The 138,629-nt window shown below is 33.6% G+C and overlaps 1 protein-coding gene across 1 annotated transcript; it reads left to right on the top strand.

The window, feature by feature from the left end:
* Window positions 1-34,142: 34,142 nt before the first annotated feature.
* LOC149538152 (Thioredoxin superfamily protein) lies at window positions 34,143-95,702 on the top strand. The gene is made up of 7 exons (XM_089799540.1): window positions 34,143-34,651; window positions 70,486-70,532; window positions 70,808-70,922; window positions 71,060-71,104; window positions 71,204-71,263; window positions 95,162-95,257; window positions 95,370-95,702. Exons 1-7 carry the CDS (start codon window positions 34,322-34,324, stop codon window positions 95,487-95,489), a joined length of 813 nt encoding a protein of 270 aa, XP_089655666.1. The 5' UTR covers window positions 34,143-34,321; the 3' UTR covers window positions 95,490-95,702.
* Window positions 95,703-138,629: the final 42,927 nt, after the last annotated feature.

Raw genomic sequence — 138,629 nt, 5'->3', positions numbered from 1 at the left:
TTAACCTAAAAATTCATTTCCAAGTATAAAAGTTTTTCCATCAATTCCAAAGGGGGAGATTGCTAGACCAAAATACATTAGCATGATTGATTGGTAAAAATGGGGAGGAAAGAACTCAAGCACTGAGTAAGTGTTAATGTGTTGTCATTGATTGACAACTGGTTAACAATAGGATTGAAGTGTTGTAAGTGCAACCACTAGTACACTGGCATGTCGGTCTCAGTGAAGGAAAGAGGATGAAAAACCTAGGACATGCTAACAGATGTAGAACTTGATGGTCATGAGCTAGTCATCATTGATGTGATGAAACCAAAGAAGGTCTAAAAGAAATACAACATGCACATAGAGAGAAGTAGCAGATGCTATAGAAGTATGCAAGGACTTAGATTTACAATCATAATTGTAGATGGAGATACATGCTTACATTTATAGGCACCTATGGATATATAGTCATAAATGTCTTGTGACTATTCTCATTAGCTATTCACAAATATTAAATTCACAGTTTGAGTAGGATGATTTTAGATTGTCTACCTATGAACATAATGAGTGATTCAATTTCACTCAAACTTTATTTTTGAAATTTTCATTATTATTTTTGTTGCTATGTTGAGTAGAGATTTGTGGAGATAGGTCAAAATATTTGTGAATAAAGCATAAAAGTAGACTGGTGCACAAGCATAAGAAGGAGAAAGTGAACATAACAAATTTACCAAGATTGGCCTAATCAAATGAAGGAGATCAGAGTATCTTAAATGATTTTTCATAGAGGATCTACCAGGAAAGGTGTACCAAATATTTAGAGCTATTCTTTGGTTTTCTTTCTTACCATTACAACTATTGTAAGCCTTTCACATGCTAGAATTTTAATAAGTCTTTGAAATCCTCTAGCAAGGTATCTCTTAGACGAGATCAAAATCCTCTAGCAAGGTAGCCTTAACAGGTTGTTGTAATCCTAATAGATTATATGTATCCCTAACATGACAAGTTCTCATAAGGAACAAATGTAAGCCTTTACCAGGGCACCCTTTTAGTTGAAAGGAAATGTAAGTGGGTTTATTACTCCCACCATGGTTTTCACCTTGACACTAGGGGTTTCCATGTAAAAATATATGTGTCATTGATGTATGCATTCTTGTGTAATCTTGTATGGTTTTACTACATTGCTTTTATCATCACCTTAACAACATAAGTGTTAGTAACAAGGTGTGTGTTTAAACTAGCTACATAAATGATATAATTTATAGAACTGGGCATACTAAATCAACCCCACTCTCAATACCAGGTTGGCCCAACATAACATCATTATTGAGAGAATCTTCTTTATTTAGATTATTTATAACAAATCTAAGATATGAATAACATTATCATGTTTGTTCATCTTCAATCTATGCAAATTTTCTCCCTCCATTGGCTGAAACATGGATTGGTAAAAGGGGAGCGAAATATGAAGAGGCGTATGAGGGGAAGCAATATTTTGAGAATAACATTGAAGAGCTCTAACACGACACTATGACAATAATCATGATAATTGAAATTATGTTTGGTTTCTCTACAGATTTGGTTTGAGATAGGATTAATCAATATCAAGTCCTTTTCCTCTATGGGGCTAAGAAAATAAGGAACCATACTAGGTTAAGAGATGACTAGAAGAGGAAACATATAATAAATAGGAGGTGAAAATTATGAATATAGAGGAGGTATATGTGGTTTAGGAAGAATTATACATCTAATATTTGTTAGCCCCAACTGATAATGATATTAATATATGTGAAAGATTCATATCAATTGTTATGTTTCCATTGATGTCAAGCCTTAATTAGTTGGACATTATGCTAATTCAATATAGTGCCATATCATTTGATTGATGAAGAGGATTTGAAGAAATTATAATGATGATGTAAGTGTTAATAAGTGTGTGTTATTCAATGGGCACTTGAATGAGTTAAACTTTGACAATATAATATTGGTTTGATTGCTTTACATTATCTAAATAAGTTTGAAGATCGTGTATAAGTAAGGATAGTTTGGTCGGTGAATGAAGAATCGTAGTATTAACTAAGCTACTACAATTATCACCAAGAACCTGATGAAGAAGTGAAAGAAGTGTAGTGTTAACCAAGAAATTAGAGTGTTAACTGAGTCTAGTATTGACCGAGCAATATGTAATGTTAATTAAGCATGAAAAAGTAGACTAAGTTTAGAAAAGATTTAAATTGAGGCTGACATTTGATAAAAACAAAGATTGTTTGAGAAGTTTCAAAGATAAGGATGAAATTAGTTATCAGATCATTAGTTGGAGAAACTCAAAGAAGATCTGATGAAGGAGGTTTAACAATTTGAATTGGAACACAAAGTTCAAGGTGGAGTATATTTCCTAAGTGTCTAGATTCAATGAATTTGAACTTGATAAAGATCTGATGATTGAAATTAAGCAACAAAACTTGGAAGATTCTAGAGGAGCAACACAATTTTTCTATTTAGAGATGAACACAATATTCATTTTTGATGATCAAGTTAAAGAAGGAAGTGATAGTCAGAAGTAGAACCAAGAAGAATTGTATTGTGAAGATCAAGCAAGAGAAGTGCTAAGTGGATGTGCAAGTGAGTGGATCAGTCATAAGGGATCAGAAGGATTGGAAGAAGAAAGAGATTGGGTGACATAGAGACTTGAACAAGAAAATTAGTGCTAAAACCTAATGGATTATTTCATTGTTACTTTCTAACCATTGTAGAAAAAAATCTCTTAAGTAGACCTAATAGTCTTATTAAAATCCTATATGGTGAGATTCTATTGAATATTTTGGAAGTCCTTTATAGCAAGCCATTCATTATAAGTTTTAAGGAGTGTTAAGGTTTAGATGATCTTTGGTGTAAATCCTCTAACAAGGTCACATTAATAATGTGTATATAACCTTTAACAAGTTTGATCCTAACAAAGATTACTTCATAAGAGTAAAATGTTTGGGTTGTTGGTTCTGAGGTGGGTTTTCCCTTAATAGGGTTTCCATGTTAAATACTTGTGTTAAAATTGTGTGGATGCTTATTGTGTTGCATGCTTATTTCACATTTACTATTTATTACTACAACTCAATATAAGCTAGAAGTTTACTCTGATACTTAGTATATTGAGTTGACAGTTTGATGAAAAGTTTATATCAGTTTATGTTATGATGTTAGATCAAGTTACTGAGTTAATGATATGAAAGATTAAAGTGTTTGAATTTGTGGAAAAGTATTTTAAGGCCTATAAGATAACTAGTTATAACTAATTCATCCCCCCTCCCAGTTCTCTAACAAGATTGTCCTTAGGTTGACTAAGTTCATAAATCTTTTGAATCTTGTAGGCTTGGTATGATCGAAAGAGATAACGTAGATGTGGTTTAATGGGTTGAGGCATATAAAACCAATAGAAATCAAGGTCAACCAATCCTTGAGGCATGAAAGGATGATCACAACTATTGTTAACATACATGATCTCTCAATTATAAAGAAACTTAATACATTTTTAAATAGGAGAAGCCCATTTTAAAAATCATGATCTTTCATGGAGGTTAGCCAAGGAAGAGAAAGTTTGACTTGAAATTGATAAGAAGTTGGAATGATAGCAAAGGTAGTATCCAATTTTTCACCAGAAACTTCCACATGAAATGAAATAGAACCATGGGAAGGATAAAGAAACCATTTCAAGTTTGAATCAAGACATCAAGTTTATCATAGAAAATAATTTTACATCTATTTACTAAAAATATTTCTTCATGTATCACATTCACCATGTAAGTGGGATCGATAAGGAAACCACATGTAGGAAGGCCATTAAACTTTGTGACAATATACAGAGGACCACAAAGTTATTTAATTGTCTCAATAAGGTCAAAGGTAATGCAAGGTTGCAATGGAGGTTGTGGTTTGACATGCTCAATGTGGTTAACAACATGATTGGCTTTAGTAACTTTTAGTCATTATGGTAAATGCATTAGGAATAATCCAAGGTTGATTAATATTATTGGTTGAATGAGATAGAAAAGGATTGGTGTATATTTATAATTTTTTGTTAGAAAGTGCAACTAATTTGTTTCCATTATTAGTGTGAGCGTTCACATATATAGCTTTAGAATCAATAAGGTCATGAATAACATTTCTCAATAGAATTTTTTAAAGCATCATGTTTGAGGGTAAAAGCACAAAGTTGATTCACCCTTTAGGATATCCAATAGGGTTATGATTGAATGAATTACGTCTAGAAGTGTTACAATCGAAACACATTCAATTGAATCGATGTGGCAATAAGTGGCATCGATGTGGCCCATAAGTGGCAAAATGGTTCTGACCAAAACACTTTCAACCATAACACTTTCAGTCAAAATTTTTATTTGAAAATTAATGGAAAAATGTTTCTTTTAAATGAGGTTGCCATGTGACTACAAGTGGGATCCTTTCCTCCGTAATGAGTTCAGCCAAAAGGGTTCCGATTGAAACTAACTATGTGGAAACCACACAAGCAAAAATGGAGTTTTTAAAAAACTTCTCACTTCTAAGGCTAATTTTATTATAAAAAATGAAGTTTCTTCAAAAATTAACAATACCCTTCTATAGATCTTAGAGTCAAGATTATGGTCATATAAATTACATATTCTTAAAGAGGACTCTGTCCTCTAGAGGTATATACAAATTTCTAATTTTTGGGACATGATTTTCTAATAATATGTTATAATTTAAAAAATTAGAAGTAGGTATTTTAACATTCAAGAAGATATCACCTCCAAAAACAAAAAACAAAAAGTAAATCATGTCCCAAAAATTAAGAATTTATATATACCTCTAGAGGAGAGAGTCCTCTTCAAGAATATGTAATTCATTTTCAAATATATGTAGATTTGATAGGAAAATTTTGGTGGAAAAAAATGTCAATTTTTTATAAGTTCGACTTTGAACACTTATAATAGAAAAAATATACATCAAAAATCAAATTATACATGTCAACTATAACATATTACAAAATCATAGCAAAAAATGATCATTTGCATATATTTGCTTGGCAGGAATGAAACTGTATATTTTCAACATTTTTAAGAGATTACAAAATGGTCTTTTAAAATTAAAAAATTAAAAAATTATTTCTTAATTTAAAAAAAAGAATTATAGACATAAGCTTCATCCAATTTTACACATTTCATCAACTTACACCATCTTCAAATTGTAAACACAAATGCCACTTTTATGTCGTTAAAGTTGAACAGTTTGAGTTTTGAGATCATTTTTCTCATAAAAGGTGACACATGTTTGTACTTTTACCCTCGGGTTGATAATGGTACTAATAGAAAGTTTGGGGATCAAAGTATTTGGGTTTCGGTTTGGATGGGTCAATGCATTTGATAGGAGGAAGTGTTGACACATTGGCATTAAGTAACTTCAACATCACATTATGCAAAGATTTAGAAATCTGAATATTATTATGAAAGGTTTAAAAATAGATGAAAAAGGAGCCACACCTTTGGATGTTGTTGCCACTTGTTCATCAATGATGTTGGATGATTTTTTGATTTTGATGAAGTTGTTTAGTTTTTAAAAATTGTTGAAATTGGATGTGAGATCACTCTTATCAATGGGAACAATAGTCATTGGAGTGGTTCTTTCAAATTGACTCACTTGAAGTTCATAATGATGAAACACTATACACAATTGGGAAAATGAAGAGAATTTAGAAAGAAGTATCTCATTTCTAATATATTTTTATATATTAGTAATAAAAATGTGTTTTATCAATATCATACATGTGATAAGAAATATGAGCATGCAAATGTCTAAATCTACCAGTGAAATCACTAACTTTTTCTTTAACACCTTGACTTCATTGCATTAAATCATTGAAATAAATTCTAGGACTAATATTATTTTAAAATTGTTGAATGAAAGCATTATCAAGCTTGTGGAAAGAACCAATGGAACAAGAAGGATAGTAATAATACCATTGTAAGGCATTGTCTTGAAAGGTTCTAGTAAACAACTTTTCTATGAACCTATGACCATGAGAGAAATCACTATACAAAGTTGAATTTGGACAAGAGGAACTCTCAATATTCTTCTTCATCATAGGAAGAATGAAAAGAGGTCTTCTCCATAATGGGATTAGTATAAAAAAAGATGCATGCTAGTCTCATCAAAATTCCTAGAAAAGGAGGGTTCATGATCAAAGGAACTCATGAGCCTACAAATTCTTCTAACCAAAATTATATAGGTTGGAGTTTGAAATAGTAATACTCATGCACACAGATTAGATGCAATGCAATTTGAAACAAATACACATTCCAAATGATTTTAGAATTCAAATGTAAACATGGAATTATGAAGATATGAAACTAAATGCAAATAATGTAATGATGTAGTAATTAGATAACTAGGGGTGGGGGTGAATTAGTTATCCTTGGGCCTTTTAAACAATTCACAATAATTTTAACAACTTAAACTTATCAACACATTCACTTGATAAACAAATATAATTTATCCAATTGAATCACAGCAATAAATAATAGTTTTCACATGTAAATAAGAAATAACATGTAAAACATTCATGCACACATTAATACCAATATTTTTAACATGGAAACTCAATTAGGGTAAAAGCCACATGTAACTTGTCACCCAATCATAACTCACTCTTCTAAAGTGAGCTCAGTTAAGAGCCAACCCTGCTAAATATTACATACACATTTGTTAGATGTGACCCTGTTAGGGGATTTTCACCAAAGATCATCTAGACCTTATCACTCTTTAATGCGTGACCTATCTATATGGCTTTAAAACATTCAATTAATTCCACCTTATAAAATGATTTACCTATAGGAATGTTAGCTCCACTCGGTTAAGATATTTTTTGCTACAATGGTAAGAGAGTAATAGTGAAATGATTTGATAAATGTGCAACTACCTTTGCTTGTTTAGATCTCCATTTCACTCAAATATTTCCTTATTGACTGGCCATCACATTGTCTTCTTTAATCAACTTCACTTTGTGCTTTAGATCTTCTCTGTATGCCCTTCTGTAATCAACTCCTTAAACAACTTTACCAACAACTTGACCAACAATTTACCTTCTTGTCTAGTCCTTATATAAATATATATTTTCTACTTGATCACATTTCTTAGGGTTTCCATGAATCCCTCTCGCCCACATGATCAACAACCAACTTAGGTTAAATGTATCTGGTGCTAGGTAACATGTTTTACGAATCATGCCAACTATAACTTCACCTTGAAACTTGAACTTTTCTTGGATCTCAAATATTCACCATATGATTTTATCTTGCTAATTTCATTTGTTGATCTTGCTAACTAACTTTGCCCTTATCTTATAATCTTTTAGAATAGCCCATATGTTCACTTGATGTCATCCTTTTATCAATCTTCCATAAACTATTATCCTTTACCAAACTATGTTTTTTGCTTCACTAAACACCTTCATCACTTAGTTAATGATGTTCTCGCTCGATAACCATATTCTCTTGGTAACATCTCCTACTTGGTACTTAATTTACCTTCTTCTTCTTTTATTGACCACCATTTCTAGCTTGGTGTAACTTACTAATTTCTTTACTTTTCACTTTGCACAGCTTCATTTCTTTCTTACAATCAAATTAACTTACTCGTGCATCATCTTAGTACTTCATCAAATCATGCAAAACAATCAAACCGATATTATCTTTTCATAGACCAATTCATCAGCTTCCCCATTAGGTTCACATACTTATCTTGATTTCTTCATTCCATCTTCTAACTTTACCATCCATTTCTCTATTCAAAATCACATCCTTTAGATGATTTGTAACTTAAATGAATTAGTATTGTCAATCATCTTGACATCGATGATAGCATAAAAACTTATCTAACTCTTCTTCATACAATTCATAACTTGGTTATTTGACCTTGTTCCACATCAATATCACTTATTTTTCTCTCGTACATCAACATCACTTGTGTCTAATAGTAATAGTTATAGATATGGGAACCTATGATTCTAGGTGTACTCAACATATAAAGTGCATCTAGATATGGAAAAGATAAGCTAGTAACTGTCAAATTAGAGAAAACATATGAAGTACATCTAGATATGGAAAAGATAATCTAGTAATTGTCAAATTAGAGAATACAATGCATGAAAGTGTCAAGTTCACCAAAATCTATAATAATAAATGGTGATGAATGTCAAAGGAGATAAATCACCCACAAATGGGGTTGTTTTCTTGTTATGCATTGGAATATACACCCTCCCTTAGATAAAATCTCATTAGCACAACCCAAGAAGGATAAAGGGTGCGCTAATGAAAGATCTAAGCAAAGAGGGATTTGGGTATTCCTTATTACATAAAGTATGATTGTGATATGTAAACGTATAAAATATACTTATGCTATGTTAAATGAAATTATTACTAATATGATATGAGATCATATCTAATGCATAAATATAAATGCTAGAGGAAAGTGGAAAGAACTCATCTTGAATCTTTAAGAGGAGAAAGGAACTTCATATATGGATTTGATTGTCACAAAAATATCATAAACATAAACGGTTACAGATTTGGAACTTTGGAACCTATAGATTTTAGTTGTAAAATTTGAAGATTCTTTTGACAACGCTAACAAAATTTGACATTGTCCAAGAAAGTCAACCATGTCTTAGAGGCACAAAGAAAGATGAAATCTATAGTGAACTTGTCACTAGTTTTGTGTCTCTAAAAAATTGAATCTAAAATTGTGAGATTTGTTCCTATACATAAGAAAAAGGAGAATTTTTTTGTGGGAATGGCCTTGCATTGGTCAAGCCCCTACATAGAAATTAATCTTGAAATGAAATAAAGATTGCATGCAAACAAGATAAATATAAGTACTCACCTTGCTTGACAAACTGTCATGGATGGATTTTAGGATATGATAAACCCATGAAGATGCTTGTATGCTTTCTTGAAATATGTTGTACAATCAAGGATGTCTTAAAAAATACATGAATCTACACTTTCCAAATGCTAGATCTTGAATGAATGCATTCTTGATCACTTCAATGAAGAAGAGGGAAGAAGAAGAATGGATGTGGATCTTATTGTTTTCTTGTGAATTCCTCTACTTGGCTACCATGGGATAGGGAAACTTGCATAAATGCAAGAAGGTTGCAGAAGTCTTGGATATCTTGAAGTCCAAATCCTCAAATAGATTGATTGAACTTTCTCTTAATTGTACAATAATGTCGTATGTAATTGTATTCAAGGATGTCAAAGTGAGACGAGTTAACCCCCATTTATACTCGTTCTAGGATTAGATATTATTGGGCCAACCATAAATAAGCTAAAAAATTAAAAAATTAGTGGGCCCAAAGCCCAGTTAAAATTAATGTAGGAGGACAAGGCCAACCTAGTTCACCCTTGTTCAGAATAAGGCTAACCTAGGTTGACCTAGTCCAAACAAGGTTAATTTCAAAGATGATCTAGGACTTGGGAAGTGTGAAAGCTTTAGGGAGAGAAAATGGAAGATGCAAAAGTCAAGCATAAATACACTTAGACCTTATAATCACTAAAATGAGGTGTAATAGCTTTTAAAGCCTCTAATTAAATGGGTGCTAACATTTTAGCATGGTATAACTATATACTAATTCATGTAAAAAATGTTTAAAATATAACATTCAAAAATAAGGGTAAATTCTACAAATGGATGGTTATGCCTTTCATATTGATCAATGCATGGCCTATATTTATTAGTCTAGAATGAATATTGTGTTAACAACCCTTCACCAACTTCTTTGTCATTACCTACTTGAATAACATTCTCAACTTTATGAAGATTGAGAATGAGCATGCATCATTTCTATTGGACACTTAAACCAACAAAACTTGTGGGAAAAATTTGGCATGTCTATCTTTGACATAATACAATTTATTTTGGCCTACATCATAAATTATATAAGCATGACAACATTCAAGATTTTTTAAATCATTGACTTGTGCAAAATTCTTTTATTTATGAAACAAAGATATTCACGATTTTTTAAATCATTGAATTGTGCAAAATTCTTTGATGTCAACAACTACCACAGGGTTGTCCTTATATTCTTGTATCTCATGTGATTTCCTAGCTAAGTTATGTATGCTAATGCAACATCTTTTAGATCCCCACATAACAACATTTGTTAAGAAACTCAAGTAGCATCTTTGTTTAGCATTTGGTTTGGTAATTATTGATAATGAGCATCCTTTTGAGATTTAGATTGACACATTTGTGTACTTTTCACTTAATATGACACCTAATTACCATTGTTTTAAACACTATTTTTTTTTTTTTTGATATATGAGGTCTATGAGAAAGAATTGTATGTCATTGTTCAACCTATTAAATAGTGATGCCACCACACTCTAGGAAAGAGTATAATCATTTAATTTGATTGTAAGCCATTTTAAATTTTGTTCAAACAAAGAAAGTTGGAGAATATGTGCCCAATGAATTAGATGGTAGAGTTATAAAAAATTCTATTTGGCAGTTAAGCATATAAATAGGAAGATAATAATGTAGCACATTATTAGACCTAACTATTAAGTAAGATGACTATAATAGTTTTGAATCACTTAAAGATAGCTATATCTAGCTAAAAGAACCTCTAATTAATAAATTTTAACTTTTCAAAAAACTTATGATGCACTTATACAAGATAAATATATTTTAATCATATAATTTTTTCAACATACTTATATATTTCAAAAATACCTCACATTATTTATTCATCTTGAAAACATACACTAATATGACTAGACATTTTAGCACTACCAAAACTATAATAGTCTTACAACAATATTTGTATTAGGTTCAAATGCATTAAAACATTGAACACTATATTAATACTCACATTCCTTTTTGCATTTTCAATCCGACAACTAAGAACAAATGCATTAAAACATTGAACACTATATTAATACTCACATTCCTTTTTGCATTTCCAATCCGACAACTAAGAAACATGGAATTCCCATACTTCTTATAATTGTAAGATCTTATTTCTTTTTAAAAAGATATTTATACAAAGTATTAAAAGCATCAAAGAAAAAATTAATCATACAAGCAACTTCCTCCAACATTAACAAAATAATAAGAAGGATGCATGTCAAGTTCTTTCCATTGAAGAATAAATGTAGTGTTTTATATGCAATTGATAATTAAATTAGAAAGTATTTGCAAATATTTTATGAACATAGTTTTTGAAAAAGAATTTTTTAGAATATTAAGCTTTGTTTTGTTTAACTATTTTTTCTTTTCTTCTATCATTGTGTGTTCAATTAACTAAAATACGATTGAATTAGCTTATTTTGTTGTACGAGGACGTTGCTAGATCCCAATCTTTTTTGTTTGGAAGAATCTATCTTCTTAACATTGTTTTATTTTGACTAAACTCGATGTATTTAATATTGTTCAAAATATTAAATAATATCTAATAAAAACTATATTATACAAATAATAAAATTTGTGATGATATTATAAGAATTTTAATATTTATTTTTATCATTATATTATTTTATTGAATCTATTTATATATTTATAGTTTCATACAAAAACATATTAATATTAACAATTAATATTAGCAAGGTTATCATAATAAATGAAATTGAAAGGTTATAGGTGAAGTGTCACCCAAATTTCAAGGTTGTCATAATAAAAGAAATTGAAAGGTTATAGTGACGTGTCACCCAAATTCATGTAAATCAATTCTTTTTATTTTGTCAATCTATTTTTTATTAAATAACATGTAGAAGATATTTATAGTTATTGTTAGATTGGTTGACATTATTTATTATTAGTTCTTGCCATGGCAAGAAACTTATGCATTCGTTAAAAGTGAACGATCTTATTAGTTTGTCCAATTAAGGGCTTTTATTTTTTTGTATCTATTTTTCACTATAGACATATCTTTTTTTTGACATTTTTGCAAATTTAGTGAAACTTATTTTTATGCAATTTGATTGGCCTATGTGTGCTACAGTCATGAGTTTGAAAGTTTTTCATTTTTTTTGAACACAAAATAATTTATTTTTCTCTTGTTCCAAACTTTAGATATCAATACCAAGAATAATAATAATGAAACATATTGTCAAACATTTATAGATTATGGTTACAATTGTATTCCATTTCTAAAAAATCAATATAAACAAACAAAACAAGACAACATGATAAGCAATTATAAAGATGACATTTCTTGTCGTTTATTATTGTTGTGGTTACAGTTGTATTCCATTTCTAAAAAAATCAACACAAACAAACAAAACAAGACAACATGATAAGCAATTAGAGAGATGATATATCTTGTTGTTTATTATTGTTGTGTTGCATAAGTTTGCTTGGAAAGGATGTTAGGGGATTTTTTTTTTTATAGTTGTGGCTTATAAATTATTTTTAAGTCAACATTTGTCCTGTGTGAGCATTGATTATTGAATCCTCTAGGATTGTTTCCTTATTTATAGCATTGGTTGATTGTTTTTAATTCACATTTCTAAAGGCTTTTGTCTCTTCCTACTGGAGTACAAGGTATGTCTGAGATTTTTCTATTCTTTTTATTTGAGATTATATTGTGTTGTAGTTGTATTATTTTTTGTGACCATTATATTTACATGAAATCTATCTATGGAAGCTTGTACAAATCTATTGTTTAGAATCAATTTTGTTGTAAAAGAATTGAGTTTTTTGTTTCAAAATTTGAGATCTATGATCTATTGTGTAGAATCAAGTTTGTTGTAAAAGAATTGAGTTTTTTTTTTTGTGAAGATATGTGCGTATATTTTAGATTACAATAATTTTGTGCACGGATAAAATTTAGAACAATATAATGTGCTTGATATATGACTTCTGATTATTATGGAGAACTATATTGGGAATTTGAGTATGGTTTGTGATTAGGGTTTTTGATGTTTAGTGTTGTTTGTGTAAATGTGTTGTCTTTGTGTTGCTTGGGGGAGAGATTTAGACTCACCGTTTTCTTAACCATTTCAAAGGCCATGTCACCATCCTCCCAAACTTGAATTATCATCTCCATCCCAACTACTCTAGCCACCCAAATTGTTGAAGACTGATGTGTTGCACAAAAGTAGTTCCAAAGTAGGTGATATAGAGGATCTTGTTAGAAAAATCCTTGAAGCTTTTGAAATATATGAGCTTGGTTGTTGTAGAATGAACTCTGTTAACCTTCAGATGCATATTCCCAATTATTTCTATAATTTAATCCACAAAATGGTTTAGGAGTTTACCAAAACAAAATCAAACATGAATCTTTTCAAATTATTGGGGAAACTCCCTTGAAAGAGATTGTAAAGCTAAACTCAATGAACTAACATAACATTGCTAGTAGCTTATTGTGATTCCAATATGTTTGTGATTGTTGCCACTAGAACATTATGGCTTACGATTGTTTTCCATTAGAAAGATCTCCAAGTTTTATGGAGATAAGGTTTGAATGAAAGAGTAGATCATTTTCTAGAGGATACAAAAGTTATACAGTAATAGGCCTGTGGCTAGTAACACAAGATTTTTTATTCTATTTATAAATTTGTTGGGAGAATATTGTGAATGTTTATAATATCATATTGTTGACAATTTATTCTTAATTTATTTTTATTTATATGGTGTAGAGCACCTACCAACCACCCTCATTAACCAATCAATAACCCACCCATCTATAAGATATTGTACTTCGATCTTAGCATATTTTGTTTGCAAGGGCATGAAACCTGGAGACTATCACCATTAGCTAGTAAAAAATGAACCCTATAATAAGATAACATGCAACCTATTAGATTAGTTTGAACAAAAAAATACATTTTTAAGATGTACATTCCAGTCTTAATTGCGTAATTCATCCACCGAGTGACTACTAAAAACATCAATGGCTTTGAATTCAGATGGTTTGATGAAGCTCATTTTGATTGTCTTTCAAAAGTAGCATAATTTATGCAGAATGCTAAGGTGATACATTAAATTCCACCAATTATTTTTTGCAATGAAGCTTTCTATAGTGCCAAATGAATAATTGAGATTTTTTCTAATATTACATACTTATACATGTGTAGCATACGCATATACATTGTTGGATAGGGCATAATATTTTTTTGATTAAATGATTCATAGGAATAAGGATGACTCATCATAATTAGTGTAGTTATATCAATTGAATATGATTGGTCAAGAACCAAGCTATGATAATAGGAAATAATAATATGCTGACTTGTGAATAGTTGGATTCTATATTCCACTACTTACGCATATACATTGTTGGACAAGGCATAATATTTGTTCCATTGAATGATTCATGGGAATAAGGATGACCCATCACAATTAGTCTAGTTAAATCAATTGAATACAATTGGTCAAGAAATAAGCTATGACAATAAGAAATAATAATAATAATATGTTGACTTGTGAATAGTTGGATTCTACATTCCACTACTTAGAACAACAAACAGGATTATAATCAATGGTTGTTAATACATAAAGAATAGAAAGAGTATTGTGCCTTAAGGTTGACCCATAATGAGGTTCACTTCTAAAAGAGAGGTTTATGCAATTGAAAACCATATAGGTTGCTTATTCACTCCTTCCAAACAAGTTCCCGCTTCTTCCTCTGCCTCTCTAGCATTTTCTTGTAAGTTCATAACTCCTTTTGCCTTTAAAATAAACGTCCTTATTGCTTTTTTTTTCTGAGGATGGACTAAGAAAATGTCCAAATCCTACACTTGTTATTGCTTGGCTTTTCAAAAACGTGTTGATTGTTTATATCTCCCTTCTTTCTCATGTCCACAAGTATCATAACACTTATTGATGACCTTTTGCATTTTTTTATGCTATTAGTTTATGTGTCCATTAGCAATTTAATTTCAATAGAAATAGATTATCAAAATCCTTTGAATACCAAGTGTAATCATTGAATTTTCTTTTGAATGAAGATTATGTTATATTTAATGGATAAAATTTGAGAATTTTTTCAAAGTTTAAATGGTAGGGACATTTTTAAGGGATTAACACTATTTTCATCATCAAATTTGCTATTATCAATAGAGAATGTCTTTTATCGTGGACGAAATAATAGAATCTTTGTGAAGATTTAATGGCTGGGGAAATTTAAAAAGATTTTTCCATAATGTGGAAAGCATGCATATCTTTTCATCTTACAAACCAGTCTGATCATCTTCCTCCTCCTCGATTGCATCACATTGCCTCTATCCTAATTACAAAATTCTTGAAACTCGTAGTCCATCTGAGAATTTACAAACATTCTTCTTTGTCTTACAAGTACAAACTGGCTGAGTATAGAGAAAGCTCTATTCCAACTCATAATCTAATGCTTTATGGTAATTTCTTCTGAGGATTCCTCTATTTTCAATATTGCCCACTATTTTGTACTTATGCAGCAAGTGGATTGGTGATGATCCATGGATTGGAGTTGTTTTACCACTTAGAAGTCCATAGATCAAAGAACTATTGTATTTCTTCCTATTTTTCTTGGCATGATTATTATGCCATTTCTTGGGTGCATTCACTATAAATTCTTCTCTTTCCTTGCCATTTCTTCCATTTCTATTTAGGATTGGGGTCATTTGTGAGTCACAAAAACTTCATAATACAATTCATGATTACCTTATTACATCTTATCAAAATATTGCCCTCAAAAGCTAATGGATAGCTTAGTTTGGTGTTGAAGTCTCTATAGCTAGTGAAGATGAGGCACTTGCCAATGCCTTTTTTGCTTCTATGTTGTTTTCTTTCTTCTTCCAAATTATCTTTATCTGATTTCTTATCTCCTTAGTGTTAATTGGTTGCTTCCCCTTTTGATCTCCAGATCGGTTGGCTGATTGATTCCTCATTCTTTGGAAGATGCTTGCACCTTTAAGGATCAGATGACTCATTGCCTTCAAAGGAGCTTCGATCGATGTAACCAAGTTTGGTGGTTTCCTTACTTCTTCTTTGACTCTTGGTTGCTTGTCAAAATTTTCTAAACTTTCATTGTACTTGTTCAACTTTTCATTAGCATCATTTTCAATCTTCAATTCACTCTTCAGGCTTTTCATTCACTTCCTTCAATTTCTTAATCTCTTCAATTTTTTTCATGTAAGTGTTCATGCATGACAACATTTTCTTGTGATGTCCTGAATAACTCTTCTTCCTTATCTCTTAGGGTATCCTCAATCACCTTTTGGGCTTCCTCTACAACCTTTTGAGCTTCATCCACAACTTCTTTTTCCTACTCTGCAATCTTTCTTGCATCATCTACAACCCTTTTGGCTTCCATCTCTTGGCATATCCTTATTACTTGTATCTCCATCTCTTTCCTTTGGTTGTCTTTGTTGTTGGTAAGCTTTTAATTCTCCTGGTAGGTGTGGAAGGAAGTAAAGGAGCCCTATGATCTTAGCTTCATAGTCTATTTGGGAAGTCAATCCTCAGGTCATAATGGGATTTAAGCCATTGGTATGTACCTAGAGTTCTAAGTGTGACCTTGCCTTCCCACCTTCTTTTGTGGGAGCCTTCTGACTCACTCGATACTTGTGAAAGCATAAAGCCAGCATGGGGGTAATCCCTCCCCTTTAGGCCTTTTGTTTATTTGGTTTTTCTCCTAGGCTCTTATGATTATACATTCGAGTAGAGCCTTGAGAAGTCACCCTCCTTATTCTGGCAAGTTAATTCATTAAGTAATTAGACGAGTCTTCTTGGGTGGGGCCATAGAGTTGTAGGGCTCAATATGAATAATTGCCAATAATAGTAAGGGAGAAGCAAAGAAAGGGTAAAGGTTGTTAGCTTTCAGAGAAATAACCACACTCCTATTGTGCCACAACTATCGTTGTAAGCCCTTTACAATAGTAGGGCAGACATATTTGCCCATTTAGAAAAATCGAGCCTCGAGCCCCCGTTCTATATTATTCCCTACGAGCTGGTGGGAAACAATACCAACCCCACTGCCCCCATATGGGGCCTCTTCTGGTGTAGTGGGGGGAGGGTCCACCCACCCACCATAAGTTCTACCACTAACTTCTTCATTTAAATAAAGTATTTCTTAAAGTTTTCGTGTAAAGCCTAAGGAGTTCGTACATGTGGCATAGATCTTCATTTAAAATACTAAATTTTTTTGCCCATGAGCCTAAAACATTCTGATGTAGAGAATCATACAAAACCAACAATAAATAGGAAGCTTTATGATCCTTTCAACACCCATTCAATAATATCTTTGAACAAAGGCAACTTATGAGGAAAACCACAACATTGTTGTCTTCAAGACAGTTTTTAAAGATTGATTTATTTGTCCCATAAAATAACAATATTAAATTTTTTGAAAGAATTAAGTTTTCAGCCAACATCAAGAACTACCATTTCCAAAAATTACAAGGTCTTATGATTTCATTTGGTTCCTCAACCAATGTTTCAGACTGTCATTTTTCTGCCATAAACCAGATATAAAACACCAAACCCTTCCTAGGGCTTCTCATATCTTCCTCAAAATGAATCTAAATGACACCAAATCAATTCAAATTATCTATTAATTAATATAGTTTCCAAATCTGTAAGACATTTATTTTTCCCATTCATAAATATTTTCTCAAGAACAAACCACTGCCTTCATCTTGAATGGATATCTTTAAAAACCAGTTTCCACTAAAATGCTGATACCTTTCACAAATCTACATAAAAATAACTCAAATCAAAAACAAAAGAAAGTTAATTCATATATATTTCCAATAAATATTCTTAGAGGTCTTGATTCATCAAAATGTGTCTGTACCAAATGCTGCAACATGACTGTTTCCTGAAATTCTCAAATCTACAAATGCTAAATTTCACCAAAATGTGCATAACTTCTTCATTTATAGATGAAATAAATTCAAACCAAAGCCAAAAGAAATATTATTCACTAATCTATCCAAATATACAAGATTTACATGGTTTTCAGGCTGTACATGGTTGTACAAGACCTAGAACCAACACTAAAATTGAAAACCAATCAAAATAACAACTCAAGATACCACCAAATTTGTTTCAAAATGTATCTCTTCCTTTCATTAATGATTTGGTTCAACCATACATATATTTTTATAGATTTTTTGGTTGGTTATAACTTCCAAACCACCCTTTAAACCAACCCATTACATTTCTTTAACCCTTTTGCAATTTTGACAATATTTTATGCACTTTATGCATTTTTACATTTCAACTTTCGTACAAACCCAACCTAGACCAACATTATGACTCAAATGACTTTAGATGGATGCCAATAGATCCATTCACCTATTAAATAAACATTTTTACATTATTTATCATATTAAGACCTCCTTTGACAACTTATTACAAATGGCTTTTCTAGCTTTTATATCTTTGTTGTCTTGAAATTAAGGTGCCTCTGCACCATACTCCCAATCTTGAAAAGTTTCCAAGTCCCTTGGAAACATGGAATCAATAACCTGCAAGAAAAAAAAATATTAGATCAAAATCCTCATCTTTAGCTTCATTTTCCTTTGCATCTTCATTCCTTTTCTCTCATCAACTTACCATTCAAGGACACATGACTGTCCTCAAAATCACTTTCTAAAATACTCCTATCAGTGGAGCATCAATGGTTGCAACTCCATGGTGCCTTATCAGTAAGAGATCCATCTTTACCATTGCTGCTTCAAACTCACCACAAATAACTCTCCCCTATGCCTCACCTAGGAGTCCTCCTCTTTGCCTCTCTCCCTAGTCTCTTGGCAATCAACTAAACCAATCCATGGCCCTTGACCATTCATCTTACCCAATAGTAGATCTTGGAAGATGCCTCTCTCTTCACATTGCACCTTCTACCCAGCTTTATCTCCATTGGAGAATGGTTATGATAGACCTTCTCTTTTCTACACATACATCCCAACCTTCATATGCAACAAGATAGATAAGCACCTACAACCAAAAAACTCATAAAACAAATATCAAATCTCCAAGGTCCTGGTGTGGATTGCCTCCCTCGGCGCTCTACCCCACACACTCAAGATATTCAAGCTCTAATACCAATCTAATGTAGAGCATCATACAAAACCAAAAATAAATAGGAAGCTTTATGATCCTTTCAACACCCATTCAATAATATCTTTGAACAAAGGCAACTTATGAGGAAAGCCACAACATTTTTGTCTTCAAGACAGTTTTTAAAGATTGATTTATTTGACCCATAAAATAACAATATTAAATTTTTTGAAAAGAATGAAGTTTTCAGCCAACATCAAGAACTACCATTTCCAAAAATTACAAGGTCTTATGATTTCATTTGGTTCCTCAACCAATGTTTCAGACTATCATTTTTCTGCCATAAACCATATTTAAAACACCAAACCCTTCCTAGGGCTTCTCATATCTTCCTCAAAATGAATCTAAATGACACCAAATCAATTTAAAATTATCTATTAATTAATATAGTTTCAAAATCTGTAAGACGTTTATTTTTTCCATTCATAAATATTTTCTCAAGCACAAATCACTGCCTTTATCTTGAATGGATATCTTTAAAAACCAGTTTCCACTAAAATGTTGATACCTTTCACAAATCTACATAAAAATGACTCAAATAAAAAAGGAAAGAAAGTTAATTCACATATCTTTCCAATGAATATTCTTAGAGGTATTTATTAATCAAAATGTGTCTATACCAAATGCTGCAACATGACTGTTTCCTGAAATTCTCAAATCTGCAAATGCTAACTTTCACCAAAATGTACATAAATTCTTCATTTATAGATGAAATAAATTCAAACCAAAGCCAAAAGAAATATTATTCACTAATATATCCAAATATACAAGATTTACATGATTTTCAGGCTGTACATGGTCATACAAGACCTGGAACTAACACTAAAATTGAAAACCAATCAAAATAACAACTCAGGATATTACGAAATTTGTTTCAAAATGTATCTCTCCCTTTCATTAATGATTTGGTTCAAACATACATCTATTTTTATAGATTTTTTGGTTGGTTATAACTTCCAAACCACCCTTTAAACCAACCCATTACATTTATTTAACCCTTTTGCAATTTTGACAACATTTTATGCACTTTATGCATTTTTACATTTCAACTTTCATTCAAACCCAACCTAGACCAACATTATGACTCAAATGACTTTAGATGGATGCCAATAGATCCATTCACCTATTAAATAAACATTTTTACATTATTTATCATATTAAGACCTCCTTTGACAACTTGTTACAAATGGCTTTTCTAGCTTTTATATCTTTGTTGTCTTGAAATTAAGCTGCCTTTGCACCACATTCCTACCCCATAACCTATACCTTCAAACCTTTTTTTTCACATTGATAAGGTAAATTGGATGCCAATATTCTTTGTTCATGTTTAGTCAACCCTTTCTCTCTAGACATTTGTAGAGTTTCTAGAGCCCTCTCTTCCACAAAAAGGCCAACGAAATGTTTACATTTATAATTGATGCATTTTAAAAAATAAATCATTGAAGAATTGTAGGGTTTTTTTAATTGTAGGCTTATGATGTTAGTATTTTTGATTTATTAGTCTAGTTTTTAAAAATAAAATAGAATCAAATTTTATTTGAATATCTTTTCAAGATATTTGGATATATCTTTTAGTACATTTCTTTGAATTCATTTTTAATGTTCATCACATTTATGTAGTTATATTTTTGGTGAACAACTATCTATTACAATTTTTTTGATGCATAATAAACATGTTCATGTTGTTGGATTCCAATTTCCAATTTTGCAAGACTATTGTTTCATTTTTTTGATTTTTCAATGCCATAAGCATGTGGCATCTTGGTCATTACTTGAGCTCATTGTAACTCATTTACTCTCCACCATTTTCACAATCTACTTCGTAAATGCTTCATCACCTTCACTAGTTTTAATTAAAGTGTAAGAGGTTTTAATGCAATAATAATATAAATTGTGTAGAAGGTAGATAGATAATATGTACTAATTTACATATTTTTTTAAATACACATCATTATTAGCTATTATATTTTAGTGTATAAATGAGAAAGAGAGACTTTGAAAATAACATCTAATGTATAACACTTTAAATTTATTTAAATTATGTGTGTGGATATGTATATGTATTTGCATGTGCATGTATATGTGTGTAGAATATATAAAGATATTTTAATAAAATTACAATAAAGTATTAATAATAATGCTTGTAATGAAATAATCTAATCATTTATTTTAAATATATAACATAGAATTCAGAAAATTATCTCTTTTAGTTTTTATTTTATTATTTTATAAGTTAAAATTTAAATTTAAACCCCTATTAAATAGTTATTTGATTTATTTTTGGATCGACCTAGATTAACTATTAGTATGTGTTGAAATTAATTATTATTTAGTGTTAAGCTCAAGTAAACTTGAACCCAAGATCACTCACATGAGAGGCTCACAAGCCTCATTCTCAACATCTCATCTATATTGCATTGTTTATCTTTACCTTAACCATCACCATTGGTAGCCTATTGGCTTGTTATTTAATCTACATAGACAATTTAATCTAGTAGGTTAACATTGCCTTAAACTTTCTTTCTTCCTTTGTAATTGTGAAACTTATACCTTTTAGAAATGTATTACAATATACAAAAATTAGTTCTACAGTTAGTCTTTTACATGGTGGGTGCGGCATAATATCATCTACACCAGTGTTAGTGTGGGCCTTGGAGAACATAATAATGGTGGTGTCTAAAGGAATTTCAATAATTCAAGTGGGTATAACTATAGAATCCAATATGTGTACAAAAAGATGATATGATGGAAGTATAAGTTGTGTCACTTGAGACACTCACATTATCAAAGGTATTGAATGAGTTGATAGAAGTTGTAGAAGGGAGTAGAAGCATAAGCATATGAGAGGGTGATGAAGATCACATGGGCTTGGTGTTGACATGTTATTCCCACTTAAGAGCTTTCTTATTATATTCTCCATCATTAGAATATCTCATTGGTGAAAGAAAATATTTGATTTATTCATTAACACACCAAATTTCTTTAAAAATAACAATAATGTAAATTTCAATGCCGACTATTTTTTTTTGAAAGAAAACCTACAAGTCCATATTTTCATGTTAATGATAATATATATTGCATCTTGAATGTTAATATATTGCTAGAATAAATAAAACATAGCAAAACAACACAAAACTAAAGGGTATATTATTGTGCATCTTCTTGATTTTTCTTTTCAATTAGGAAAACTTGTGCTATAGACAATACTCGTGACATGTTTTTCAAAATCTTGAGCAATTACTTCCTCTACTACGAGAATTATACTAGTGACTAATATAACTAGCTTTAGAAATTCCAAAGACTGTAGAATCTGATAATTGGAAAGTTGATAATAGACTTTACAACTTGAAAATGGATAAGCAACTATGTATTCCAAGGCTGTATTGGGATTGTCCCATTATAGAACCAATTGAATCAACTACAATGCGACATGTCGTTGTATTTGACTGTTCATGTGTCGAGAAATCTCTAAGGACACTAATAGGCGAGGACTTTCTGAAAAAATGCTTCAAGAAAAAATTTCTATGTTGATATTGTTTCACAATTCTTGTCAAATTCTATGGACTTGATATAAGAAGCAACAATCATTGAGAAACTAGAAAATGCTTATGTACGAGAGTACTTTGTGCCACCAATAGGATACCATGAAGCAATTTGTGCATATCAAGGAACTCAACATGCATCTATTGTTGGTGGCCTCTTTTCCCATAAAGCAATTGAAGAGTGTGAGGTTGCGTCATGTGTTTATAGTGCTATGCATCTGACTATTACTAATGAATGTGATCTTCGTCTAGTTCATGCATTAAATGCACATTCTGCTCACTTGGGTGAACATCTTGTGACAAGAGTGACAATTGCGTACAATGCATTCATGTCTTTGTACATAGATCTACCCAAGGAAACTAGTGTTCCATCTGAATAGAAGCATCCAAGTGAGAAACAACTCCCAACTGAAGCAGATCTGACTGCTCCAACTACAGATTTGACTGCTCCAACTCATTCAACTGCAAGCTCTTCATGAACTATTTGATTGTCTAGTAGTACTATAAATTGACTTCTACTCATAAATTGAAAGTACTAATGTCCAAGTTTAATTATCACATCGTCCTTGTCCTATGGTTACATGTATGTATGAAGTGTGAAAAATAGCACAAAGACTATTGTCCTTTGCCTATTATTACATCTATCTACAAAGTATGGAGAATATTGCGGAGACTAGGTGCTCTATCTAGGCACTTTATGCTATCAATGAACAAGTATGTACAAGTAATATGAGTATTGTATCGATATATGAATAAAAAGATTATGAAAGTAATGTCTCTTCTAGCTTTGCTATGAATCTAATTGGTTGTAAACTTATGATACTATAATTACTATAGAGAACTTTAGAACTTGAATACTATTTATACTATTAAGATGTAATGAATAGTGGAATGCATTATTATTTAAGAAATGTATTGATGCAAACTTAAACATTGTAATTGATAGTCACTTGTTGCACATTTATGGAAAAGTATGTATGGAATCATTTATATTAATGATATTTGTATGATTATTGCCATAAAAACGCATATTGATGAAAGAATCACACCAAGTTGAAGATATGTCTTAGAACTAACCAATCCTCGATAAATTCTAAGAAATGTTCCTCATTGCAAAAAGGTTTTTCATCTCCACATTACACAAGTATGGATTTACTTGATGCATTTGTTTCATTAGATCACAATATAGATCACCTCTCTAAAAGTCCAGAATCTAGTATTTTTGAAAAATTTCTAGAACTTCCAGATGAATGCCAAAGAAAAATATTGGAAAAATATTTTTATGACAAGCATATTGTCATGTTCAAATATGATGGATGGGGGGACATTTAGCCAATACCAAACACCAATCAAATTCATGTTCTATCCTCGTTCATGACTAATGGTGAATTAATTTACCTAAAACATCTCGTGCAGGAATATAGGGAAGCTCATATCATAGTTCATTGTCAAGATATCACAAGACATTTCCCTCTTGGAAATCACACTGTAGAAGAATTGACAACCATTTTCAATCCAGCATGCAAGACATTATTCTATGAACTATCACCATTTAGCACAATTGCTGAAGATGAAACACTTTTATCCATAATAAACCTTGTGGTAACATATACAATCTTTTCACTTGAATGGATTATAAGACATGACAACACAAAGATTCTTGGGCCATGGTATGATAATGATATAGGAGCCTTGGCAACTAAGATCATAAAGCACCATTACTCATGTCATTTTTTTTTGTATTTGAGAATAATTTTGTGCTACTTGGCATTCATCTTGTAACAGATATTGGGAGATGGCACCTTCTTTACTAATGAACTAATGATTACAAAATGACAACCACCACAAGAATATAGTGATAATGTATAAGCTTATGCTTACTATGAATGAAAGTTCACAACTTGCATGTAAAAGCTATAATATTTTCCACTATGACATAGTATAATATGTATCTAGTCATTTCTATGTCATTTGTTTGTTAGTGAAGTATCCCTTTAGGCTTCAAAAAATGTACTACAATATGTATCTAGTAATCTCCATCTCACTTTATAATATATTAGAAGTTATTTTGAAATTTGACTATTGCAAACATGTAGATAGCTTTGTTTAGCTAACCATGTTTTTGCAAAGTTTGCTAAGAACTAGTAATAGTTTGATCTACTGCATTTAATGTGTGCACAATGATTATGCTACACAATAGATTATTTTTTCATATGTAGAATAAGAACTAGTGACCTAATTAATTACATCTAAAGTTGTGAGGATAATGTCCTAGTTTAGTTATCACATCATCCTTTTCCTATGGTTACATGTATGTATGAAGTGTGAAAAATAAAATAGAGACTATTGTCCTTTGCCTATTGTTACATGTATCTACAAAGTATGGAGAATGTTGTGGAGACTAGGTGCTCTACTAGGCACTTTATGCTATCAACGATCAAGTATGTACAAGTAATATGAGTATTGTATCGATATATGAATAAAACAATTATGAAAGTAATGTCTCTTCTAGCTTTGCTACCAATCTAGGATACTATAATTACTATAAATAACTTTAGAACTTGAATACTAATTCTACTATTAACATACAATGAAAAGTGGAATGCATTATCATTTAAGAAATGCATTGATGCAAAATTAAACATTGTAAATGATAGTCATTCATTGCACATTTGTATTAATGATATTTGTATGGTTATTGCCATAAAAAGTATATCGACAAAAGAATCACACTAAGTTGAAGATATATCTTAGAACTAGTATATCTTAGAGCTAACTAATGCTCAACAAATTCTAAGAAATGTTCCTTGTTGCAAACAAGTTTTTCATCTCCACATTACACAAATATGGATTTTCTTGATGCATTTGTTTCATTAGATTACAATACAGATCACCTCTCTAAAAGTCCAGAATCTAGTATTCTAGAAAAACTTCTAGAACTTCTAGATGGATGCCAAAGAAAAATATTGGAAAAATATTTTTATGATAAGCATGTTGTCATGTTCAAATATGATGGATGGGGAGACATTCAGACAATAACAAACACCAATCAAATTTGTGTTCTATCCCCATTCATGACTTATGGTGAATTAATTTACCTAAAACATCTAGTGCGGGAATACAGGGAAGCTCATATCATAGTTCATTGTCAAGATATCATAAGACATTTCCATCCTGGAAATCACACTGTAGAAGAATTGACAACCATTTTCAATCCAGCATGCAAGACATTATTCTATGAACTATCACCATTTAGCACGATTGCTGAAGATGAAACACTTTTATCTATAATAAACCTTGTGGTAACATATCCAATCTTTTCACTTGAATGGATTATAAGACATGACAACATAGAGATTCTTGGGCTATGGTATGATAATGATATAGGAGCCTTGGCAACTAAGATCATAAAGCACCATTACTCATGTCATTTTTTTTTGTATTTGAGAATAATTTTGTGCTACTTGGCATTCATCTTGTAACAGATATTGGGAGATGGCACCTTCTTTATTGATGAACTAATGATTACAAAATGACAACCACCACAAGAATATAGTGGTGATGTATAAGCTTATGCTTACTGTGAATGAAAGTTCACAACTTGCATGTAAAAGCTATAATATTTTCCACTATGACATAGTATAATATGTATTCAGTCATTTTTATGTCATTTGTTTGTTAGTGAAGTATCCCTTTAGGCTTCAAAAAATGTACTGCAATATGTATCTAGTAATCTCCATCTCATTTTATAATATATTAGAAGTTGTTAACTAGTAATAATTTGATCTACTATGTTTAATTTGTGCACAATGATTGTGCTACACAATAGATTATTTTTACATATGTAGAGTAAGAACTAGTGACCTAATTAATGTTGTGAAGGTTTTATTATGCTTTTCTTTATATGATACTTTGATTGCAAAATAGGAAAATCAACAAGGATCAAATACACAAGCTTGGCAATTGAGTGAAGAACAAAATAGTAAGTAAAGTTATACATTTGATTAGAATCTAGAAATTTCAAAGTTACAAGTTTCCAAAATCTGCTTGTTTCCTTCTATACTATTTCCTTAAGATCCATGTTAGCATTTTATAAGATCTCTATTGGCATAAGTGTATGTGTTCAAAGTAATGATTGCTAACAAATGTACTACAATATGTATCATTTCCTTAAGATCCATGTTAGCATTTCATAAGATCTTTACTAGCATAAGTTTATGTGTTCAAAATAATGATTGCTAACAAAAAAAAACCAAAGAGATAGTGTGCTTGAATAGATCTTAGAGATGCAAACTTACTAATTGTATTGTCTTCTTGACACGTTTACAAAATCTACAATTAGAACCTCGTAGAATAGACTAGAACACATATACACATTTGTAGGTCAAGACCACCTGCAATCTAAGAATTTGTTTTCCACTTTTTGAACTATGTATTTGGATTGGTGATCCCATTGCAGTGAATGGAGCATATCCACTGAACATGATGACTAAGTTGGCTGAGAACAAAACTGAGCATGTGCGTACCTATGATGAACTTGTAACAAAAGCATGGATGACACTAATCTTGATAATATCGATAGATTTTACACTATTCTTCATAGTGGAGAATACTACATGGTTTGTAATGTTAATTTTTGTGAGTATGGTAGTCATATTGTATGCATTTGGTATGTAACTGAGCAACGTACAATAATAGTAATGTCACTGGTCATGACAATAATAATGACATTTAGTATTTATCAACTAGTAGTATTGTGATTGATCATAGTATGAAAATAATGTTTATAATGGAGATAAGCTACAAGTAACTATTGACAAAAGTTGATTATGAAGAATATTACAACAATCATTTTTTAGCTACTATTTTTTGGAATTGCATATCATTTTCATTTCTTTATAATTGAAATTGTTCTTTGAGAGGATTGGTCATTTGTAATGTAATGTAAATATGTGTGTATTGAAACATGTGTTAAAAAAAGTTTAATTGTGATATAGAAACACAAAAGAAGAAATAGAGAAGACATATAGGGGTGTTTGCAAGAAAGCATCTGGTCGATTTTCAACAGATATAACATTGCCCAAGCTATGAAGACAAAAGTGGCTAGGAACATTTGACACAACAAAAAAAGCAGCCTTTGCATATGACATGACCAACATGTCAATGAGAGGTAGTAATGCATACACCAACTTTTTCCATGTCAACAGTACACCTCATAATCAACCTTGCAATGTGCAAAACACTTAGATCTCAACTAGAATGAGATCAAATAGGAAGAAAACTAAATTCACGAAGTTGTCTAAATTGTAAGAACATATTGAAAAAGTTGAAGAAAGCAAAGGACATGTCATTTTGTAGTGGATCTAAATTTTTTTTGAAAGAAAATTCATATCGAGGTGTTTGGAAACGTTCAAGTGGTTGTTATGTTGCACAAGTGTGGAATCCCATACAACAAAAGCAAAAATGGCCAGGAACATTTGATACCAAAGAGGAAATTGCTATCGCATATGATATGGCTGTAATATCCTTCAGAGGATACAACACCATTACAAATATTGTGAGTCTAGATACAAAGATATATGAAACAAAAAGTATCTCTCACTTAGAGAAAGATCAACTTGGATTGACCCTTCAAGTTGAATGATGTCTAATAGAAACAGAAAGAAATGGTCCAATGTTAATGGTCTATACAAATGATCATTTTAGTCATAAAATACCTATCATTGAGAACCAACACTTTCTAACTATGATGCACATGAAACCTAACATCCTTGAAAGTTTTCATAGAAATCTAGTACAAGATATTTTGTGGAAAGAACATATCAATTCCATATATGCTGCTAGCATAGATAACATGTATTCTTTAGAAAGTGACACAAAAATTCACTATCCATTATCTAAATCAACTTATCTTAGTGCAATTGGACTACCCAATTTTGAAATGAGTTATCAAAATATACATCCTTCAAATTTGATAAACTCATGACCATTGCAACTATTGCAATAAGATGTTCCCCCATGCACCTATCTCACAAAAAATGGAATTATGCAATTCTCAACATGGATCCAATTATAGAAAAATATGCCAATAATGTTTCCAATGAAAATATTCCTTCATTTCTAAACAATCTTGCTACCAATCCTAACAATATAGACATGAATGCTATTAACCATGACACATTTGACTTCTCTAGTTTCCATATGACATCGAAATATACAAGTCTTGAATTTCATGGTCTAAGTGATAATAATGTCATTGAGCTTCACCATTGAATTTATGATTCAAATGGTACAAACATAGAGCAATCTGAACATTATTTCTATTACTTGATGACATAGTCAACATATCACATTTGATGTGGAGATGTGAAGAGAAGGTGGAAAAAGCATAAAGATAACATGGAGACATGATTAAAGAAAAGAATAGTAGTAATTTTTGTATTTGCTACTTGTGTTTTGTAGTAGCATTTTTCTTTTTTGAATATTACATCGATTTACTATTTAATATTATGGTGGTGACGTGAAGAGGAAAGGTGAAAAAACATAAATATAACATGAAGACATGACCAAAGAACAAGAGGAGTATTGATTTTTGAATTTTCTACTTGTGTTTTCTATTAGCATTTTATTTTTTGAATATTTCATCAATGAATTCTAATGATGCAACATGTTATGTGTTTTTTAGTCTAGTATCATATCTTTTTCTAATATACAATAGTAGAAGAGATAAGAAATATAAGTTTTAGTACTGCTTACATCTCTTCAGGTTAACATTTATCATTATGAAGTAGTGTATGCAATTATTCCTCTATAAAAATATCAATGTGGAAGTACACTTTTCTTGTCATGACAACCATAGTCCAAATCTAAATCATTCTATGAAAGTTGAATTGTGCCATACTAGATACTTGTGAATATATGGGACTAAATATTGCAATGTATAGCATAGTTTCTTATGGCAGATGTAATTTAAAAAAATAGAAAAATCAAAGTAAATAATCCAAGATAATTACAAATAGTATATTGAAAAGATGCATCTTGTCATGCAAGAAAGAAATATCCACATTGAGAAAAGAAACATTGCACAAGAATACAAGTGACCCTTTGGTTTGCATACAATAAGTACATTGACAGTGATCCCAACAAACCAAAGGGCCTAATAACTGCTTACATAGGAAAAGCAACACACAATGTAGGTGGAGTCACATTACATTCAACATTCCACATACCTTTCATCACATCTAACTTCTTGCCACTCAATAGCAACATACTAGATGCAATGTCAAAGAACTATCATCAGTTATGTGTACTTCTCATTGATGAGATATCATTAGTTGGTGCTGCATTTCTACGTTACATTGACAAACGATAGTGTGAGATAATGCAAATGCCCACTGTATACTTTGAAAACGTCAATATAATTTTTTGTGGATACTTGTACCAAGCACAATTAATACTTGACACAGTCGTATTTGAAAATAAAGCAACTATGTTAGAATTGATGCCTTACAATTTTTGGATAGACAATGTTAAAAGTTATTCATTAACACGTACTATAAGGCAAAAGGATGAAAAATTCCTTAATGTTCTCAACATGCAAACAAATAGGGATGCAAACAAATAAAGATCTGCACTATATCAACAAACAATGCACGAGGAAACCACCATTAGACCCAACACTGCCATTCCTTTTCTATAGAAGAATCGATGTCGATGCTCATAATACAAAAATGCTTGCAATAGTTCCTGTTGAAATGACTGTCCTCAATGCCATTGATGAACATGATGAAAATAATAGTGCATTATGCCTACACACATGAACAATTTCACTCCCACATCAAATTCATCTCAAACCAAATATTCTGGTAGAACTATATGCAAGAAACTACAACACAAAAGATGGTCTAGTAAATTAATTAGATGGCATATTCAAAGCATACACAAAATATAATGATTTTGACATAGTATGGATAAGATTTAATGACAATACAATTGGATAGCAACAATGCAAGAAACTCGTACAATGCTATACAGAAAAAATTGAAAATGACTGGGTACCAATACTACGCATTATTCGACCTATCCAAAAGACATCGATTAGAAATAAAATTATTATACGAAAATAATTCCCTATACAAATAACATGTGCAAGAACAATACATAAGTCACAAGGGCTTACAATGGAGGTAATGGCTTTTGACCCCACAAGCGTGAGACACCATGGATTAACATACACAGGCTACTAAAACAATTGAATCATTATTCCTATTAAAACCTCTAACATCAAAAAATTTTAAAATCAAAGAGAGAATACACTTGAAATGTCTTGCCTACAATCAAGTGCAAAATGGCAATTCGAGAACGATGATACATGTTCTCATAACACATCATCCATACTATTATGCACATTAAACACATGTAGTTTAAAGCCTCACATAAATGACATAATTAATGACTATGACATAATGTCATCTGACATCATCTGCATTCAAGAAGTACACATGCAAATCCCTAAAATAAATGACCAATTCCAACGTTTCAACAACTTCAATGCCTACCACATACATGGTATAGTGATACTAGCCAACAAAACCCTAGTCATTTCAAAGATAAAGCAATACAACACAACAAATATAGAATCTATTACAATAACAACTTTGATCAAAAGCAATAAACTAAATATATGTAATCTTTATGCAAGACCTAACACACCCATTAAAGAATACACCACTATTGTTCAACAAGTCACTATATATGTCAAACTAATGACTAATCTATACATTGTAGGTGATTTCAACATTGATATGTCAACAAGAAGTGTTAGCAAATAACATCTTGAAAAGTATATGCAAGACCACAACATGAATTATATCATAGAAAAAACACAAAATGTATACAACCCATCAATTGATCACATTTGGATAAACTCAAGTAATATATGTTGTTTTTACAAAGCATAAGCATATTGGACTGATCACCTTGCTACATTCATAAGGTTCCATACTCCGCTCTAGATTGCTAATACATAAACAACCAAACACAAAATTAAATAAAAGAACACATACAATAATGCAAATATATCTTACACCTAAGAGTTTTATGTATCAAAGATAATAACTCTAATTTAACTGTATATATATTTTAGTGTTCTACATTTATGTGCAACATAATAATGGAAGGAAGCAAAAGAACAGGAAAGGGAACACATGTCAAGCAAGAGCAAACAACAAAAAGATATCAAGCTTTTCTCATCTCCAATAACATGAATTCCCACATGAAAAAATGATCAATCAATACATGAATTTATAGTATTTGAAGAAATGTTAAATATCAAACCACTACAATACTAGACTAACACCATAATACTTTGTGCAAGTCTAAACTAGGAAATCCCAATGCAATATCAATTGAGGACTTGAATGCAAGAAAAGTAGGAAACACTTTTGAAGGAGAAATACTTGTCATATATATAGCAACATTGGATAGAGAAAACAAAATGCGAGAGGTGCTACGTGCAGACTTGACAAACTGTAGAGGAGAAATGACAATAACTTTAAATGTGACAGGGAACTTCATACAAGAGTACAAAAACAAGATAGTTCCAGGAACATCCATTATAGTGTCAGGATTTCAAATAGGACACAAAACAACCTTTGACCATGGAGATTCGGATTGCATCTTGAAGCTCCAAGATTCAAGCACAATTGAAAGTATACCATGACTTTGCCAAGAATACAAATTCATACCAAGCACCACAATCAAATAGCTACTCACGAGCACAAGTACCTATGCCATTGGTACAATAGGTGCACTAGTAGTTGCAAGATGATAGACAGGCTCCCAATATGTCATTGACATAAAAGACAGAAACAATGATGATGACAAAGTACAGGTAAAAAGCACACTAAACACCCCTTCTTTCTATGCAACATGTATAGTAGTCATGTTTCCATTGAGTATAGAGTTCTAAAAGTAGAAAATAATAATCTCTTGTCAATGACTAGCTCCAAATCAACTCTACATTCCAAGAACAATCCATGCAAATAGCACTCCAATTACAAAGAGGTGAGACTCCTACATTGTTGTTTAGAAACATTGTACGATGGAATGACATGGACATAACATTTTGCAAAGGGGTTGCTACATACAATTGTACACTAAAAGACAAGAGAACATTGGATGCCTTGAATGCATTGCTACAGACAACACTACAGGTTAGCAAACTCAGATAATTCAACACTTCAACTACTAATTAATTCATACACAAGCTACAGTAATATCAAAACATATATTGTAGGTTGATGGGGTTTTCAAAGTAGCCAACTCATTCGCAAATCCATTTCATGCATTTTGTTCCCAATGCAACCTAAAATTTGAGGATTGTGGAATGTTAGAAGACAAAACAACTAATTGCAATAGATGCAATCAAGAAGTTGCATATGTATATTCTTTATACCTATAGACTATCATCACAACTGAAAACAAGCAAATCATCCAGTATTCAATAGACAAGTCCATTATTGAACAACTACTACCAAGCCTGAAAGACATAAAAGTTGAGGAATACACACGAGACAAATCAAACTTCATCTTTATCCTCCGAGATTTCGCTGTGAAAGGTCAATTCACATTGAACCATAACAATGCCATCAATCATGTTGTGACAGATGTAGATTGAACAATTGCTCACAACAAAAGGTAAATATGACTAGTCACAATTTAACATTTATTGAAAATATGAAAAGTAAGTTATTATGAGACATAATTACAGTATACTAACGTGCACAAAATGGAATTTGCAGGTATCATGGATAGTTGTAATGACATATCAAACTATAATTAATGGTAGTTACAAAAGATACCAGTCAATATAAAGTAAGGCGTGTAATCAAATAATGTATATGCATAAGTCTCATATCCGAGTACACTCTCGATGTCATATATGTATAATGAAATAATGCATATGCATTGATATGCTATGAGACATACTTTTGCTCTATCAAGTTGTATAACATGATTGAGTAGATGCTTTGCTAATGTAAATTATTGTTGAAATACAATGAAAAATTGCATCACATGCTTTATCCTATTGCATATCTAATTTATAAAACACTATCTAAATTACTACTTGTCATATGCAAAAACTATACTTAGACAAGAACTTTGACGCTTTGCATCCTTGTTTTATTTGATCTTGAAGAGTAAAATGTATAAATTTTGTAAAATCATTTATTGAATTTTGTGAAAAAAAGCTAAAAGTTTGAAACTATTGCTGTAACAAAAATAACCAATCAAATCTCAAATAAATAATTTCTTTTTAATCATTAAAAATGCACCACCATATATTAGAACTTTATAGATGGAAAAGTAGTTGAAAAATAAACTGATACTAATTGAACAGCTAAAAATAAATAGTAATAATAATTCAAGATTCAAAGTCCAAGGTGAAAGATGTTTTCCCCCAACACAAACTGTTTTACCTCACACAAACTGTTTAATCTTGTAGACGCTATTAAAATCTTTCCTTCATTTAGTCAGCCCATCCACATAAACACGAATTGCTTTTCGCTGGCCCATTTGTCTCATCGATCACCACAGTCGGATTCATAGTAAGATTCTAGTAAGTCTACGCAAGAAAGTCTCCTTACCAACCAAAAAACCTTCCATATCTGTGGAGGATGTTGTACAAGCAGCGTTGAAGAGGAGCAGGGGGAGCAACAATGAAAGGAGTATTCTTATCTCGGCCATCGACCACAATTCAGGCCCCTTCCGCCCTGTTGCAAAAGCCTCTTGGCGTTGTGGGTACTTTTCCATCCTGTAGGCCTCTTGGCACCAATTCCAGATTCATTGACCGAACAATTTTTACATCCTATGTAAAATCTAAGTCTTTTGGGCATGTGGGTGTTGCATATCAACACACCAGAAAGAGCACGGTAGTTCCCAAAGCATCTGCGACAGCCTCCAAAGAAGCGGACATTCTTGGCCCCATCACCATCTTCACTGCTAGCGGGCAACCTGTAGACCTCAAAGACCTCTGGGACCAAGAAAATGTAAGTCGCTTCATTAATTATATGTTTTTGCGAATAGGTATTGACTAGTACAATTATGGCGAGTCTAGTTTTCATGAAGCTTTTAACTGTTAAATGTGCCCAACAATTACGTTCAGTGGTATTGTGGGGCAAACATTAGAGGCATTAAAAAGCTCAATATCAGAGTAAAATCAGGTACTACTGCCGATACCGCGATGATACCTAGCAAGTAACTACTCTGAGAAATGAGCCAGAATTGAATTTCAATTTTGTCAAATTCTGCTCTTACATATCAATTGTGAGAAAGTAGGCTTCACTGCTCAGATATGCATGTTTAACATGTCCATGTGGAAATGAATTTTGATAGAATAGATATGCACAATCGACGGTTCCTAACTCTTACCCTTGGATGTGGCTTGTAAGCCGAAATATATTCTTAGATTATTGGCAGAGATAAATCTGATCTTTGTTAAATTTTTTTAAAAAAAATGTTATGGTGGAACATTAATTGAGCCTAGCCCTAGTTTATATGTGATTGCAAACCAGGTCTCAGAACCCGAGTTTTCTCAGTAGCCTTTTGAATTGCATGTTATAATTTTCCATTTAGTCAGATAACAGCGAGTGGCAGGTCCGTCCAACCATTATTTACTTTATATGTTATTGCAGCACTGCTACACACAGGGTCTTTTTTGACATTCTTGACATGTGTTGCATTTTTGACATGTGTTGAAACTTCGAGGTGCAACGTAATGCCTTTATGAATACCAGTGCCAACTACCTTCAAGTTGGTTTCTGTGGAAAATATTATACACATCAGTAACCAACAACATCCGAATAGCATAGAGAAGAAAGTAGTCAGTTAAGCATTTGTTAATAGTGAATTTTATCCAGCTTGACACTGGTTCTGATATAATATGTAGGTAGCCAAAATGAAAAACTGTCAAACGTCATAATGCAAATTGCTTTTTGCATTTGAAATATACTTTGCCCAAGTTAAAGGAAACGAGATTTTGGTATTCGATTTCTTTGTTATACAATCAGTTAAGTTTTGTGCTTGTCATCACAGATAAACAGGCTTTGCTCATATTAAGTCAGGCGGAAGCCTACTCGGTATGGATTTATGATTGAAGGGCAAAAGTGTCTATATTTGCATTGAATGTCACTTGATGATCATTTTAGGGCCTTATCCCATCCAGAAGGTTGTTGGGTTGAAGCTTAGGTGTGTTTTTGGAAGGATTTATGTACACATTTGGCAATCATTTACACCTATGCGATACTGTGTAGCAGCATTACATTTATACTGCATGGAAATGAGTGAAAATAATAACCTTGGTTCAAAATGGGAAAAACTCAGTTAGAACCCTATAAATTAAAAGGTGAAATAATATTTGTAAGAGTAGAAAATCCTGATTAAGTTATTTCATGTCAAATATACTGCATGCAGATTAGATCTAATATAGTATATAAGAAATAAATCCAATTATAAAAAAATAGTGCTTTTAAAGTATATTTTACAGCCCTTCGTTGGAGGTGACTTAGTTTGTGGGCATTCTTGTAAAAGCTATGACCCAAGTTTGAATCTCTTGCGTGCAACCCATGTGATTGTCCTGAAATGTCTACTTTCATTTGAGAGGGTTTTTGCAAAATGAAAAAGACAGTCCTTAAATAGTAAACGCAATCATCATGGAGCACAACCTTTAGGGGCAGCCTCATGTTATTTGCTTAAACCTTCATAAGATTATAAATGTGAATACAAATCCTCATTAGTTTTTAAATTTTAAAACGATAAATTCTAGAACAACTCTATTCAAAGTAAAACCTGAAAAGAAAGTTTTAAATTGCCCCATTTTTTATCTGCAAATTGAAAATTTGGGTCAAGCTGAAGAATATTAGGGTTTTGGTTGCCATTTTTGGTCTGTGCATTACTTTTATTCATTAACTTTAATTTTGTGATGTAAAGAGATACGATTAAGTCAAGAGAGTGTTTGGGATGGAATGCGACATCTTCAAGCCACTGAAACAAAGTTGCAAACCTCAAATTCACACGGAAAGCCAAAATTTGGCGAATTTGCTGGTTCCAACAAGTGGCAAACCCAGATTGCCAAGGGCTCAAGAAATGCCATGGCAAAAACCATGCACTTTAGCAAATGCATTGAAAAACGATGAACTTTTTCCTTAGTAAAATGGTAAACTTGTCTTTTTATGGCTAGTGAGTGGAATATGAAGAATTTCATCCATAGTTTTATAACGTTTCTTGATAGGGGGATGATTTTTAAGGACAGGGACCAAGGGCCTAAATTCAAAGATTGCAAGGGGATGGCAGTGGAGCAATGATGTGGGGGTGGTGCTGATAGACAACTTGAGATAATCAAGGAAAGATCTGCAATATAATATCTTTGCAAGTACCATATGAAAGGAAAACTAGCTTTCACAAAGTTAAAAGTTGCAATCAGCATGTAATGGCATGTGCAATATGGAAAGCAACTTGGTGACGTCCCTAGTATAGTGGCAAAGGTGGTGGTGTTGTGTGTGGGGGGGGTGTGGTCTCAAAAACACCCCTGTACAAGGGATGCATCCCCTTGGAACAATGGTATAAGCATTTCAAATTCTTTTGGTGGTCAATTTTCATTCTTGGGTGTTTCAGAGGTTACTAGGAGTCACAGGCTTCATAATTAGTTAGTGAATGCTTTTTGCAGAGAGAAGAATTGGCAAACCTCATTTAAATTTCCTAATTCATATTACTAGATTGCATTACACAAGAGCAGGTCGTTGGAGTTCCTGAGGCTGTATGCAAGTGTTAGGAGCTGTTGTAGACCTTTTTTGAGTGCTATATATGCCCTTTGTGACAGCGTACATTGTAGGTCTTGTAAGTGACCAAAAAAATATTGAAACAAGGATTTTTGATCATTCTTTGTATAGTTTTCTCCTTGTTTTAGTGTACCTCCAGCAGTAACCCTCTGTTTTAGTAATGTTATGCCTCTTTACATCTTATTTTACTCCATTATGCTCTTTATTTCATGTTGCAAGTCTGGTTGAACTATTGAACATTATGTGATTACCATTGTTAGTGGTATAGTCTTTGTTTTAAAGGTTGTTTTCAGGATTTCTGCAAGAGGTATGCGAAGAATATCCTCCTGGTATCTGAAATTGAATTGTATAAAACAGGTAAGAATATAATGAGTTGGAAGACTTTATTAGTTGTTTGTTTGTTCTTTAGTAAAAACTTTATACCATCTACTAGAGAAAACAGTTTTGCCCTTTAACAAGAATTACAAAACAGGAATACGCCCGACAAGAAGGACAAAATGTACTACCAGTTGAATCAGTTATCATTGATTGATAACTATCCTCTGAATTAAGAGGTACAGCTCCCTCATAAAAGATATTCAATAATGTGATATTTGGTTGTCTTTAACCTGAAGACACAAAAGGATTTCTAACACCCGCCCATCAATATGAGGTGAATGCAATTACCAGATCTATGAATAAAGAAGGAAGACAAATAAATAACCCTATGACTGCTTATTCAGCTTCCCACATTGCATTACAGAAGATTTAAGAGGGGTTACAGATATCATTATACAAAAATGTGAGTGCATCAACCATAAGATTACATACATCACAAATCTGGTCTAATAAATATGACTGTGTCTAAAACAAGAAATAAAAGACCATAAGATCTTTTAAACCAGAAATACGAGTGTACAGACCATAGGACCAAACACACACATATCCTCTTTATTTCAGAAACATAATAGAATAACAATATTATTATTCCATGCCTCCATTACGACCAGACTGCAAAACTAATCTGTGTCCCCATATTACAAAATAGAAATCCCTTCTCCCTGAAGCGGCTGTAGAACTTGCAGATCCGAAAAGAAGAACCCCGTTACAACAAAGCCTCCTCTTTTTAAAGATTTCAACCCAGTCGTTGCTAACTGCCCTAACTTCCTTTTATTTAAAACTATTTCCCAATAGTTTCTTCCAGTACAATTTTTTCACAATTGCCTCAGGTTACAAGAATAATTAATTCTTTAAAAGAATTAATTATTTTAAATTCTTCCTTCACTTTATCGTACCCCCCATTAATTAACCAAATTTACAACTCTTCTTATTATAATAACAATTAATCTTTATAAAATTAATTATGTGAGAGATTTGTTTGGATTAATTTAATATTTAATTATTTTGCATTTGATTATTTTAATATTTAATTTTCTTTCAAAAATTAAATATTATATAATGCAAAATAATTTATTAATAATCTCTAAGTGTTTACCTTTTATATTCTCTCACATAATTGAATGGGAGGGAAAAATTTAGGGTTTTGAAACCTTAGGTAACATTGGCTCTCTTTGGGGGCTGCATTTTGTGTCGGGATGCGGAGAACTCTAGAATCTCTGCCTGGTGCTGTCCAGTGCTGTCCATTGGGTGTAGAGTCATCATTCCACTGTCATTCTGACTAAAATTATGCATTCTCTTGAAAGACAAAGTGACAACCTTTGTTCTATCTGCTTCCAATATCTGCCTATTGGGCCATGGAGTCATCCTCTAATGCATTCTCATTTTATTACTGCAGTTGAAAGAAAAAGCGCCAATTTTCATTCTGTATCTTTGACACATATCTCGAGCAATTAGATAAATTTTGGTGATAAAACATGAAGATGATGGAATTTCCAAGTGCTTGTATCTTGTCCATGTCTTTGACCTCCACAAACAATCTCTCATATTTTCATTCACAGGCATCTCTCAGACACCATTCTCTCTAGTTCCTCATTTAGGGAATGAATCTGCAAACTGTACTGTTGGATAATAATGAATTTGAGATTCTTTCCACTTAGAACATTTGAAGACTAGATGCATACTATTTCACAACAATTTGCATTTCCAGACAAATGTCTAGACAGGGAACATTAGTTTCCAGAGCATATCTTGCTGTCGTTGGATACCATCCACCTTTGTAGTCTCTTGATATCACTTGCAATCTTCAATTTCATGTGATTGAGTAGATCTACCAAATGTCCATCTGCGAATGACCGCAACTATAGAAGATGGTTCTTTATGCATGCTCCCTATCCATATATCATCAATAGCGAATTCTGGTGAGCTTTTATAATTGAGAACTACCTCTCAATATCACAAACATCTCCATTTCACATTCACTGGCCGGTCAAATTGAAGAACACAAAGAGGATATATTTGAAATATGCATCACATCTCAACCCTAATTTGCTATTCCATGTCCACAATCTCAATTTGGCATGAAACATTCTTCTTTGCACAGAAATTTAGAGCTTTCATCATTGGACTGATTTGCTCCACCGCATAAAACTATGGTTGCAGCCAAGCTGGATGTGCACCCGCTAAATACATTAAAATCTCATTTCTCGATCACTTTTCTGTGCAAAGTTCACAGGTTCCAAGCACCTTAGATGTAGGAACAAGAATCACATCTGGCGAAAGTTGAGACATTGTCAATTGAAGAGTTCATGGACAATGACCTCAGTGCACTTATGGACTATATGTTTGGTTCCACTCAATTTCCTCTTATTTTCCAGCCATTACATCTCAACCCTAATTAGGGTCAACACATCTTATTGTGACACTTCATGATTAATTAGTGGTGTTAAGGAAGGCTGACCTTTGAAAACTTAATCATGGTTTACACTTAATTAACTGAATTCTCCATAGCTAACATGACCCGACAAACGAAACTCCAGAAGACATACATGTAGAAGTCATTAAATTGACTTTGGTTGACTATAAGTACTCACACCCACAGTGAGGACATTTGGAAAGAGGAGCAGGATCACTAGTCGAATTAGGATGTGGGGAAGCATTTTTTTGCCCACTTTGAATATGTTGACCAGTCTTACAAAAGAGAGAAAAGTCCCCATAGTTGTTCCTCACCAGATTGTACTCATCAAACCCATCAGAAAGCAATAGCTTTGCACAATCAAATCTGCTGACGTGCACCATTTCATGAAGTATATTTGTATAGATGAACCACAATATCCATAGTTGGAGATCTTCCTCTTGTGAGCAGCTCGAACCATCACTGTTTTGCGGAAATCTGTTAGCATATAGAGGCCGCAATCATTCTCACTATCTGGGTGACCACCCACTTGGCATAAACACTTAACCATGTACTTCAAGAGAAAGACGCTCCATGAAAATGTTACTTGTGCCTATAGAAAAGACATCACAACTTTCCAAATCGCACCATCTTCTATGATCTGGAGCAAGGACGAAGATAACTTTAATACGCAAAGAAAGGAAGAAGGTAACTTCAATACGCGTGTCCCATGTTTGCGTATTCAATCTTTGCACTAGTATGCATAACATGTTACCACCTAAGGTAAATAAATGCATCTATCTTCATTGGAACTACACTCCACATGTTTCTTTGGCTTTAATTTAATCTCCCAAATATGTCGCTGATGCTATATTAATGTTGTACACATTCATATAAACTTGCTTTGTTTTGCTCCATCATTATTATGAGTTACCAAAACTTTTTATTGTGCCAAAAAATAAAATTGGAATGGAATATTTCAATTGTAGAGAAATTTAAAACCAACACTTCCATCTCAGGGAACTCCATTTTGGTCCCACCAATTGATTCTCATCACAAATTTCATGTCCAAGCACTGTGGGCACAACATTATTCACAAAAGCTCAGACCACTAGGTGTGTTTCAAAATGTACTGCTTGCATATTATGGATGACCAGTTACAATGCAGAACAAAATTTGAATCACTCATAATTACAATGCTGCTCACAATATTTCCTTCCTCATCCGCCACTTGTATTTGAATTAAAATCTAAATATCACAATCTGAACTTGAACTTGAATTTGAAGCTCAAACTATGCATCTAAACTTTTCAATCTTCGAACTAAGCTTTGAAACTGCATGCTGAGATTTGAAAATTGAGCTTTGAATTTGAAGTTGGGTAGTATAATTGGGTGGGTATGGAGTGTGCCAATCAAATCATAAGGGCCTTTATTTTTTTGAAAATTTTCAGAGTATGGATTGTCTCAAGGAAGGGAAGGGAAACACCAAAAACACCTACACTACCGACAAGCAAAACTAAAGAGCAAACTACACCTAGCCACAACAAAAACTTTATGTACAAAGAATAGGGCAAGTAGCCCATACTCAGAAGAATGTACCTGGCTGCTCATGGAAAACCATTAACTGGTTGAGAGAAGTATGTGCCGGTGTGAAACAATGGTTGGTGTGGAAGTGAGTCCATTCCTGAAAATTGGAGTACAACCATTGAAAAGGAAAACTTGGCAGCCACAAGGATTTCGAACAACAGACTAAAACCAAGGAGCCAACAAACATTATAGCCCATCAGTCGTGGTACATTAATGCTCCATTGTGGAGGCTGGTTCTTATCAACACTCTTGATGTCTTCCATGAGATAATCAGAAAATGAAATGGGGCTTTTATGGAGAAAGTTTTCCTTGGAATTGCTGGAATGATCACCCACATAGCTCCTAGTAAGTCTGCATCTTCCACTTCCAAAGATTCATATTCCAAGAACCTATCTACAAAATCTGTCTCAAAACAAAATGATTCCAGTGTAGGACCAAAATCCATTAGCCCGTCTTCACAATCAAACCTGAACACTTGTAATTCAAGTTTTGTGAATGGAATTGGTCTGGGGGTTGTTGTTTGACTTTCAGTCACCCATTTTTTTGGCATTTTTGGAGTCATATGGTCATGTCAAGTCAGTCTGGTCAGTCTGGTGTTTAGGTCTAAGTCTTCCCTAGGATAGGGAGTCTTTGTCGAGTTCCCCTTTCCTTGCCTTCATGATTAGCCGGGTGGGTTGCTATTAGAGTTTCATTATTTCGGGTAGGTTGTAGATCCTAACCCGACAGAGACTTGTGTTTCAATGGATGTTTCTTTTTAGGCAATGGTATTCAGATGTTACAAGGAATCAAAAAAGAGTTCTTATTTGGTAATGCAATGATAAAAGCTGATGTAGGTCGCCAATCATCAATAATCAATCAGTGTCTTCATCCATGGTGACTGTTCGAGTTTTCAGATTTGAAAAGTCTTTTTCTTTGTATTTTGTCTCTTTGTATTCAAAGAAGAGGAAAGGTCATTGGCTCCTACGAGCCTGGTATTGTAAAGATCTATAAATTCTGTAAAGAATTCAGTATAGAGGGTCGACAAACTAGATAATATAGTAGAAGTAGTTCCATTTACAGAGGCTGGGTTTTCTTGTTTGTTGTTCCATTTAGTTCATATTTGCGTTTTGGATAGAAAGAACTGTTGTGCATGAAACTGTAATTGCATATTGAATTCCATTTCACGTCTGTGGTTGCAGTAAATTAATTTTATTTACTCATCATGTATAACTCTTCTCCTATTCATTCTGTTAGTTAGATTCATTTGGACAGAAAGTACAATTGTATATGAAACTGTGATTTCTGCTTGGATTCCATTTCATGATTAGAGGTTGTAGCATAAGCAATTCCATTTGCTGTTCATGTATAATTCTGCTCCTGTTCTCATTAGTAGAATATGCATTCTTAGAATAGATAGGTTTAGTTAGAAGATAGTCTTTCTGATGATCTATAATCAGCATTCTATTGAGCGTTGTAGATTATCTTCACTTTATCCTTGCCTGAATTGTTTGTGTCTACAAGCAATTTGGTTAAAACCATAAGAGATAATCTGATGATCAGTAGGAAAAACATATTCATTGAAGATTAAACACAATCAGGGAGCTGTACCTGTCAATTCAGAGGGCAGTGATAGAAGACTTACATTGACCCAATTGTTGGTAACATCCTTTTGTTCTCTCACCTTGGGTGCTAAAAGAGTCAGAGATTGCAAATCTAACGGGAGGACAAACTGTTAACCAATAGTTTTTGGTGACTCTGCTGGGGAGAGCACAGTTATATAACTGGCTTCTTACAATTTATTGCTCCAAGAGCAATTGGCGACTCTGTTCAAAAGAACCAAATCTTTACATTGGCGACTCCGTGTTTGAAAAGAACCCTATCAATTATCAGAGTTTGAAGAATTCAAAAGGTCTTCTATCATTTATCCAGCTGTGCTTATACAACAGACTTTGGTGACTAAAGAAGGAAGAACACATTAATTTTTCAAGCTACATTATTCATTGAATATCTTTCTCAATATCTTTGAATGCCTTGGGCTGAAAAGACTCTTCATTCATTTCAATGTGATCAAACAAAAACAATTCATAATTAGCTTCAATCTTTTCTTGTGTATGTTGATCTTTCATACCTTCCTGAATAACATCATTTGATGAAATATCAATAGCAGTCCCAAATATAAAAGAATCAAATTCTGCTTTTGAAACATCCTCTAATAAAGTTTTCATTTGATCTTTCACCCTCCAGGCTTTGTTCAATAGGAGGTATGTTAAAGCCAATTATTGAGTCAGTTGATTGTAAGGCATATTCATCATCATAATCAACTTGTAGATGGTAGGCTCTAGCTAAACTACAGGGAGTACTTTCAATCACAGGAGGAATTAGAAAATCTTCATCATTAAAGACTGTCAGACTTTGATAAATAGGAGGTTTTGTTTAACTGCTTTGAGAATGAGCCTTTTCTATTTAGACTTTTCCTCAGGATAATTCTGTTGTTCACAAATATAACTCCCTGCCTATGCAATTTCCTTACACTTCATTCCACTTAGAAACATGTCATCATCTAAACTAATAGCCTCCCTTTGTGCATCTTGTAACGTTTTCACTTTTAAATAAAGAAGCAAGAATTTAATTTCTGTTTGCATGGCAGCAATGAAAACACACAACTGTTTATTTTTAGTTGGTTGGCTATTTTGGGGAATTTTACCAACACACCTATTGAACCTATCTACAAAATCCCTCATAGATTCAATCCCTTTCTTTTGAATTTGAAAGAAATTTAACAATAACTTGGAAACATCAACTGCAGGTTTAAATCTTTGAAGAAACTTTACCTTAAGATCACTCCAGCACGTGATACAACCATTATGCAAATTCTGAAACCAATCAGCAACACTCCCAATGAGACTTCCAACAAATAATCTAACAAAGACGTTCTCTTCTTGCACACCAAGAATACCACAAGCGACTGTAGTTGCTTTAATGTGGTCATCAGGGTCCTGATTTGCATCACCAGAAAACTTCGGGAGATATTCTATTGAAATTTTAGGTAAGGCTGAGTATTGGGACAAAGCAAATGGCCCAATTTGAGCCCCCCATGATTGGGCTGCAACCAAAGCCATAACACCAAAATTCTTTCACCAAAATGAATTAGAGTCGCCAACCTCCATCCTCGGGGAGGTAACCTTCAGATTTCCAAGAAAAGAAAAGAATTGGAACTTGCTTTCTTTCCCCAGCAGAGTCGCCAAAAACTGTTAGTAAACAGTTTTGCTCTTCAACAAGAATTACAAAACAAGACTTAATATGCCCGACAAGGACAAAATGTACTACCAGTTGGATTAGTTATCATTGATTGATAACTATCCTCTGAATTAAGAGGTACAACTGCCTCATAAAAGATATTCAATGAATGTGATATTTGGTTGTGTCTTTAACCTGAAGACACAAAAGGATTTCTAACACCCACCCATCAATATGAGGTGAATGTAATTACCAGATCTATGAATAAAGAAGGAAGACAATTAAATAACCCTATGATTGCTTATTCAGCTTCCCACATTACATTACAGAAGAGTTAAGAGGTGTTACAGATATCATTATACAAAAATGTGAGTGCATCAACCATAAGATTACATACATCACAAATCTGGTGTAATAAATATGACTGTGTCTAAAACAGGAAATAAAAGACCATAAGATCTTTTAAACTAGAAATACGAGTGTACTAACCATAGGATCAAACACACGCATATCCTCTTTATTTCAGAAACATAATAGAATAACAATATTATTATTCCATCCCTCCATTACAACCAGACTGCAAAACAAATCTCTCTTCCCTTATTACAAAATAGAAATCCCTTCTCCCTGAAGCGGTTGTAGAACTTGTAGATCCAAAAAGAAGAACCCCATTACAATAAAGCCTCCTCTTTTTAAAGATTCAACCTAGTCGTTGCTAACTGCCCTAACATCCTTTTATTTAAAACTATTCCCCAATAGTTTCTTCCCATACAATTTTTTCACAATTGCCTCAGGTTACAAGAATAATTAATTCTTTAAAAGAATTAATTATTTTAAATTCTTCCTTCACTTCATCTTACCCCCCATTAAGTAACCAAATTTACAACTCTTATTATAATAATAATTAATCTTTATAAAATTAATTATGTGAGAGATTTGTTTGGATTAATTTAATATTTAATTATTTTGCATTTGATTATGTTAATATTTAATTTTCTTTAAAAAATTAAATATTATATAATGCAAAATAATTTATTAGTAATCTCTAAGAGCTTACCTTTTATATTTTCTCACATAATTGAATGGGAGGGAAAAATTTAGGGTTTAAAAACCTTAGGAAACATAGGGCATGTTAAAACAAAAATGTGATTAAAGATAGTTAGCTGTGGGTATTGGGTAGTTAGGTGGTGAGGGGATGTGTTTGTTGGTTTCTCTAACCAATCCAACATTGTTTAAGAACATTGGAACATGAATGATGGACTTGTTTTTAATCCTGGTAATCAATAAAAGAATTCTCTTTTCCCTTGCAAATATTTGGTATACTTATCATTGGTAATAATTTCTTATGGTGATTCATGTTGTAGAATACTGTATTCTAACCATTCTGCAATTTGTTGCCATTGCCCAAGTTCAAACTTGGAGGTCATATAATAAATGGGATGGAGTAATGGGCAGACCATTCCTACCACAAGTACAAGTCATAAACAATAACAGGGAAGAGGAAGAATAAACAAGGGAAGATCAAGTGACACGAGACCTGGTGGTAGCTTGGAAGTTTCTGTCAACCAGTTTGTGCAAAGGGAAGCTTGAGAGAGTGGTTCTAGAGAGCACAGTATGGGACGAAATTTTGGTTCCATTGATAGTGTACAAACTTCTTGGGTAGATACCTTGGTTGCTGGCAAGACACTTGGTACAGGTGGAGGAAGACAAAGCCGAAGCACAAAGAGAACGAAGAAGGCAACAAATACTTCAATAGTTTGTAGAAAGAAGTATGTGACAACTTCAAGAGAGGGAGAATTTGAGAAGGACAACCAAATAGTAAAATAATTAATGCCCCTAATTCCAAATAAGGACATGAGACAAGTACGAGAAGAAGAAATTGAAAGGAAAATTGCCCTATGGCGAATTCTACGTTCTAGGGAACAAGAAGAAAGGCGTTGCCATCTTAGAGGGGCTATTAATCAAACTCAAGTAACAAACCAAACGCAAGAAAATTTGATGAAAACACTAAGGGGAATAGCCAATTTGGCAATTTTGGCAAAATAGGGAAGGAGTGAGGGGTGGACGGACCCTGAAACCCCAACATTTGGAGAGCACCGCCTTATCCAAGAACAAAACTCTAGTCACACAGAGGAAGAACTACAAGTAGAAGAAGTAGTGGGCACTTTAGAAGCAATCTCGACAAGAGGGAACATTGTCCCCTTAGGAGGAAACATTGTCCCAGCAGGAGGGAACATTGGCTTGGTGGGAGAAAGCAACCAAGGGAAGAGTGGGAGAACCAGGACGGTCATGGACAAGCAAAAACTTCCTAGATTCACAGGAGAAGGATCAAAGGATCTAGCACGACATTGTAAAACATGCATAACCATATGACAGGTCCATGGAGAGAACTATGCAGACAAGTGGTTAAAGGCATTTTCGGTCACCCTAAGGGGCATCACTATTGATTGGTACACAGATTTAGAGGTCAGGAAGAAAACAACATGGAAGGATCTTTGTAAATCCTTTGAGGAAGAATTTAGAATTTTACGGGATGATGACGAGATAGAAACATAAATATACAATACAAGACAAGGGAAGAATGAATCCGTAAGAGCCTATAGTAGGAGGATGAAAAAATTGATTGGGAAACTAGACAATAAACCAGTAGACAAGTGGAAGAAAAGATAGTTCATTGAGGGGCTAACTTTGTCCCCATGTAGGAAAATGAAAATGGTACCCCCACCATCCTTCTCGGATGGCTGCACTCGTGCTATGGACATTGAAAGCGAAAGAAAATATCGAAAGGGAGGAGGCATGGAAGTGGAAGTGAGAGTTTGGAAGAGAGCGAGGATGAGTCTAAAACAATACAAGTGTTGAGAAAAGATATGATGAGGATGATGAAAGAAATGACAAGCAAGGAGGAGAAAAAAGAAGGGAAAGAATTATGGTGCACTGACTGTGAAAAAGGACACATGAAAAATAGTTGCCCTAGAAAAGATTTTTGTGACATATGTCAGGTATTGGGGCATTTGATCAAGGATTGCCCTTATAATTTGAAAGGACGGATGCACAGGTATTCTTTACGCAAGGGGAACAATCCATGCCACCCTCCACTCCCCCGTGGAACACCAATATGGACAGATCACCTAGAGGGTACTGGAATAACAAGAGGAGAAGTAATAACAATAGCAATAACAATACACCCAGAAGCCAAATCTAGTTTGATTCAAGGGGATGTCCCATGCTACAATGCAGGTAGTGCAATGAATGAGGACATTTTGCTCGAGATTGCTAGAGTGGAGAACAAAATAGAGGAATGCTTTGTAAATGGTGTGGACCTGGTAATCACAAGGATGCTAACTGCCATAGACAAAAAGCTGTAATCATGTTGGAAATTGCAGAACCAGGGATGGAATGCGAGCCACGAAATTCACATATCCTCATGCAAGCACAAAGAAAGATAAGTTTGAGTAAGCCAGGAGAGATATCGAAAATAACATGGTGAGGGAAGGAAAAGCAAGTACCTCTAAAATCCCTTTCACTAGATTTGTACCTAAAACAGACATGATGCATGCTAGTGAAAATTGCCGATCTATTAGAAACATCACCTTAGTTGAGGGTGACAATAGAAAAAAATCAAAGAGGATGTCTTAAGGAGAGAAAACCCATGGAGGAGGGAAGGAGGAAGCAAAGGCAGGGAAAGAGATTAATGCCTTATTCACCATAGGGGTGGGTAGGACAATTGCTATGGTGAAAATGGAGATAATGGGATGTAAGTTGAAAAATACCATTTTGGATAGAGGCTCGGGTATTAATGTCTTCCTTGAAGGAACTTGGAAGGCCCTTAGGAAACCAACTCTTTGGTCACTCGCATTCTAGTTGGTAGGAGCAAATCAACACATAATCAAGCCTATGGGACTCTGATGGGACAAAAAGTAGTTATTGACACACAAGTTCTTTCTAGATTTCGTAGATATTACCTTAGAGAAGAAGGGATATGATGCATTATTAGGGATAGGATGGCTGGTAACAGCGAAGGCGAATAACAATTGGAAAACGAATACTCTTTCCATTAAAGTGAACAGACAAAAGTATGTAATTGACCTCTGAAACCAAATGGTGAGCCAGAGGTGACCTTAGACTCAAAAGGGGAAGGAGAACGGGATAAGAGTGAAGGAGTAGAGTCGGATGAAGAATGCATATTACGACTGGAAAATTGTCCAGAAGATGAAACAGATTCTCTCAATGGCATGTTCCATTGGCAAATGGAGGAATATGAAGCATTTCAACCAAAATACAATATGCTACAGATTCCATAGACAAGATCCTGAGAAGAATACCTAGGATGCTACAAGGAGTACACGGAGGGTACAACTAAACTTGATGACGCCTTGATTCACAATCTTGAGAAGGATAAAGAAATAAAAGCGGATGAGAAAAAACATGAGTACTTAAGAAAAATATAAGAAGAATTAAAAGGATAAAGAGAAAATAAAAGTAAAAAATAAAGAAAAAGCAATGAGGTGGCAAGAAAGCTATAAAGTTGGCTAGCAGGAAAGAAACATGGTTGAAAATGAGGCGACCATAAGCACAGGGAACCACCAGTGTACGAGCTTAGGAGTGATTGAAGCAACTACTGGAGGATTCGTATGATCCAAAGAAAGAGAGGAAGTATACCATACAATGTACACAGACTAAGGAAGAAGATAGGAGAATTGTACGGTGTATGTGAAGGAAGTAGTCCAAGAGTGTCGTACGTCGTACAAACAACCAATAGGAGGACAACAATTTCGTATGCAGACCATGTACGGGCAACAAGAAGGGTATGTGCAAGAGAAGGGAGAGCTTGCGTACGACTAGTAAATCATCATACGATGTACGGCGAGGAGGCATAAAGGAAGTCAGTACGGAGGGGGCTTCTGTACGGAGGAAACCGATGTAGAGACTGTACATCAGGAGGCCGTATGGTGACTACTGAAGGTTGGAAACTAGGAGGAGAGGGCTGTACACTTGGAGAAAGTCATGTTAGATAACTGAGGGTTGGGGGTGAATCAGTTATAACCAGTTATCCTACAAGCCTTAAAATACTTTAAAGTTTCAAATCATTAGCTCGGTAATCAAATCTACCATCATAATATAAATTGATATAAACTTTGCATAAAATTTTGAACTTAAATACTGAATATTAGAGTAAACTTCCAACTTATACCAAGTTGCAGCAATGAACAATAAACTTGCAACACAATAAGCATGCACACAATTTTGACAAAGTATTTATCATGGAAAGCTTGTTAAGGGAAAAACCACTTGGGAACTGACAACTCAAAAAATTCACTCTTCTGAAGTGAGCTCTGTTAGGAGCCAACCTTGTTAAAGGTTATATGCACATTATTAATGTGATCTTGTTAGAGAGTTTTCACCAAAGATCATCTAGACCTTATCACTCCTTGAAACATCTAAGGAGTGGTCTGCTGGAAAGGGCTTACAAAACATTCAACAAAATGTCACCATATAGGATTCCAATAAGATAGTTAGGTCCACTAGGTTAAGAGATTTTCTGCTACAATGATTAGAGAGTAATAGTGCAATGATCTGTTAGGTTTTAGCACTACCTTGTTTGTTTAGATCATTGTGTCGCTTAATCTCTTTCTTCTTTCTTCCTTATGATCCCTTTTGGCTAATTCACACACTTCACACATCAACTTAGCACTTCTCTTTCTTGATCTTCACAATGCAGTTTTGTTCAGTTAACCTTTTGACTATGACTTCCTTTTCAACTTGATCAGCAACAATGAACATTATGGTCATCCCTTAAATAGAAAACTTTTGCTACTCCTCTAGAATCTTCCAGGTTTTACCGCTTAATCACAATCATCAGATCTTCATCAAGTTTAGATTCATTGAATCTAGACACTCGGGAAATATTCTTCCATCTTGAACTTTGTGCTCCATTTCAAATTGTTAATCTCCTTTATCAGATCTTCTTTGAATTTTCCAGCCGTTGATCTCATAACTAACTTTGTCCTTATCTTCTAACAATCTTTATTTTCTTCAAATGTCAACCTCCAATTAAATCTTTTCTAAACAGTTCTTCCTTTTCATGCTTGGTTAACATCACATCTTGCTTAGTCAACACTAGAATCACTTAACACTGTAATTGCTCGGTTGACACTACACGTCTTCACTTCATTAGGTTTTTGGTGACAACTGTAGTAGCTCGGTTAATATTGTGGTTCTTCATTCATTGACCAAATTGTCTTGCTTATACATGATCTCATTACTTAATTAAATCATGTAAAACAATTAAACCAAAAATTATATTGTTAGAGTCGTAACTCATTCAAGTGCCCATTGAATACCATACACGTATCAACTCTTACATCATCATTATACTTTCTTCATATCCTCTTCATCAATCCAATGATATGACACTATTGAATTAGCATAATGTCTAACCAATTAAGGTTTGACATTAATGACAACATAACAACTGATATGGCTCTTTCACATACATTAACAACATTATCGGTTGGGGATAACAATCTCTCCCTTTGGTGTTGATGGCAACGCATAATAAATTACATTACATAACATTACATTATGAAACAATAAGCATCAAACACTAACACATCTTCAGCATTCTGACTTCATTCAGGTTCTCTACAACTTCATGATCTCTGCATCAAGTTCTTCTACTCGGCAACATCATATGATCCCCCTTAGGATAGACTTCTTTTCTTAGCAGCATCAACTTCATATCATCAACTTGTAGAACTCCCTCTTTGACTATGCTCGTACATCTGGTTCATGTTTTGCTTCTCTCTTACATTCGCCTTTACACATTCTCTTCTAACTTACTCATATCCCTTGTTTTGTTTCAGATTGTTCTTAGTCTTCTCACCCTTGACTATACAACACTTCATTGTTTCATAATCATACTTCCAATCACTTCTTGTAACTTGCTCATCTCCCCCTTTGACAACAATGCCAAAAGGTAACTATAAGCTTCAATGAGAAACTTATAAAACCTTGTAGTTATACCTTGTACCTTGCATGTACTAATTACATCTGCTTCATTATGATCACGTTCACAACTTCAGGAAACAATCCCTAAAAAGTGAATTCTTGCATCATATCCACAAAGATATTTACATAATCCATGAATTGATGCAACATGCATCCTTTCTCAATGAATCTTGGATAGGGGAAGGACCCCTAACTTACCTCTCAGATACTCAAAAGAATCTTTAGGCAATGACGTTGTGAATATATTTGCAATTTTTCTCCTTAGACTTGAGATACTCCAATCTTACTTGTTTGTCTTGAACTTGCTCCCTCAAGTAGTGATACTTGATAGATACGTGCTTGGTTTTTGCATGCATCATAGGATTCGTTGATATTTTAATAACTCTTGTGTTGTCACAATAGATAGAAACAAGTTTGGTGACGTCCTCTTACATACCTTCCAACAATTGCTTGATCCATACAATATTTGAACAATTAATAGCAACAACAATGTACTCAGCTTCAACAGTAGATTGTGATATACAACTTCGTTTCTTGTTCAACCATGTAATCAACCTTTCTCCTAAAAAGAAAGCTCCACCACTAGTGCTCTTTTTTCATCAACATTTCCTTCCTAATTAACATTACTATAATCTCTACACTCAAAACTATAGTCCATAGTCTTATGTACCTTTCAAATATCTGAATATCCTTTTAACTGCAGTCATATTTGTCTCCTTAGGATTAGATGAAAATCCTGCAACTATACCAACTGCATGTGCAATATCAAGTTTGTTGTGCATTACATATTGCAAATTCCCAATCATTGATCTGTAGTGTCTCATTCACTTCAGCAGGATTGTCTTCTTTAGAATTTGTGTTCAGTGACCGTAGGGGTGTCAAATGACCTTCACTCATCCATACCAAATGTCTTCAATATCTCCTTTATGTACTTAGATTGAGTCACATATATACCACCATTTGTTTGATAAACTTGTAAACCAATGAAAAACTTAATCTCACCAAACATAGACATCTCAAATTCTTTGCTCATCTGATCAACAAATGGTTTGCACAATAAATCATTATCACCAAATAATATATCATTAATAGATATTTCAGCAATCGGGACATTATTTGCAGCTTCACTTTTCAAGTACAAGTTACTATTATCACTTGTTCTAACAAATCCTATTGTGATCAAGTATGAATGCAATTTTTCATACCATTGCAACGACTTAGGTGCTCAAGTGCGGTAATAGGTGTATCATCTTGAACATATACAATTTTGTTGTAATCCTTTGGTTCCTTCTTGCTCTTCTCATCATTCTTATCTGCAAACTCATCAATCCTAACATTTGCACTTTCAATCATTGTGTCAGTCACTTTATTCAAACATTTGTAAGCCTTGCTCCTAGTAGAGTAACTTAGGAATATACCTTCATCACCTTTTGAATCAAACTTTTCATTCCTTGCATCTTTATGAATATAACACCTAGTTCCAAATATTTTGAAATAACTTGGATTTGGTGTATGACCATACCAAAGTTCATATGGTGTCTTGTTTGTTCCTTTCTTCAACTGAACTTGGTTGGGGGTGTAAACAACAATGCTTACAACTTCTCTCCAGAACATTTGTGCAACTCCTTTTTCAACTAGCACAATCAACAATAGATTTGTTTCTTCTCTTTGCAATCCCCTTTTGCTGTGGTTTCCTCAATGTAGACAACTATCTCTTAGTTCCATGCTCAATGCAATAGTTAGTAAATTCATTGAACATAAACTCGCCACCTCTATTAGATCTCAAACTTTTTAGTTGTTTACCAGTTTTTTTTCCAACTCTAGCTTTATACCACTTGAACATTTGAAAAACATCATATTTTAACTTCTGAAACATAACCATCATCATTCTAGAATAATCATCAACAAATAGAATGAAATATCTATCTCCATAATAGCTATCAACTTTCATTGAACTACACAAATCAGTCTGTACCAACTCCAGAATTTCCTTAGATAAATGTGTTTTGAAAATCTAGACTTAGTCATCATACTGAGTTGACATTGTTTGTACATGGCATTATCAGTTTTATGCAGATTCGGTAAGCCTCTTACTTTCTTCTTTCTACTCACTTTGACCAAATTCTCAAAATTTACATGACACAATCTCTTATGCCACAACCATACATCTTCAATTCTAGCAAATAGACATGTACTAATAGTAGGATCTAGGTAAAAGAGATTACCTCTTGTTTGATCTCCAGTACCATTTAAGTTTCCATCATCATCATAGATCTTTACCGTCCTGTTCTGAAATTCTAATTTGTGACCTGTATTATTTAGTTGTGCAACACTCAACAAGTTAAATTTCAGTGCTTGAATCTAATAACCATCATCACATATGATTTAATCAATTAGCATCAATGAACCTCTACCTTTCACAGGACACGGAACATCATTTCCAAGTTTAATAGTTCCACCATCAAATTCTTCTAGCTTATCAAACTTACTAATATCACCAGACATGTGATGTGAACATCCACTATCAATAATCCATGTATCATTTTTTCTAACATGAGAATTAAGGGCCTTTTTTTTCATTCATACCTTTCCTCATCTGAGTCTTCTTTAACAACAATATATTCTACTTCCTCACCTTCATTCTCATCATGAAAATTTGACTCGGTGTGCTCCTCCTTAGTAATGTAGCACAACTTCTTTCCTTTGTCTTTGTGGTCTTTATTCTTTTGGTTTTCGTTGTCCTTATCTTTCTTATCACTCATGTTCTTGTTAGGACATCTAGTAGCAAAATGACCAACTTCATTGCATTTAAAACACAATAGAGGCAATTTACCTTAGAATCTTTTTTACCTCTCGGTACCGTCCTTGCCAATAGTGCTTCAATCTCATCCATCTCTTTATCATCTGAATCCAAATCATTCTCATCCTTGCTACTCTTCTCTTTCTTTGCACTTCCAATCGATAGTGATGTCTTAAAAGCATTCTCAATCTTAGGCACACTATTATTAGAATTACTTAACTCAAATGAAGTCAATCTATCGACCAAGGCATCAAGTGTAAGATCATTACCAGTCATAGCTCAAAATTCCTAAATAGTAGATACTCTTATACCATAAATAAGCAGTAAGGTTCTTAGTACATTACTTACAACGTCTTCATTACTGATGACTCCTCCTGCAACTTGGATGACACTTAAAACTTCTTTGATTCGGTTACTATATTGAACAATGTTTTCTCTTTCTTTCATCCTCATGCCATCATACTTGTAGTTGTAACATCTAGTTTTCCTGAGTCTTAATTAACAACTAACACATTAAAGAAATACAGTTATTACTTCATTTTCATAGGAAGATAGTTATATCAGTTATGTTCATGTGAATGAGATTAACAGTTACAATTACTTAAACGGAAACTTATAACTAACATCTGAAAACACTATCAATAAATTTACTATGGAAATTAAAATCTACATACCATGGAATTTGCACTGAGAAATCATTGTAGGGATGCTTCTGCATTCATCCAAACTAGTCCACAAATATCACTTAGGATGAATTGACAATTACTATCAAATACCATTATATCAAAATCAAATGATGACTACATTAAATACCACTTATATCAAAATCAAATGATGACTACATTAAATACCACTTATATCAATTAGGGCATCGATTACAAATGGATCATTTAGGGCATCACAAACCATTGCATCAGTTAGGGCATCAGATACCACTGTATCATTTAGGGCATCAAATACCATTGTATCAATTAGGCATCAATTATCATTGGATCATTCAGGGTATCAAATACCACTTATCATTTCTTTTCTTCCCATTACTAACTATGGCAATAATATAAGATTAGAAGATATGCTCATAATCATTATTCATATAAATGAAACACTGAAATATCAATTCTATAGATATATTCCTTATTCAGTGGAAAGGTCAACCAATCTAATGATTATCTATTACATTAACGAGAAATATTGCTTACATCAAAGGAGATAACTAAATTCAACGATATAAATTAATCCATCATAATATCATAAAAGTAGAAATACCTGTTTCCGACAAATGTTTGAATGCATAACTTATCTTTATTTGGTGCACGTTCGACATTTTGAGGAGAGGGGAAACATTGTTAGGGGCTTAACCACCTAATCTCAGACCATAACTTATCCCCACACAATCTCTAACGAGAATGGCCCTCCCTATCCAGAATAGACATGGAACACCTTGTCATCCGCTGAGCAGACTCGATAGCAGGAGAATACAATAAACATGATCATGCATGAGCTATTAAATGATATTATTCCAAATTTAATATATCATATCTAACTTTTATTTCTATGTCATTTGCAGATTTCATGTCACCTCTTCACCTTTTCCATGGCTATGCAGCCAGTGAATCCTAGGTGCTCGGATCTCAGAGCAATTGGCTCTGTCTATTGATTCTTAACTAATTCATGAAATATTATATATTTATTCCAGCTTATCACAATCTGTGATTTTAAAAAGATATTCTTAAAGATTGCAGAAATTATTGTTTAATTCTTATCTCCATTGACATAATGATTTATGGATTCATATTATCGCTACTTAGCTCTCAGTTGCCATGAACTAATCTAAATTAAGAGAATCAAATCTGTAATATCAAACAAGATATCAAGATATTATTATGGTAAATACTGTAGCTTATTGCTATGAAATTCGATGTTATTGCATCATTTGTTCAAGAAAAACAGATTGGAAACATTGGATTTGGGTGTTCCACATAACCTAGATAATTTGGAGATGATGTCTTGCTCAACGCTCAGCTACTTGCCACACCTTTATTTGCAAAATAACTAACACAACTCCAACATAAAAGTACTCCACGATTTATATTAAAAAATGTAAGCACAAACAAGTTAGTTGGGTGTTTTGAAAAAGATGTCCACCTTCCTCTATTGACTTCAGCAAGGAAAGATTAATATAAAGCAGATTTTAACAAGAATGACATTGCTAAAATAATGCAGAGGTTTTGAATGGAACTTGCAGAATTTGAAACAGTAATTGCCAAGTATCGGGTTGTAGATGACAGCCGACATAGAGCAAAGAAAAATGAGAATAATAAAAAGGAAGTCAGGTATGTGATTTATTTGTATATATCCCGACCCTCCCGACCTTATGAAATATATAAGATTTGACTTCCAAGAAGCCGTAACATAAAAAAATGTCTTAGCTCTTGGACGCTAAATAAATGTGCCAAGTGTCAATCGGTTTCAAATAAGGAAAAAGAATAAAAGATGGGAAAAGAGTTGGAAGGTTATAATTTGAAAATTATTATGATTTATATTTATATACGTGCATGTAAATATATTGGTGAGGTGGCATCATTTTATTATAAGAAAATAATATGATGGTGTCACTTCATTTTTATATCTGTGTACGTACATAGGTATAAATTAAAATAATATTGAGAAAGATCAATCAAACCTTTAAGGTACATATTATATTTTAATTAATTTATTTTATGTTTTAAATTATTTATTTAATAGCTCATGCAGTTTCATCAATTGTATCCCGATGTTCAAGTCGCTAGGTCCTCAACCATGGTGATTCACGATTCATACCCATTTGCCCAGTGATGGTGATGCTCCTGTGCCCAATTCTTTTCTGACCATGCTTCCACCCTTCTGACGTGCTTCCTACAAAGAAATTCTCCGTAATTAAATCATATTACCATAACAAGTTATTAATCATAAATAATCATAACGGCTAACCACCTTTTCAATTCCATGAATTCATGATAAATAATCAACTAGCATGTTATCTTCACATGAAATTATAACGACTAACCATCTTACCATTTCGCAGGGTTATAACAAATTTAACTGTCAATTGACTTACATGTGAACCTCAGTGGCTATATTTTTTAATTAGGTCAAAAACTGGGATGTAACAATACTTACCTTGTAGATTTTTTGCTTTGGCTCTCAGTATATTTTGATATCCACCATGTACAAGTATCAGCTTGTCCCACATTTCTTAGCAGTAGCATAGTTACATTGTCAAACTCAACATCATTTAGGGCATAAGCAATCTCAATCAGCAAGCTATTGTGTTCTTTCTTTTGGTTCATCTCCTCAACTTTCATAGGAAGGTTTGGAGGGGTGTACTGGTTGTCCAGATAATATAATGCATTGTCTCGAATCTTAGATAGGTGCACCCTCATCTTGAACCATGAAGAGAAATTCTCCTTATTCAGCTTCAGTACCTCTTTCTTATACATCTTCGGATCTTTAGCTTCAAACTTTTCCTTCAAGCACTTTGCTCTGATACCAATTGTTAGATAACTGGGGTGGAGTGGGGGGGGGGGGGGGGGGGTTGTGGTGAATTAGTTATAACTAGTTATCAAGCCTTTAAACACTTTCCACCAACTTAAACGCTTTAAACTTTCAGATCCTTAACTCGGTAATCAGATCTAACATCATAATATAAACTGATATAAACTTTGCATTAAAGTGTCAACTTAATATATCGAATATCAGAGTAAACTTCTAGCTTTTACCGAGTTGCAGTAATGATCAGTAAACATGAAATACATTTACAAAACAATAAGCATTCACACAATTTTGACACAAGTATTTAATGTGGAAACCTTGTTAAGGAAAAACCACTTGCAAACCAACAACCTAAAAATTTCACTCATCTGAAGTGAGCTTTGTTAGGAGCCAACCTTGTTAAAGGTTTCATACACATTGTTAATGTGACCGAGTGAACCTAAGAGTTTTTTGAATAACAGTGAGATAAGACTGTTAGGTCCACTTGGTTAAGAGATTTTCTACTACAATGATTAGAGAGTAATAATGAAATGACCTATTAGGTTTTAGCACTAACTTGCTTGTTCAGATCTTTGTGTTGCTCAATCTCTTTCCTCTTTCTTCTTTCTAATCCTTTTGGCTGATTCACACACTCCATGTATCAACTTAGCACTTCTCTTGCTTAATCCTCACAATGCAGTCCTACTCGGTCAACCTTCTAGCTATCACTTCCTTCTTCAACTTGATCAACAACAGTGAACATTTTGATCATCCCTTAAATGGAAAACTTTTGCCACTTTTCTAGAATCTTCCAAGTTTTGTTGCTTAATCACAATCGTTAGATCTTCATCAAGTTTTCTAGAAGCTTGGGAAATATACTTCCACCTTGAACTTTGTGCTCCATTTCAATTTGTTAAATTTCCTTCGTTAGATCTTCTTTGAATTTCTCCAGCCATTAATCTCATAACTAACTTTGTCCTTATCTTCAAACAATATTTATTTTCATCAAATGTCGGCCTTAAATTAAATCTTTTCTAAACAGCTCTTTTCATGCTTGATTAACATCACACCTTGCTTGGTTAACATTGTAATTGCTCGGTTGACACTACACATCTTCACTTCTTCAACAGGTGCTCATTGACAAGTGTAGTAGCTCAATTAATATTGTGGTTCTTCATTCACCGACCAAATTGTCTTGCTTATACATGTTCTCAATACTTAATCAAATCATGTAAAACAATCAAACCAACATTATATTGTCAGAGTCTAACTCATTCAAGTGCCCATTGAATACCATACACTTATGATTTACATCATCATTATAATTTCTTCAAATCTTCTTCATGAATCAAATCCTCGTCATCAATCAAATGATATGACACTCTATTGAATTAGCATAATGTCTAACCAATTGAGGCTTGACGTCAATGACAACATAACAACTGATATGACACTTTCACATACATTAACAACATTATCAGTTGGGCCTAACAAGTCGGATGATGTCGAGAGAAGTTCGTACCCTGATCAAGGAAAGTGTATAGCTACACCAAAGGAGAGTAACAAAGGGGCTAGCGATGAGGTAATTCCTCAATGGAGCTAAAAGGAGTTCATTTCCAATAGTAGCAAATTTGGTTCCACCAGAATAGATGAACCAGACTAAGGTGGTAGATCTTTGGCTGCATAAGAAGACCCCACATGCTATCAGGCTCAACATTATTAAGAGAATTGAGGTGGCTTAGCCTATTGCATTGGTAGTAACAACTGCAGGGAAGAAGGGAGTATAGGGGGTGTCCACCAACAATAGCATGTCTTCCTGCCCTACATCTTGAAGTCTAGTTTCTTTTTGGTTAATTGTTGGTTAGTCATTTGGAAGACAGCCTCATTTTTGGGGGGGGATAATGTGGGGCATAATAAAGCAATTATGTGATTAAAGATAGTTAGCTGTGGGTTTGGGTAGTTAGGTATCGAGGGGATGTGTTTGTTGGTCTCTCTAACCAATAGAGCACTATTTAAGAACATTGGAACATGAATGATGGTGTTATTTTGGTAATCAATAAAGGAATGCAATTTTCTTTCACAAATATTTGATATACTCATCATTGGTAATAATTTCTTATGGTGATTCATGTTGTAGAATATTGTATTCTAACTATTCTATAGGAGTGGTGATTTGTTCCCTCTTGAGCTTGAAATTGGAACAATAGAGTTGTCAAGGACAACTAGGATGGCAAAAGATATGGAGGATGATGGTCAACCATCTTTCAGAAGGTTTGAAACAGATGTAGTAATGATTTCTAGGGTTGAGGAAGAGCTTGATTGGCTTGCTACTTGAGAGCAGAATGCTAGCCTTGATAAGGGAGTTAGAAGTCCCAAAAGATAATTTGGAAGGTGTACTTGAGATGATTCATAACCACAAAAATGGAATCATCTTAATAGTATGGGCAGCTCTTAAATATGGGTGATGTAGTTTTTCAAAGAAAATATGGGTGATGTAGTTTTTCAAAGATGTTTTAGACTTTATTGACTTTCATTGATTTTTTTTGAGACTTTGATTGATGTTATCCATTGGATTATCACCTTTTTGGATCAAAGTTCCTACTAGACTTGGACTTAGCAAGAATGACTTGATTCGTGACTTGGCGCGAACTTGGAAAAAGAAAAAACTCTTGAAATTTAGAGATTTTTAACGATTAAAAACTTGTTTGATGCTCCCATTATTGAATAAAGATAAAAGATACTATAACATCATCAAATAGAAGGTAATTTGATCACATACATAAACATACATATATAGGATTATAAAAATTGCCAAATGTATATAAAATCCATGAAATCTTTCGCTTTTCCTCTCTTTTTTCATAACAAGGAAATAAGACACCTTTTAGGGTTTCAAGGAAGAGATAACAAAAGAAAAGAAATTAAAAAGTTTTATTTTATTTTATTTTATTTTCATTGGCAACTAAAGTTGTTGCATGATTTGTTACATCCCTATTTTTGCTTAATAATAAAATATTCCTTATAACTGGTGAGACTTCATGCGAAGTTGAGTCGATTGGTTAAATTAGTTAATCGTTATGGTTTCATGTGAAATGGAAGTGTTGGTTATTTGTTATAATTTCATGGGAACTTGGAGTGGTGATTAACTATTATGATGATATATGCATTTGAAATGGATAGTTAATATGACTACTTGTTATAGTAATTTTGATTTTATTAAATGATGGGAAATATGTTATTACCATGGTAAATTTCTTTTGCAAGAATGCGATGAAGGGGAAAAGCATTGCTAGAGAGGGAATTGGGCATGAGGGCATCACCTACCATTGAGTTAATAGGTATGAGTCCTAAACTGCCATGGCCAAGGGAAAATTGGAATAGGCAAGCAAGGGTGTACCAAGAGATCACCATGAGCTAACTGGGTCAACACAGTTAATAAAATGAACAAACTAAGAATTATTGTTACCTTTAGGGAGCAAGTCAATCCTTCTTGCATATAAGACATGTTCTAGTATAATGGTACCCATGGTATTTACATACATTTGTACATGTATATACATACATATATTTATTCATGTATGTATGCGTATATTCAAATATGACGCACATGCATGTATACATAAACTTAGAATATAAGGCATACACAAGATACACATATTTGGAATATTATGTGTATATATCAAGGTTGCATGGGTACTCGTACCCACACCCCTGGTACTCGTACCCACGTACCCAAGTACCGGGTACTCGGTGGAGAGCATCATAGCTAAGGACCTTGATTAAGATTCTGATTTTTTTTTTTCGGTTTTTTATTTTTGTATTAGCTTGTTGTTTATCAAACTTAATTCAATACCAAATCAGTTTGAAACTTTGATACTCATTAACAATAAACTTTATCACTGTTCAAGTCATAAGTTTATCATTTGCAATATGTCATTGTCATATGATTTAGGATCTTCTCGCTCATGTTTAAAGTCTGCCTTCTTTGTTATGCATCTAAGCATTTATCATGTATTATTATTTCAAACATATAGCAAATCTGAAACTGAAAACAATACATTACAGTTGCAAACTTTATCACTGTTCTTGTTTTGAAAAACCATTGTCATGACTCATAATTTTAGATTTTTTATAAATATAAAAGTATAATTTTTAAATAAGTTTGACATACCCAAGTACCTTCGTCCCCTATTACGAAAAATACTTTAAACATTAAACATTCAGCAATAGCATATATAAATATATATAATAATTTGACTTATGGCTCATATTTTCAAATTTCTTGTTTTGAATGCTCAATGTCATGAGTCATGACATATATTTTGATTTTTATATTTTCTATAAAATATTAATTATATAGAAAAAATTAGGCATACACATGTACCCCCGTCCCCTATTTTGAAAAATATGCGTTCCCGTACCCGTTCCCGTTCCCGTACCCACGTACCTGTGCAACCTTGGTATATATGTATGTGTACATTCATAAATCAATCTATGTAATTATAACAAATACCATTGTAACAAAATGTGAAGAGTAAAGTTATTATTATTCCATTTTATGTTATGCTATATATATATTTTTTCCATTGGCCATTTGTCATTATCGGCCTTTTTGAGATTCTTGAATATTAAGCCAAGAACATAACTCATATTTCTGCTACCTTTCCTCTATTTTGCTTGTAATTCCATTTGGGGAAGCTCATGTATGAATCAAGCATGCTTTTGATAAACGGGAGGCCTTTTCTCTATATTGGGGTTTTTCTTTCATATCAGGGTGCACTTTCATATTTGCGTTTTGCATTCATATCGACATTATTTCATATATGTGTTTTGCATTCATATTGCTATTGTTTCCTATCTATGATTTGCATTCATATTGCCATTGTTTCAAATTTGCAGAAGGCATCCATATTGTGGTTGATTCTTATTTGCGATTGTGTTTATTTTGAAAATAATTTTTCCTACCTGCAGTTTTCTTATTGGAGAATGTTTCTAAACTTTTGATTGCTTCCATATCACTAGAGGCTAGATTTTCTATAGGCAAGGGGTTGTACTAGGTATTACAAGTTCCTTTCAGCAGTTGAGGGTGATCATACCTCTGTTTGCAAACCAGGTCATGCATTCCTTCTACAAATCTCCTTTCATTAATTATGATTATAGGCTCTAAGATTAAGCATGTAGCATAGATGAATGTTAATGCCATGGGTAGAGCCAGATAGATTGGAGTCTGAAATTGGATGTTATGATTATGTAGCTGATTCCTTAAGTAAATAAAATCGATCTAATTCATTGTTGTATGCAACTAAGTTTTCTTTTCAGAATTTAAACTAAGAGGAAGACTATAGTTCTATGCAATTCTTTTGTGGGGGCATAATCCATATGTCTCTAAGATAAGAATAGGCACCCTCAGAGAGTTAAAGATAAAAGTTTATGAAATGCCAGTGAACATTTCTTTATATATTTGTTATAAGCCCAGGATGGGCAGAGAAAAACTTGATTATAGTAATCAAAGTTTAATGGACAGCCACATCGAGATTCATCAAGGATGACCAACAAGGTTGAGATGAAGGGTGTAGGCTGATAACCAATCATTATGTGAATATAACCTTCAAGACAAAAGGTGGATAATCAATACTAAATTAAACAGGAAATGAATATAAGGAAATAAACCAAACCAAGTCGGCTCATGGTGGTCTAAAGGTACCACTGGAGGTCAGGATAGCTTGCAGTCGGATGGATAGTTTAATGGAAGTTATTTATAGCCTAGCTGACTATGAGTTGACATTCTAATGCTAGGATGCTCAATGGTAGGACAGGGGTGCCCCATGCCTAATCCCATGCAGGGAGGGCATTTCTAAGTAGAGATTGTGTGGGGATACTTAGGGTCCATGGTTGGGAGGTTAAGCCTTTCACAATGCTTCTCCTCTCCACCTGATGCTAGGATTTGCTCAACACAAAAGCATCTGCATTCATGTCACCATCTTTTACCCGGTTTTTTACTTTTGTATATATTTTCAAAGTTCAGCTGAAGTTATGATTAGTTAGTTGTTATTGTTATAATCTTATTACATATTTCCAATTAGTTTAATTGTCTTTCATTCTAATGATACAAGTAGTTAACTAGAATACAGTTAATTTGTGTTGTAATTGTTAATTCCTTTCACATGATTATGTAAAGTAGTTGTTGTAACTACCTTTCATGCATATAAATTAGGGAAAGTGGCTTATTTTCATTTACATTAAATTGATAAATTATGGTTGGGAAATTAGCATGTTATAGAGTCAAAGGGAACAAACTCAGTGAGTCAGCCCCTGACTCGCTAATTAGGTGTCACGAGTTAGGGTCATCTTGAACCACTGAGAACCTATAATCTTAGTGACCTAGATGACTTTCTTGAGTTGTGGCGAGTCAGAGAACACTATTATGGACGATTAGATGTTTGATTATCATGTCTTGTAGATATCATGGTATTGTTATAGTATGACTTATGTCTATTATGCATTGTAATTATGTGTATTATGAATGGTCAATCATAGAATGAAATGGAATAATGATGCAACTTGATCATTGGTTACGGTTATGGATTTTGGCACTAACTTGAACTGATGAAGTTTTGAGGGTTGCAAGTCTGTGGAAAGGTTTGAAGGTGAGAATGAGGCCCAGGTAGAAGAGGTTAGCACAATAGTGAGAAATGATAGAATCTAGTGCTTACACTCATGCAGTTGTTACTTTCATACATGTTTTAAATGGATTCTTTTTGTTCCAAGAAATAAGTGCATGTGAGTATTTTGTTGGTCTAAAAGTTATTTTTTATTATATATTCTAACTTTTAATCTATTTCAACAAGTTGTAATTAAAACTATAACATGAATAAATCACACACAACATATATTTCACAATGCAATTATTCAAATAAATTGTATAATTACTTGTACCTATCTTAATATCACATATCCCAATCCAAATATTCTAATACACACACATGCATATATCATAATGAGAATTTGGAAACAAGGTGAGAAATTCAAGAAAAAACTAACATAATCATCAATCTAAGTGAGTGTATGAGTGTTATATTCTATCATTCCCATCATTGCCAGAGTGCTAGCTTCTTCTACTTTGGCCTCATTTTGCCTTCAAAGTGTATCAAAAACTTACAACACTCAATTGTTTCATCAATTTGGGTTAGTACCTTCACAAAATCCATGATCATTAATGAAATTGCATCATTAGTCCATTTGAATTCATATTTGACCTTATAATGACGATGCATAGTACCCATAATTAAAGTAAAACTATAATATGATATCCATGAACATACTAATTAAGTATCTAAGACTAAAACCATCCAGAAAACATGATAATCAAATGTCTAGCATCAATCACAGTCTTTGCCTAGTCAACATAGTCAACAAAAGTCCACAGAGTCTATAGTATTGCCTGAAAATCTGAACACAAAAGGTTGATATGTGATATTTGATCATTATCATAAAATCAAAAGAGCTTGTGGAAGGAAATATAGGCATAGGAAACACCTTATTGGGAAAATGCAATATAGATGATTCAAGATTAGGAAGAGAATGTATTCTAGATTGTCGGTGCAGATGGTTAGAGCTTGCCAACTATTCTCTATTCCAAGTCAGCTTGAGGATGATGGGAGATGTGTTCAAAATCACTATGAGGAAGTAAAGGGTAAATCTCCCCATGTCCTAATTGGTTCGAAGGAGAAATAACGAACATGAATTTATTGATGAGATTGGTGGTAACATATTGATGGATGGATCAACAATTCAATAAACTGAAAGAAAGGAATGTCCTCTTGACTTCTGATTTGATAGAAGTGTTGGAAAAACAATCTTTCAAAGATGAAACATTTGAAGAGCAATAAAAAGGTCAGTAATGGGTAGTAATGAAGAAGGCAAGAAGGAGAAAGTAATAAGAAAGGGAACGACAAGTTTGAGGCTTCGCAACTAAAGAAGACAAGAAAGAAAGAAATCTCGAGTAAAGAGCCACCACAAAAAATGGAAAGGTCAAGAGCAACTCATTCATCAACTAGTAATTTGGTGCAAAGAAATGTAACATCAATTGTGGAGACTGAAATACCAAAGCAAGTAGGAATAGAGCCAAGTGTTCTAGAGAGTCGAAGTGCGAATAAATCATTTGGGTCCATTCACCAACAAGGCCAAGAAGGTAATCCTTCTCAAATTGTTGAGCAAGGAACAGTTCCAAATTGAAGAAGTTTTAGAAGATGCAAACATTAGTTTTCCAAATGAAGATACTAATGAAGGGACAATATTGGCTTTTCAAGAACCCCAAGAAAATGAAGAGTTAAATAAAGATATTAAGAAATCCACCACTCCTAAATGGATAAAAAATTGGATGAAAAAGAAGACTATAATAGAGGGTAATCCAGCTAATGACTTGGAAAAATTCCTAGGAAGAATTGGTAAAATTGTGGAAAAGAAGCCAACAAAGAAATATTTCAAGATCACAAAGGATATTCCTGGATCTCGCATGATGCAAGTTGAAATTCCAAAATTTGACAAGACAAAAGAAGACATCAATCCGTAAGAATACGAAGTTATGACCATTGACTTGGGATTGCCAACAAGAGAGCATAAGGTTGAAGAATTGGATGAGTGTGTGAAAACAATTTAGGAAAGATTAAGGAAAGAAGAATCATCTTAATGTAGAAATTAAGGAATTGAGAGATTATATAAGACACTTAATGAATCCAATTTAACAAGTTGAACAAACATTTGCCCCTTCTACAATACCCTCAAGAGAATAAGTTGAAGATTTGGAAGGAATGAATTGATAGCACAAGTGACAAAGAAGTGGATTGGAAGTGTTTTCGATAGAGAAAATGAATTTGTTGAGGAGTTGGTAAAAATATATAAGAGATTTGTGGCTATTAAAGATAGGATTCAAGTCTTACTTGAATTATGTGAAAATTTTCATCCTATCTAGGAGAAGACTACCCCATGTTGTATTGATGTGTATTCCCAAGCAAACCTTGGTGGAAGCAAGTGTAGTAGAATTGACTCGAGCATTTGATTTTCATTGTTGGTATTGTGTATTGGTATTAAGGAAGGAAATTTTTTAGAAGGTAAAGAATAGTTGTATTGAGTTGAGATGATTGGTACAACATATTCAAAATGGAAGCCTCATTTTAGTAGGGATCATGTTTGGACATGAAGCGAATGATGATAGAGACATGAATGTGGAAGAATTACAAGAAAAGATGTAGAATACTTTCTTCAAAGCTACAAGTTCGATTTTGGAGAATCATTTGGAAACCTTCATGAGTACATGTCAAAAATGAGGATATGAATAGTAAAAGATTTTTGCCACATGTATTGATGACTTGCCAATCATTTAGTACAAGGTTGAGGCTGTGCCAAGTGTACCAATGGAGGAGTTCGACATCATCATGCCCAAGTCCATCGAATTTTCTATCAAAGAGAGGGATATGAGGTGCATATCCCTAGTATATGGTTTGTTGTGAGCCTATATGGCATCCAATTTTCCTATTCACTGTTGGAGGCTACTTTATTTTTCATTGGTTGGAATTTAATGTTTGTAGGAAGTAGTTGTAGAAAACCCTAATTAAGGTTCCCTTGAACCATCTTGGTGGTTGAGTTAGATTCGATTTGGTCCCTTGGTTGTTATTGAAAGCTCTATGTAAAAGCTTGCTCCTTTCATTTGTAAGGGAGAAGAAACTCATTTGTGTTGTTGTTGAGATATTATCAAAGTAAATACAAACTCATTGAGGCTTGGTGAGGACTTGTGTTGTTTTGGGTGTTAGCATTGTTAGAATCTGAAAAGATTAATAACCCAGAAAACTAGTGCAAAGAGTAAATATCTAAACTATGAATGCAAATGATACAAAATCAAAATAGCATCATAGAGTTAGTCTCCAAGAGAGTAATGCAAATGCTGGAAGCAAAATAGCATTAAGAGGATGCAAAAACAAGAGATACAAATACAAGCCAGGTAGCATGCTTATATAGGCTAGGAAGAGGGAGGAGGTGGCAACACCAACCAATGAGGAGCAACCATCTATCGGACTAAAGATAGCAAAGTATCTTCCCAAGATAGCTAATGGATGCTCACATGTAGGAAGGTGACACCTCACAACCATTCACCTAATAAGACATGCTTTGCATGGTATCCTGCTTCTCATTAATTTAGACTTGTTTGCATCAAATTGAATAGTTGAATGGAAGATTGTTGTAGTTGAATCATGATAAAACCTTTATGTTTATACCATTTGTAATTTGTTGATTGCAAGTTGTAGTATATGGTTAATTTGAACTTATTTCAAAAGTTTAACTTCAATTGCTTTATCTGTGTTGGTTTGCATGTTTAATGGTGCTAATGTGTATAATTGATTTGAAAATCATTCACATGCGCTTGGGAGATTGCAATATCTTTGCATAGTTGTTTCCTTTTGGTGAAGCAAAACTTGGTTTAGTTTAGTTAGATCAGAAGCAGTTTCTTTTTATAAGTAGATTAAACCCCTTTAACCCATCTCTTTTGCATTTTATTTAAAAAACACTTGCTAGGATAAGTTGAAGAGCTCACATTGCAAAATCATTCATTGTTTAAGAAAAAGTTGGTAAATCCAGAAAGAATGGTGCAAGTCCCTTTGTGTGTTACCAGCAAGATCACATCATATTCACTTATTTATATCCGATACTGAAGTCACTAGTTTGCAGTGTAAATCATGAGGTTTGCAGTGTGAAGCATTTGGGGTTCCTTTTTCAAAAGAGGATTTGAATATTTGGTACTTATTTTCCTGTATTGGCAAGTGTGACAAACCACCCATCAACAAAACACTAGTTTTTCAATATTTTGCATGAGATGATGTGAATAATTATCTCAAGAGTAAAAGTTTCAAATAACATTGTTTTGGGTGATTGATATGCTATGTGATAAATGATAACTTTATTAATACCAATAGTATATAAACGTTTCATTGAATTAATCCTCTGTCAAATTGTATTACTCTATTAAATTTCATTTTGATTAATATTTTATAAGACTTGTATATTTTTGGTATACAAAAAGTGTTACGAATTATATATAATTTTTCTATTATTATTGTTTTTAGGCTGCAAATATGTATATGTTTCAGTTTCTAAATGTTTCTGCACGGATGGACCAAAACAAATCCAAGCACTTAATTTTTTTAACCAAATCCATGAGCTCAACTTTTGAACCCAAAACCAAACAGTGCTACTATCGTAACTAGTATTTCTAGATTGCATTGTACAAGAGCAGGTTGTGGAAGTGGCCGCTGCTGATTGTAAGTGATAGGAGCTGGTTTAGACCATCATCGAGTTATGTAAACACCCATAAAGGCATTGCACCACCTTGTAAGTGCCTGAAAATTAGTTGCATGAGGAGATTTACTCACTCCTACTGGAGTTTCGTCCATGATTTACAATGTCTCCAGCTGTAACTTGTTTCAGTTGTGTTATGCTTCCTTGCATCTTCATTTTACTTTGTTATGAGCAATTCATGTAGCAAATCTGATTGAACTATGAAACATTACGAAATCATTACTGTTAGAACTTAGTGGAATATTTTATGCTTTAAAGGTTGGTTTCAGGGTTTTCACAAGAGGATCCACTGTTAGTGCACTTGTGTGATGAATATCCTCTCTTTTTATGGATCAAGCCTTGACCCTAAAGTAAAAATTTCCAATCTATTTGTTCTTTAATATTTCTGCCCCTAAGTGGAAAATGAGCTAAAGCAAAGATTGGTCTACATAAAAGCATTTCATGACTACTTTTTAAAAAACATGGGAAATTACATGACAAATGTGTGGTTTGCCATTGCTCAGGATTAATCACAAATTTTTGGAGTGTAATGCTACTATTATATGAATTAGGGACATGTCTCCATATGGTCATAATGCAAATTTATATTGCATCAGTTGTTGACGACATTGATTCTAATTTCTAAGCAATTCATGCTCTTTTATTGTACACATTCTCCATATGGTCATAAAGCAAATTTATATTGCATCAGTTGTTGATGACATTAATTCTAATTTCTAAGCAATTCATGCTCTTTTATTGTACACATTGCTGGTGCATCATTTTTCCCAGTAAACTTATCTGAATGGCCTTTATATGCTCTTTCAGGGAATGGCTGTGGTGGCACTTCTCAGGCATTTTGGGTGCCTATGCTGGTGAGTTGAGCAATTGTGTACGCTAATACTGTTAAGACTAAATTTTACTAGAAGCAAAGGAATTGAATTCAAGTGTCATGGAAGGGTACTGGGAATTCTAGTAATTTCAATGTCATGTTTTCTTTAAATAGTGTCACTGTATACAAAAATACCTAGGATTTAAGGACCCTTAACCCAGAAAATAATGAATTTGCTGGCAAGATGCCAATTCTTAGTTGTACTGTTAATATATTTTGGTTTTCACTGTTATATATATTGTGTTAACCTCATTGAAGTTGGGAGTTGGCATCAAATTTGAAAGCTGTGAAACCAAAGTTTGACGCAGCAGGAGTGAAACTTATAGCAATTGGTGTAGGCACTCCAGACAAAGCTCGTATCCTTGCTGAAAGGGTAATCATTGTATTCATTTAGTCGAAGTTCAGTCTTCTAATGAGAAGATCAGCATAATTTTCATGCATTTGAGGTGGATAATTTGTCCATAGTTGGGACCTAAAAATAATCTTTTCACAATTATTTATTTCATCCAGATACCATTCCCATTGGATTCTCTCTATGCAGATCCAGATCGCAAGGTAATATTTCAGCTTTCTGGTCTTATCTAGTTGTAGTTGTTTTAGTAGCTTGATATGGAGCATTCGACTAGGGATCTCATTGCAGCATCATATTTTCAGGCATATAATGCTCTTGGATTATATTATGGCTTAAGTCGGACATTCTTCAATCCTGCTAGTGTAAGCCTTCTCTTCCCTCATTGAATGCTTGTATGGACAAATACAAAGGACAAAACAAACAAAATGTTACTTGTAAAATTAAAATAAGAGAATCAAATCTAATGTCCCTCTATCGCACCTTTTGAATTGTCATGATTCTGATAACTTGATATGAAATTTTTATTGCACGCTAGTGTTCATATTCATGTTTTTATGTTTTGCTAGATAAAAATAATATTAAAAGGCAGTGTTACCAGATGTATGTTTGAGGAACACAGAATCTCAGTATGGTTAGCATAAGCAAGGCTCAAAATGAAAGTGAAAACCTGCTTTGCTATCATCACCTTTTAGAAATAGTTTTAGTCCATTTTTTTGTATTGATGTTTGCCTGCCCAGATCGTATTTTTACTTTGAATTAATTATGGCCATAACATGACCATTTACGAATTTCTATATCTGCAAGGAATCAAGAATGTTTTCGAGCACTGATAACTTGTGAATTTATGCAAACAAACATTCTATCCTGACATTTTGTTGTCGTCTTTCTATCCCCTACTAGAAGTTTAATGTGGAATTTGATCTTCTGACTTTAATTTTACCTTGCACAATGATGACTTCTCATGGGATCTTATCTTTCTCATTAGACGCATAAGAGACATCGTCTCACTCATAAGTGGCTACTGGTAGGTGTCATGTTTTAATCTTGGAACCCAAAGGCTTTTTGTGTTTTTCTTATCTGGTGGCATTATTCACCCAACTAATGACTAAATCAGTTTGGACGTTATATTCTTATCTTTTTTGTGAGAACTATATGTATGTATGGCTTTCAAATCAGATGTTTCTGATCCGACTCATGTCTGTTTCATCTTTGTCATCCATTGTTGTTCAGATTAATGGCGACAAATACACTGTCTGTTATCATTACTCATTTTGAGCCAATGCCATTGTTTTGAATGAAATTTAATGTTCACAATAGGACATATTAGGCGTCTTTTAATGATCTAATCAATAGGGGGAATCCAGTCCCCACTTATGCAAGTCACCATTGTGGTTCTTATCATTCTTAAAAGAATCCATTAGATTGTGGAGTAAAAAATTTAGTTCGTTCCTTGATAGTGGGGATTCTATGTGATTGTGTTTTTGTCAAGAGGCCACTTATTTCTTATGGTTGTATGACATAATAACCTGGCCAAAATAACTATGGACAATAATAAGACGTTCACAACAACCCAAGGGCAAAATAACTCAAGGTCATAATAACCCATGCCAAAATAACTCATGGTCAGAATAACCTTTTTAGTGTTTCTTTGAGTTCACAATATTTTTTTGTGTTTGGTTGCCCAATGTATAATCCTAACATATATTTCACTATTTTATTCTCTTGGAGACTATTCTTTTTCACTACTTTGATGAATTTTCAGACCAAACTGTGCAAATCTTGAAGCCATTTACTAAATCCTGTGTGTCATCTCTCAACAGTATTATTGTTTTGGGTAGATCATCTTGAATAGCTGAATAGAAATTCCACATTGTGATTGGAAACTTGAGTGATTGTTTGTTTCCTCTCCTAGTTAGTCTACCAATCCATATGTCTTTAAAATAATCAGTTATGGGTTTCAGAGTCTCCTCATGTTTTGTATAATAAAGAGATTGTAAAAGTGTTTCAAATGCATCAGTTACATCTAAGGCACACAAGCTAATGCAACAAGTTGTTTTTATCTCAAGTAAAACTACTTCATCAATACTATAACATGTTTATAGATCTGCTTGATCTTTCCTCCACAAACATTGAGAGAAATGGAAAAAAAATCCCCGAATAGTGACATTTGGAAAAAAATTACAATCCTTTTTTAATCTCAAAGATCAATATTACTTAATCTTTTGTCATGCTTGTTTATGTTTCTTGTAATCATATTTATAATTTAGTTTAATAAATAGTTTTTGTCACTATTTATGGTAATTTGGACATGAAGAGATAGAAGAGTGAATTGGAGCAAACATTTGGCATAAGAATTGGAAAAATGTCCATGCTCAAAAATTGGCGATGCAATCATTCATAGCAATCCCTTCTAGTTAGAACCATATGCATACTATGCGTGATGGCTTTTAATATTGTTTCACTTTTACAGTTTCCATGGCCTCCACTTAAAACTTTCTCTCAACTTGGATTAATCCCTTTTACATGATCTAAATTGTAATGCATTATAAGATCACTTTGATGCTTGATCTATTGATTCGTTCTCTACTTGATTCTCTCAAATTATGTGCGACCATAATTTCTTGTCAATTGTGACAGCTAATTTTTCATATTCCATGACCTTTTTGCCATTTTGAACACTACCCTGGTGTATTAACTTCAAGCACTTCATGATTCAAAGTCAAATCTTCTTCCATTTCCTCCACATAGAGAATATTACGTTCTCTAGTGAAAGAAGCATAAATTTCTTAAATCTAGTGGATAGAAATCCTTGTGCCCTCTGAATCTCTTTAAGACCTTTTTCTCCCTCCAAATAATGCCCATTCTTTCAAAATGGACCATTAAATGTAGGTTTCTTGATTCTCTATATGATCTTAGCCTGTTTTTCAATTCTCTATATGATCTTAGCCATTTAACTTGGGTTTTTTGATTCTCTATATTTTTGCGTACATCAATAGAACCATTTGTTTGTCATGCATTAGCACACCATAGATTGCTTATATGATATTCAATTACTTGATTTTACCACTGAGATTTTTCTCTATTGGGATTGTTTGCTCAAAATACTCTCCTCGAACACTTTATCTATCAGCACATAACATGGAGCCAGATAGCTACATAAATATCCTGGTTGGACACACATTTGGCTAACTTTTGCTATGATTCTGGATGATAGATCTTGTCAATTGTTGGAGGGTGCTAAACATAGAGTAAGGGAGAAAATGGGACGATTAAATACATTTATTTATTTTTTGTTATTTTTTGCTTTCCTGTTATGTTCTTTCTGCAAGAACCATTTGGTGCTTCTACTATTGTGGTTGCCTTCTTGAACACTTTTCAGTCCCTTAGACCCTTGTGGTCTCTTGTTTGACATTAATAAATTTATCTCATCTTATCTTATTTGAGCTATCACTAGGAGGCTCATCAATGATCCTATAATATCTTTTGTTGCTTTGTAGACTTAGAGAAAGGCTTTAACCTTTATTCTTGGGCATTAGTAGTTTTAGAGGTTGTTTGTCATTGATATCTTAGAGCTAATAATGATTGCAGTTATGAAGTTACATAATAATTGTTGGTTAGTTTTGATCTCCCTTAAGTTCCTTGATTTTTTTAATGTGTAAGTGGAGTTAAAAAAGGGTGCTCTCTCTTTTGGATTATGTATGGGCCCATTTGGTGGCTGGAATTAGAATGAAATTCTAAAAATATTCTAATCCATTTTTTGGGTCCGCACAATCGGAATTGGAATCGGGAAAAAGTAGAATCTGTATCTGCATTTGACTTCCAAAACAAGAGTTCCAAATTCCTCAAAATACTTGTTTTTTGGAATTCTCATTTTAATTCCCATTTTAAATCCTATTTTTTGAAAAAGAGGATTTCAACTAAAGTAAAATTTAATTGGGTTTGACATCTGGATGCCCATTTGGAGGGCACCTATTTTTGCACAAATTTTTGAAATTTAATTTTTTAAATGGGGGGAAAATTTTCTGCTATTACTTACTCTTATGTTTGGATTAAATAAAATTAGTACTACACATCTAAATTCTTTCATCTTTCTTTTAACTTTTTCTTGAATTTTTATTTTGCAATAAACATTGACATTTTTGGCATGTGCAAAGTTGGAAGCATCATGAATAGGTCCTTGAAAAAATTGGAAATACGGATTGTCTTTCTCACTGTAACTTTTATACTCATTTTTTGAACCATATATTCGTATTTTGAACCAAATGGGCTTGGAATAACAAACTTCAAATATCAAATAGTTTTAAATATGAACCAAACAGTCCCAAAACAAATTCCAGAAATCGTAATCTGGATTTCAAGTTCCAGAATCCCAAATCAAAGATTTCAAAATTCAATTCTTAAATCATATTCCACCAACCAAATGGGCCCTAGGTGAGCTTTAGGACTTTCTTAGAATGGAAGAATCATGTTGATGTGATGCAGGAGCATCTTGGGTTGCTTTGTAATCCTGCTCATTTTTGTTTATTTTGCCAGTTACTGCCGGGTGCTAGTTGCTACTGAGTTCTAGTTGCTGTTGAGTTATCCAATATTGGCCGAGCTATCCATTGTTGGTTGAGCTATTTAGTGGTGGCCGAGTGTTCATTCATGTGCTGAGTGAGCCTCATATTTATTGATGGTCGGTTCCTTCTTTGATTGAGTTTGTTTGTGAATTGTTCTTAGTTTGAGTCGACTTATGTAATTAATTTGGATCGTGAATTTAATGTTCAGATTTAGTCTTAGGATGTGTGCATACTGTTTTAAGGTTGGCCTTTCTATTATGTAATGATTTAGAATCTTCTGTAAGTCATTTTGGCAAGTATAAATAAGGGTGTTTAGGTTTAGGTTAGGTAATCACATAGAGAGTGAAGACCAAATGTTTCTGGAATAGCAAATTTAAAGTTGGATTGTGGATTTTGAAGTTGTATTTTGCTGGCCGTAACCCATAAGGCCTTACAGTTGGACATGTATACAAATAATTTGATGAATTAATAAAGCATTTTGAAGTTCCTTCTCTCCTTGGTATTTTTCTTGTGTTGTTTGCTTCTGTTGTGTTACTCAGCAAGGTGATTGGATAGTTAGGTGTGCCTTTGGCCCTAGCTCGTCAATCCCTCCTTGCGTCAGGTGGTATCAGAGCTTGAGGTTTGTCCTTGTGGAGATTGGATCGTGTAGAACCCCAAGTTGAATTTGGTTGGAGGGTGGCAGATCTACGGATTTGACCTATAACTTGCAGAGGGTTATGATCTTGCAGAAACCTGTTTGTAAAGATGGTTGGCGATAGAGGAAATGCTGACACTGCTATTATGGACATGTTGAGACAAATTACAGCCAAATTAGATGCTGTGGAGACAACCTCGAGGAGAGGAGTGCATCTTGATGATGTGAGTGATGATGAAGCAAGAGCACTGAACCCTAATCCGGAACCTGAGGAAAGATTGTTGAGAGTATTGTCTAGTGCACATGCAAAGCCTACTGTGGAAGTAGTTCCTTATGATGGAAAATTGGACACCAACACTATGTTGGATATGATCTCTGATATGGAGAAGTTCCTTTGAGTTTGAAGGCACTTTTGATAATAGGAAGGTGAAGATTGCAAGCACTAGGCTGAAAGGTCATTCCTCACTGTGGTGGGAGCATTTGCAAACTGATAGATAGAGAAGAGGAAAAGAGAAGATTAGGACCTGGCTGAAAATGGTGAACTAGGTGAAGAAGAAGTTGCTTCTTGCTAATTACCATGTTAGTTTGTTAAGAAAGATACAAAATCTGAGATAAAAGGACATGACTGTGAAAGAGTATACTGAGGAATTTTATAGATTGGACATCAAATCTGGACATGTAGATGATGAAGATGAGAAAGTTGAAAAGTATCTAAATGGATTGAGATCTGGAATTCAAGGTGAGATATGTTTTGTGAAATTGGAAAGTGTGGAAGAAGCATATCAATATGCCTTGAAAGCTGAGGAGATCTTGACAAAGAAGCATGAACAAAGACAAAGAGGTAGAGGTGGTAGATTCCAGATAGGTAGAGGTAGATCTTATGGAGAAGGTGATAGATCTGGCAATTCTGTGCAAGATAAGGGCAAATCTGAGTGGAAAAATGATGACAAAGGCAAGATCGAATGGAAAGGTGGTAATTCTTATCGAGGAGATACTAGTTCTTACTGAGGAAAAGGTATTTCTTATTCTAGAGGTGGCTTCCGTGGTAATTGTTTCAGGATGTGGAAAAGAAGGGCATAAATGCTTTGAGTGTAGATATTCTAGTGGTAATGAACAAGGTAATAAAAATGCTGTGATTCAAGAAGATCTTGAGGGTTCACCAAGTGGACCTGAGGTTAGAGAAAATCTTATGGTAAGGAGAACTTTGTGTAATAAGGAAATTAATGAGGAACCTATCTTGAGAAGTCTTTTCAAGACCAGATGTAAGATGGCTGGAAAATGTTGCAAAGTGATTATTGACAGTGGAAGTTCAACAAATTTAGCATCAGAGGAGTTGGTTACAAAGTTGCAATTGCAAAGGTTGAGACACCCTAAATCCTATCATGTTTCATGGATCAAGGATGAACATAAGTTGCTGGTAAGTGAACAATGTATGGTGAAGTTCAAGATTGAAAATTACTTTGATGAAGTTCTGTGTGATGTTATGTCTATGGATTATTGTCATATTCTATTGGGTAGACTTTGGCAATATGATAGATATGCTATGCGTGATGGAAGATTGAATCACTATACTCTTTGGGTGAATGGAAGAAAGCAAGCATTGTTGCCTTTGATTGAAAGTCCACATGAGGTTAATTGTGCTACTGCTAGAGTTTGTGTGGTCAATGGGAAACAATTTGAAAAGGGGTTGAAGAAGAACCGAGTGTGTTTTGTTGTAATCCCTAAGGGACCAAGTTGTGGTAGTAGTAATTGAGTGACAACAAAATGTTAGCCGAGTGCCAGTAGAAATTGAAAGGTTGTTGAATGACTACAAGGAGATTGTTGCTAAAGATATACCTTATATTTTACTGCCAATAAGAAGTATAAGTCATTGTATTGATGTGATTCCTGGAGCTAGTTTATCGAACAAAGCACCATATAGATTGACAACTACAAAAAATGAAGAACTTAACAAACAAGTGCAAGAGTTGTTGCAAAAAGGTTTGATCAGAGAAAATTTGAGTCCGTGTGATGTACCGGCTATATTAGCACTTAAGAAGAATGGAGAATGGAGGATGTGTACTAATTCTAGAGCTATTAACAAGAGCACAGTGAAATATAAGTTTCCTATGCCAAGGATGGATGATATAATGGATTCTTTGAGTGTGTAACAACCAATTTTTTCTTGGGTCTTAACTAACAACTAACATATCAAAAAAATATAGTTATTACTTCATTTTCATAAGAAGATAGTTATATCAGTTACGTTCATGTGAATGAGATTAACGGTTACAATCAGTTAAACGAACTTCCATAACTAAGAATTGAAAACACCATCAATGAATTTACTAAGGAAATTAAAATCTACATACCATGGAATTTGAAACCAAAATCAATCTAGGGATGCTTCTGCAAACACCCAGGTTAGTCCACAAATACCACTTAGGATCAAATGACGATTACCATCCAATACCACTATATCAAAATCAAATGACGATTACCATCAAATACCACTATATCAATTAGGGCATTACATACCGCTGTATCAATTAGGGCATCTATTATCGTTGGATCATTTAGGGCATCACATACGATTGTGTTAATTAGGGCATCAAATACCACTGTATCATTTGGGACATCAAAAACCTCTGTTTCATTCCTTTTCTTCCTATTGCTAACTGTGGCAATAACATAAGATTAGAACATATGCTCATAATCATTATTCTTATAAATGAAAGACTGAAATAACAATCCTATAGATATATTCTATATTTAGTTAGAATCATCTGATCTAATTGGTTACCAATTACTTTGACAAGAAATGTTGCTTACACCAAAGGAGATAGTTGAATTCAATGATATAAATTAATCTATCATATCTTCTACTTGTATAAATATCATAAAAGTAAAAATACCTGTTACCAAAAAATGTTTGAATGCTCAACTTATCTTTATCCGATGCATGTTCTGACATCTCATGGAAAGGGGAAACATTGTCAAGGGCTTAGACTCTGAGTCCACAAAACTCTTACATTTCCATGAAACTCTACCTTTTATGCTGAAATTTCTTAGTTCAACCCATCCTTGGGTCATGGATTGATCATAAATATCTGAAACAAATTTACATAGGGTTTATATCGAGTAGCTCATCTAAGCATGCTCATCATTCATCTGTAAATATTTGGAAGTTTATCTTTTTCATTAGTGACCTAGGCTTTCATGCCTATCTTGTTAGTGTAATGTTTCAAGGAAAACTTAAGCCAAACAAAAGTTACACTTATAAATATGCATTGATAGCTTCAGTTATGCAAGTGTGTTTACTCCGTACTGGAGCACAAAATGACCTTCTTGTCAGTTAATCAACATCAGAAAGGATTATCATTGTTAAATTAAAAGAGTTCTCAAAATCTTAATTCACACTTTTGTTTTTATTTTTCCTTCAGTTTGAGTACAAAATAGATAACAAAATATTACTACCATCTCGTATGAACAGGGATATAATTGCATAAAGTAAATGTTGGGAACATTCAACTGAAAAGAAATATTTAGTCACCATCAAGGTTTAGATATCATCGCATCAAGGTTATAGCAATTGGTTTGTATTGTGCAAGCCTTGATATTTGGACCCAATTTTAATTTTCTAATTTTCTACTGAGGATGGCCCTCCCTCCTGGGATAAGGCACATGTACTATTTTGGTCCTACCACCTGAGCATCCTGGTGTTAGAGTGTCTGCTTAGCAACAAACAAGGTTCAGGATACACCTCCGACCAACCCTTCACTCTGTTAGTTGGCACTGCCGACCTCTTAGTGATCCATTTTAGACAGTATGCCTTTAATCTACCTTGGCCAAGGATTTAGATGGGCAAATGAATAGCCCGATCACTACCGCTTGACTTGCCAATTATGTCATGGATACTTGGCTTTTATTCATGTTAACCGATGATATTATAAACAAGGATGATTTGCTTCGTAATCTGGATTTGTATCTAACTGCTATAATAATCAGATTGCAATAATAATTGTTATAAAACATATTGCAATACTTGGGATTTGGACATCCACATAACCTGGTTGAAATTTGGAATAAGATGGAGTTTCGCTGGGTGCTAATAATCAGTTTCTCCACGGAATGAATCTTTAGTCGCAATTTTCAATGTAAATCACAATCACGTCTGTAGGAAAAATCAATGAAAAAGGCATTTCTTGCAAGGAAAATGCATTAGAAATCAGGTGGTATATGGTAGGGATAATGTGTAAAAAAAATGCAGAAGTATTCGGTTGATATGTGAAGAAGGAATCGGGTGGTATATATGTTCATGGTCTCTTTCTCGGCTTCATAATATAAGAAGTTTTCAAAGTCTCTTTGGCTTCCAAGAAGCCATAACTTATAAAGAAGAGACTTGGCTCTTGAATGCCAATATAATATGCCAAGTGTGCATTTCGGTCTCAAGTAAAGTATTGAATAAATAAGGAAAAGAATTTGAAGGTTATAAGTCAAAAAGAATATTATAAACATATTTACTTGCACGTAAATATATCTTATTAAGATGACACATGGTAATTGTCTATCCAAAGTTGTACCTTTTAAATATGTATATCTAAATACAAGTTTCATCTTAGAAGATTTATTTTATCTTTTTGTACATGCATTTAAATGTACGTATTAAATAGATAAAATATTGTATAGAATAATACTATGATGTCATCTTTAATTTATATCTGTGTACATAAGTATGTATTAAAATGATGTGGTGGAAAAGTCAACCAAAAACCATTTGAGGTATGCATTACTTAAGTTAAAATGATTAATAGTTTATTGAATAGCTCATGTGTGCCTAATGTGTATCCTATTATGTAGTCACGAGGTCCTCAACCATAGTGATTCATGATTCATACTCATTTGCTCAGTGATGGTGATGCTCTTGTGCCCAATTCTTTTTTGACAATGCTTCCACCCCTTTGACATGCTTTCTACAAGAAAATTCTCCACAGTTAAATCATATTACCATAACAAATTATTAATCATAAATAATCATAACGTCTAATTGCCTTTTCAATTCCATGAATTCATGATAAATAATCAACTAGCGTGTTATCTTCATATAAAATTATAACGACTAACTATCTTACCATTTCACAGGATTATAACAAATTTAACTGTCAACTGACTTCATGTGAACCTCAACGGCTATATGAACATTTTAAATTGGGTTGAAAATTGGGATGTAACAGAGTGGAGCAAAGTATTTTACCAAGATTTATTTGAAGAGTGGTTATCATCAGATCAGAATCAAATAAGGTGATGAATGGAAGATTGCTTTTAAGACAAACGATGGTTTGCATGAATGGTTGGTTAAGCCATTTGGTTTGACTAATGCACCTAGTACTTTCATGAGGTTGATGAATGAAGTTATCAAGAGATTTTTGGGAAAATTTGTGATTGTTTATTTGGATGATATTCTAATATTCAATAACACTAAGGAAGAACATCTTGAGCATGTTAGACAAATATTAAAAATATTGAAAGAGGAGAAGCTATTGATTAATTTGAAAAAGTGTTCCTTTATGCAAGAGGAAATTGTGTATTTGAGATTTGTGATTTTAGGTGATGGTTTGAGAATGGATCTTGAAAAGGTTAAAGCAATTTTGGAATGGCCTACACCTAAGAATGTGGGTGAGGTAAGATCATTTCCTGGTTTGGCTAGTTTCTATAGAAAGTTTATAAAGAATTTTAGTTCTATTTGTAATGCTATGACTGAGTCAATGAGAGAAGATAAAAATGATTTTAAGTGGACACATGGGGCTGATAAGAGTTTTGAGACTTCAAAACAAAAGGTTGTTGAGTTACTTGTATTGGCTTTGCCTGATTTCAATAAGATATTTCAAGTTGAATGTGATGCAAGTGGCAATGCAATAGGAGCTGTGTCGAGTCAAGAAGGTAAACCTATTGCTTTCTTTAGTGAGAAGTTGAATGATGCTAAAAGGAAGTATTTTGTGTATTATTAAGAGTTTTATACTATTGTTCAAGCCTTGAAGAAGTGGAGACATTATTTGATTCCTAAGGAGTTTGGTGTATACTGATCATAAAGCTTTGCAATATTTAGAAAGTCAACATAAGTTGAATAACAGACATATGAAGTGGGTCGAGTACTTGTAGAGTTTCACATTTGTGATCAAGCATAAAAGTGGAGTTACTAACTGAGTTATTGATGCATTGAGTAGACGTTCTTTGTTGACCGAGATGAAGATTGAAGTTCTTGGTTTTGATGAAATGAAGGAATTGTATGATACTGACCTTGATTTTTCTGAGGCATGGAGAGAGTGCAGAGCACCAAATCTATCAGATAAAATAACTAAGTTTGATGAGTATTTCATTCAAGAAGGTATGTTGTTCAAAGGAATCTAGTTGTGCATACCAAGAAGTTCTATGAGAGTTAATTTGATTAAGGAAAAATATTGTGGTGGTTTGGTTGGACATTTTGGAATTGATAAGACATTGAGTTTGCTGAAGGATATGTATTATTGGCCACAAATGTATGGGGATGTTCATAATTTTGTAAGGAGTTGCGAAATTTGTCAAGTTTCAAAAGGAGTAAGTCAAAATATTGGATTGTATACACCTATTTCTGTTCTGGAGAAACCTTAGAGTGACATTAGTATGGATTTTGTTCTTAGATTACCTAAGACAACAAGAGGGTATCATTCCATATTTGTTGTTGTGGATAGATTTTCTAAATGACACATTTCATACCATGTAAGAAGACATTAGATGTTGTGCATGTTGTTGAGATTTTCTTCAAAGAGATTGTTAGATTACATGAATTACCAAAAAGTATTATTTCTTACAGAGACAATAAGTTTGTTGGTTACTATTGGAGGTGATGCAGGGGACTCCCCTTAATACCATAAACTCATAACAGAAATCAAAGAAACAACAACAAATGCGAGAACAAAATATGAACTTCTTATTATTGCCACAAATGCGGAATTATAGAATTTTCAATTACAATATGCTAACCCAAATGGGCGCCTTTATTACAGTAATCTGCAAGACAGTGTTGTGAACTATCACCTAGAGTTGTCTTAGACAATCTTCAGGCCTTTCTTAAATAGGCAGTTTTATGCTGCCCGGGAAAGTTCTAGAGGCTTAAACTTAATATCTAGGGTTGATAGACCCTAACAATACATATAGAGTCGGCCAAATACATTTTTGACAAATTATTTTAGAAATTTCGATAGCCCAACTTCCGAAGGTCATAACTCACAAATCGTTGCTCTGATTGGCTATTATAACCACTTTTCGAAAATGCCAGCTCGTGATTTATAGGCTCAAAATTGTGTTAGCACTCTTCCATTGAGTTTTCGAACCTCATCCGGGCACTCTACGGCCTCCAACGATGAGCCTGAAGATCTTTCTCCAAATTTTTCCACCGAAAATTTGCAATAGCTTCTCTGATACTAATGCTTGAGCAATGAGATTTTTATGGTAGGCTTACAATTCTAAAATGAACCTTCTTGTAGAAAATGAGAACATTCTGAGCTCGTATGACAAACTTACTAAAAATAGTAAGTTCCCATAAATAGTAACCACCTTGTCTACTAGTCCTTATTAAAATAGAAAAAGACTGAAAATAAAATATTTTTTGGGTGATGCAAAATTGCCCTTACACCCAAGATGCTCCTGCATTAGACAGCCGAGGTAATTCGAGAAGTGACCCCGTCACGTCTTAGGTGTTCAGAGGAAAACCAAGACGGTTGACCTCCTCCTTTGCTAGCTATGATGAATCCTCAATTGTTCTCCCTTTCCATTTGACTAGATATTCCTCATAAGTTCTATTTCTGGTACTTTTTCCAATACGGCTATCTAGTATCTCCTCAATCTCCTTGGTAGCCGAACTAGCTATTGGAATGCTCCACAACGCTTCTGCAACTTCATCTCCATCACCTCCTTTATAATACTTTGTCAAATTTGAGATATTAAATATTGGTGAAATATTCAATTCAGCAGGCAACTCCACTTCATACGCATTTCCAAAATCATGCCTCTTCACTATTTTGCACGGTCCAAACTTCATCTTCAACTTAGTATATGTACCTACTGGAAAACGCTCCTTTCTCAAATGAGCTATGACTTCATCTCCAATCTGAAATTCCTTATATCCCCTTTTCACATCTACCTTAGCCTTATACGTATTCATCTTTATGATGTGCTTCTCACCTCCTCATGGATGTTCTTCAAATGTTCAGCAAAATCTTCTGCTTCAGCACTACTTATCTCCCCATTATCCAGCTTTCTCAATTCAAAAACATTTTTGGGACTACTCCCATATACAATATGGAATGATGATTTACCAGTACTCCTATTGACAAAATTATTATATGCAAATTTCGCCTATGGTAAAATCATATCCCATCCTTTTTGGTTTATCGCCAACCAAGCATTTAGCAAGTTTCCCAAGCTGCGATTCACAACTTCTATCTGCCCATCAATCTGTGGATGATGTGATGAACTGAACTTCAAATTTGTCTTCAACTTCTTCCACAATGTACGCCAGAAATACTCAACAAATTTGGTATCTCTATCTGAAACTATACTCTTTGGTAGACTATGCAATCTCACCTCTTCTCTGAAAAATAACTCTGCTACATGAACAACATAACTAGTCTTCTTGCAAGGAATAAAATGTGCCATCTTTGAAAACCTATCAACCACCACAAAAATAGAATCATGCCCACGTTGTGTCCTTGGTAATTCTAGAACAAAATCTATGCTGACATTCTCCCACGGCTTCTTTGGTACAAGTAATGGCTGATACGACCCTGTATTTTGCTTCACTCCTTTCGCCATCTGACATACTTGGTAACTTTGTACAAACTTTGTCACATCTTACTGTAACTGTGGCTAGTAATAATTTTTAGCAACCAAACTATAGTTTTATCTCTGCCAAATTGTCTAGCCAATCCTCCACTATGCTTCTCCTTGATGAGGTTCTCTCTCATTGAACTTCTTGGAACACACAATTGGCTTCCTTTGAACAACATATTATCTTGAATCATAAAATCCAACCACTTTGTTCTGTCAAGTGTAACAAGTTCTGTACAAGCCTTCCACGCTTCACCAAAATTAGGATCATCTAAATACAATGTACTAAGTTCCTTGAACCCAACCACCTCTATCTCCATTTCTACTAGCAAAAGTTGTCTTCTACTAAGAGCATCTGCAACTTTGTTAGACTCCCCACTTTTGTGTTTCAAAACAAATGTATAACTCTGCAAAAACTCAACCTACGTTAAATGCCTTTGGTTCAATTTCCCTTGACTATTCAAATATTGCAAAGCTTGATGATTAGTATACAAAACAAACTCCTTGGGAAGAAGATAGTGTCTCCACTTCTTCAATGCTTGGACTATGGCATAAAATTCCTAATCATAAACAAAATATTTTCTTTTTGTATCATTCAACTTCTCACGGAAATAAGCAACAAGTCTACCTTCTTGGCTCAAAATAGCTCCTATTGCAGTACCACTAGCATCACAGTCTACTTGAAACACCTTGTTAAAATCAGGAAGTGCTAAAATAGGTTGCTCAGTAAATTTCTGTTTCAATAGATTGAAACTCTTATCTACTCCTATAGTCCACTTAAACTCTTTCCTATCCCCTCTCATTGTTTCAGTCAAGGGTCCACAAATACTGCTAAAACTTTTTATAACTTTCTGTAAAATGTAGCAAGTCCATGAATAGATCTTACCTCTGTCGCACTCCTTGGAGTAGGCCATTCAAAGATAACTTTCACTTTCTCTAGTTCCATTTTCAGATCTTCTCCTAAGACTACAAATCCCAGGTACACCAACTCCTTTACAAAATTGCACTTCTTCAAATTTATCAACAACTTTTCTTCCCTCAACTTTTCAAACACCTTGCGAATATGAATCAAATGCTCCTCCAATGTCTTACTAAAGATCAATATATCATCTAGGTATACAATGACAAACTTACTTAGAAACTCCTTCAGTACCTCATTCATGAGCCTCATGAAAGTGCTCGATATATTGGTTAGCCCAAAAGGCATGACTAACCACTCATAAAGTCCTTCCCTTGTCTTGAAAGCAGTCTTCCACTCATCACCTTCTTTGATACGAATCTGATGGTACCCACTCTTTAGATCTATCTTTGTGAAATACTGAGCTCCACTCAAACAGTCCATAATATCATCCATCCTCGGCAAAGGAAATCTATACTTGATGGTGATCTTGTTGATAGCACGAGAATCTGTGCACATCCTCCATTCTCCATTCTTCTTTGGTGCTAACACTATTGGTACAACACATGGACTCAGACTCTCAAATCAACCCCTTCTGCAACAACTCAGGAACTTGCATGTTTAACTCTTCATTTTTTGCTGGTGTCATTTTGTGCGCTGCCTTGTTTGGCAAACTGGCTCCTGGAACCAAATCCATCTGGTGACTGATCTTCTTCATTGGGGGCAATCCATCAGGTACATTATCTGATACAATATCAAAAAACTCTTCCAACATATCTGCAACTTTTGCAGGTACCTCCTCTACTTATTTACTATCTTTAGAAATTATAACAAAAGACATGCTCATGTTTCATACCTTTAAGAAACTCTTTTCCATCAACAAAACATATTCTAGCAGCACTATATACCTTTTCTTCTTTATCCTTCAACGGCTTCAACTTATGTTTCACTCCATCCTTAGAGTGTAGGTGTTTGCTCGCCCATCATGTACAGTATGCCTGTCAAACTGCCACAGCCTACCCAACAACATATGAAATATGTCCATAGGTATAATATCACATAGTACCTCATCCTGGTAGCTCCCAATTTTGAATTTCACTAAGCACTGCTCATTGACCATAACTTTGTGGTCATCTTGCACCCAAGCAATATGGTATGGATGCGGGTGTTTCTGTCTCTTTAGCTTCAACTTGGTGACCATTGTTTCTGACACCAGATTGTCAGTACTTCCACCATCAATGATCACATCACAACACTTATCTTCACATCTGCACCTTGTTCAAAACAAACTCCTTTGATCAGGTTTATTTTCACCACTCAACAGGACTCTTCTGTTAACTAGGACTTCTCCTCTTTCAGCATCTTTAAAATGTGAGGATCTGGCATCTTCATCAATATGTGCAACTCTCGCTTGACCTTCTATTCTTTGATCTGTCCTTCCTTGATGCTGGGTACATTCAAATGCTCTATGCCCTTTTTCCCTACAATGAAAACATTTTCCATGGAAGCCTCCTCTTCCAGATCCTTGTCCTTTGCCTCTTCCTCTCTGATCTCTATTGTTCTGATCATGGAAACGATTGGAATTGTTTCCCCTTTGGCTCTGGTTGCTACTTCTAGCCTCATCCTTTTTCTTTTGATCATTATTACGGTCTCCATAAGATTGTCCACCAGATCTTCCACCACAACCTCTTCCACTATTCTTATTGTCAAACTTCTTGCTCAGTTTCTCGTAAACTCTTAGGGCAAACTGGTATGCCTCCTCAATACTATTCATCCGAATCAAACTCAGCTCGTCTTGAATGCTGGGCCTTAACCCATTAAGATAACGGGCGACTTTCTCCTTATTAGCTTCTACATGGCCGGTTCTAATGAGAACTCGATAGAACTCCTTGTTATACTCTTGAACAGATTTTTCCGCTTGCTTCATCCCTTGCATCTTCTTCAATAGATCAAGCTCATAATCGATAGGAATGAATTGTCGCTTCATTTTAGCTATCATTCGATCCCATCTGGTGATTTTGTCCTTTCCCTTTCTATTTCGTTTCAACTGAACCTCTTGCCAACAGATCTTTGCATGTCCCTTCAGTTTTTCCTTCACAAACTTGACCCTATCCGGATCCTCAATATCTTCATACTCAAAGTACTCCTCTAGTTCATTGATCCAATCGATCAACTCTTCTAGGTTAAGATTTCCTGAAAATGTGGGAACCTCAAACTTAGGTCTTTCTCCAATCTTGAAGATGGCCCTAACAAGCCTCTCTTCCTCTGGGTTTAGAACTGCTTTTGCTTCGACATTTTCTTCTACTTCATCCTCATCCTCTCTTTCATCTCTTATGGGAAGATTCATTCCTCTACACATTTGTGCTTCCAATGTTTGCATTTGTCTTTGGAGGGCTCGAAAACCCTCAGGTGTAGCACTTGTAGCTCTTCCACGATGCTCTCTTCGTGGAGGCATTTTCACACTTCTGCTGAAACTCTAGTGCAAACTGCCTCACAATTGGCGATTTGTCTACACGTTCAACCCAAACCACGGTCATGTGTGAACTGCCTCACAGTCGGCGATTTGTCCACATGCTGAAGAACTCTAGCTCCGATACCACTTGATGCAGGGGACTCCCCTTAATACCATAAACTCATAATAGAAACCAAAGAAACAATAGCAAATGCGAGAACAAAATATGAACTTCTTATTATTGCCGCAAATGCGAAATTACAGAATTCTCAATTACAATATGCTAACCCAAATGGGCGCCTTCATTACAGTAATCTGCAAGACAATGTTGCGAACTATCACCTAGAGCTATCCTAGACAATCTTTAGTCCTTTCTTAAATAGGCAGTTTTATGCCACCCGAGAAGTTTCTAGATGCTTAAACTTATTACCTATGGCCGACAAACCCTTACAATACACAGAGTTGGCCAAATACATCTTTGACAAATTATTTTAAAAATTTCGGTAGCCCAACTTCTGAAGGCCATAACTCACGAACCATTGCTTTGATTGACTATTATAACCACTTTTCGAAAATGCCAGCTTGTGATCTATAGGCTTAAAATTGTGCTAGCGCCCTTTTGTCGAGTTTTCGGACCTCATCCGGGCACTCTAAGGCCTCCAATGGTGAGCTTGAAGATTTTTCTGCAATTTTTTCCACCGAAAATCTGCAATAACTTCTCTAATACTAATGCTTGAGAAATGAGATTTTTATGGTAGACTTACAACTCTAAAATGAGAAAATGAGAACATTTTGAACTCGTATGACAAACTTACTAAAAATAGTAAGTTCTCATAAATAGTAACCACCCTATCTACTAGTCCTTATTAAAATAGAAAAGGCTGAAAATAAAATATTTTTTGGGTGATGCAAGATTGCCCTTACACCCAAGATGCTCTTGCATCAGGAGGACTTTGTGGAAGAACATGGATACTGAGTTGAAGTTTAGTTCTATAGTTCTATATTCCATCCACAGACAGATGGATAGATAGAGGTTGTGAATAGAAGCTTGGGTAATTTGTTGAGATGTTTAGTTGGAGTTAAGCCGAGTAATTGGGATATGGTATTGGCACAAGGTGAGTTTGCGTATAATAATTATGTGAATAGGAGTATAGGAAAAATACCTTTTGAGATTGTTACTGGAATGCAACCTAGAGGAGTATCAGATTTGAGGGATGCTGCTGGTGAAGAGAAGAGAAGTGTTGAAGGGGAAGAATTTGCTGGTTTTATGAAGTCTTTGCATGAGGAAATGAAGTTAACACTGGAACAAAGTAATCAGAAGTATAAGGAGAATGCTGATAAGTCTAGAAGACATCATGTTTTTGAAGTTGGTGATAAGGTGATGGTTCATTTGAAGAGAGATAGATTTCCTGTTAGAACATATAGTAAGCTGAAAATGAAAAAGTTTGGACGTTGTAAGAATTTGAGGAAGTTTGATAGTGGTAATGCTTATGAAATTGAGTTACCTAATTACATGGATATATCTCCCATATTCAATATTGCTGATTTACACAAGTATCATGAGTCAAATGATGAAGTTGTTGTACTGGATGATTATCCTAAGAAGTAGATTGAAGAGATTGAATAGATATTGGATCAGAGAATTGGTAAAAGAACAAGAAGAAAAGATTAATATGAATATTTGGTGAAGTGGAAGAATAGACCAGTTGAAGATGCTACATAGATTTCTCAATCTGAGTTGGATTCAGCTCAGGTTGTGACATCTCAATGATTCTAGATAATCATTTCTTTCAACCCTTGTTGTCTGATGTAGGAGCATCTTGCGTTGCCTTGTAATCCTGCTCATTTTTGTTATTCTGCCAGTTACTATTGAGTTCCAGTTGTTGCCGAGTTGTTCAGCATTGGCCAAGCTATCCAGTGTTGGCCAAGCTATTTAGTGTTGGCCAAGTGTTCCTTCATGTGCCGAGTGAGCCTGATACTTACTAATGCTCAGGTCCTTCTTTGATTGAGTTTGTCTGTGATTGGTTCTTAGTTTGAGCCGACTTATGTAATTAATTTGGATCGTGAATTTAATGTTCGGATCTAGTCTTGGGATGTGTGCAGACCATTTTAAGGTTGGTCTTTCTATTATGTAATGATCTAGAATTTTCTATAAGCCGTTTTGGCAAGTATAAATAAGGGTGTATTCCAAAAAGCCTTATAGCTAGGCATGTATGCAAATAATTTGATGAATTAATAAAACATTTTGAAGTTCCTTCTCTCCTTGGTGTTGTTCTCTGTGTTGTTTGCTTCCATTGTGTTACTTAGCAAGGTGATTGGATAGTTAGGTGTGCCTCTGGCCCTAGCTCTTCAATCCCTCCTTGCGCCACGATGATTGCTATTGCCTACATCATGTTTTAATTCATACATTGATTTTTTTTTACCAAGCATGTGAACCTCTTTGTTTCTTTCCTTGGAGAACCATAGAGATTATTGATTTTTTTTGCTTTTGTGATTTGTACCAGTAATGGGTAACCATACTAGAACAAAGTTTATGATTATATATAATTTGAGAGGATCTATATCCAAGTTGAAATTTATTTCAAAATTCAAAGCAGTCAGTTTGACATCTAGGTTCCAGCCACTTTGAAGGAAAGGAGTTGATTAATCCAAAACAAATAGCTTAAGCCCCTTTGCAATTACCAGCATGTCACATTATTAAACTAAGTTATATCTTACATAAAGCTGCAAGTATACAGTGTAAACCTTGGGGTTGTTTCATTTCATCACACATTTGTTATATTGTTTAGTATTTGAAGTTTATTTGTTCATGAGTGGATAGAAAATTTAGTATTTTCTTCTACATGTTGGATTGGTCACAAAACTCTAATCAACTAACAGTACTTTCTGCTTTTTTGCTGAACTTCCATAAGAGTGTCATATTGTGTGAGAAGTGCTATAGTGAAGAGCTTTTACAATTGTAGGCAATATTTTGTGCTAGTCCAGCCAGCTTTGACATGATTTGCAATCAGGCTTTGCATAATTATCCATTGTGAGAATTTACTCAACACTTCATACTTGGTTCTGCCATCAACGAAATAATGAATATTAAGGATTGTGAAATCAGCCAATAGATTTTGTGATTTCATTCATCACCAATATAGTAATCAACTGTCCTTTCATTGGTGTAGTTCCAAGGTTGCTACAATAGTGTGATGCCCGCCTTCATAAATATACTTTAATAATATATATAATTAAATAATAATAATAAGAAGAACTTTTTAAATAATAATATAAAAATGATAAAATAATAAATATAAATTCAAGGATAAACTAATATAATCAATATTATAATGATATCAATCATTGTTAATAAATGATAACATAAAAAGTTATTAGTATTCTTTGTAAACTAATAGTTATGGAGGAATGTCTTATCAGTTATCAAAGGATGCCATCCATTCAGTTTTGGAGATATAAAAGTAAGATCTATCCCACCCCATTCAGCACTATTGGACATTTCTTCTTATTCACATATCCAGTATTGCATCTGCTCTTTTAAGCACACTGCCTCTTGACAGATCAATGGCATATATTACTCAGATTGTAGTCAACCACAGCCATCATTTTTCACAACCTTCAAGACTAGATCAGACACAACAATACTCTTTCTATAACCAATAATTGAAAACATTGTAGGTGCATAAAGTATTAATCAGATATAGCAGTTAGAAAGAAATATAAAAGGAAGGTGATCTGATATCTTCAGACTATCGATTTGGAAATGATAAAATATATTTGTTACCCTTTATAAGAAAGAGACGAGGAAGGAATTAAATCATTTTTAATGCTGGTAAGCATTGCATGACAGAAAACTATGCTGTAACACTATGAGATGAGTACTGATTTACATAAGGGTATATCTGAACCTTAGTAATGATAAGGAACCTTAAGAGGGTCTAACATATATCATATATGTATCTATTAATAAGGACAATTTTAGAATTATATATCAGTTATATTATATACTCAACAGTCCAAGACCCATTTACTATTTGCCTTAAGCAGGGAAGGTTTTAATATTTCCAAGGATGGGCTTGTATAAATCCAAGCAATCACTATCTGTCCCAAGGTAGGGTAGGGATCAGCGACCCCCACCGCCTTGTGGGCATAGTCCCAAGAAAGGCTAGAGGGCTTGTATCTGTAGACTTCACGAAAGCCCATTGTAGTTAGTATCTAGGCAACTTGGATAACACCTACTCCTTTTGTCTTTGAGCTGGAATAATAATAAGATTGGATATGGTGTTAACGAATATACAGATAACTTAATCTCATTAAATAAATAAATAGTTCTTTTAACTTCAGATGTCTGATATCCCTTAGCATGGGACATAAATATCAAATCTATATTTATTTGGTAATAGCTGAGAATAAACCCAATTAGGGGACATTACAGATAGTATTAAGGCTTTCTTATTATCTATGTGCAATAATTTTTTTGGTGAGGTTTCTTTATCACTGCCATCCATACATTTCAGTTTTTCCAGCACAGCAGATTAATGAGTATTGATTTGTTGATAGGTAAATAACAAAAGAAGATCATGGAGTGTTATTAGGGGTTCTAAGGGACATTGATTTGTAATAGCAATTTGTGATAACCCCGTCTCCATTTTATATTTGGCTTTGATACTCTATTATTGCTGTCTACATCATGCAAATCTCTATGGCAGCATATTGAATGGCATTGTTAGTTGTCTGTGAGTTAATTGATGGGCTGTAAGCTTATTGGATAAATTATTACTGGTGCTAGGGTTTCATAGTAATCCTCATATTTACAAAAACTACTATATTTGTTTGAATGTATTCTTATTGCTAATCAGATAAAATATTCAGTCACGTGTTACATAAGGGTTTCCTCACTTTGTTATATTGGTAGTCAACATTAGCTTCAGTAAGATTTGGCATCCATATTTGATATTTGTTCATCATTTCAGCTTGCACATATTTGGAAATTTATCTAGTTGCTAAGGTTATTTGGTTGGGAACACAACGTTCAATGGATTTATTTTAGCATCAAAAGTTCATTTTTATTCTAGCCTCATGGCTTTTTTTGTTCCAAACGGTATCTTCAAACAAGTTTACGAATAAATTCGAAGTAGATTGAAGATGGACGTAACTATTTTCAGTGAAGAGATGCTAAGTATGTGGGCCAACGAAAGAATTTGCAAATGATTAAGGGTTGGAACTTCTTTCTGCTGCCATTGCTTCCCTTCTCCTCTTCCTTTTCCATTTCATACTTGGTAAGTAGGGCATCCATTTCTCTCTCTCTTCTTTAGGTTATTGAGACTTTATGCAAGGAAGGAAGCTGCTCTTGATCAACTTCAGCTCTTTGCCCGGCTGGTGCCAAGTCTGGGGACGGCCTTGCTGCCTCTAGGGTGGGCGGGAGGATGAAGCTTATAATGGGTTGAGTACCTGGAGAACCTACCAGAGAAGGCTATGTACTCACATTTTACAAATTGGGAAAAAAACTACCTCTATTTCATCGAAAAAAGAACATAAGGGCAGGGTAGAGAATTGACCTATTTGGTAATATTATAAATTTTGATATCATTCCATTGGTTTTTATTTGTTTCAAAGATTTTGATACCTTCACGGTTTGATCAAGAATCTTAGCAAGTTAGAATTTTAACCCATAGATTCTTCCCCTCATAGTAACCCTGCAAAATTGCATGTCACCAAACCCTTGGCCTCACCCAGCATGCCATGCTTCTATACAAGGTCTTTACGGCCACTGCCTTACATTGCCATTGCTAATTTTGTACATATAAAAAATCAGAGAATTTTAGCAGGGTTCTGAGTCTTGAAAATATTTTTTTGAAAAACAATGAAAAGGTTGACACCCCCCAAAAGAATGAAAAACAGAACACTGGCAGGACGTTCAGAAAATCAGGAAACAAGTAAATTTGGGCTGCATATTAATAGGGTTTTCACTGTTCAGTGTTGGGCCTTTGAAATTCAGAAAACGGGGAAAAAATAGTATATAGCTTTGTCAAAATTTCTCCAAAGTTATTTTAATCTTCAAACCCATCCTTCAGACATTTTCCAATCACTCCTCTCTGCTTCATTTGTACATGTTGATCAAGTGAGTGAAAAAGAGAAACAAAATGTTTTCAAATTCATGGATTTCGTTTTTTAAGGTGCAAGTAAATCATGCCACAGACTTGTGTGTTTGGTCATAAAGCGTACTGTTTTGGGCGGTGAAACTCATGCAGTACATTCAATTACTCAGTCATGACTTTTTTGGTCTTGCGTGAGTTCTGCAGTCTAGGTGTTGACTTGCAAGTCCTCTCAAGTCTGCATGAGTTTTCTGTCTATGGCTATGACTATTGAACAATTAAAATTTAGTAATGTTGTATTAGTATTACTGTAGAGTTTGATTTTTGTTTGTTCTATTGCCATAAACTTGTGCGATATAGTTTAGCTAGATTACATAATATTACTCTAACTACATATGATTACTGGAAGTCTCTTTATAGGCCTGATTTCTATTTGTCAAAAAAGATTACAATACATTCTGACATTGGTTAATTCTTCCTTAATTATATATTACAAAATTTAAATATGGGCACACACACCAGGTGTTATGTTGCAGCCTGTGATTGTATTCATCACAAAAGTTGTCATACCCACCCAAATATTATAATTGTGAACTCTCAATATTCATGATACTCATTTCTTGAGTCAAATGTTTAAACAAATTTGAAACGTTGTCATCCTTTTATACAATTACAATTGGATATGAGGAGCATTTGTAGATTACCATTGTTGAGAACATAAGATGTTTGATATTGATTGGATATCTTCTGAATATATGTAATGTATGATATGATTCAGGCAAAGGTCTTTTCAAGGTTTGACTCCTATCGAGATGTATTCAAGAAGTATACAGTTTCTGCCACACCAGAAGATAAAAGCAGTGTCTTGCAACAGGTTCTTTGCTTCCTTAAGTATTCTCCTATTTGTCTAACAGCATTTTCATGGTGTGGTCATTTTGTTTTCATAAATCTGATTAGGACTCTTTGCTTTTGATGTCCATTCTCAGGGTGGGATGTATGTTTTCAAAGGAAAGGAATTGTTGTACGCAAGGAAAGATGAGGGCACAGGAGATCATGCTCCCCTGGATGATGTCCTCAATGTATGGTGCACACTTCCTGTTAGCTAAACTGTACTGTGGGTGTCCTAAGTCATTGATCATGACATTCTGAAGTTGCTTCTGTGAACCCTGTAGATAATAGAAATCAAATTTATGGTAGAAACACATACTACAGGAGTATATTTTTGTTCAAGAGTAGCCAATGTCAACGTGTATATGCATCACATAAATTAATTATGATTTTTTCTAAATTCATATAATAAAGACAGGATTTCACTCAAATTATATAATTAGCTTATATCTTAGTTTATAGTTCTGCGAGTCTCACTCCATGGCACATGAATCGATGATTTCAAATCAATTTTAAATGGATTGTAATTTTAACAATTATAATGATTTGGTTTAATACAATGAGAATTTGAAATTGCATTCTGTTGGGACAATTAAATTTAATTAGCCGATAGGCTTTCCTTCTGGAGTTGCCTCCAGCCGGTAATTGACTCACGCTGGCAAATAGTTGTCAGAAACAAACAATGCCGCGTTCACTTTTTGAATAACCAGGAAATAGTTGTCAGTTAGACTGCAGCATTCACTTTTTGAGTAGGCGTTTCCAGTCTTGAATGCATCCATCTGGTTTTCTTTGATCAACAGTTCCAAGTGGTTGGAATTGCAATGGCTACTATAGGAATATTTTCATCCCTCCATTATGCGGTACAGCCAAACTTAACTTTGCAGAGCCTGTTCATTATTTTTCACATTCCGCAGATTTATGGTCATTTTACTGTCATTTCTGAAAAAGGCTATACGTGGAGGTGTATTATTCAAAGATGCTCATGATCCTTGTCCAAACTCTCAATGTCCCATCCCAGGTCGTTTCAAGGAAGAGTTGGTCTTCACCTCGCTGAGTAATGGCATACTGGATGAAATGCAGATCAGGCTCCAATTTGGTGTAGTAAAATCGGATCTAATGTAATTTGCAGAGGTGTGCTCAAGCTCCAAAAGTCAATGCCAATGAAGCTCGGGTCTATACTTTATGTACTTCTTTTTCACAATGCAATTTGGGGTCGCTGTGGATCATTCGGTTCTTCTGTCTGCAACGTGACCACATTCTGGGATTGAGTAGATGTTGGTCTCGTGCCTTGACGGGGGTTCACTGCTTCAAAAAATCACCATTTGGCTCGGTTTGGAGGCTGCCCATGTTGGAAAAATGCCAGATCAGGCAAAGCTGGATTGCGTGCTCAACTGGGATCCAATGTTAGTAAATGTGGGATCGCTGCTTGAACACCCAAACTATCCAACATTCACTACTTACAAGCTACTCATGGACTACAATTGCTGCAGGCTATGCCAAAAATGGATATGTGGAGGAAGCACTTGACGCATTTTTATCAAATGTTGTGGGCAGGCGTGAAACCCACAATAACCATTTTAGATGTTGTCTGTGCTTGTGCCACCTTAACAACTTTGTATCATGGAAATCAAATTCATGGGTATTGCTGTCGGTAAATTCTATATTGTAGCCAACAGGTAGAATTGTATCCGAAAGGCACGTGACGGTTGAGTCATGCCTATGTACACTGTCCAGAAGGGACTTTGGATCATCATTTGTAATAATCATAATCATATTGTAAGTTTTGGAGTGCATATTGCGTATATGAATAAAGTATATGTTTCGTGTTATATCTTACTGTATTACATGCGATAAGTATCCTTTTACCCTGTATGGTAAACATTTGGCACCATTGCCAGAGAGGGCGTGGGAGGAGTCAGCTACCAGGCTAGCCATGGAAAAGGCAGCTTGGGAATCCGAGGGGGCAGCCTTGTTAGATAGACAAAGTCAGCTACAGAGGTGGTAGCAGAAAAAGAACAGTTAGTAGCAGAGAAGGAGTGGGTGATAGATGAGAAGGAGAGAGAGCTAGGAGAGATTGTTGGGATGATGCAATCAACTTTGGAGCTTCAGATGGAGGCTGAGGCAAAATTGAAAGTTCGAAAGGAGAAGTGTACAAGCTACGAGTAGAGCTGAACGAGCTTAGGGCACAAACGATCACTACACTAAGGACACATCCCTCTTCTTAGTATGTAAACATGGATGTAATTAATTGTCAAGTGAAATTTGAGTTTTGTTGTCTTTATTTTGTTGTCGGGAGATGGCTTTACTTTTTTAGGGGATGATGTTATCGGTAAAATTCTATGCTGTAGCCGATGGGTAGAATTGTATTTGAAAGGGTGCAATGGTTGCGTCACCCCTTAGGAAAAGTATATGTACACTGTCTAGAAGGGACTTTGGATTGCCATTTGTAATAATCATAACCATATTGTAAGCATTGGAGTGCATATTGCATATATGAATAAAGTATATGTTCCGTGTTATAACTTACTATACTACATGTGATAAGTGTCCTTTTACCCTGTACGGTAAACAAGTATGTGACTAAGAGGAGATTGCAGTCCAATATTTTCAGCAGAAGTGCTCTAATAGACATCTATTCAAATGCTTGAATATAGAATATGTGCGTAAAGTATTTGATCAAATATTTGGAAAAACATGTTTTAATGTGGAATCCATAATTTCAGGATCCAAAATGGGAGTTGAAACAACATATGAACATTCATTAAAACATAAGGGATACAAAACTTGTGTCAAATTTCGTAGTGGCAAGAGCATTTGTAGATATGTATGTAAGATGTGGAAACATACATAAGGATTTTGAACTATTTGATGAAATGCCTTGAAGGAATGTGATTTTTTTATAGGGAATGCAAGGATTCCTATGAACAAATTTGAACTTTATGAGAAGGTTTAAAATTTTCAATCAAATGCAATTGGCAGGAATTTAGCTAGACACCTTTACCATCATCCCAAACTCGCCAAAACGGGAGCTTTGAAATAGGGAATGGACATTCATCAAAACATAAAAGATAGATGAAGTTTAAGAGACATTGTAATTGCAACTTGGTAGACTTGTATGAAAAATGTGGAGTTATGGACAAGGCATTTGAACCGTTTGACAAAATGCCTCAAAGAAATGTGGTATGATGGACTCCAATGTTTATAGGATATATACAAACCGGGTCTATTGAAAAGGCTTTGGAAACTTCCAAACAAATGTAATTTGTAGGTAGATAGACATACTCTACAACCATTGCTTGTTTGTTTCAAGGCATTTGAACCGTTTGATAAAATGCCTCAAAGAAATGTGGTCTGATGGACTCCAATGTTTATAGGATATATACAAACCAGGTCTATTGAAAAGGCTTTGGAAACTTCCAAACAAATGTAATTTGTAGGTAGATAGACATACTCTACAACCATTGCCTGTTTGTTTCAAATCAAAAGCTTTGGAATAGGGTATGAATATCCATCAAAGCATAATAAAAAGAGGATTTTTCTCTCAAATTATAGTTGTAAATGTTGTGGTACACATGTATGCAAAATGTGGGAGCATAGACAACGCACAACAAATGTTTGATAGAATCCCTCAAAGAGATCATCCCTCAGAGTGCAATTGCTGCTTGATATGCACAAAATAGAGTTGTTGAAAAGACTAAAGAAACTTTCAAACTCATTATCATTGCCCAGTTACTGATCCGTATTTGTAGTACTTTGATTTATCTCTCAAAGAGTGACAAGCATTGTCCCTACAAGGGCTATCCTTGAAGTAACCCTCTTTAAACCCTTATGGAAATTATTACTTTGTAGTGCAAAATAGATGCTTGACAATACTTGTCATTGTTCAAAACAACAATTGATACAAAATGAAACAGATTTGGTTAAGAGGGCGTCTTATGATCTAACCACCTATTTGTCGATACTCAATACAACTGTTGTCCAAATATTGCTAGATTGCAAAATTGTTACTCCCTATGACAAGAAAATTCATTGCTGGTATTTTCCCATTGTTGAGCTATTGTTTTGCATGATGCTAAATGACGAGGATCCTTTCAAAACCCTGTCTTGAAAAGCTAATCTAAGATCAACTCCAAGGTTCTGGGCGGTCTTACAACTTATTGAAATCCACTCAATTGAAGATAAATGTATATGTTCACAAGAAGGCCTTTGTTGGTCTTGAACAATTTCGGATAATTTGTTTGATCTATTGTTGTTTAAAAAAAGTAAGCACAAAAGAAATATATTTTTGGTATTTTTTGTTTTATGATGAATCAATTTGTTGATGCAACTATATGAATTCCTATTTAAACCAAATGTTAGAAAAGCAAATAACAAAGATAAGCTAACAAGAGTTTAAAGCAAAAAACTGAAAAAGAAATTCCTAATGGACATAAACCACAGTAACAACACGTCTGCGAATTAAATCGTCAAAAGGATTGGGTAGGAAACCAAAGAAATTAGGAGCAACGCTTCCTTAACTCCACTAATGCAATTATCAATGGGAACTCAATATAAATTGAAAAATGTTTCACGTTTCATCAAATTGCAAGGCTACAGAAAGTGTACTTATGCGAGACAAGACACTATGCAAGAACAAAGATGATCGTTTCTATAATTCATTATGTTTGCAGAATTTGTTAACACGAGGAAAACACTAGAACTAAAAGGTTGCACAATCATAACAACACAATAAAACCATTGGCTTCATTATTATTCATGAACACACATTCACAAAAATAACACACTCGGACAAGAATAACTACATTTAGAATGGGAGCACCAAGAAGATATATTATTGCATCAAAATAATGGCCTAGAGTACATATTACATCCATGTATTTATAAGAAATCATCTCCTCCCTTTGTGTTAGGAGTGAGAGATGTTAAAATGCAAACTCGTGCTAAAAATTAATAAAACAAATCTAATTATATATAAACTGACTCTCTAAATGATGCTAAGTAGGTCTGTACCCTTGTTTATATCCATTAATGGATGCATGAGTCTTTACATGACACACAATAATAAAAGAATGAAATGATAACAATAATGCAACCGTAAGATGATCTGGAAGCTCTAAAAATGGAAGCTCAACGTTCTCTAGCGTTTCTGGGAGTTGAACTGCCATCAAAATGTGTTTTTGGTACATGGATTGCTCTAAATTAGCACTGAGAGTTAACTATTGGCGCATTGCTTCTTTAAAATTGTCAATGCACCTCTGTGAAAAGCGCACCTACACACCTTGGTGACAGGTTCTAAAAAATAAAAAATTCTTCTCAGTGTCAAAACTGAATTTCCAACATCTGAGTTTTCTTCCTCTTTATGCGAAAATGATGTCTGGATTGCTCTTAAAAAACTCTATTATCTCAGCCACTTGAGTAGCTTTTGATAAATCTAGACCCCCATACTTATCCTTTACTAGCCACCAGTAATTACTGACTTCTATCCGAGTTTATGCAAAACCTTCAAGCTTGGTGTCCAGTTCCAACAATACCTCTTCAATCTTGAATGCTTGTCTTATGTCTTCATCTGACGAAACATCTTCAAATGTTGCAATGAATTGTTGGACCACTGATTGCACGACAAAAAGTTTGGTCTTAGACTCATCTTCAAAAATCTCAAGGCAAGTAGCGTTGTAGTACCTCTCTACTTCCAAAAAGTGCTATTGATTTTGGTCTTTAATTTGTTGGATCTTTGTGTGTGATCCCTCCATTACTTTATTCCTTGTTGATATTTTCTCAATCCAATCATTGAGCTTGTCTAGCTGCTCAACAATATACACCTCTATCAACATACGATACCTTTGACCCTTTATTGATTTCAAAGCCTATAGGTCTTTAGCCCAAGTATGTACATCATCCATCAACCCGAAATCTTGGTTCACTATGGAAACCAACTTGTCGACACTTGATTCGATGTGGTGCAACAGGTTCAAGTTGCCCTGTATTATTTACACACCTTTCTCCTCAAAATTGTCACGCCATAGCTGACATGCTTCCAAAAATGGATCCAAGTGCATTCTTATTCCTTTTCTTCTTAGTGCCGTTGCAAGAGCAATCTTTGGATTCTCCAAGTCAATGGGGCCAATAACTTCATTCAAGTAGCCTCTCAATAGCTCATTTTTCTTTTGCAACATAATCAACTTCGACTCATCTTGGTCCATATGCCTGAACACTTCCTTCATGCTTGTAGTGATCATCACTTTGGTTGTATCCATCGTGGGCCTTCTCAACATGACCTCCTTGATTTGGTAATCTTTCAGAGTCAGTTCTTTGGTGTCAGCATGAGTGGGAGGAATGACAATATGTGCAAGTAGGTCCTGATCTTGGTTCTTCATTATGAAGGCCAATGTTCTTGCATCACCCTTAGGTGGCTCAAGCCTCTGTACCGCTTTGATCAGTTACTTCATTCCTTCTTCCGCTGTCAGGTCCAACTGCCTTTTTTGACGAAACATAACCTCCCTCTTCAACCATGCTGGTGTAGTGCCCATGGGTGACATATACTTGGCTAAAGAGGTTGGTTCTCAAGCAGGCTCCTTTCCCTTGTCATTTCTTTTCGGAGTCTTCTGGCATTGAGAAAGATCTTGAGAAGGAATCTCTATCTCTTGTTGGGCTAAGGTCCCAACCTCTATTATCTTGAAGAGTTTTTTTATTTTCTTCTAGTATCTGTCCTTCCTTGGATACTTCATCAACTTGTTGTTGTTGGAACTCCCCTTAGTTTTTTGTTCTTCTGCCTCTTCTTGAATGCCCAGAGGAAGTTGAGTTACTGACCCTTTATCCAAAATTGCCAAATCCTGAGATGGTGGTTGTGGAATGCCCATGAGTCCTTGAGGTAGAGGTGGCAATTGATTCCAATCCTCTCCAAAGGTTTTGCTCATGGGAGTGTCTCTGATTTACTCTCCCACCATCTCAATGCTCACCGGCATAAAGTCAAAGTTGAAAAGGTCAAAGACATCAGTTCCTTCATGTTCCATCTCTACTATCCATTTTTGTTGTTTATCTTCTGAGGTTGACACTTGGATAGGCTCTCTTGGAGCAGATGGAGGTTTCATTATGGAGCTTCTTCTCCTCTCATCCTTTGTGGCTTTAGCTGAGCGGGTCCTTTGGCTTAAGGGAACAAATTCTATTTGTTCACCTTCTTCATCCTCAACTTCTTTGATGGTCTCAGGAACCTGTGGGGACGAAATACTTTTCTTCTTTAGTCTACTCCATGTTTTCGTCATAGTTGTTTCCATTCTTTCTTTCTTCGGAGCTAAGGGGGAGGCTTCTTCCTATGTAGTTGTCACCAGTCGAACCCTCTGCTCCTCTACTTGTTCCTCCTCTAGCTATTTTGGTTGTGCCTGCTCTAAATGCTCTTGTGCTTGAGGCTCATCTTGTTCCAGTTCAAGTTGTACCTATTGTGGAGGTGCTTGAGTTGGCTGCTTCTTTGCCCTGGAAGGTACTCTTTTCCTTTTCTTGCCTTGTTCAGCTTCAAAGTACTCAACCTCCCGCTCATGCAAATGTACGATTTTCGGTCTTATTAGGGATTGAGCGGGAAAGGTTGGCACGATGACCTTCACACCTTTACCTTTGATTGACCTTGTTGTGGCTTGTAGAGGGATGGCTTGAGGAATTGGATCCATTATCGACTGGTCATAGATTCTATCCCTATTGTATAAAGGATCCAAAACTTCTTTGGCATCCTTTTCCACAATATTAAGGGGAATCTTCATCTTTAGCGCATTTTTTGCTAGATATAGACTCATTTTACAATAATCCCTTATTTAGACATTGTAGTCATCTATTGCATTCATCCAATAATCCTCCCGGGCATCAACATGTACAAATTGTTTCCCTACTAGATGGTGTACCATCCTAATGTTATCAAAGAATGGATGAGGGGAGTTGTATTCTTTTAAAGGATACTGATCCTATTGAGAGTAAAATTGTCAATATCCTACTTCTGCTTCACCTCAAAGGCACCAATTGTGATGGGCCAGACCCATGTCTTCTTATGTTGTTTTCTCACTCTGTCATATGCAAAAGTGAGTTTGCATGCAATCTCCAAGAGTATGAGCCTATCTGATGGGTATCTTGGGGGCTTCTTGGGGCATTCAAGAGTACTCGTTACCTGAAGATATGTGAAGGTTTTAAACTGAATGTAGTAGGTGTCGATTTTTGTGATTCTAGCTACTACCTCTACTGACATTCTCTTTGCATAGTTTCATTCTATGAGCCTGATGATTGCAAAAATAAATCCGTCATTCACCACTATGTATTCCACACTTTGCAGTGGGAGCTTCTTTACCAATTGTGGATATACCACATAGGGCCAAGCATTTGCATCTTGTATGCTTCCCTTTCTGTAAAGCCTGGGTAATCCGTGGTTCTTGCCGCCAGTAAGCGCACCATGTATGATGTCATATAGAAGCATGGGTTGGCTTTGACGGCTACTAATTGCCCATCCAAGTTGTCACTTAGGATGGTAGCCCAATCAATTGGCATCTTTGTCATTATGATGGTTTGAATGAAATGGACCACCCAAGTCTGAAGGTGACCTATTATTGGGAGGCCCATGACTCTTCTCAGAAGTACAATTGCATATCCAATATCATCCTTTATGTATCCCCTTGTCATATCAACTTTGCCCACTCAATGACCAACTAGTGTTATGTCAATCAGGAAAGAGGATTGAACTTTTTCCTTTGCCTCTTTCTTGTTTTTCCTATACCATCTTTCTACCCCTTCATATGAGACTTGCAAATATTGATCTGCCCTTTGGAGATGAAATACCTTTTCTATGCTCTAGGGTCAGAGTTCCAAAACTATCTCTCCCATGACGCTCTTAATGACCTTCTCTTTGGTCACATAATGTTCTGCAAGCATCATTATTAGTTTTGAGGATTGAATTGATGTTGGATGAGATGTTGCGTTCACAAGGCCTGACCTGATGAGTGCCGACACCATAGAAGACCTCTCTTTTGACTTATTGCAGATTGTGAGGAATGCATTCCAGTCTATGTGTTTGAGTTTCATGTCTTTAATTTCCATGTGTCCATCTTAAAACCTTGACTTATTGGGTGCCCCTTGATTTTTGAATGCAACTGGTTTTGGAGCCATTTTCTCTATCATGGAAGAGAATGAGGATGCCATGTGATCAAGCAAACATTAATCTGAAGGTAACCTAAAACAAACTCTAATAGACTCCCAAATAGGTCAAAATCATGCAAAATTCAACAAAAACACTCACCCCCCCCCCCCCCCCCCCCCCCCCCCCCACCCCCCCTCAAAATGGGGGAAGGGATTCTCTAAGTCTTTTGTTCTTCTTATGGGCATGGAGGTGCACATGTGAGCATCTTCTTGAGGCCCATTAAGGGTTGTGCATCCTTTAACTTGTCTTTAGTTATGCAGGAAGGTGTGCACATGCGCACCTTCATTAGGTCTTAGGAGAGTTGAGATTTTTAATGTCTTTTTTATTTTTAGGTCTTTGAAAACTTGTTTGGACCATAAGGGGGCTAACCTATGTTCTGTTTGTGTTGTGCAGGAAGAGCAGAGGGCAATAGAGTAGCACACTTGCAAGAAATGTGAAGGTGTGCACTTGCAAGGGAGGCGAAGATGAATGAAGAAGTGTAGCAGGTCTAGGGTCTTAAATAGACCTTGGGCCTCATGCACACCCTCGTTGGTGTGCACCCTAAGTGCACACTTAGCGCATTTGCACATGTGCACACTTGAAGCACTTTTGAGAGTAAAAACCTCATTTTTCTCCAGTCTAAGTTCCCTAGACCTCCTCAGTCAGACACTGGGGTTTGTCCCAAACCCCTATTAGGCTTCAAAATGACTAGTACTCTAGACTAAGAGCCTGGTAAATAAATTCAAACTAGGGGGTCCCCATTTTCTATGCGAAAATGGGGCGTGCATTGTGAAACCACAACACCCACATATATCAAGAAAAAATTCAATTAACAACCAATATTTGTTTTCAATTAGCAATCACCTTAATGTGAAACATATAACACCACTATCTTAAGCAATTACATCTATGAAGGAGAGTGCTCTATTTTTCAAACAACTTAAACAACAAGAAAATAAAAACAAACATAAAAAATAGAGAATGTGTTGTTTTTGAAAATTGCAAATCAATGCTTTATTGCAGACTTCCTATGTTCCTTCTCATCCCTCTCTGTGCATAGCTTGTCTTCTTTTTCCTTTCTCATAGAATCAATACCTAAAGTTTTCTTGATTGCTCCAACACCTACTGAGCATTACCAACTCTTTTTGCTTGTTGTGTGCACCTTTATGTAGCCTCTGCTTTCTTCAATTGTTGCTCTACCTTAGAAATTTTTTCCTTTTCTCCTCTAACCGTTGTGAGACAATCTTCTAGGAACTGAACCAAATTTGATCCTACTTCTACATCCACATCCTTTGATGGTTGCATAGCTCTCACACAAAAGCTTTGAAAAACTATCATATTCATAAAACTCTCCAAGGCCTACATTTTTGCAAACTGTCTTTTAAAGCATACGAGATTTTTTAGGGGTTCCAAAAGATGGATCGTATGCGCTCTAAGTTAGAAGTTTGCATTCTTTCCAAGATATGTAAATAGAATTCATGTGTAATTTGTAATTTCAATCTATTTCTCTTCCTTAAAGGACATTTTCAAAATGTGTTAATCTTGAAAACTTGGAAGAACGTGACTATTAATTAAGGCTAACTAAATCATATAAAGCATGGAAGCAACTACCACAAGCTAAAAAATGCAAATGCAAAAGGCAAGTATAACGCCTAATTCCACTCACCTTCTTGGTTCTCCACATTAAGCACATATGAAAAAGGTGGAAACATTGACATCAAAAGAAAACTATTTGACAAAATACACTAATTGCATGAAACAAAGCTCCATTATCCCCTTTCTTCTTCCTAATATCCTCATATTCAGTATTCACAAAACTCACTTCTCATGAGACTGAATGGAACACTAACACTCATTGTATCTAGGTGATGCTCAGTCAAACACCTCAATAAAATGGATATGGATTTTTTGTTTGAGAAGGTAGCAACAACAAAGAATGCGTAAGGGAAAAGATCTTGTGAAGCTACACACATACATGCAAAACAGATATCGATTTGGTGTTTGAGGATGCAACAATGACACATAATGCATAAGGGAAAAGACCTTGTGAAGCCACACATACATGCAAAACGGATATGGATTTTGTGTTTGAGGAGGTAGCAACGACAACAAATGCATATGGTCAAAAATTTTGTGAAGCCACATGCATCCATTCACAAGCTTTTCTAACATTAGAAGATTTTGGATTGAGCTTGTGATTTCAGTGCGATAAAAGGATTGAGAATGTTTGGGTATTGAAATCTTGTGGCTAAAAGCTCCATGAAAGAACTACCAAGTTGATCTACACAAACATCATCAATATTTCATTCTATAAATTACAATTTGAACAAGTTATGGGAAAATAATAATAATGAAAGATCAACAAGAGCTAAATGTTTGATTGGTTGCATCATCATGAATTAACCAGTAGTAAATATAAGAGTCCCATAATTTATATTGATTTGAAAATGCTATTACATGTTTACAAATATGTAGTGAGTTTACAATTACTTGTAAATTATGAACCATAAGTGCCTAATCTAAAAGCTCTACTACTCTCTTTTTTTTCACACATTAAGTACTTGATAATATATTTACAATAAATCTAGATTTCTCTAAAGGTTTTTTTAGATCACAAATATTAGTAGCAAAATTGCTAAAAAATGTTAAACATTTTGTAATTGATCTTAAGATAAAAGCAACAAGAATCAAATATTTCTTTGGAATATTTGCATACTTAACTATTTCTTTTTGGGACAAGGGATATATCACAAGGGTGAAGATAGATCAAATTGTTTAACATCCTAACAATTGAAACAATACAGTACTAAGAAAACAAATAACAATGTACCAAATGTGTTAGACCTCAAGGACACCACAAGTGAGCCTTATATCGAATTCCATATTCCATTTCTCTTACCAAGTCTCTTATGTGGTTGTACATTTTTCAAGATACTTTTGTCTTCTTCAATGTAAGTGTTTGCAGTGAATTTTGTGACCTTGTTATAAACATTTCTAGTGTCTATTGTTTCTCTCAAGGATCAATATCTTGTATTTTAATGTGAGACATCACAATTGGTTTGTCCTATGCAAACTATTTTATTACCCACATTTAATGTATAAACAAATTTTAAGAAACTAATATGCTATTCCTTACAAATTTATATGATCTAATAATTAATGTTTTTTATGTAAATATTTATTTATGCTTTTAAATCAAACACCTATCGGCGTTATCCCTTGCACCTTCTTTGGGTGCAAATGCTAGTTGGTAAAGGTTTCCTCTTAGATGTGATTTTCATTGAAATATGTGTAAACTCACGACTAAGAGAGGAACCTTGATAAATATTAGAAAACCATTTGGTTAAGGCGATGCTTGTACCCTTATAAAGGAATTTCAAGTTTTTGAAATACTATTCTCAGTGGAGTTTGAATTAAAATCTAAGTAACCCCTTTTCATGTAAAGTGATGTCTCTTATTGAAATATGTGTAAACTCACAACTGAGAGGAGAGGAACCTTCGAAAATATCAATAAACCATTTCATTGAGACTTGTTCTCTTTCTTTAAAATAATTTCAAGGTCATTGTTTTGCAATATTATTCACTTGAGTCCCAATTAAAATGAACCTTTGTGGAGTATTTGACAGGTACAAGCATTCATCAAAACTTGTATAAAATGTGTTTCAGAGCACTTTAGAACAAGTTATATTTCAATGATCACCCTCGATGGTATTCCATAATTCTTTATCATGTTTGTCACTAGCTAAAGTGTCATAGATGGAAGCATTGCATTGATATAAGAAAGGCTTGTATACAATCAAAGCCTTAGTTTATTGAGCTAAAAGTCTAGAGACCTAAAAGTGTTTAGTTAATTTGGCACAAGCTACAAAAACGTTTTGGGATTAATGCATCAAGAATCTAAAATTTTATAGGCTAATACAATATATTGTTTAATTAAGCTCTAATAATCTTTTGCATAAAATTTGTCATATGATTTGTAGTTGCTATTTGGATTGGAGATGGAATCTTGTTTTGTTTCATTATACCCATAAAATAACCCAAACCAAGTTTTTTGTTACCCCTTCTTCTTTGCATGCATCAAGGGAAGAGAAATATCAGTAGGGTACATTATCATAAGTGGATGTGAAAATTTTGATAATCGTGAAGTGAAGAGATACCATGACAATGGTTCGTCTGAATAAGAATCAAATGGAAGCTAGATGGATTCATTGAAAAAGGTTTATGGGTAGCATAAACCACTATGTGGGAATGCACATCCTAAAGTGGATGGGTTCTCAACTTAATGCACATGTTGGCACTATTTACCCATGGTTATAATAGAGTTAGTGTAGTTTACTAGGAATAAGGGAATGCAAAGATTGAAGTACATTTTATAAAGTGCACACTTTTTTTGTTATGTTTTTGGAGAGATGCTCTCCCATGGCTTACTAATAAATATATAAATTCATTTATTAAGTGTACACATAATGTTAATTTGAAATTAAGGGAGATGGTCATCGTATTTGTTAGAATTAGTAATCCTTCCTTGGATGTATTTATTAAGTGGGATAAACCAAGGTATCCCTTATGTTATTTGTCCTCTAGTCTACATGTAAGGACATGCCACCTGCTTTTCCTATCGTCCATGTGTGAGGACAACTCTTTTTTTTAATTCTTTTATAAGGAAAATATTTATTCCTCCTTAAGAGGATTATGACACTTGTTATACACACACTTATGGATGTGGCAATCATTCACATGGGAGTTGCGAATAACTCCTCTTCTCATCTCTTTATAAGACATGCTTCTCTTTCATTCTAACAACACATAATCACTATGTAGTTCATGTAATGAGCCTTTTGGCTCCACATTATCTCATTTTCTCTCTCTCATCATTCTTTAGGCATTTGCCTCATTCATATAATTCACAAGGGTTTTCTTTGCTTTCCCCTTTCAAAATTCTTGTCTCCTCTTTTGTGTTGATCTTGAAAAGCTCATATAAAGTATGGTAATTATTTTCATTACAAACTCTCTTGGATTAATTTCTGGTTCTTTATTTTAGTTCATTTCAATTTCATTATTTCTAATAGTATTGACTTAAGTCATAATATTTTGAACACTAATTAAAAGGTCATTAAGGTTTATCCCCCAAAAGATCTTTTGATGAGATCAACTCTACTCGATCAAGGGCAACCCATGGGAGTAAAAATCCTAGGATCAACTATAGGAGGGGGTCTCATAGGTGTGAGCCACCATTATGCCTTCCAAAATGGAAGGGGATATGTGAGTAGGATGGGGAGGAGAGGATAAAAGATTGGGGAGGAGAACTCTAGGTCTTAGTCATGTTCATCTAGATCTCTTGTTGGCCCCATAACCATAAAACTAGATTAGGAGTTCACTAACTATGGTTTATTCCTTTTGTTTTGATCATTTTTCATTGTTTATTTATCTTTGATTTTACTTAGGTTAAGGATGATAATGAAGGAGAAACAAAATCATCTAATCCATTCTAATAAAATAAACTTCTATCTATAGAAACTCATCTATTTTTTGGTGTTTTCAAATTGTTTTCTTGGCCTATGGTTTTGGTGTCCATGGTTTTATAAGTCTAGCTCTTTAGTGTGTCTATGAGAGTTGAATGTTAGCCTAACACCCAAGACTACTTAAAATAATATAAGAAACCTTCCACAAGAGAGTATGCAAGAAATGAGATTGCTTGACATTAAGATATATGAAATATGATTGGATGATGACCAATGAGATATATTACAAAGTGCACGAGTCATATTTATTTAGGCAAGGTGATCGATGGGATTAAACAATATGTTTACATATGTCTTAATCCAATCTCATGCAATGACCACTTGGAAGACAAATAAATGACCTAGGACACAAGAAGTAAATGAGATCCATGAGCCCATTAAAAAAAACCTTCTAGAAAAGACACTTAGGGCCTAACAATTCCTATGTTGAATCTACTTCTAATTAAGCACTTGTATACAAAAAAATTCAAGAGATAAAATGTGAGAAATAATTAGAGCTGCCTAGACCTTGAACTTCTAGGGCCTTGCTACATTAACTATGTCTTGCTTAACCAAAATATTTTGACCTCCACAAAGGATAGGGAAATACTGAATGAATGGTGATAAAATCATGAAGTGATTCTTCAATAACAATATCCCCCACAATATGATATACAATATTCAAGCTAGTCACAGAAGGTCACTTCCCATCAACAAACAACTATTGATTTGTGAAATGTTGGGGAAATCAGATCCTAGCCTAGGAATATAAACTAAAATCTCAAATCTCGAAAGCATATGACCAGAATCACAAATAAGTTTAACCATAGTCCTAATAAGAGAGTTGAACACTTGTGGTTTATGATTCCTTTGTTGCAATGGATTTAAGATATTATGAAGCATGTAGGGGGGAATGAACCATGTCATTGATAGAAAAATAACAAAATTTGGCATAAATAATGAAACACATAATAGATTATCAATGTAGTAGCTTAGATATAGAAATAAGAGATAGGGATGAACCTATAGGTGAAATTAGGAGCCAAAGTTGTCAGACGATTAGAGGGAGCCCTAGTCCTAAGGGTGTCCAAATTGATAAAAAGGTTCAGAGTGTAATTTGGAGGTCATGTAACCTTGTTTCTTAAAATTCCATCTAGAAAACAACAGACACGATTAGAGGGACACTTGGTCTAATGGTTTATGCCTATCCAAAATCTAGAAAATTGTTTGTCTCGATCTTTTTTACACACATACAACCTCTTTTATAGTCATATTTTTAAGCCTACACATATGAAAAAGGGATAATGGTTGTGTTGTATAGGGTTTTGCCTAAGTCAAAACTCGTGTTGGTGTTCCCACTCCCATAATAGCTATACTTGATTAAAAAAAGAGTTTATCCTCCTGGACAATAGAGACTAAATAATTAATTGAAATGACTATGTCTTATGATTGATAATGGTGGTGATGCAATGCTCTTTAGACAATTCCTTCAAGTGTTGATGCAATAACATGACAAACATAGTAAAGTTCACTAATGAAGTCATATGTGAATGTAATTTGTTTTTATGACTGAATGTGTTGAATATTGAGATCTATAAAGTGTGCTTCAACATAAGGGCTCTTTACTTGAAATCTTAGACATAGTGAAAGATAAAAGGTTCCATTATAAAGAGTTCACAAGGAATTTTCAAATGTAGGTCGACAACCATCAATCAATTGATAAAATGAAGTCTAGATCATGAATAAAAAAGGTTAATACTCATATATATTTGAATTCGGGCCCCTTTTAGAGTTATTAGGGTGCTAGGCACCTTGCTCCACTTAGAAATGGAATGGTAAAAGGGGTGGCAACATATCAAGATTCATAATATAGCACCTACTCTTGAAATTAGTATATGGAAACAATTTAGTTGAAAGTTTAGCAATTAAATTTTAGATAAGGCCCAAATAGGCTTAAAATGATCTAGGATAAAGCACACTACAATAGGGGCCCAAATAGAGTGAGAAATTGTAAAGGATTATGATTTACTATACCATATCTAGCCCTCAATTTAGTAAGACTCTGTACTCATACTTACAATAAAGCAAAAGTAGTCAAGAGCATCACTTACAAGGGATAATATGTCACAATGTCAAGAGGAGCAAGCTTGCAAGCTTAGGATCTTATACAAAAGCATCCAAAGTAAGATTCAAAAAATACAAGACAAGACAAAGAAAAACAAAATAATATAGAAGGGAAACAAATCAAACAAAAGTAACAAAACAAAGGGTTGGTACAAAAAAAACAAAGGCTTCAAGTCAACTTGTTGGAAGAGACCTTGATATCAAGATTGTGTCAACCACTAATATCATTCTCGAAATGCTATTATAAAAGCACAAGAAAACTTATAAGAAGAGACAACAGTATAAATAAATTTGTGATGAGACAATTGATCCATGGTCCAATAAATTAAAAAACTTGTGTTATACTAGGGGTCTACAACAAACCCATGAATTCTATTGGTCAATGAGTTATGAAGAATGATTCATGTTGCTAGCATGGATTCTACTAGCTAGCAACTCATTTTCTGCTGGGTGGTCCATGGAATAAGCACAAATTCTACTAGACAACAAATTGTGTTATGATGTGTGATCCATGTAGTCCATGAGATGATTACACTAGAAAAATCCATTATTTTTGGTAACCAATATCTCAAAAATCACAAGAAATACTAATGGTCATGCTAGCAAGCTATCTTATGTTAGATGACTTGTGCTCAAGGAGCATAAAATGATAAAAGCAATCAAATTAGAAATCTTCTCTATACTAGTTGACCAACACTTCACGGAGACAATACATTTAAAAATGGGATAAATCTAGTAGGTTTTCATATGCTACATGAGTGAGATGAAAGATATGGATATGTTATGTTAGGTGATCCATTTATCATTAATGTAATACTAGATGACAAAAACAAAGGTAATATGCCATGTTAGTTGCCAAAGAGAGATTGGTATCTATGTCTCAAGAGGTGTTATGCAATACAAAACCATAATGAGAATACATCATTGAATAAGTACAAGCAACAAGGAGGCCTCATCTGGCCCTCTTAATATATCAACATATCACTATGATGATATCTTAAGGAAGTTAGAGATTGACATTGAGTATAAAACACCTTCAATAAAAAAAAGCCATCCATACAAAATGTATGTGTTCCAAGCTATGAATAATGCTTCTCATAGAGGATACAAATTTTCAAGAAAGGGAAAGATTATTGTAAAGAAAACATCGTGTGACAAGGATAAAATGATATTATTAAGGACACATGACTATCAAAAGGGGAGAGAGACATTTTTTTAAGGATGTCTACCTCTATAGAGAAATGAAATATTCAAACAAATATGGCATCTTCAATACTAAAAGGAAAAGGAGATATTGAGAAAGAATACACTCCTTCCCAAGTGTCAAGATAGGGGATTCTTAAGAATGCACATTTTCAACACCAATGAGAGATAGTTCATAAAAATATACACACTTTCAAGCAAGGAAGAGGTGCTAATCAGAGACACACTACTCGAAGAAAGGAGAAAATCCTCATGAGGGACATACAATGTTGTATATTAAAGCAAATCTTTGAAAGATATATCTCCAGAAGTAAAAATTGGATCCTTATGAAGGATCATTATTTCTAAGCTATTCTTTCCTTGAAGTGTATAGAGAAGAGAAAATTAGACTCTTATATTGTTACCTAAGTGTGATTGAATATGAAATTGTATTGCCATGATTGATGATGAGGCCCCAAAAGGTAAGTAACATATGTCACATACTAATGAGAAACATAATAGACCAATTTTTTTATCTAATTATATGAGAAACTAAATTAAGAAAATGGTGAATATCACATGATATAGGAATAATGTCATTATGGACATGTTGTCTAACTTCTTAAATTCTCTACAATTAGTGATAAACACAAGAGATTGAATCCATATGATTACATTTTCTAGTTCCAAAGGTGGGAGAATGATCAAATGACCTTGTAAAAGGCTTAAAAAGATTCTCCCTTCTCTAGATATCATATTTTGGTAAAAGTTCTCTCTTACATGGGGGAAGATGTCTAGAAGTTATTGAAGGAAATAGTAAAGGTAAGGAAGGAGTAGGAAGTCTTATGCCTTCTCTATTATGTTGATGTATGGGATCTTTTTCATCTTAATCCTATATTTCATGTTTGAGACCCTGTACACATCATATCCTTTTTAAGAAAGCATATCAAAACCAACATTGTTATATATATGCAACTCTAATCAGGAAGGACTTTCATCATCAACCTCATCAGAATTTGTTGTGTGAATATATTTCAAGCACTATAATACCAATTGGATGAATAATGATTGATCCTTGTGAGAGGATGCACATCTTTATTAGCATAATTCATGTCCATTCAATAGTTAAGTTATTCCTCTTTCATTATGTCATTTGGATGAGATGAATGCATTAATGATTCAATGATTCTACTCTAGTTAGTGTAATATTAGGTGACAATCTATAAAGAAAATGGATAATAACTTCTTCCATTAAAACATTTTGATGATTAAGAAAATCTCTAGGAGAATAATAGGCAACTAAGTCCATATACGTGCTATGATCTAGTTTTAAGCATTGTCTTCTTGCACTAAAGTATCTATGTAAATGAGGTTTGTGTTGGAAGAATTGTCATCAACACACATCAATGATTTAGTTTTAGGAGAGAGATCATTGATATCTAGGTATAAATGGCATCGTCTCCTTGCATCAAAATATCCTCATGCATAAATGAAACTTTCAGAAAAGGACAAGTATGGTTCATTTCCACTTTTTATAGGGGTATTTTCAAAGGAACTACATGGAACATCTAGCAAAGCTTTTATGCAAGTCAAACATGCCATGAACATCTTTGAAGTTTTCATTATTTAACAATATGAAACATAAATCAAAGTTTTTAAGAAATGAAATAAATGTTAAGAACATCACTAAATCATCATTGTATTATACATGAAGATCTAATGAATTAATGCAAGTAATATGAAATTAAATGTCTCTTTTGAAAAAATGATCTTGATACATATAACTAATTAGCTATGAAATCAAATGTGAAAGTGCAAACCAATCAAATTTTGTAGGTTTCATGAATTACATCAAAAAATTAAAAGAGTCATGCAAATAAATTAGATATAAAATTTTGAATCAAAATATATCAAGTATATCCAGATCACCAAAATTATATGTAGGGAAATTAGATCTTAACTTTGAGCCAAAGATCTCAAATATCTATAGCATATCATTGGAATCACAAATTGGTTCAACTATAGTCTTAATAAAAGAGTTGAATACTTGCAATTTATAATTCCTTTGTATGCATTCTTTAATGTGAATTGTGTGTGAATAAACTAAGTTTAAATGATAGAACAATTAAACTATTCAATATAAATAGTGAAATATAGAACATAATAGCAATATGATAACTCAAATATAGAGATAACATACATAGAGGAGCTTATACCTAAAATTTTGGGCCAAAAGTGTTGGACATGGTTGGAGAGTATGTTAATCTCAAGGGTGTCCAAACTAACATAATGGTTTAGAAAAGTAGTCTAGGGGTCCTATAAGCACGTTTCCTAGGACTCTACACCAAACATTGTTAGAGGACGCCCTAGTCCAAAAATATTTACACGTTCAAGATCTATAACTATTTGCCATAGTCTTCTCTACACACATGTAACCTTCTTTATTGTTCAATCTTAACCTTCCCACAAAAATAGGAAAAATGGTTGTACTATATAGGGACCTACCTAGCTCAAACATCATGTTGGTGTTACTTCACTTCCCTTTGACCATCCTATGATTGATCCTATGAAAGAATTGAATTTGAATAGGGATATATGAATAAACATGGTAATACTATTAATATCTTGGATTGTATTATGATTAATCTAGATGAAGAAGATACTCTTGTTGATGATACAAATAATAATGTGCATGCTAGTGATTCTAATGATTTATATGGGACTATTGATCTTGATCATGATTTACCAATTATGCTTTCTACATAGTTATTAATGTCTCCTAGTAACGAACACAAATACCTATCTTTACTACATGGTCCTTTCTTAGAACTAGCTATCGTTCCCTCAACTATGCTTGATGTGGCTCCTCTTCCAAGTTGCCCACCTTCCCAAAACATTGTGGACCAAGATAAGGGGACATGTGATACACTTGATTTTCTAATCTTGTGCGATGGATTTTAATGTGTATGCATGTTTTAGTGTACTTCCCTTGTGATGTGTTTCTTGTTATGTGTTTGTTTATGTTTCTTTAAATTACCCTTGTTGCTTTGTTGGGACAAAGTGATAAAGGAATCAAATATGTCATAATCATTTTTATTTTTGTACCTTACTTCTTCTATATGTTGTTACATGTTGTACACATGTCATTGTTCATAAATGTGCCTATGTGTAGTCTACTTGGGATGATGCAACATCGTAGCACCTCATTCTTTTTGGTTTTTGTGGTGCCGACCCAAAATGACTCTTCCTCATAACTCTTACATGTTTTTCTTCCATTGTGTTGTAGTTCAACTTCTTCCATTCTATAACTTCCAATAAGAGAGGAGCCAAAGCTAGTCAGTCAATTGAATCTCACCCCTAAGTAGGAGGACTAGTTTTACATGATTCATAGTCTATATGCTATCGCATGGGAGTTAAGAACAAGTTATGTAAGTTACACTAGTGATTCCATGAACTCAAATTGGAAGAAGACAAGGTCTAGGTACAACAGCTCTCGGCAGAGTTTCAAGATCAATTGGGAAACAACAGACACATGAACAAGATCCTTGAAATCTTTCAAGGAATCTAGCTAGCATATCTGAGTAAATCAATGAGGTTATTGTTTCTTTATTATTGTACAAACTTAGTGGCTAGTTGCAATTAGTTTTAGGCAATTACATTTTGAAAAGTTTTGAAGCTTTGTTGCACCCCTTCATTTTCTATAAGAAGAGGTACTAAGACTTTAATAGATATAATTGATATAGAGAGTATGGTTAAAAAGTGAATTATTTTATAGTTTTTTGAATAAATATTGCAACTAGTCACCACTCAATTGTACCTATCATTTTGAAATTAATACAAAGACCTTGTTTCCACTTCAAACTTGGGAAGTTGATTTCCATACACTGCCATTCAGTAAATTGTCCTCCTAGATTAGAAATTGTTGTCAATTGATTGAATTCAATATGTACTCTTGATCATTAAATTTTGTATACAATTCTTGCTTTGTCTAATAAGTCTTCTTTGGTTGAAGTTCAATTTAACTAAACTAGGGTTTCATATTTGATATTCTCTTTCTATTGGTTGATGGTAGCACACATTGTCTCCAAAAGAGTTTCATAATTTCAAGTACGCAAGCTAGACTCTATTTGCCCATATTTTTAATAAGGAACTGATCTTAGTTATTTCGTCAAATTGGTTACCTTTTTTAGTTGGTGATATTGTGTATCTTATTCATCTAAAAATCATTCATTCATTCAACCATTCTCATTTATATTTACTAGTTGTCTTTAAACATTCCAAAAGAGTATCCAAAGTTCATAATTTTGATTTGTCTTGTGAAATACTTGTCATTCCAAGAAGAAATATCCATTACGTTTGTGATAAAAATCCTTGAGTCAATTTGAAGGGGCTAAGTCATAGGAGCCACCTAGGTTTTGCAAATCCTGAAGAGTAGGGGACTTTGATTCTTGAAGGATCAAGCCCATTCATTGGCCAAATTGTGTTGAAGATCCTAGTATTGAGTGGCAAGCTAATAAGATTTCAACCAATAAAGTGATGAACCAACATACTGGCAACTCTACTAGACAGATTTGCTCACAATTGACATTGTGTAGTTAACCAAGTCTTTTTAGTTTCATAGACTATAAGTATTATATATTTTCAATGTGCATTCTATTGGATGGAAGAGCCCAAAAGACTCAACAAATTAAGCTTTCCTTAAAAGGAGTTGGTGACTCTATGTTCAATTTCCTTTGAGATGAATGACCAAATTCTTCGCACTAAAAGAAAGTGAGACGTTAGACATCTATCTTTGATGTTTATGTGGGAAAGGAGATCTGTCCACACAAGGGGTGAGTATGGTTAGTCGAGTCCCAAGAAGAGGAATCAAAGTAAGAAAAAAAAATCCCTAGAAATGTCATTCATTGAATACAAAAGATTTGTTAGTCGTGAAAAATGACCTTACATTGAAGATGATGAGTTAGTAAACAAAAAAAACCCTAGAACAAGAGAATAATCCATTCTTCAACATGATGACACACCATGATGAAGACCAACCATAGATTTATCATGTAGAAGATAAAGAAAGATTAGAATAAGCCCAAAAAATGGATCCAACCTTTCAAATATTATGCAAAATTTCACCCACAAAGGAAACCAAGGCCTTAAGAAGAGTCCCTAGTGAAATGTTAGAGAGAATTGGCATAAAATGGGATAATATTGTTACTCCAAGAAAGACTAGAAACCAAGAAGCTAATAAGTCATCAAAATATAACCCTCTTCATAGAAATAGAGAGTCTATTTTTAATACTTCACATAATAATCCTTTGGATCAAGGAAACAAGAAAGGAGAGATAAACGGTAATCGGAGACATGATCATCAAAATAAAGGGAATGGACATCATAACAATAAGAAACAAAATGGATTAAATAGAAATGAAAGTAATTGAAGAAATAACTCTTAGAACAACTAACATAATATAGGAAATAATCAAAGAAGGTAGAACTTACAACAATTGAGTGTAGGCCACATAGTAAGAACCCAAATGGTAATTGAGATGTACAGACAACTTGACTTTACTAGAATTGTAGGATTTTTGAACCCCATTTCAAATAAATCAAGAACTGTCATTCCTAAATTCTCTAGAGAAGAAACTTAGTCTATAGAAGCACATGTGATTAATTTGAAGAATACAATTGAAGAATTGGAGGAAAACCACAAGGATGTATTCATGAAGTTATTTCTGCAATCCTTGACTGATGATGTTGTTGAATGGTATATGGGATTCCTTGATGGATCTATTTGTAGTTGGCAAGAATTTGTACATTTATTCATTGAGTAGTTTGGAGATCATAGTGATACATCTTCGCTTTACATGAATTTACCAGCATCAGGCAGAATTCAAATGAGTTGGTTGTTGAATTTAATAAGAGATTCAATAAAGTTTTGAATATAATACCGAGGGCCATTCGACTAGTGGATTCTTTCCTCATAAAATTCTAAGTGCTTCTGACAGTAAAATGCATTATGAGATAATATCTCATAGGCCTAGTACATTGCAAGAGGCTTTCAAATTAGAAACAACTATTGAGAATGATAGGAAAGTTGTTGGTAAGATTATAAAGAGAAAATACCCTAGATTGTTTAATCTAAGCACCAAAATAGAGTAAAGATGAAGATAAAATTGATAAGTTGTTGAGCATGATTAAGGATTTGCACGTCATGCAAAACAAAAGTGAAGGTCTAAAATAAAATAGAAATGATAGACCTTATTTCAAATCTAGCAGGTTTAGACTCCAAGACATGACATATAACACCACTTGGAAGGATGATTGACCAGTAAAGAGCATTCAAACTCTTGATCTTTTGAAGAAAAATAATCACTATGTTGAAGATAACCCTTGGTATGAAATTAATAGACTACCACATATGCTTGATCAATGCTCAATTACGAAAAGCATATTGGAAGAAGGGAATCATCAAGATACTGAACAATCTACTATGAATGCATTGCTATATAGATTCCTTTGGGGTGATGATGATTCTTCAAAAGGGGAGTGTATCCCTGACATTATTATGATGAGAATGAGACAATAATATTCACAAAAAGTTTTCTCTCATGAAGATGAAGTCCCTAGAATAGGGAAAACAACTGATGAAGAAAGGAGAGCTTGCATAGTAGCGGCAGTGAAACTCGCTAGAATCAATTATAGGATAAGGAATTTGACTATAAATCCATACATGGAAAAACATCCAAAGGCTCCTATTAAAAATCCCTATCTCAACATAATGTATGTGGATGCTATGAGAGAATTGGGATTAATGTTGGAAACACCTTATGGGAGATGTTATGCAATGGATAATAGGTTTGTACATGTGGTTGGAGTCATGGAGAATGTTGATTTCAAATTCCTTGCATGTCTAGATGTATTATATAAGATTGATGTCACTATGGTAGAGGTACCAACCTATTATGGTATGCTTATATCCATACAATGGTGTAACTTGGTGGGTGGGCATGTCTAGTTTGATCTATCATATGCAACTATCTCGGTTAATGGAAGACATGTCATAATTAAGAGAGAACCAAGAGTAACATATTTGGTAGACAAATTTGACCCCAATTATGGAGTTAACTTTTGTTAGACTGACATGGACAATTTTCAAGTAAGCATAAAGAAAATCTACACAAAATTTTGATAATCCTAATGGAGTCCACTTGCAGGAAGAGGAAGATGTACTTTGATGAAGCTTGTAGTAAGGAAGGTAATGGAACATGAATTGTTTTTATATTAACTCTGGTAAGAACTTCAAGTACTCATTCTTAATAAATTTTGAATGTACTAACAACATCTCAGAGTACGAAGCATTAATCTTAGGGTTAAACCTATAAATTAAGATACGTAAGATTGAGATGCTTTTAGCATTTAGTGATTTTGAATCAAATGTTTATAAAATTAGGAATATATTTGTTACCAAACATTCTAGGTTAAAGCGATATGGGAATTATGTTTAGGACTTGATTGAATTATTTGATGCATTCTCAATTAAATAGATTGATAGAGCAGATAATTCTTTGGCTGACTTGATGGCTAATATAGTTATCAAGCATAGTGATATCCCATTTGAAGAAATTGTGTAGGTTGAAATGAAGAATAGATCATCCATACTAGATAATGTATACAATTGGCAAGTCTTTGATGATTACAAAGACTTAATTAAGTTCTTAACCCATGAAGAGTAGTATCAAGATTAGAACATTGATTGGAATGGGTTTGTGAAATCTCAAGATGGCAGGGAAACTTTGTTTGGAAAAGAAGTAGTGCAGATTAAGACAAACAATATACCCAAATGATTGGTTATCTTGGAAAGAGATTTTGATGAGCATGAAATTCTCAAGACTTGCAGACCCACTTTCATATGGGATGAAGTGGAGAAGATCAATCATAGAAAGGATCATACTCCAAAGGAGATCTTTATTGGTAAGAAATTCCCTTAAGATAAGATCAAAATTGATATCCCTGCTAAGAAATTATAGACATGTATTTTCTAGGTCCTATAATGAATTAAAAGCTTACAGAAAATATTTTTTCTAGAGTGAGATACCCTTGAAGCTTGATGCTAAGCCCTTTAGACAAAAAAAGAGAGTCATTAACCTAATGTTGGTCCCAAAAATGAAAGAAGAATTGATTAAAATGACAGATATTGGAATCGTTAAACCCATTAGGCATTTTACGTGGATTTTTAACCTTTTCTTGGTGAGAAAGAAGAATGGAGATATAAGGCTATGTGTGGATTTAAGAAATCTATAAATTTCATCCTTAAAAGATAGCTATGCATTACCTAACTTGGAGAGATTGTTGCAAAAGGTAACATGAAATGAATTACTTTTTATGATGGATGGGTTTTCAAGGTATAATGAGAAAAGTTAAAGAATCAGAACAATATAAAACAACATTCGCCACTTTGTGGGGTACCTATGTGTATGCAAGGATGCCTTTGGGGTTGACCAATGTAGCTGCTACTTTTCAAAGGGCCACAGGTGTTTCTTTTGAATGTCTGATTAATTTCATCCTCATTGTTTATCATGATGATCTCACTGCTCACTCAAAGAGGGCAAAGGATCATTGCAACCACTTGAAGAAAATATTCAAAAGAGCTCTTGAATACATGACATCACTTAATCCTAAGAAATGCTAGTTTGGGACGATAGAAGGAAAGATTCTAGGAATATTGTTTCTAAGGATGGAGTAAGGATTGATCTAGAGAGAGTAGCAACAATAGATAACATAGAGTTTCCTAAAATTGTTGAAGCTATTCAATCATTCTTTGGTCAGATTAACATTGTTAGGAGATTTGTTTCCAATTTTGTAGAAATCATCAAGCCTATTGCTAAGAATTTGAAAATGGGAGGCAAGATGGAATGGTATGAAAGCTTTACAAGCATTTTCTAATATAAAAGGGCAATTATAGAAGCATCGGTTCACAAAGCTCCTGATTTCAAGAAACCATTCCAATTTTTTAAATTTGCGTCTTACTGTACTATTGTTGCAGTTATGTTACAAAAGAATGAAGTTGTGCACAAACAACCTATTTATTTCTTTAGCAAGAGTTTTTAAAGTGTCGAGATTAACTATGATATCAATGAAAACAAGCTTATCCATTGGTGAAAGTGGTGAAATCATTCAGAACATACCTGGTTGGTGCATAGATTACCACATATGTGCCAAATGTCATTGTAATGCCTACCCCTAGTTGAATTTTCATACTATATTGCCAAAGTTTTTTAGGCCAATTTTATGATTGGCGATACTTAGTTACCAGATTCGATTGGATATTATTTCATACTTAGTTGTTTTATGTGATGAGTTGCTTGGTACTCGCTTATTCATGTGTATATGATCATTCTTTGATGATTATACTTGTATACAATGATTTTAGTTATTTCATGATAATAGTTAGATGAATGGTTTATATATAGTTTCTATGGATACTTACACCATACTTGCATGTGTATGGTGTACCTGTATGTTTTACTTTATGTATAATATTTTTGATGTGGTTGAGGGAGGGAGTTATAGTCACCTACTAGTCGGGATCTACATGATGCACCACTTCTTACCATTGCCTATTTAATTTAGATTATATATATATATATATATGTACATGATTAGATTTTATGCAGATTGCGAGTATCAGGCATCGACTTCCCTGGATTGCTAGGATGAGCATGCCCTATATCAATATCTCAATGGTAAAAGAGGGGAGATAATCTTCGAGTGCAAATCCCAACCCACCAATTATCCTAGAAAATAGGACAAGTATCTAAGTTAGTTTTACCCTTCTGAATATGTCAAGTGACGTAAATTCATGATTTTGACCCTTGGGGGTTTGATCTAGTATTTTGTACTTTATGATGGATTTTGTATTTAGTTTTGTGGGTCTATTGTGATTTTCAGTTATAATTAAATCAAAGTTAAAGATAATTTAATGGTTTAATTTAACAAAAAAATTATAAAGAAAACTCAATAGTTAATTATATTTAATTAATTGGGAAATTAATAAAATAAAATAATTAAATTTAAGATATTTAATTAAAGCTTTAATTTTGGCATAATCATATATTTTTTAATTTAATAATAATATAGTTAGGAGTTTCATTTTTATAATAAACTCTAAATAATATTATTCATTAAATTAATAAATATTATATTATAGACGTCTTGTAATTTAATAAGAGAGGGAAAGGAAATGATTTAATTAAGATTATTTTAATTAAAATGCAAAGGCTTGCACATGAAAATTAAAATATAATAAAATAATAAAGGAAACTGGTTTCATGTGATTGCAAAATCGAAGCCCTAATTTGGGGAAAACTCTTTATTAAGGAATTAGAGCTCATTTCTCCATACGAAGAATTGGAGGAGCTAATTTTTGAGACAAAGGTTTTCAGAAGAAGGGGAATTGCTTGCGAGCTTCATGCCTTCATTGTTTAGCATCATATCTAGGTAGGATCTTGTAGGTTTTATGCAATAGTTTTCGTTCTTTGAATTCTCTCTCTTCTTTGTGTCTGAATGAAATTATTATCAAAATTGAATTGGGTTGAAACCCTTGTATGAAAATTTATCATTCTTCGATTTAGAGAAATTTGTAAATGTATTGAAAATTTGAAACCCTTATCTTGTAAATTTTAAAGATTTTTATTTTTGATTGATTACATTACGGGTAGGATTTGGAAAAGAAATCAAAATTTAATATACAAAATCGATTAGTTGTTCGTATTCTTCCTATCAGATCTATTATGTAAATTGGATTAAAAAATAAATTTAATATAAAATTACCACAGTAACTAAATTTACTGTGATATATATATATATATATATATATATATATATATATATATATATATATATATATATATATATATTATGATGGTTTCTAAATTTACCAATTAAACATAAATTGGGTTCTACAATTTTTTTTGTATGGGGGCAATTTGTGGTTTTACATTTTTTTGACAAAAAATAGGGACATTAGGGCCATGACTTCCCCCATCCCCCTTCCCTTACTTCTTTGGTCGTCGGCTGTCAGCAATGGTTGTAACCACTGTAACAAGCAAGGCTGCCTAAGCAACGACGTTGTCCAAAGGCAGCTTTGCTATTAAGTTGGCGAGCCATAACCACTTTTATATAATGTTTTTTTATATAGTTTTTCATTTATTTAAATTTACTACATTTTGAAATTTAATAAACATTTTTAAATATAGTTTTAAATTGTTATTAATTAATTTGTTTTAAATTATTATTAATTAATTTAATTAATATTAAATGTTATTAATAAATTTAAATTAATTTTAGGCAAGAGCCTACAACACAATGGTAAATTGTGAGCCTCTTATCTAAGAGGTCTTGGGTTCAAATCTACTCGAGTGCTTAAAAAATAATAACTTAATCATAACACATAATAATTAATCACGGCTCCAACCTCTTACCAATAAAAAAAATTAATTAATTAATTTGTATTATATGATTAATTAATGATTATGATTATTAATAATTTTGTATTATTTTATTAATAATTTGATAATTATTATTTTAAAATTTTTAATAATTATTATTTAAATTATTTTATAATATTTAATAAAGGCATTAGTTTTATAGGTTTAGTGATAAACTATGGTTTTTGATTTAAAAGGAAAAAAAAAGGGGGGGGATTCAATTATAAGGGAAAATTTGTAAACTTTATTAAGTTGGAAACTTATTACGAAATGTAAACTTGAACCCTACTATTTTAGTCAAAATTATATGTTTTCAAACCAAACAAAATCTATGAAACTATACTGCTATGTTGTATGATTTCTTTTGTGTTGGGTTTAGGGTTAACTTAGTGTGTGACTAGTTTTGGGTCTTTACCAAAGGCTTGGGGGTTTTTCTTCTATGATGATGTTTTGTATATGATCTTTTGTACCCGACTATGGTGATGTGTCACGTATTATCTATGATGAGTTTGTTTGGATGTTTGTGGTGCTTTCCAGTTTTCTTGTGTAAAACTGAGATGAATGGTACAACTTTTCTGGTGTAACCTTTGAGTCTTCAATTAGTTATCTTTGGATGCTTTCTAGTTGCTTGTATAGGACTGAGGTGATTATTGTGTTTTATCATTTAGTGCTTTCTAGTTGCTTGTATAGAACTGAGGTGATATTGAGATTTATCTTTAGGTGCTTTCCAGTTGCTTGTAAAGGACTGAGGTGAAAATTTTGATTTTATGAGTTGTACTTTTTATGAGCCTACAGTAGGTAATCTATGTGTATGTTGGAAAGTGGCTTGCAATGAAGGCTAAAGCCCTAAGTGGCTACCTAGGTAACCCATTGTAAGTTGTTTGAGCAAGTGATAACATTTCATTAAATGGGTTTAAAATGAACTAATAAGAGTTAGTGTTTTTCCTCGCCCATGCCTCAAATGCTAGTACAAGCTAGGATGAGAGTAGAGAGGATGCTTGGTTGTGACCTTTCTTTGTTAGTGTGTCTTATCTGTATGAGATGATATTGATGTCACATAGAGACACTAGGGGGTCAAAGTGTTGAGAGGCTACCAAGGTAACCCTAGAGTTGGCTCATGCGATGACACTTGCCCACTTAGATAGTAGATTTCTTATGTGTCTTTGTTGCCTCTGAGATTAGATGATACTTTTGTCTTGGTAACTTTGAAATTTTTTTTTTTTTCAAGTGTTTCCTTGACCTAGATGTTGGTTATGACTTGTGGTTTTTTATCCATTTAGGACTTGAGACTATCTCCTCAGCACGATGGGAGTGGACTATTCAGGTTCCACGAGGTCGAGTGGTAGTGCATTTTTCTTATACCATTGAGATCTAACCATTGGATGTTGTTGATGGAGATACTTGTGCAGTTGTTCCTTTCTTTCTGATCTTGTATTTCTATTGGATAGTAATACTCTGTTGTATTGTATTTGATTTCAGAGATCTTATGAGATGATGTATTATATTTGTGATGTATATTCTTTGAGCTTTTCATACCCTTTGACTTGTATAGCAGATGATTATGCATTCTGATTATTACCAAGTGACATCTTATATAATTGTATATTATTTAAGTGGTTTCATACTTGCAGTTATATTATGATGTGGTTATTGTTGTGTATCAGATTTAGTTTTAATAAAACTTATTTAAATGTGATTCAATGACATGAGACCCTTACGAGATGTAATTTGTTTTATGGATTGTGTTTATGTATATGAGTTATTGCTTCTGCTATATTATATATCTTGTTGTTAGGTTATTATCTTTTTAAAAAAATGTTTGACAAACTTAGTGAAACTTTAGGTTAATTTTTTTTGAGTTCCCTGGCAGAGCATTACATATGGTATCAGAGCCCAAGTTTCTACATTGGGAGCTTTGGATATATTGTAATGCCAATAGTTGTCAACTAGTTAAACTGAAACGAAACTTAAACAAATTTATGTATCTATTACAAACTTAAACACTTGAACTTCAAATTGAAACATATTTAAACCTGGAAAAGACAAAACTTGAATAACTCTTGAGTTGGATTTTAGACATATTTTCTTATGATTGTACTTTAAGGTGGTATACCTTTGTTGACTTTGTGAGCAACTTTTTTTTTGCTTGGGTGTTTTCAGTGGAATCTTATCCTCCTATAGGGGGAAAGGGTTCAATGGGACCCACATAGTGAGTGCTAGAGTTTTATCTTTCTTGTAGGCTTCCAGGAGTAAGCCTAAGTCTAGGTAGGTGGATGTAATGCCTACCCCTAGTTGACTTTTCAAACTATATTACCGAAGTCTTTTAGCCCAATTTTATGATTATGTTTTATGATTAGTGGTACTTGGTTACTGGTTTTGATTGGATATTATTTCATACTTACTTTTTTTATGTGATGAGTTGCTTGGTACTGACTTATTCATGTGTATATGATTATTCTTCGATGATTATACTTGTATATAGTGATTTCAATTATTTCATGATGATAGTTAGATGAATGATTTTTATACAATTTCTATGGATACTTACCCCATACTTGCATGTGTATGGTGTACCTGTATGTATAATGTTTCTAATGTGGTTGAGAAAGAGAGTCGTAGTCACTTGCTAGTCGAGATCTACACAATGCACCACTTCTTGCCATTGTCTATTTAGTTTAGATTATATGTATCTATATATGCTTAGATTTTATGTAGATTGTAGGTATTAGGCATCGACTTCCCTGAATTGCCAAGATGAGTGTGCCTTATCATAGTTTCTCAATTGTAAAAGAGGGGAGATAATCCTTGAGTTCAAATCCTAACCCTAAGCCAATTGTCTTAGAAAATAGGATAAGTACCTGAGTTAGTTTCACCCTTTTGAATTTGTCAAGTGACGTAAATTCGTGATTTAAACCCTTGGGTTTGATCTAATATTCTGTACTTTATGATGGGTTTTCACATTTAGTTTTGTGGTTCTATTATGATTTTCAATTATAATTAAATCAAATTAAAAGATAATTTAATAATTTAATTTAACAAAAAAATTATAAAGAAAATTCAATAGTTAATTATATTTAATTAATTGAGAAATTAATGAAATAAACTAATTAAATTTAAGAGATTTAATTAAATTTCTAGTTTTGGTGTAATCATATTTATTTAATCTAATAATAATATATTTAAGAGTTTCATTTTTATAATAAACTCTAAATAATATTATTAGTTAAATTAATAAATATTATATTATAGACATCTAGTAATTTAGTAAGAGAGAGAAAGGAAATGATCTAATTAAGAATATTTAAATTAAAATGCAAAAGCTTGCACATGAAAATTAAAATATAATAAAATAATAAAGTAAAAAGGTTTCGTGTGATTGTAAAATCAAAGCCCTAATTTGGACAAAGTTCTTTATTAAGGAATTAGAGCTCACTTCTCCACATAGAGATTTGGAGGAGCCAATTTCTAAAAAGAAGGTTTTCGGAAGAAGGGAAATTGCTTGTGAGCTTCGTGCATTCATTGTTTAGCATCAAATTTAGGTAGGATCTTGTGGGTTTTGCACAATAGTTCGTTCTTTGAATTATTTGTCTTCTACATGTTTGAATGAAATTATTTTCAAAATCAAATTGGGTTGAAATCAATGTATGTGAATTTATCGTTCTTCGATTTAGAGACATTTGTAAATGAATTGAAAATTTGAAACCCTTATCTTGTAAATTTTAAAGATTCGTGTTTTTTATTGATTACATTATGGGTAGGGTTTGGAAAAGAAATCAAAATTTAATATACATATTTGATTGGTTGTTTGTATTCTTCCTATTAAATCTATTATGTAAATTGGATTATATATATATATATATATATATATATATATAATCCAATTTTTTCTAAATTTACCAATTTAAAATAAATTGGGTTTTGTGTTTTTTTTGTACAGGGGTGGTTTGTGGTTTTGCTTTTTTTTTTACAATAAAAAAAGGGAGACTAGGGCCATGACTTCCCCTTTCCCCATTCCCTTACTTCTTTGGTCATTGACTACCGCCAATAGTCATAGCCACTGGATAGCCAAGGCTACCTAAGCAACGGTGCTACCCAAAGGCAGCTTTGCCATTAAAGTTGGTGGGCCATAAACATTTTTATATAAAATTTTTTTTTTAATTTTCAAATTTTAAAATTTTAAAAAATCTTAAAATACAGTTTTAAATTGTTATTAATTAATATAGTTTCTAATTATTATTAATTAATTACTTAATATTAAATGTTATTAATAAATTTAAATTAATTTTTATTATATTATTAATTAATGATTATGGTTATTAATAACTTTGGATTATTTTATTAATAATTTGATAATTATTATTTTAAATAGTTTAATAATTACTATTTAAATTATTTTATAATATTTAATAAAGGCATTAGTTTTATAAGTTAAGTGATAAATTATGGTTTATGACTTAAAAGGAAAAAAAAGGGATTCAATTATAAGGGAAAATTTGTAAACTTTATTAAGTTGGAAACTTATAATGAAAAATAAACTTGAACCCTACTATTTTAATCAAAATTGTATGTTTTCAAACCAAACAAAATCTATGAAACTACATTGCTATGTTGTATGATTTATTTTGTATTGGGTTTGGGGTTGACTTAGAGTGTTGACCAATTTTGGGTGTTTACTAGAGGCTTGGGGGTTTTTGTTCTATGATGATGTTTTGTATATCATCTTTTATACCCAACCATGGTGATGTGTCACATATTTTCTATGATGAGTTTGTTTGGATGTTTGTGGTGCTTTCCAATCTTCTTGTGTAGAATTAAGGTGAATGGTATGACTTTTTTGGTGTAATTTTTGAGTGTTCGATCAATTATCTTTGGATGCTTTCCAATTGCTTATATAGGAATGAGGTGATTATTGTGTTTTATCTTTTGGTTATAGTCAATGTCAAAGATATATTTAGACATGAAAAAACTACTTGAAAAAGATATAGATGGATATATCGAATTTAAGAATTTAATATTGACATCAAAATAACAAAGTTAATAAGGGACTAAGGATTTGCAAAGCTGATGGCTGATGTAAATATAGAAATAAATGAAGTAAATTAGACAAATCTTGAGCATATAGAGGTAAGTATTGAAAGATGTCCCTGGTATAATGAGGTAGTATATTACCTAAGACATATGAAATGCCATCATGATTTGGATGAAAATCAGAAGAGAACTACAAAATCTAGACAACAAAATATATTTTGATTCAAGGTGACCTCTATGGGAACAATAGAGATGGGGTATTACTCTTTTTCTTATAGACTTATCAAGTGGAATTCATGCTAAAAGAATTCCATTAGGGAGTTTGTGTAGGAAATTTCTCAGTAAGACTACATCTCACAAAATCTTTCGTGCATGGTATGTTAGAGTGGGGTTGTCATTGTACCAAAAGATCAATATGTTAATTGCTGATACAACCACTCAACTTATAGCACATAGGAGGTGGTTAAGCCCTTTTCAGAAATCCTAAGAGCAGTGTCAAACAAAATTCTAACAATCTCCCCCTTAGCATTACCTGAGGGTCTGAGAATTCAAACCTGTGACCAAACTTTGATACCACTTGTTAGAGTGGGGTTGTTGTTGCACCAAAAGACTGATTTGTGAATTCTCGATACAACCACTCAACTTATAGTACATAGAAGGTGGTTAAACCCTTGTTACAAATCCCAAGGGGAGTGGTGAACAAATTTCTAATAAGGTACTATTGTTCCTTTATGTTCAAAGATTTCTATGCATATGTGAGGCATGCTAAAAAAAAATTGGGAGATTGAAGTATAATGGAGCTTGTCCCTTAGAACTCTACAAGAAAAGGAAACCTTTCAAATGTGGGGGATAGATTTTATAGGAGAAATCAGTACAAATTAGCCCAATGGGAGATACTATTGGAACATGGTGGCCACTGATTACTTCACTAAATGAGTGGAAGCAATACTCACCATGCAATCTACTAGTCAAGTTGTAACCAAATTTTTGATGGAAATATTATGACCAAGTTTGGGGTCCCACATAAGATTATTGTGGATTATAGCATGTGTTTTAGATTAGAAGAATTCTTTGACTTTTGCAAGTACAGTATAAAAATCTCTTACTCTTCTCCATTTCATCCTCAAGGAAATGGGCAGATTGAGTCAAGTAATAAGAACATATTGAAGATCATCAATACAATGTTAGATAACAACAAGAAGGCATGGGACACCAAATTAAACCTATCATTATGGACAAATCAGATCACAGTAAATAAATTATTGATTTTTCTCCCTTTAATCTAGTTTACAGTAAGGAAGCTATGCTTCCCCTTAATAATTTACTATTAGTGTACAAATTAGTGTCTGAGGAATAGTTTGAAGAAATAGACTTCATGGAGGAAAGGATGAACCCCCTTTTTGAATTGGATGAGATTTGGAAATCAACATTGGAGCATAACATTATGAAGCATAAATAGGTTAAATTTGTCCATGATAAAAGGTTAGAATAAAGATATTTCAACATCAGGGACTGGGTCTTAAAGTAGAATGTTAGAGACCAAGACAAAGGAAAAAAAGACAATTTTGATGCTCTATAGGTGGGCCCTTTCATTATAACAAAAAAATAGGAGAATGCTCTTATTTATTATAAGAAACTGAAAGAAATATCGAGGAATTCCTTGTGCACACTCTATATCTCAAACCATTTTTCTATTAGCCCTAGTAGGATAAAATTTACTTGTATAGCTATATGGGCTTTGTTTAATGTTTCTTTTTGCTTTGTTTTCCAAAGACAATTGGATTTTTGCCATATTTGTAGGAAATATATGTCCCAACAAAGAGCCATTGATGGAGCCTCCAAAATTTTCCTAGGAATAACCATCATAAAACCCATCAGAAGTGAATTTTTGAAATTTCAGAGGTAGGTTAGTTATGGTCAAGCAAAATAGTGATTTTTTGCTATTTCAGAGATCGCATATCAATATAGAAGTGAAATGAAGATTTTTTTCTATTTCTCGAAGACCATACATAAACCTTTCAAAATCATGATTTTGTACGTGTGATTTGGGAGACCTTGTGAAAATGTGAGGTTTCACAAAATTGTAGGAAGCCAATTGGAAGAACTTCATAATAAAAAAATTGAAATAGTGAAAATTTCGATCATTGTTTCGGAACCCATGGGAAAAGAAGCATGCAAAATATGTCTTAAAACATCTTGGAAAGTACAAAGTATGAATTAAATGACTAATTGGATGTGAAAATTTTCAAGGAGTAATGAATGAAAATATGTAAGGAATTTTTTCAAATTGACAGTCAAATTAAAGGAGCATTAAATGTACTCATTATATTATGCGAGCATGTTAGGTTGGTTAGTAGGGGAGCCAAAGCCAATCAACCACCTAGATCTCACCCTTGAACAAGAGGACCAATTGGACGTGATTCATAGTCTATATCCAATCCCAAGGAGTTAAGAACAAGTTATGCTAGTTACACCAATGATTTTGATGAACTAGAACTGGAAGAAGACAAGGTCGAGGTGCAACAAAGCTTGGAAGAGTTTCAAGATTAGTTGGGAAACAAATGACACATGAAAAATGATCCTCAAAATGTTTTGAGGAATCTAGCTAGCTTATCCAAGTAAATCAATAGGGATTTTGTTTTGGTTATTACTGTAAAACTTAGTTATAGTTTGCAAATAGTTTTAGGCAATTACATTTTGATAAGGTCTGATGCTATGTTGCACCCCTTCATTTTCTATAAGAAGGGGTACCAAGACCTTAATAGATATTGTTGATATAGTGAATATAGTAAAAATTGAATGATATTTTCTGCTTTTGAATAGATATTGCAACCAGTCACCGCTAAATTGTACCTATCTTCTTTATATTAATACAAAAACCTTGTTTCTATTTCAAACTTGGGAAGTTGATTTCCATATACTTGTATTTAGTAAATTTTCCTCTTGGATTAAAAAATGATGCCAATAAATTAAATTCAATATGTACTCTTGAACATCAAAGTTTGTATGCAATGGTTGATTTGTCTAATAGATCTTCTTTGGTTGAAGTTAAATTCACTTAGACTGGGGTTTCATAATTGATGTTCTTTTTCTAGTGGTTGATGGTAGCACACGATGTCTTGAAAAGAGTTTGATAATTTCAAGTTTATGCAAGTTGGACTCTATTTGCCCATTTTTATAAGGAACTAGTCTTAATTATTTCATCAAAATGGTTTTCTTGTAGTTGGTGATATTGTGTATCTTGTTCATCTACAAATCATTCAACCATTCTCATTTATAGTTACCAATTGCCCTTAAACATTCAAAAACAACATCCAAAGTTTATAATTCTAATTTATCTTGTGAAATATGTGTCATTCCAAGAAGCTAGTGATAAAATACCTCGAGTCAATTTGAAGGGGCTAAGTTACAAGTTTACCCACCTAGGTGTTGCAGATCCTTAAGAGCAGGGGAATTTGACTCTTGAAGGATCAAGCCCATTTTGTGGCCAAATTGTGTTCAAGATCCCAACATCGAGTGACAACCTCATAAGATAAGATAATTTTATTAATGTCCAGCAAAAGACCACAACGTGGGTCTATGGGACTAGAAGCTTACATCAAGAAGAAATAGCCAAATGGAGCACTAAACAGTGTCCAAAAAAGAAGTACAACAAAAGAAGAAGATAGCAGGAGACATCACGAAAAAGATTAGGTATTTGTCCTCACAAGGAAAAAGTCTAACAACAACTGATTTGTGCAGCTACTAGAGGCCTTGTGATGAAGTTGAGTGCTAGGAGAGGAGTGTCGTTGGTGAAGAGATTTCAGCCAACAATTTGAGGAACCAACAAGGTTTACCACATAAATCCTAGTATTTATCATATCGATGTTTATATTTGTTACAATGATTTGTTGTGCTTTAACTAAAATATCTTAAGTATTGGTTGATGGTTGTTAAGTATTTGAAATGTTTAACAATTGGTATCAGAGTTTGGTTCCTTGATGTAGATCTTAACTTATTGAGATAGATTCGATGAACCACAAATCCCTACGTTTGATAGATCCAACAACAGTTCATGGAAAGATCAAATGAAAGATTATCTGGCATCGGTTGGATGTTAGAGAACTTGGAAGCATGTAGAGACAAATTATGTGTTCCCTCATAATGGCTTATAGATCATAAATGAAATCAAATCATATAAGGAGAATGAGAAGGAAACATATGCAATTACTATTCCTTTATAAAAACCAAAACTTTCAAAGGTCATTTTATCGAAAATTACTTTTGAAGTTGGGAAAAGTTGAAAAAAATCTATGAAGTGATAAGGTAAAACTTTCTAAGACGTTGACTATAAAAAGACATTATTCGATTCTAAGGATGGAATATAGTGAAGATATTAAGAGTTGATAGTGCTATAGATGAGATCAAGAATCAAAATTGCAATGTTACTAATGAAGACTTTGTGGGGGACCTATTGACATTGATATCAATTACAATAGTAACTTCGGCAACCAGGTATGCAATTGATACTCATATATAATCAATGATATTACATCAATGTTCATTTTGTGCTTATGTGATCAATGGCATTATCTTTTTATTTTTCACACTTCGTTGAGTATATGTTTTTGACAATTAGGTTTGAAGGACAAAATCATATAGTTGATATATCTATTATTGTATCATTGAAAATACTTTATATTGAATGCAAAATGTATTTAAATAAATCATTCAAGTGATGAAGACATTATTAAAGTTTTGGATCTTTATTAAAGTTATAATAATAAGCCTTTTGGTTGGCTTTGTTCAAGGCTTAAGTGTTGTGAATAACACAACACTTGGTACACAATGCTAAGGTCATGTTGAACACATGAGATAAACACTAAAGAGATTTAATAGATTAAGGATTGATTTGATAGGCCATTAAACTTGTCATGTAAAGAAGCAACAAAGACATATGTGCCATATTGTATGATGTTTATTTTAAAATTGTATGGTTTCATTTGACTCCCTAGCTTGAAGGATCTAGGACATGACATTGTAAGGTTGTTTGGGATTTTGGTTATTGACTAAGCAATTGCAAAACATTGTTGGAAGTTTGTGAGGTTGGTTTAAAGTTAACTTGAAGGATATTTTTGGAGGCAGAGAATCACATGATTTTGAGAAAGAAGATTTTCTTCAAGTGGTTTTTTTCTTGATTCCTTGATTAATCACTTTTCTCTGTCAATCAAAAATTTTCTTAGTTTATTTTGTTGTAGCTATGATCTTGTCTCTCTTAAGATTTTTTTTCAAACTCTAGTCATAGTCCTCTTTTTGGGATATTGTTTATGGTCAAAGGGTTATTAACAATGCATTTGTCTTTGTGAATGTAAACATGAATACATAAATACGTAAACTGGATCTAGAGAATGTCTCCAAGAGATAAGAATGAGAATGGTACAAATGTAATAATGGAACATCCAAAACTAGTGCAAATCTATGGGTACCCCAATAGTAAAAGAGTCACTACCTCTTGACCTTGTGGTAACCTAATTAGGACCACTCTCATTGTGCTAATGAGATAACGTTTGGTCCACATAGAGATAATCAAACCACAAGATAAACAACACAAATCCTAGGCAAGGGATCCTAAAATATGTCTATCTTAAGTGGTTCTACACATACAACAAGGACGATCCCAAAGGAAACCAACACAAAAACACAAATATAAATACATAAAAAACCTAAGATGCATATGGGGAAGTGTCATCACATGAGTAAACTCTAAGGTTATCCTAATAGTCTCTTTGGCCTCGACCCCTAGTGACTCTATGTGACATCAATAACTTTTCATATAGATAAGGCTTACCAACTATCCTTTCATGCAAATAAGGCTTACCAACTATGCAAACAATCAATCAAGTATTTTCTCACACTCTTGTCCTAACTTGTAATAGAACTCAAGGCATGGGTGAGGAACACAGTTGTCTTATTAATTCATTTTAAAACCCCCCATTTAATGTGTGGTGTTATCACTCAATTAAGTTACTTACAATGAGTTACCTTGGAAGCCACTTAGGGCCTTGACCCACATTGCAAGCCACTTCCCCACTATACACCTAGATAACCTACCCCAATGCTCCGTTCAAAGAAAATTGAAATAGAAGGATAAAATAATTTTGTAAAATATTCTCATAAAATCAATAATCATGAAATTCACCAAAGTATAATAATGGAGCATAGGAAAGGACGTAAGATCCATGCAAGAATGCACTATCCATCTCAATATAACATCTCAAAAGGCCATCTATCCCATAATGAACATCTCATAATCATAGTAATAATCCACAGAGTCTCAGAACATGAGAATAATGATAAACTGACATCAATATCATCAATCTCCATCATGGAGTACATTGCTCATAATGATAACCATCTAGATCATAGAACATCATAAGATAACATAATCTAGCATTTTGTTGGCCATAAAGAGAGGAGATATACTTTATGGCATTCATTTATGAGAACAATGATAAATTGACATCAATATCATCAATCTCCATCATGGAGTACATCGCTCATAATGATAACCATCTAGATCATACAACATCATAAGATAACATAATCTAGCATTTTGTTGGCCATGAAGAGAGGAGATCTACTTTATGGCATTCATTTTCTTCTTCCTTTGTACTGATTTACATCTATCGCTCCATGATTTGGTATTAGATTCATTGCATTTGTGAGGATTTCCTACATTTCCATTGAAGAATTAGTGTCAACAACATCTATCAATAAGGAAACAGCTCCTAACAAGGGTTTTATCAAGTAAAGTAAATTATTGCATGTTTCTTACTATTTCACGTACTTGTCTCTTTCAAGGTTAATTTCTAAATAGAGGAATGATTAAGGAAAGCCCCTCCCTCGCAACAAAAATCATTTTTTCTTGTGTCTAGGAACAAGTTTTTAGAATTATGAATTTAGATACAAAAACTTATAGGAACATGTATGTTGGGCTATAAGCTTACCCATATAGGTGAATCAAGTTGACTGTACCTTGAGATTTGGGATTTTTAGTGTTTTCTAGGTTTTCTATTATGATCCCATATCCTTAGTTAGTTTTCTTATATATTTTTTCAGTTCTAGTGTTTTTTATAGCAAAAAGACACTTTCCCTTTCATATTTTGAGGTCATATTTCTTCCTCCTTTTCATTTCATATCATGGATCTAGTTTTCTTCTTTAATAGATTTGATTGCATGCATCTTGTTCCTAGATCTATTCAACCTAAGTTTCTTAGTTCATCTTCATTTAATCAATTCAATCAATTTATCTTCACATTACACATCTAAGGTTAATAAGCATTGCATAAAAGAGGGCTTGCTTATGTAGTTCCTGGGTATAATTTGGGTTTAGTATTGGCATACCTTCATCCTATTTGGATTTTTCTAATCTAACTTCAATTATAATGAGTGTTATGTTTGGAAGCCCTTCTTTCTCTTGTATTGAATGGCTTAGGGTGAAGATGTTTAACTAATGAACTCATCTTATCTAGTTTACATCATTAAATGCATTGCTTCCATTTCCTCCCTAAACAGATTGTAATTGGTAGAAGGAAAGGTAGGAACATGTATCCTTTAGGAGGAGCTACCGAAGAATTCTTGATATTTTGGATTGATGATAATTGGTTTTGGCATAGAAGAATGTGTCATATTAACTTTAAAAACTTGGTTAGGATCAGTTTCTCACTAGTTAGAGATTTAATGAGATTCTAAATACTAGATAATACTATTTGCAAATGATGTCAAGAAGAAAATCAAAGGAGAAAGCAAAAGATCATTCATCTACTAGTTTTCTTGATTTTGTGCATTTCAACATCTTCAATCTCATGAGAACAAGGAACTTTGTTGGTGAAAGGTATTTCATGCTATTCATTTATGATCATTCTAGATTCACTTGGGTTGTGTTTCTAAGAGAAAAAATGAGGCATTTTATAAGTTTGAGATTTTCAAAACTAAAGTAGAAAATGAATGCAGAAAATTAATTAAATGTTTGAGATTAGATAGAGGTGGAGAGTTTACTTCTAATGAGTTAGACAAGTAATGTAAAAAAATATAAAATTAAGAGATTTTTATTTGCAGCTAGACCACAAAAAAATGGTGTTGTTGAAAGGATGAATGGAACAATTCAAGAAGTGGCAAGAACTATTCCAAGAGATACTAGTCTATTAGATACCTACAGTAAGGAAATTGTAGACACTATTATGTACACCTTGAACAAATTTTTGTATCAAAAAAGATATTTCAAAACTTCTTATGAAGCTTGGCATGTAAGAGAATCAATTTTAAAATATTTCAAGATATTTGGAAGATAATGTTATATCTAAAAAGATGAAGATAATTTAGGCAAGGTTGACTATAGACTTGATGAAGAAATATTTTTGGGTTGCTCCTAAGGCATAACGTTGTTTCCAAAAAAGGCTGATAAAGGTTGTGGAGAGTGTGAATGTAAGATTTGATGAAGAATTTTAGACCAAATATGATAATTTCATTGATTATGATTTGGATACAGATGAAATAAAAGAATAAGAAAATAAGGAAGAAAAAGAGTCATATCAACACTTGTTTCTACTAGTAAAACACCAAGGTGTGTATAAAGACATCATTCTAAGTAGATTATCAAGAGAAATGGAGTTGCTACTAGAAGTAAGACGATAAAAGAACAAGATTTCTATCATTTTTATTTATAAAAAAAAAACCAAAATCAGTAGAGGAGACATGTAATGGTCAAAGTTGGATAGGAGCAATGAAAGAAGAGCTACATCAGATTGAGAATAATTAAACTTGGGAACTTATTTCCAAGCCAAATGGGGAGAATGTGATTAGAGATAAATGGATTTTTTAGGAAAAACTTGGATGAGATTAGAAAAGTGGTAAGGAACAAAG

The sequence above is a fragment of the Cupressus sempervirens genome, chromosome 9, assembly GCF_028749045.1.
Source record: "Cupressus sempervirens isolate cs-2001-9-10 chromosome 9, ASM2874904v1, whole genome shotgun sequence".
Lineage (NCBI taxonomy): Eukaryota > Viridiplantae > Streptophyta > Pinopsida > Cupressales > Cupressaceae > Cupressus > Cupressus sempervirens.
This window is presented reverse-complemented; position numbering and strand designations above follow the sequence as displayed.

Bases quoted from the DNA above. Each gene is read 5' to 3' on its own strand.
- LOC149538152 (XM_089799540.1), top strand. From the start codon at position 34,322: ATGAAAGGAGTATTCTTATCTCGGCCATCGACCACAATTCAGGCCCCT. The intron at 70,533-70,807 runs GTGAGTTGAGCA...ACCTCATTGAAG, and splicing joins CATTTTGGGTGCCTATGCTG to TTGGGAGTTGGCATCAAATT. The intron at 71,105-71,203 runs GTAATATTTCAG...TCATATTTTCAG, and splicing joins ATGCAGATCCAGATCGCAAG to GCATATAATGCTCTTGGATT.